The sequence below is a fragment of the Peromyscus eremicus genome, chromosome 4 (assembly GCF_949786415.1).
Source record: "Peromyscus eremicus chromosome 4, PerEre_H2_v1, whole genome shotgun sequence".
Lineage (NCBI taxonomy): Eukaryota > Metazoa > Chordata > Mammalia > Rodentia > Cricetidae > Peromyscus > Peromyscus eremicus.
In genome coordinates this window covers 4342832-4484243 of record NC_081419.1, presented here as the reverse complement: position 1 = coordinate 4484243, position 141412 = coordinate 4342832, and the positions used below count along the sequence as shown (strand labels likewise).

General features: G+C 52.1%; 4 protein-coding genes across 6 annotated transcripts; 2 read left to right on the top strand and 2 right to left on the bottom strand.

The window, feature by feature from the left end:
* The first annotated feature begins 56753 nt into the window (after positions 1-56753).
* Ier5l (immediate early response 5 like) lies at positions 56754-58686 on the top strand. The gene has a single exon (XM_059259019.1). The coding sequence runs from the start codon at positions 57334-57336 to the stop codon at positions 58564-58566; it is 1233 nt and encodes a 410-aa protein (XP_059115002.1). The 5' UTR covers positions 56754-57333; the 3' UTR covers positions 58567-58686.
* Positions 58687-82085: 23399 nt separating this feature from the next.
* On the bottom strand, positions 82086-112074 carry Ptpa (protein phosphatase 2 phosphatase activator). Of its 2 annotated transcripts, XM_059259983.1 has the most exons (10): positions 111781-112068; positions 106989-107086; positions 104758-104844; positions 98817-98942; positions 95216-95333; positions 93308-93407; positions 92226-92350; positions 90829-90929; positions 86690-86797; positions 82086-83489 (listed from the first exon to the last, which is right to left on the bottom strand). In XM_059259983.1, the coding sequence occupies exons 1-10, from the start codon at positions 111809-111811 to the stop codon at positions 83412-83414; spliced, it is 972 nt and encodes a 323-aa protein (XP_059115966.1). In that variant the 5' UTR covers positions 111812-112068; the 3' UTR covers positions 82086-83411. The 2 variants fall into 2 exon arrangements, with proteins under 2 accessions (XP_059115966.1, XP_059115967.1); XM_059259984.1 differs by lacking the exons at positions 82086-83489; positions 90829-90929 and having other exon boundaries at positions 86727-86797; positions 111781-112074.
* Positions 112075-112182: 108 nt separating this feature from the next.
* On the top strand, positions 112183-127396 carry Crat (carnitine O-acetyltransferase). 2 transcript variants are annotated; one of them, XM_059259981.1, is made up of 14 exons: positions 112183-112748; positions 114992-115195; positions 118208-118326; positions 119674-119727; positions 120206-120371; positions 120565-120739; positions 121283-121455; positions 121837-121943; positions 123577-123696; positions 123789-123911; positions 124012-124147; positions 124499-124561; positions 125675-125812; positions 126533-127396. In XM_059259981.1, exons 1-14 carry the CDS (start codon positions 112722-112724, stop codon positions 126746-126748), a joined length of 1821 nt encoding a protein of 606 aa, XP_059115964.1. In that variant the 5' UTR covers positions 112183-112721; the 3' UTR covers positions 126749-127396. The 2 variants fall into 2 exon arrangements, with proteins under 2 accessions (XP_059115964.1, XP_059115963.1); XM_059259980.1 differs by having other exon boundaries at positions 114932-115195.
* A 1466-nt stretch (positions 127397-128862) lies between these two features.
* On the bottom strand, positions 128863-137138 carry Dolpp1 (dolichyldiphosphatase 1). The gene is made up of 8 exons (XM_059259985.1): positions 136953-137138; positions 133645-133745; positions 133360-133444; positions 133167-133266; positions 132915-133013; positions 132335-132463; positions 131889-131978; positions 128863-130217 (listed from the first exon to the last, which is right to left on the bottom strand). Exons 1-8 carry the CDS (start codon positions 137026-137028, stop codon positions 130181-130183), a joined length of 717 nt encoding a protein of 238 aa, XP_059115968.1. The 5' UTR covers positions 137029-137138; the 3' UTR covers positions 128863-130180.
* Between the last annotated feature and the right edge of the window lie 4274 nt (positions 137139-141412).

Sequence of the window (141412 nt, the reverse complement as noted above, 5' to 3'; positions counted from 1 at the left end):
TGACCCCCTCAGAGACCAGGCACACACACACAGAAAGCAGACATGCATGCAAGGCAAAACCTTCATACCATAAAAGTAAATAAAAATATAAAATTTGAAAAAGAATAAATAAGTAAAATAAAAAATAATAAACAAATAAAAAGGAATAGTGTTATAAATGATTGTAACAGTAATTGAAATTAAAAATGAAGAGATTCATCAGACAGTGGTGGCATAACTCCTTTAATCCCAGCACTCGGGAGGCAGAGGCAGGTGGATCTCTGAGTTTGAGGCCAGCCTGGTCTACAGAGAGCAAGTTCCCAGACAGTCAGGGCTACACAGAGAAACCCTGTCTCAAAAAACAAAAAATAAAAAACAAAACAGAGAAAAAGAAAGGAAAAAGATTCAGAGGCCAAGGTTATAGCTGAATGATAGAGCACTAGCCTGGAGTATCCACGTAGCTGCATTTGATCCCCAGCAATACAATAAGTCAACATGTAAATAAATAAATGCCGAGATTTTTATCCCTGACCCATTGGTGATGGTGCTGTGCACACTTGGATTTTGGTGTCTAATCACTGAACTGCGGAACAGTTTGCTTACAATATCTGTTCTTCGTAGATGCGTTCATGGGCCTGTGTCCCATCTGCCTTCAAGGATCCCACATCCAGAGCCACACATGGCCACTGAAGAACTCAGGGACCTCCTCTCAGGATGGAGAACCCCCTGGGCTCCCTGCAGTCTGTGACATTGGAGAACTAAAGCTTTGGACGTCTTGCTCAGCTGCATCAGTGGTACTCATTCCTGGGGCATCTGTGGGCTGATCCTCCAAGTGACTCACGTCTTCCCTCCCTCCTCTCTCTCTGAGTAATAAGGAATTAAAAACAAAGAATGAAAAAATATTCTAGGGATGGTTGGAGAATGGATTCAATTCAGCCAAAGAAAGAATTAGGTTAAAAGAAGATAGGTCAAAAGGAAATATCCAGGTCCGGTGAAATGATTCATACCATAAAGATGCTTGCCACCAAGCTTGGAGACCTGATTTCAACCCCTGAAACTCACACAGTGAAAGGAGAGAACTGACCTCCACAATTGTCCTCTGACCTCCACATGTACAGTGAGCATGCCCCCTAAAATGTTTTAGAATTTTAATGAGCTGAAGATATGGCTCAGCTGCTAAGAGCACTTGCTACTTCTGCAGAAGAGCCAAGTTAGGTTCCCAGCACCTACATGTCAGCTCACAACCATCTATAATTCCAGCTCTAAGTGATCCGATGCCTCTTCTGATCTCCATGGGCACCCAGTACACACATGGTAGACACACATACATACATTCAGGCAAAATATCATACACATAAAATAAATCTTTCAAAATAAAACATAAGGTCCATGGCGTGGAGCCACCACTGTGGGGAGGAAGGCACAGGCTCCACACAGGTCCTGCCCCTGGACTCACTGCCCACCCTGACTCTGGGCAACCACAGGATATCCCACATGAGTCTCAGCAATATTCCAGTATTATGGTGCTTCAGAAAACTTGCACCAGCTCAATGATTTGTTGCAATAAGTATTTTCATGTAAAGCTGTTTGGACAAAATAATATACTGCGTGACACACAGCAGATTGCAGTACCACCTTAATAAATGAATGTGTGATAGAGAGATGGAAAGATGGAGGCCACGCATAGTGGAGAGAAGCAGGACTAGAGACATGGTGGAGGACAGAGGAGCATGTCGTTGCTGAGCTGCAAACTGGATGGTCATGCCCGGGATACTGCCGGGCAGCCAGTGAAGAGGGCAGGGTGTGTACAGCAGCCTGGAGCTGGCAACAGTCCTGCCCACCACCACCACCCTGAACAAGATGCCCAACCAATGCCCAACCACACCATCACCCTGACTCTGAGCCACAACAAGATATCTGAGCGGAAGAATGGTTCATTTTCTGGACCAAGTCTCCTTGAAAGGCTTCTCTGGTCTATGCTGCTGCCAGAGACCATGCCCATGTCCATGGTCTGTGCCGCCAACAGAGACTTCGTTGATGTCTGTGGTCCATGCTGCTGCTGGCAACCAAGTTGATGTCCACGATCTGTGCGGCCACTGGAAACCATGTGGAAGTCCACGATCCATGTTGCCACTGGCTGTCATGGGCAAGGAAGCTTCTGTTGCAGTGGAATTGACGACTGCGGACTCATAACTGAGAATAAAAGACATTGGGGGCTTCTGTGACAACCTCCCCCCTCCAAAAAAGAAAAAGGAAACAGTCACACAGGAAGCCATTGAAGAGAGTCCTTTAAAAACTATGATAAACCGGGCAGTGGTGGTGCACGCCTTTAATCCCAGCACTCGGGAGGCAGAGGCAGGTGGATCTCTGTGAGTTCAAGGCCAGCCTGGTCTACAAAGTGAGTTCCAGGAAAGGCTCTAAAGCTACAGAGAAACCCTGTCTCGAAGCAAAATAAAAAATAAATAAATAAAAATAAAAATAAAAAACAAAAACACAAAAACAAAAACAAAAAAAAAAAAAACCTGTGATAAAGATGCTGAAGTGTAGCTCTTCACAGTGGATGGTGGCTTCTGGGGGCGGGGGAGGACTCAGTGTTCTTTAAGGGGCCGGCCACTAGGAGTCTGACCATGCTCCAGTGAGTATATGAGCAACACAAATTGTAGTTGGTGGAGTTTTTTGGGGGGCACAAGGGTGGGAGGGTGGACCCGGGAGGATTGGGAATGGGAAGTGAGTGTGATAAGGATGCATTGTATGTAAATTCCCAAATAATTAATAAAAATATTAAGTTGGGGAAAAAATAAAGTTTAAAACAAAATATCCAAAGTGTATTTCAGAGACACATAGAATGGAGAGGTTGCGTATGAGAGGCAGGCTAGAAAAGACGGAGTTCACTTGGCCCTCGAGAGAGAGGGGAAGTAGACAGGAATGTTTAAGAGGTGATTCTGTGGGTGTGGCTTGTGGACAGAGCACTTGCTTAACATGTGTGAGATCCTGGGTTCTATCCCCCGTACCGCAGAAAGAGAGATGGTAGTCAGCGAGTGAGTCCGGAACAACAAACTGTGGCCTGAAGAGAAATGAAAACCATCCAGACCTCAGTTTACCACACAGACGCTGTGCGAGCACCAGGGCAAGCAGGGCCCGGTCCTGAAAACAGACAGCAGCCACACCAGCTCCAAGGGAAGCTAGTAAGATGGACAGCAGACGTCACAGAAACCCAGAAGCCCAGAGCCACCGAGAAAACCACCCTTTCACCGGACGGCCATCACTAAGAAGGTCCCCTGGCCGCTGAGCAGAGAGCGGCAGCTACAGAGGCCGAGAACCCAGCCTGGATATAGGGACAGGAGCCTGGTGCTGGGCAGGGCTACAGGAAGGACAAGGTGTGAGAGGCTGAAGAGGCACAGCCAGGCACACTCGATGTAGACTGCTCTTGGGGAGGCTACAGTGAGGGAGGGGCCTGGGAAAGGCCAGGCTCTAGTGTCACCAGACTGGTAGCACAGGGAATATGAGACCAGATAAAAGTTTTAGGGGAGGATGTATTTGGTGTTGGATTGTGGAAACTGAAGAAAAAAGAACAAAAACAAAAACAAAAAAACCCTGCCCTCTGATATCCAGAGGAAGAGTCTCCCCAGGGCAGTCAGGACAGCCAAATCTTAAGCAACAGGAACAAGAGTAAGCGACAACATGGGAGCCCAGTAGAGTGATGTCCCAGGCAGGAAGGGACAAAGGCCACCCAGGGAAGCCAGGCTAGGTAGATAGTTCCCTCGGGACTGAGCCACCAGCAGACTTGATGGACACTCTTGATGGGTGGATGGAGAGGACTTCCCCAGTTGTGGCCGGTGACGGAAGTGAAGGACAGCAAGGGGCCAGAGTTTTGAGGGAGCAAGGCCTCCCCCTGGATCTGCAGCTCCCCAGTTGTCACCATGCCTCCTGCAGACGCTAATGCAAGTGGCACTAAGTAGGGAAACTGAGTCATCCAGGAGCAGAAATTGTTGAGCAGGGGTTTTGGAGAAGGAAGCGCCCCCTCCTTCCTGCCTCTCTCCTCTCCAGCCCCACTTCCTCTCACTTGCAAGGTGATCTGAGATTTAAAAAAAAAAAAATTAGAGAGAAGGGGAGGGAGAGAGAGGGAGAGGAAGGAGAAGGAAGGAAGAAGAGAGAGGGAGAGAGGGAGAGAGAGGAAGAAGAGGGAGAGAGCAGGAGAGGGAGGCTCTTAGTCCCACACTGCATACCATCAGCTCTATCCCACCCTCATCCAGGGCTCCCACCTCCAAAGTTATGCACACAGGCACTAAAAAAACCCAGTGACACCCCCCCTGGTGTGGAGAGCCCCCCAGGACTCCCCAGGGTCTGCTAAACCAGATCAGAGGCTTTGCTGGCTCCCTCCTGCCCGCCTCCCTGCCTCCCTCACACAGCTCCTTCTGCAGAACCTGTGGGCTGAGGCTCCTCTGCTGTGTGACTCACCTCCTCCCTCCCCCCTCTCTGAGTAAATGTCAAGTCACATCAGTTATCCCCACCTCCCTCAGCACCCCCCCCCCAATTTTGGCGGTGCTGTTTACCTCGCCGAGATCAATCGGTATTCTGGGAGAAAATAGAAACCCACGTAGACCCAATTAATGGAAACCAGGCAACTGCATCCGTGCTTCAAATCTACTCCCCAGGCAGGCAAGGGCGGTGCTGCCCTTGCTTTGGGAAAGGGGTGTGTGTGTGTGTGTGTGTGTGTGTGTGTGTGTGTGTGTGTGTACACTCGAGGGCCCCCTGCCTGGGTCCAGGTCAAGCTGTCTTTCTGGGAACCGGCAGGTATGAAGCTAGGCAACTTCACTGCTGGTCCACCAAGATGGGGGTCCATGATGGAGCAGTGAAGGACTGGAGGGTGAGTCAGGACAGGTGGAAGCCAGGAAATCAGAGAGACATTCCCCAGTGAGACTCAAGGTCCACAGCTACTCAAATGGCTCATGGTATGCACAGGGATGCTGGCCGGGCCCTTGACCCCAGTGAGAGACTGCTCTGTTCATCACATAGGTCCCAGGAACCAAGCTGGGGACAGGGTCCTCACCATGAGGTGAGGTTCATAGCTCTTCTTGCCATTGACAGTCAAGGGGTGGGCAGACCTGGCTGTCACCCCGGTAGGACTTCGAGTACCTATGTGACCAAGTGGCTGACCCTATCGTTTATCTGTAACGGGACAGCGCGTATGTGCCTGGTCAGACACAGAAGAGGGGAACGAGAGAAGATACTGGGTCCCTGGGGAGGTCTGCCCTCACCACTGCCGGTCTTGAGCCTCAGCAACGGGACATTCACCTGCAGAACCACTGGGAAGGCCCTTGCTCAGCTTGAGGAGTCTGTGCCCTGACTCCTGGGACCATCCCTGACAGCTCTGGGTGGTGAGGGCCATGCCTGCCCCTTTACGACCTGACTCAAGGGGCAGAAAGGCTACAGTGGACCAGTTCCCCCATGCCAGGATGTGACCTGGTCCTGCCTGACCGTTTCTTCTGGAACTGTAGCCTTGGCGTTGTGAGCATTCAACAGTCCACTTTCGGAGGCACTGTGGCCGGCACGGGATTTTGAAAAGAAGAAAGCATTCATTTCCAGTCTTGAGAAGACTTGAACACCTACCTGCAAAGCAACCCATCAAACTTGTCATGTTCTCTCCCTCTCTCTCTCTCTCTCTCTCTCTCTCTCTCTCTCTCTCTCTCTCTCTCTCTCTCTCTCTCTGTGTGTGTGTGTGTGTCTGTCTCTCTGTCTCTGTCTCTCAAGGAGGACGCTGCACATGCTAGTCAAGCACTCTACCACTCAGCTGTATCCCCAGCTGTTGACTGACCTCTCTGGGTGGGCTTCTGGGTTTCAGTTTACTTCTTTGTAAAAGGGGAGCCTGCTGGATACTTCCCCGGGGGCCTCCAGGAAGGGGACTGTGCTGGATGATTTTCGTCAGCTTGACACAAGCTGGGGTCATCTGGGAAGAGGGAACCTCAACTGAGAAAAGGCCTCTACCAGACTGTCCTGTAGGCAAGTCCGTGGTACATTTTCCTGGTTAATGACTGAGGTGGGAGGCCCCGCCCACTGGGGGTGGTGCCACCCCTGAGCAGGTGGTCCTGGGTTGTATAAGAAGGCAGGCTGAGCAAGCCACGGAGAAAGGGCTGGACAGCTGCACCCCTCCATGGCCTCTGCTTCAGCTCCTGCCTCCGGGTTCCTGCCCTCCCTGAGCTCCTGCCTTGACTTCCCTTAGTAATGGACTGTGATTGGCACACGTGAACCAAATTAACCCTTTCCTCCCCACGTTGCCTTTGGTCTTTATCACAGTGGAAAGCAAAGTAGGACAGGGACATACCCAAGCTGGTTCCTCCTCCGAGTGTGCCTGCAAACAGCAAGGAGTTTCCAGCAGGAGCCTTTCCCAGCGGCCTGCTTCCCTGTGGACCTTCTCCTGGCCACTTCTAGAGGTTGGGATGATGGAAGGGATGAGGAGCTCCCAGCTTGGACAGAGCCCCAGGCACCCCTTGCCCAGGTTTCTCTCCCTTCTTGCTCCCTCAACACCCTCCACACACACACACACACACACATGCAACCCCACAGAGTCTTCCCAGACGTCCACCTGGACCTCGTTTCTGGCTCTCTTTTCAGGGCGACCCCCACTAAGTCAGGAGTAGTTTCCTGAGTGTGTGTGATGGCCGTGAGCTCAGGGTGGCCTCAGAGGAGCCTGGACACAGCGGGTGTGTGGCAGGTCCAGGACAGAGCGTGAGCACAGACAGCTGCAGAGTGGCACTGCTGAGCCCAGGCCCCGACACAAAGCAGCCCTCTCATACCAAGACAGGTCCTGGCACCGTCCTTGTCTCATAGGACGGGTCAACCACGGGACGTACAAGCAGGTGACCAGGGTCGTGCTAAAGCGGCCGAGTGTGCAGGGATGTAGCACAGGTGTAACGTGCTTTCCTAGTGTGGCAGTCACTACTGTCACTCTGGCAGCACCCCAAGTCCCCTAGGAGACAAACTTCTGGGCGAGCCCGTGCGGGAGTTCCCGGATTGGGTTAACTGAGATGGGAAGACCGCCCCCCCCAAAGTGAATAGCACCGTCCCACGGGCTGGGGACCCAGGCTGGGTGAGAAGGAGACAGTGAGCTGAGCCCCACTTTGCGTCTCTCTCTGCTTCCGCACCACGGGTGCCGTGTGACCAGCTGCCTCCAGCTCCAGCCTTTCTCACCGTGACGGACTGCACCCCAAAGCTGTGAGCCAGAATAAGCCCTCCCCTTCCTCCAGCCCCTTTTGCTCAGCATTTTGTCACAGTGACAAGAAAAGTGACTGATACATCTAGCGTATGTGAGGTCCAATCCCCAGCAGTGTAAGAAAGAGAAGAAGGGAGTGGGGGAGAGAAGGAGGAGGTAGAGGAGGAAACCCAAAGCCAGGCATGACGGCTCACTCCTGAATTCCCAGTGCTCGCTCGGGAGGATTGCCAAAAGTCCCTTGCCTGGTCTACATGGTGAGTTCTGGCCTAGCCTGGGCTGCACAGTGAAACTTTGCTTCAAAAACAACAACAACAAAATACTAAATACACGTGCGCACGCGCACGCGCATGCATACACACACGCACACACACATGCACACACACACACACGCACACACGCACACACGCACTGACAGAATCCAACAGGAAAAGGGAAGAAGGTGAGTGAGGACAGACTTCAAGCCCCTGCAGGGTGGTGAGGAGGTGGTCAGATGTCAGGAAGCAGACAGTATTCACTGGGCAGGTGGGCAGGAGGCATTCCAGCTGGAGTTGGTACCTAAGACAATGAAATCAGGTGGGAGAAGGCAAGCATAGGCCGGGAGGCCCAGAGCCATGAGTGCCCACATACCAAGCTGTAGCTAGCCAGACCTTCCTTGGCCCAAGGGTACCACCTGGCCTCTGAGCTGGCAGAAACACCTGAGAGAGAGGCACAGATGTCCCTCCACCCTGCCAGCAGCAGCTGGGCTTTTGTGGCTGTGACTGGCTCCAGAGGGTGCTCACTTGAAGGACCTCAGCTGTGCCCAGGCTCCACGTGGCTCTGCCAGGTTTAGAAAAACTCCACAGAGAAGCGGGGCTGCCCCACATCAGTCCAGATCAGATGCAGCCAAAGACCAGGCTTGGACAAGACATCTCGTCTCCAAGGCATCATGTCTCTCCTGAAGCTGTGCAGCTCAGCATGCACAGCTCAAGTCCTTTCAGAAGGAAGCAACAGAGCCAGGGGCTCACACAGGGCAGGGGTTGTTGTTGCTCACCCAGCTTCCCATGCAAGGGTGGGGCCTTGATGATGAGAGAGTGGGGTCAGCTGTTAGGCTGGCCTGCGCTGTGGAGATAGAGCCCTCACACCCTGGGAGCTCAGGACGGCGGAAGTGACTCAGCCACTAAAGCCATGTGGCCATTGCTCCACGCTACACAGCCACTTGGGACCCAGGCCAGGGCAGCTTGCAGCTCCTCATTGGAACAGATGTCCTTCTTAGACAAGTTACAGGCAAAGGGGCTTCCGGGAAGTTGTCACTGGCCCCTCTCTGTGTCAGTCAAGAGGACACACATCAACTACCTCTCAGGTCACTGGCCCAGGGTCAGAAAAGGGAGAAGCCTCTGATGGTCCCTTTGACCACACAAGTATGACAGGAGCATGGGGTATCCCCGGACCTGGTAGCCAAAAGATTTAACCTGTTGGAGTCTCAATCAGGGAGGTTCCAAGAGGTGAATGGGAGAGCGCTTCCTGCCTTGTAGGCCGGGCCACAGCTGGCCTTTCGAGCTTCCTCAGCCTCTTTGGTCCCTGACTGTACCGCTGTTGTCAGGGGAACTATCCAGACCACGCACTGCATTTCCTCTCACCCGTCCAAAAAGGAAGAGGCAGGGGCTGCAGAAGCAGCTGAGGAGAGTGGGAGAGAGTGAATGCCTCGTGTGAGTGTTAGCATCGATTGTGGACCAGGCAGGAGCTGGTCACCTAGGAGACAAACATCTGGACAGCTCAGTGAGGAAGTCTAGGCCGAGCTGAGACTGAAGCCCCACACGGAATGCAGGAGGTACCATTCCAGGGGCGGAAGGCCCTGACTGAATAAAAAGGAGAAGTGAGCTGAGCTGCTCCACCTCTGCGCTTCCCTGACGACTGCCCCGAGCTCTGCTCGCTGTGCCTTCCCTTCCTGGATGGACTGGACCAAATAAACCCTTCCCTGAGCGGCCTTGGTTGGTGATTTAGTCATGGCAATGGGACAAGTAACTGGAACACCCAAGCATGACCAAAGCACCACAAGAAACAAATGACTGGGCGTGGCAGTGCACACCTGTAATCCCAGAACCCTGGAGGTGGAGGCAGAAGGGCCAAGTTCGAGGTCAACCTTGGCTCCACAGCAAGTTCAAAGCCAGATGTTGCTATAGGTGAGCCTATGCTAAAAATAAACTCACAGAAGGAATGGGAGAGGGAGAGAAGGGAAAAGAAAGATGGAAAGATGGAAGAGCTGGGAGATTGCTCAGTTGGGAAAATATTTATCACAGAAGCATGGGGACTTGAGTTCAAATCCCCAGTTACCATGTAAAAGCTGGACCCATCTGCAATCTGTAAAATACTATCAGCTTCCTGTGGGGGAAGACAGGAGAAACCAAGAGACCCTGTCCCAAACAAGGTGAAGGTAAGGACCAACACTCAAGGTTGTCTTCTGATTTCCACATGCACACATACGACACAGAGAGAGAGACAGACGGACGGATGGACAGACGGATGGATGGAGAAGTGATTGAACAAGGTATAAGACATTGACCCTGGCCTCCGTGTGCATGTGTACACAAGTGCATGCACACACGCACACAAACACAAAGGATGCAGAAGAGACGGAACTGCGGCATTAAGGGTGATGGGGTCCATGGAGTGCCTTGATGCAATATGACCAAGGGCGGCCATCACAGGCCCCACCAAGGGCATGGCATCAGACCCTCCTGGACATGGCACTGGACAACTGGGTTGGGAAGAGTAAAGTGAGACAAGAGCATTAAAAACACAGGAGATACTGGCTGTGTACACTGGGAGTACTGTGAGCAAGACCCAGATATCACAGCTAGCAGGGAGACAGAGACTCAGCCACGCCACTCACAACAGCCACGTTCCAGCATACAGAAAGCATGTAGAGAAAGCATGTAAGAGGAGACCCAGCCTGGGGAAGGCTGGAAGTGAAGAAATCTGGATGTTCTCCCAAGCTGTGTAACATCTGTCATTCTCCTCTGCCCTGCACTCCTAGCCCAGGGTACAGGGCCCTTTCCCACAATCCCTCAAGCAGTCACCATCAGTGCTTCCGGTGCTTCTAGATGATTCGTCTGCTAGATTGAGCTGCTACGGGGGGTCGAGCTTGGCTCATAATTGCATATCCCGCTTCTAGGTCATGGCCCAGCATAAAGAAGACCTCAGCAACTCTTAGTTAAAGAAAAAGAGGCAGATGAACAGATGGATGGATGGGTGGGTGGATGGATGGATGGATGGATGGATGGATGGATGGATGGATGGATGGGTAGGTGGGTGGATGGGTGGGTAGGTGGATGGGTGAGTAGATGGATGATGGATGGATGGATTCATGCATGAATGGATAGATGAATAGATGGCTGTATAGGTGAGTTAATAAAAAATGGAGTAGATGATGTATGAATTTATGGATAGGTGAGTAGATACATGAGTATATGGATAATGTATAGATGGAGGGAGGCATGAGTAGATGGATAAGTGGGTGGATGAATGAATGGACAAGCGGGTGCATGGATAGATGGGCAGATATATGAATAGCTAAATAAGATAGAGGAATATATGGATGGGTATGCATGGCTAGATATGTAGATAGATGAATAGTTGAATAGGATAGGGAAGTAAATGGATAGGTAGGTGGATGCATGGATAGATGGATAGATAGATGGATAATGGTAGGCAGGATGGAGAATAGATGAATTCATGGATGTATGGATGGATGGATGAATGGATGGATGGATGGATAAGTGGGTAGATGGAAGGATGGATGCATGCATGCATGAATAGATGGATGGATAGGTGAGTGAATGGATAGGGGATGTGAATGAGAAATGTCCTCCATAGGCCCAGGTGTTTTAGTACTTGGTGCCAGTTAGTGGTGCTGTTTGCAGAATGATGCAGCCTTACTGGAGGAAGTACATCACTGGGGGGTTGAGAGTTCATAGCCCCGCCTCACTTCTGGTCTGCTCTCTGACTCAGGTTTGCCAGAGAAGATATGACCTCTCAGCTTCCTGCTCCTGCTGCCATATCTGCTCTTTGCTGCCATGCCCCCTGCCATGGACTTTTATCATTCTGGAACCATAAGCTAAAATAAATTTTTCTTCCATAAGTTGCTTTGATGGGTAGAGGAGTAAATTGATACACAGATGGATGGATGAAGTGGTGAATGTCAGATACATGAATGTATGGATGAATGCATAGATAGGCGAGGGGGCAAAGAGATGGATGGATGGACGAGGGCTTGCATGGACGTGTACATGCGTGTATGGATATATGGATGCTTGGATGGATGAACAGATGAGAAATCAGACGTGTTGGTAGATAGATATCTGAGCAGGGTGGGTAAGAAGATCAATAGGTAAGTGAGTCAATGGATAGATAATTGGGTAAGCAATTGGATGGATGGATGGATGGATGATGGTGGATGGACGCATGGATGCATGCTGGATGGATAGGTGGATGGGTAGATAACGAGTGGATGGGTGGATAATGAGTGGATGACTGGATGATTGGTGGATGATGAATGGAAACAGGTGGGTAGGAGGGTAGCAGGTATTGATGACTCTACACCAAGTCTGAGGGAGGCAAACCCAGGGACTTTCCCAGGAACATGGGCCACCCCTCTGCGATCTGCTGCAGGTTCTCTCTCCTGGAAGGTGATGCTCTGTCATGTGAGTAGAGACGGGCAGAGCATGGAGGACGCCTGGCTACCCTTTACACCTTCCTTGGCCTACTCTGATCTAATTCATTGACTACCCACATATTCCGCATGGTGTACAACCACCTGGAAGCTCCTAAGAGCTGAAACACCACGGCCCTCCTAAGATCAATTAAATTGGAACTTCTGGGGAGCCCAGGCTTTTGGGAGTGCTAGTGAGCAGCTGGGGCTGAGCACCTACTCAAGACTTAATCATGTCAAGGAGGCAAAGCGAGACAGGAACAGAAGCAGGGCATGGCATCCACACTGGCTCCTCTGCCAGCTGAGGCTGCCTCTGCCAGAGAAGTGCTACATGAAGGAAGGAGGCAAGTCCCAAGAATCTCCCACAAGACAGGGCCACCAGGACCTCACAGGCTCTGCCCTCACATGCGGGGCTGACCAGGTATCCCTCCATCTTTGACCCTGGGTTTTGATATCTGTAAAGTTGCATGGCCTTGTGAGAACCACATAACAAAGTCGGGGGCGGACTACAGTGCCGTGGAATGATCCTTCTGTACTGTGAATATGTGTTGCTCTCACTGGTTGATAATAAAGCTGTTTGACCAATGTCGAGGCAAGATAAGGTTGGGCGGGACAATCAAACTGAGGACTGAGAAGAAGAAGAAGGGAGGAGTTGGGGGAGACGAGAGGAGCAAGATGCCCAAGGACTGGTAAGCCACGGGCCGCATGGCAATGCATAGATTAATAAGAATTGGTTCATTTAAATGTAAGAGCTAGTTAGTAACAAGCCTGAGCCATCAGCCAAGAACTTATAATTAATATAAGCCTCTGGGTGATTATTTGGAATCGGCTGCGGGGTAGGGTGGGACAGAGAAAAGCTGCCATTTACACTACAGCAAGTCACAGATGAAGTCTTGGCTTGTGATGGCTGTTCTTGGTTGTCGACTTGACTACCTCTGGAATTAACTAAAATTCAAAAATGGAAGGGCGCACCTGTGAGGAATGTTTGCTTAATCTGAAGCAGGAACATCCACTTCTAATCCAGATCCTGAAGCTGGAAGACACGCCTTTTATCTGGGCCACACCTTCTGCTGGAAGCCAATATAAGGACCTGGAAGAAGGGAGCTGCACTCTACACCTTGCTAACATGCCCATTCCTTCACTGGCACTAAGCCCACGTCTTCAGGATTCCAGTGTCTACTGAGGACCAGCTGAGGCCTCCAGCCCCATGGACTGAGCAGCTTCTGGGTTCTTGGACTTTCCATTCATAGGCAGCCATTGTTGGACTAGCTGGACCACAGGCTGTAAGTCATTCTAATAAGTCACACACACACACACACACACACACACACACACACACACACACACAGAGAGAGAGAGAGAGAGAGAGAGAGAGAGAGAGAGAGAGAGAGAGAGAGAGAGAGAGAGAGATTCTAGTCTCTAGACTGACTAATCCAAGACTAGACCCACACCCAGTGTTCACAGGATTACGTCATGAATGTATCTTCCAAAAGAGCGGGAGGTCTGCTTGCCTGTGATGGCCATTGGAGAATCAGCCTTCGCTGATGTGTGTCCAGCTGCTGAGACTGGGAAGGAGGCAGAACTGGCCTTACAGAGAGGGCCTCAATTTCTCCCTCCATGAGGCCCATTTTTGGGGACAGGCTCTGGGGAGATACAGGCCCCCATGCCAGGGAAGAAATGCTGTGAGGAGAACCTCCCTACAGCTACACTGGGGAATTACTGGATGCTCAGCAATCATGTAGGGGTTGCAGAGAGTGGGACAAGAGCACTCGCTCTGAGTGTGAACCCCAAGTGCACATTAAGAAGCTGTACATGGCTGTGCACATCCATGACCCCAGCCCTGAGCAGAAGAGAAGTGGGTCCCCAGAACCCTCCAGATGGGAGCCTAGCTGAAGTGCTGAGACTCTGCTGAGACATATCTCAAGGAGCAGAGCACAGACAGGGTACTTACTTCATGTCCTGTTCTGACCTCCTCGTGCATGTGCACAGATGTGCACACTCTCACACTCACGTGAATACACTATAGCATATACCACAAACCATACACCCATATATACACCATACACATACACACACTACACACCATACACATACATAATATATACACACTGCACACAATCCACACCATACACATACATCATACACACACAACATACAACATACATATATGCATACACATACACACCGCACACACATACACTCACCACATACATACATAACATATACACACCACACACATACATAGGACACATACACACCATCCACACATATGCACACTACACACAGCATGCACTGTCCATACCACATATACACACAAACACCACACACCATAAACACCACACACATACAGACAACATACTACATATCTGCATATACACACACATCACACATATACACACCATACATATCAAACACTATACACACACGATAAATAAATGTTAAAAAAGTTAAGATTAATCATAAAAGACACCTAGTTACATTTGAAATTGAGATAAACATCAAACCAATTTTAGTATAATACTAAAATATTCCATATATGCTAAAAATATTTATTCACTGTTTATCTGAGATCTCAGTTTAACTGTGTTGTGCGTGTTATGTGGCAAGCCTAATCCCATTATAAGAAAAGGAATTCCTTGTGTCCTATTCATCTTAAGATCCATCTATAGCTCCCCAGTGCCATAGCCAAAGCCTAGAACTGCAGCGATCTGCGTGGCATGGGTCCGGCCTCTAGGCCCCCTTCAGGAAGATGGATGAGACCACGCTGAGGGGCTAGTGCTGTGTTCTGGCAGCGGTAGGGAGCCATGGAGAGAAAATTCCCAGCTTGGACCCTCTGCTCAGTAGCAAGGAAGGGGCTCCGGAAGTCCTGTGGTGTGGGGTTCACCCTGACATGGAAGGTCACCAGGTTCCTGTTCATCTCAACCGCAGTAACAGGACTGAGCACTGTCAGACCCATGCTGGCAGCTGGGCCCTCTGGCTGCGGCTGCCCTTGGATTTTCCTGGAATCTCTTGCTCCTACACCTATCCATCCCCATCACATGCTTCAGTATGGAACTTTACACATGTTTGGGGCGGGGGGACCAGGGTGAGGGTGCATGCCCATGCCACAGTGCGTGTGTGGAGGTCAGAGGATAACTTCCAAGGGTTGGCTCTCTCCTTCCGACATGTGGGTCCCTGTGGGACCAGAGACAAGGAAGCAACTGCTTAACCGTGAAGTTTAATCGCTGTGAGCCAGATCCGAGTTGAAATTCCAGCTTTGCTACTCACCAGATGTTACCATGAACAGGTCCACTGAACTCTCTACACCGCAGTTTTACTGTCTAAAATAGAAGTGTTGATGGGGCTGAAGAAATGACTCTTGCAGAGGACCCAAGTTTAGTTCCCAGCACCCATGGCGGGCAACTCACCACCACACGTAACTCTAGCTCCAGGGTATAACGCTTCTGAGCTCCATGGGAACCTGTACTCACATGTACCAATCCCCACCACATACACATATACACTTAACCTAAAATAGTAAAAGTAAACATTTTAAATGGGAATAATGACTCAGCAGGTATGCCGCCAAGCCTGTCAGCCTGAGTTCAATCCCCAGAACGCACAGGGTGCTAGGAGAGAACCCACTCACACACTGCCCTCTGACCTCCCCACATTCACTGTGGCATGCAAACCCACCCCACACCTCCACCAACACAAAATACAAATAATTTAATAAAACTACCAAAATGGCGACGCCAGGGGAGGTTGGGGGTCTGTGGAAGTCAGCCAGTTAACCCAGCCACAGGAAGACCACGACACAAGGCCTGCTATCTAGCAGTGAGGCCTTCGGGTGGCCGCAGACATTGTGATTGGACAAAGACGCCTTTCCATCCCTGTCCAGCCCTACTCTGAATGAGCCAAGCAGCCACAAATAGGCCACAGCTTGACATCCCTTCCCACAGAGAGACCATCATACATGATGCCAGGGCATGTCCACCCTCCGTGCCCACTCTGCACCTCATTGGACACCCTGTCCCAGCCAACCGTCCCCTCACAGGTATCCCTTGCCCTCTGGCTTCTGCCTCCTCATCTGCCCAAGTGAATTGCTTCTCTCTCTGTGGCACTCTGCTCCCAGCTTCCTAGGGCCTCTGACTGTACTGGAAAATGGTAGGAAATCCCAGAAGCCTAAGGAAAGGAGACAAGCATCCTCCAGGACCCTTAGAGTCCCCAGAGGTTCCTCACATGAGACCAACCAGCCAGATTGGCCTCCAGCTCACCCCGCCCCCACTATTTGCCCGAGAGCCACTCTCTGTGGAATATTCCTTTACACTGTGTGAATATATGTCCCTGTGATTGGTTTAATAAAGAAGCTGATTGGCCAATAGCTGGACAGGAAGTTAGATGGGAGAACCAAACTGAGAATGCTGGGAAGAAGACACGTTGAGTGAGGAGTCGCAAACAGACACAGAGAGAAGCAAGATGGGCATGCTGTACTGAGAAAGGGTACCAAGCCACATGGCAAAGCATAGATAAGAAATATGGGTTAATTTAAATATAAGAGTTAGCTAGTAACAAGCCTGAGCTATTGGCTGATCATTTGTAACTAATATTAAGCCTCTATGTGGTTACTTGGAAGTGGCTTACAGAACAGAAACTTCTGCCAGCAAATGGCGCCCAAATATTTGGCAACTACATCCATATAAAAACTGAGAGAGCTTAGGAAAGGGTTCTAGACACACAGAAATGGAGCCAAAAGCAGCTTCCTAGTCTCATGTCTCTCATGCCAGCCACGGTACAAGGAGGCATCTCCTGGCAGCTACCTGTGGCCCTGAACTGCCAGTGTGCCATGAGCTAAGCCGCATGGTGGGTTATTGCAGTCTCTCACACCAGCTGCAGTACAGAAAAGCGTCCTCTGGCAGCTGCCCATGGGAGGGAGCCAGCCACCAAAACAGAGGCGGAGGTTCTAGCCACACCTCTTAAGCAGTCTAGAGGCTCATATGGCCAGTAAAAAATTACAGATATGCAATAAAGACAGATTCAGATTTAAAAATGGGTTACAGTGTGTTTAAAATACACATAGGCTTGGGAGAGAGAAGGGGAAAATATATATAATCTTAGATTAAAATAATAAAATCCTTAAAAAAGAAAGAGTAATAAAAAATAATAAGCCACATAAAGATGGAAAGTACACAGAGAGTCTGGATCCTGTATGTTATTGTGTTGTCTTTAGATTTTCTGATTGCTAATGAAGAAATCATAGCTGCTAAGACACACTGGATCATAAAAACTGCTGGATTAAACCAACCTATATATTTTAAAAATGTCTTAACCAAAACGGAAGTCAAAAGATACGTTACTTTGGAGAAGAAGTTATGCTTGTATTTCCATAGGAAATGAGAGGTTGTGGATTCATTCAGGGTTAAAGATGATCAGGTTTGATCAAGGAAGACGCCTTGAAATCCTGGCTATAGACATAAAGAAATAAAACTAAAAAACACCTACAAGACATGTGATGTATATTTTACCTGCTCAAACATGAAACAAAAAGTCGTCTGGACTGACTTGTGTACAATGCACAGTCTATACTTGTATTAATACAAACATGTATGCTACCTTTAAAAGTGTATGCATTTTCAGAATAAGGGACCAGACACCAGTGAAAATGGATGGCCCAGGTGATCCAGCATCCAGAACAGCTTCAAGGCTGCTGACTTAAGATGATCCAGCCTCAAAGAATACTCTAGCCAAGACTTAACAATTATCCTGATTTTCTCAAGGTATCCTAAAGATGCCAATGCCCACAAACAACAGGAAGTAGTCTAGAGAATGCTGCCCACATTCCCAAGAGATGGAGTATGGATGGGTTTTGGTTATTCAATGGATTATGAATGTTTGTCATTGTTTGGGGGTGTGGTTACAAGTTGTTATTGGTCTTAGTAAAAAAAAAAGCTAAACAATAGTTGAATTCAAAGATTTCTTTCTAAAGTAAAAAAGGGGGATATAATACAGAAATGAGATCGAAGGGCAGATTATTGAATCTACTTTAATCTAATAAACAACTATTAATTTCAAAATATTTTACATTGGTATGGATTTTGGTTTATTACCAAAATTTAAAGTTAATTTTGTTATACTGTATGTATGTTTCTACTTTTGTAAAGGGTATTATGTTTATGCAGATCATTTAAAAATGTAATATTATAATTAAGAAATACAGATTAATAATCATCTATAATAGTCAAACTTATAGTCATGTTAGGTATATTTTCAAGGTCATAAACAAATATATTTAGATAGATAGATGGTCTTCAAACACTTCAAAGACCTACAGAATATGGCATTTAATATGTTTAATAACTTAAGGCTTTTCATGACACATCTGCTCCTGGCAACACCAATCTACTTCAGAAAAGATGATGAGCATTGAAGAAAACACATATGGAGTGTTTTCTTTATGGCAAAAGCTAGCCATTTGGACAAAGAAACTGCCCTTGTCTCAATTGCTGACGTATACTGTCCAAACTGGACCCACAGGATGCAAAAAATGTAACTGCCAAACTTTGCCAAGACAAGGTAAGATGAAGTCCTTCAAAATTCCCTGCTTTTCAGAAAAGTCTGTCAGATATGCTTGGCCTGTAGGCCAAAGATGGATGTCCCAACACTACAGAAGAACTCTGGGTGACTGTCCAGGCAGCCAGATGTCCCTGTCATTAGGTAACATTTCACTCTTCTGGGGTATTTGATGGAGTTGAAGACTAGATAGTCATAGTTAAAGTTTTCCTTAGTTATGATAAAAGGTAAATTAGGTATAAAACTTTAGACATGGAAATACAAATAATAGAGTATTTTCTCCAAACTTGCCAAATACAAATGGACTGGATATTGTAACTGAAATTCTTACTTGATGACTGTTTTGTTGTATATAATTCTACTATGTTAAACTTGAAACCTTCCTTTTTAATTAGACAAAAGGGGGAAATGTGGAATATTCCTTTACACTGAGTAAATATATGTCACTGTGATTGGTTTAATAAAGAAGCCGACTGGCCAATAGCTGGACAGGATAAAGTTAGGTGGAAGAACCAAACTGAGAATGCTGGGAGGAAGGGAGGGTGGAGTGAGGAGTCTCAAACAGACACAGAGAGAAGCAAGACGGGCATGCTGTACTGAGAAAGGGTACCAAGCCATGTGGCAAAGCATAGATAAGAAATATGGGTTAATTTAAATGTAAGAGTTAGCTAGTAACAAGCCTGAGCTATTGGCTGAGTATTTATAACTAATATTAAGCCTCTATGTTGTTACTTGGGAGTGGTTTGCAGGACAGAAACTTCCACAAACATCTGTCTGTGCCCCAGAGCCACTCTCCCCACAAAACCCACACTGACCCTCACACTCCACTGGAATGACACCCCCCACCCCATCGTCACTGTGGGAGTGATATTCTGTCTGCTTTTCAACAGGTCTGCAGAAGAGAAATGACCAGCATGAAGCCAAGGCGAGGCTCCAATCAGCCTCCATCACAGCCCAACCAGCAAGGCCTTGCAAGCCAGAGCCACGTGATCCTCCCTGACTGGCTCAGCAGGATCTAGGGGTGGCTGCTATGGCTATGACACAGCAGTGCCACCTGTCCAAAGCAGACACCCTGTCTCTGGCCAAGACAGCCACCCCCAGCTACCATTCTGCCACCAGGGATGGGTCTAGCTGCTTGTCAAACATCACAAGCCCCTCAGTCACTATGACAACCAATCTGAGACCCCATGGCTGCAAGCAGCAAGCCAAGGAAGATTATTCCAAGACAGGAATGGCATATGCAATGGTCCTGGGACAGTCATGAGCCTGATCAATTGCAGAGGCTGAATGTAATCCCTCAGGGCAGAGAAGGGAAGATAGGCAAGTGAAAGTCTCAGATAAGATCTTCAGGGTCCCAAGGGCACAGAAGCTGGTGCCTCTGTGGGGATATCAGGCCCCAAGCTCCTCAGTTCTTCTGTAAGCACCTCACAGGAGGGTGGCTAACAACCTCTTTGCCCCATCTTGTACTCTGACCAACCTGGGCTCCATGAGACCCTGTCTCACAAAAGGAAGGAAGGAAAGAAGGAAGGAAGGGAAGGAGGGAGGGAGGGAGGGAGAGAGGGAGGGAGGGAGGGAGGGAAGAAGAAAAAAGAGTGTACAAAGGCCTTTTGCAAATATCAAATATTAAGAAGTCACATCCAGCAGGGTTTGGTTGCGCACGCCTTTGATCCCCCACTCGGGAGGCAGAGGCAGGCAGACCTCTGTGAGTTAAAGGCCAGCCTGGTTCACATAGCAAGTTCCAGGCTAGCCAGGGCTCCGTAGTGAGATCCTGAGTCCTAAAGAAATAAAAATAAAATAAAGTTGTACCCAGAGGGCCTGAGGAGACAGTTCTGTGGTTAAAATGCTTGCCACACAAACATAAGGACCAAGTTCTGAGTTCAGATACTCAGAAGCCCTGTAAATGCCAGGAGGGCAAAACAGCCCACCTCTAATTCCAGCTTCAGAAGGGGCACCCTGTCTCCCAGGAGCAAGCTGGCTAGCCAGACAAGCCATATCAGTGAGCTCTGGTTTGACTGAGAGAGCCTGCCAGGTGAATGACCATAGCACCCTGAACCGCCAGATCTAAACAAAGTCAGTTAGTGGCTAGGAGAGACCCTGCCTCAGTGACTGAGGTGGGAGAGTGGTCTAGAATGATTCCTGACGTCAACCTCAGGCTTCCACTTTGCAAGTGCAGACATGTGCACACAACCCACACACACACATATGCTCACACATGTATACAAATTCACAACCCTATACACACACACACACACACACACACACACACACACACACACGACCTGAGTAAATAAGAGAGCAGGGTCAGGCCAATGCACAGGTAGGGTCTGGATGGGAACATCTCACTGCTGTGTCCCCAGGCCAAGTTCCTGAATTCTGGCCAGGATGAAGCTCTCAGCAAATCTACACATACAAATATGTGTGGATTTAATGAATGAAATTAAGAAGGGAGCTGGAGGGAGGGGAAGTGGACAGGCCAGGGTGAGGGGGTACCCAGTGCAAAGGAAGGAGAGGCTGGCTGGGTTTAGTATATGGGTGTAATGATTTAAACATCGGTCCCCAGACCCCTCCTAAAGATGCTCTGCCTGGGGCCCAGGAATCTGCATTTGCTCCCAACGACGCCCCCACAACTGGTGTGAGAGGTGCTTCTGGGTGGGTGACTCCAGCTTGGAGCATACAACTGTAGTGATAGGTCCTGCTCCACCCCTTCCTGCTGTGTGGCCTAGGAGATGCCTCTTTCCTTCTCCTGGTGGCCGTGCAGCCATCAGGGAGACAAATGGACTGTCCTAGTTGGGGTTTCTATTGCTGTGATAAACACCATGACCAAAGCAGCCTGAGGAGGAAAGGCTTTATTTCAGCTTTCCGGTCCCAATCACAGTCCCTAAGTCAGGATAGGAACCTGGAGGCAGGAGCTGCTGCAGAGACTGTGGAGGGATGCTGCTTACTGACTTGCTCCTCATGGTTTTCTCAGCCTGCTTTCTCACAGCTCCCGAGACCACCAGCCTCGGGTGGCACCACCCACAGTGAGCTGGGTTCTCCCACATCAATCAGGAAAATGCACCCCAGGTTTGCCCACAGACCAGTCTAGTGAGGGTATTTTCTCAGTGGAGGCTCTCTCTTCCCAAATGACTCTAGCTTGTGTCAAGCCGACATTAACCTAGTCAGCACAAGTCCAAAGCTAAAGCCCCCAGGCAGACCCCTGAATTCCTCCCACCTCTGCAGCTGCTGCCTGTACGACCTTCTAAACTTAGCCTATGTGTTGGTTCCTGAGCAGCACAAGGTGCCACCAACCATGCTACCAGGACACAGTGACCACCTGCTCCTGCCCCACTTCAGCAACCGAGGGGATCCTGTGACAGTCTGGTCCCATCTCATCAGTTGCCCATCCTGAGTGCTGGGCCTCACCCACACCTCACTGCCTGCTGTGGTTCCCTCTCCCCCACCAGGCCTCGGTGCACAGCATGGCACCTGGTGTATGCCGCCTTCTTATAAATAGAATGCTTATAGTCCATATCAAGAAAGGTTCCAGAAGCTTCTCACACATCGATGATAGCATTGGGGGCTTGCATAGGAGACTGCAGAGGGGCACTGCACAGCCTCTTAACTTCCTTGTGTTTTGCATCACAAGAATGCACCAAAAAATGCAGAGATAAATAAATGTAGCTGGGCACAGCAGTGCACGCCTGGAATCCTAGCGCTCAGAAGGCTGAGACAGGAGCACTGTGGGTTCCAGGGAAGCCTGGGCTACCTACGGAGAGCTTACCTCCAAAAACAAAGGAAAGGGGAACTGGGGAGATGGCTCAGTCTGTAAACCACCTGCTACATAGCCCTCAGGATCTGAGTTCAAATCCCAGCACCAAATAAAATGCCTGGTGTGATGTCACACCCCTGGAACCCCACTGATGAGTTTCAGGTTTAGTGAGACGCCCTGTCTGAAGAAATACAGTGCAGAATGGCCGAAGACACCCACCGTCAACCTCTAGCCTCCACATGTATGTGTATACACGTATGTACACACAAACACACGCGTGTGTATGCAAGAACACACAAAAAAGAAAAATAAAGGAAAGGAGATACAGAGGGGGAGGGGAGGGGACAGGAGAGGGATGGAGTCAGATACAGGGGGAGGGGAGGGGAAGAGAGAGGGGTGGAGTCAGATACAGGGGGGAGGGGAGGGGAAGAGAGAGGGGTGGAGTCGAGCCCTCCCTGACAAGTGTGGTATGATTCTGCCGTGTTTTCATATCCAGTCCCACCCCAACTGCTCGCACAGGAAGTGCATGTTTAACTGAGCACTAACCCATCAAAACGTGACTATCCTGCCACTGAGTCAGAGAGCCTGAACCCGGAGGGAAGAGAGAAACCCAGCACCGCTCTGTCCACCTGGCCTCTAATGCTGTACCAGGATGGAGCCTGTACACCACAGGGGCTAAATAAGTACCTGTCATGTGAATAAAGAAATGAATGTCTAAGACCTTTGACCAGATGGATGAGTTCCTTTACGAGACCAAAGCTCCCAGCCAGAGCATACAGTAGATGCTCAGTGACAGGAGCTAGTCAATGTCCCAAGACCCTCCTGGACCGGCGTGTGTGCCTGTGTGTGCACATGCATGTGGGGGCTGGAGATGTCTTCCTCAGTCACTCCACATTTTTTTCCTGTTCGAGACAGATTCTCTCAGTGATCCTGACGCTCATTGATTCGAGACTCACTGTTCAGCAGGCCCGTGGGATGTCCCTACCTCTGCCTTACCAGTGCTGCGATTACAAGTACAGACCGCCATGCCTATCGTTTTTAAGATTTCTTTAATTTTGTTTTATGTGTATAAGTGTGCATGCAAGTACATGCAGTGCCCTCAGAAGCCAAAAGAGGGAATCTGATGCCCTGGGACTGGAGTTTCAGACCGTTATGAACTACCATGTGGGTGCTGAGAGCCGACCCCTGGTCCTCTGCAGGAGCAGCAGGTGCTCTCAATCACTGCGCCATCTCTCCAGCCCTCCCATGCCCAGCTTTTACCTGGTGCTGAGGATGGATCACAGGTCCTCGCAGTTTATGGACTGAGCTGTGTCCCCAGCCTACATGCTTACTGTCACCAACACCCACATGTATGACGAAATCCACCTCTGCACTTCACAGCTGTCACTGGCGTGGCTGGATGGCTAACAACACTGGCCTTGTACTGTGGAGCATCAGGAGGTCAACTAAGGATACTTGAACACAAGCACTAGGGTACCACACCGACCCAAGTGGCCACACACAGGCACCACACACAGCATGGATACACTGGGTGACTCAAGTCCTGGGCGATATGAAGAGGGCAACAGGAGATTTGATCAGACCCCTGAGAGGACTTGCAAGTTCAAATTCACAGATTATTTCCTGAACTTTTCACCTAATATTTTCAGACCAAATTTAACCATAGACAACTATAACCTTAGAGAGCAAAGTCACGGGTAAGATGGGAACTGCTGAAAATTATTATTAAAATGTACATGACTTTCCTGGGCCTTTTTCTATGAATGTAAAGAAATGGGACCCAAGAGAAGAGAAGAAGCAAATTTTGTGGGCTTTCTGTCTTGTTTGTTTTGTCTTTAGAGAAGTCCTGACTCAGTAACCCTGTCTGGCCAGGAGCTCACTCTATAGACCAGATCAGCCTCCGACTTGCAGCAATCCTCCTGCCTCTGCAGGCATGAGCCACCACACGTGGCAGGACATGATTCTAGAGACACAGAATTCCTCCTTGGGATTCCCGCATTGATTATGTAACCTCCTCCTTCATTCCCAGAAGACTGTGTGTGTGTGTGTGTGTGTGTGTGTGTGTGTGTGTGTGTGTGTGTGTTCTTGCCTGCCCTCCGTATATGAAAAGTTGTCCACAGCCCCCCAGGGGTCCCATTCGTCAACGGCTTGGCTGGGGTGGGGGCAGGGAGAGCTGGCCTCTCCTCTCCCTTCCCCCAGAGTTCTCCAGAACCTGCTTCCTGCCACCCTGAGAAGCCTAGGAGCCTGGCAGTCCCGTCTTCCCCAGCTCTGGGCTTTCTAGCACATTCTCCCAGTGGCCTTGCCCTCTTCTCTCTGTGCCCGGGGCTAGGTCAGACTGGCTCCTTAGAGCCGTTCTGTGACTGACCATTTCCCACCCCAGGAGAGGGAATCACCTGCTCCCACCAGCTAATGTGTGGCATCAGGCATGGCACCCCTTCTGTCTGGGCCAGGCCCCCACTGTCAGCCTCAGTTTTCTGATCAGTAAGGCGGAGTGATCCCTCCCTCCCCAGAGAAGCCCCGTGTCCACCCCTGCCTGGGAAAGCAGCCTTGGTCTGAGATCAGCCAAACCCCTTCCTCTGTTTCCCCCAGGAAAAGGGGGTGTTAGCGCTGGGAGGCAGAGGGGAGTGGGGTTACTGGGTGTGTTCTGTCTCGGGTCACCACAGGGCCCTGCAGGCCACCAGCTAATGGAAGAAGGCAGCTCCTCCTTCTCTGGTTCTTTTTCCTTCCCAGTCCTGTGAGGTGTGTGTGTGTGTGTGTGTGTGTGTGTGTGTGTGTGTCTGCCTGCCTGTCTATGTCTGTCTGTCTGTGTCTGTGTCTGTGTGTATATGTGTCTGTGTCTTTGTGTGTTCATCTGTGTGTATATGTGTCTGTGTGTATGTTTCTGTGTCTTTGTGTGTGTGTGTGTGTGTCTTTGTGTGCTCATCTGTGTGTATATGTCTGTGTGTATGTTTCTGTGTCTTTGTGCGTGTGTGTGTGTGTGTGTGTGTGTGTGATTGAGTGTCCCCACTTGTGTCTGTGTGTGTGTTTGTGTGTTTATTTTTTTTTAAATTCCAGCCACAGAGCTCTGCGTTCCCATCCGGGCCTCCTGCCTCCTCCCACCTCCTCGCTGGTGGCTGTCTCACGACAGACATTTTTAGTGGTGACAGCTGGCCTTGTGGAACTCGGCTGAGTACGGGAATGATTTTTTTTTTTTAAACAACGAGGCAAACCACGGCCACTTTAAATAGCTGCGCAGGGAGGAAAGGCGAGGCGGGAAGGCGCAGGTCTGAGCTCCTAGGTGGGGGAACCGTGTCTCGGATCGAGGGGGCAGACGACCCTGCCGGGCCACGCTTGTGAGTGGCAGGGCTGGGACTCTAACCAGGCGTGGGCGGATCCCCGTGGGCCACCTTCCGGCGGAGCTCACCCGCACCGCGGACTGATGTGGTCCGCTGCGGTCCTTTCAGGACGGGTCTGGACCCCAGGTGCCAGACGTCCTCGCGGGCCCGCCCTGGTGGCTGCTCCTCCCCCGACAGACTAGGGTCCTGTCACTCTGTCCCCTTGGACGCTGAGAGCCGTGACAACTCAGTTGTCCGTGTGCTCCCCTTGCAGATAGTAACACAGCATCCGCCTCGTTTCTTAGCAACAGAGGCATCGCCAGCTTCTGGTGGAGCTGAGCAGACCCGGGTTCAAGTCCTGTCTCTTCCACCTCGGAGCCTCCACCGTCCGCTCTCTGGAGCGGGAATCTGAGTGGGTGGGCGAGGCTGCAAGACGCACATGCTCAGTGCTGGAGCCACCTCACCCTTACTGGAGGCAAAAGCAGCAGGGGTGAAGGGGGCGAGGTCCCCTGTCCCTCCCACCCCCACCCCCTCACTCCCCCCGCGACCCTCCCACACCCACCACCCCCACCACCCCCACACCCCGCCAGCCAGGCTGCATCTCTGGACCTGAGTCCCTCTGCCTGTGCCACTCCTTAAGAGGACCAGCACAAAGCCCTGGGTGCCAGTTAGGCAGGGTGGGGGATGGGAGGTGGGAGGTAGGGGAGGTGTGGGGGGGGGGGCTTCCGTGTTCTAATGTCACTACAGATCGCCACACTCCCCCCACCCCCCACACCCCCCACTGTGATTTAAACACAAGTACCCCCAGTGTCCGTCTCCCCAAGCTGGTGCATCATGGGTGTAGAACCAGGGAGCTCACCCTCAGCTGATCTTCCATCTGGAGAAAAGCAGTCGAAGCCCACCAGGAAGTGTGCACATAGCAAGACTTTCCACATCCTGGGTCACCCTGGTGCCAACATACACCTCCATGTGCCTCCCCTGCAGGACCCCCTGCATGTCTCTAGATTAATCTTTGGAACATCCTAGCAGCAGGATTTTTTTTTTAATATCTCCCCATCACAGTATAGATGATACTGAGGCTCAGAGAGGTAAGTACACTTGCCTGAGACCACACAGCAGTGAGTATAGGATCCAGAATTCTGACCCAAATCTGACTCCAGAGTCTGTACCCTGTTGTTAAGAACTCCCAGGTCCTAGGGAAATGTCTCAGTGCTCAAAGCACTTGCCACGCAAGATCAAAGTTCAGATTCCCAAAACCACTGTAGATGCTGGGTGGGCCTAGCAGCCTGACTGTAATTCCAGCGTCCAAAGGATTCCCAGAGCTCAGGTTTAAGAGACTCTCCTTCAATAAATAAAGACAAAAGGCATCACAGAAGATCCCTAACATCAACATTGGGCCTCCAAATGTGTGTGTGCGCACACACACACACACACACACACACACGTGCCCACACACATGCCCACACACATGCCCACACACATGCATACACATGTATACAGACATACATTAAAATTAAAATTAATAAGAGAATCTCTAGCCCACTCAAGAGCCATCCTGCACTGGGCCAAAGAGTGCCTTCTTCACCACGGGGAAGATTCTAGAACTAAACAAACTAGCGTGTGCCTCAGAGAGCTCCCCATGACCAGAGGAAGCCCCAGGACAGCAGGAAGGGGCTCTCCAGAGTTTCAGTTTCAGTGCTGAGGAGTCTCCGGGCTGTGTGTCGTGTGTTCATGTTAAAACACATGACCTCATCTACGCAGACAAGCTTGTGTGATGAGCACTGTTTGCGCTGTGTGGCCTAGTCGGGTCTAAGCTGCTATGACAGGCTGTGGAACAAACAGCCCCCCAGACCAGGGCTCAGCATACCCTCTTCCTCCCAGAGGTCTGCAGCTGCCTGGCATGACACTGCTGTATTCCGCCAAGTGCTCTCCCAACTCCAGTCCCGGGAGCCTCTCCTTTGGGCCCGTCAGCTATCTGGGAGCATGTGGCAGAAGCTTAAACAGCCTATTCTTTATCCTGGTCAGGAGTGTTCTGAGGTGCCATGACACCTACCCACAATGCAGTGGGGCAGGAACAGGGTCTGCCTGCTCCAACAGGACACTGGCTCACACCTGTCACTCCAATACTCGGGAGTGAGGCTCCAGAGGGGGGATGTAGCATCAAAACCAGCCAGAGCTCCATAGCAAGACTGTTGAAATATGAGAGAGGGCTTGCTAATAACTACCCACATATCCACAGGAGGTCACAGTTGAGAATCTGGGGCCCTGCACAGGGACACAGTGGCTCAGGGTCACATAGTTGCTCAGGGTGACTGCCACTAAGGTTCTCACTCACTCTCTTGACCCAGAGCTGCTTTTCCACAGTCCCAGGTACACAGTGGACACATCACAGGTGCCCCGTAAGTAATCAGTTCAGTACCGGGCGGTGGTGGCGCACACCTTTAATCCCAGCACCCAGAGACAGAGGCAGGCAGATCTCTGTGAGTTCGAGGCCAGCCTGGTCTACAGAGTGAGTTCCAGGACAGCCAGGGCTACACGGAGAAACCCTGTCTCAAAAAAGAAAAAAAAAAATCAGTTTATTAAACGTACACTTGGAATCTGCTGTCTGTCAACTATACCTCAAGGAAACTTATGTCCAGAAGAGAACTTCAGAGAAATAAACAAAAACAAAAACAAAAACTAACGCATTGAAGGAATAAAGTAACATCTGGGCAGGGGGACGGCACCATCAGTAAAGGGTCTGCCACAAAAGCATGGGGACCTCAGTTTGGGTCCCCAGCACTCACATAAAAAGTAAAAAGCAGGGTGCAGTTAGTTAACTTGTCTTGGGGGCATACACCAGCCACGGTGCCCCTGTGGAGGTGGAAGTTGCCAGGGTCTGTTCTCTTCTTCCATCAGAACTTGACCCATGTCACCACCCCAAGGCGTTGCTCCTGAAGGACATCAGCAGAGGAGCAGAGGACTTCAGCAGAGTCCACAACCAAGAACAAAGGGCGGGGCTGGAGAGGGCTGCCGGGTCCACCACGGATGCTGCCACTGGACACAAAGGCAAGGCAGGCCCTGACTCTCCCAACAAGCCAGTCTGGGAGAAAGCATGGGAACGAAACAGCTGGAATCAGGAGAGAACAGCCTTTGTTCAAGTCCTGCACGAAGTCCCCACCTGAGTCAAGACGGAGGCCAAAGCAAACTGGAGTAAGGCAGTCTGCAGGACTTGGAGAAGGTCAAGTCTGCCACTCAACATTGGCTCCGGTCGGTCACCTGTCCTCTGCCCCCTAGCCTGCAGAAGTCACCCTGTAAGCATCATGATTCTAGCTCTTTCCATCAAGGACCCTTCTGAGCCTTAGCTTTGTAACCCACTTCTCAAGTCACACATTGCCTGGGGACCTCAGCTTCCTCCCCTGCTGGAAAAGCAGCAAGACGATCAGGAAAGATCACCCAGCCACATGGCCTGGACCCGTGGTGTGACCCGATGTCTAGACAGGTAACTCCTTTCTGGAACATTCCAGCTAGTAGATGGAGGGACAGTAGCACTGGGTTATCTGCATGCTGCAGCCATTCACGTATCAGTGGGTCCAGGTGAGGAGCTGCTCCGCCACTGGCCTCCCTGAAAAGAGAAGCCCACAGCAGGGTGTTCTAGCTTCATTTCTGTTACTGCGAAAAGCCAGCTTCAAACAACTGGTTCCATCACATCCACGGTCAGGAGCAGAGAGAAATGCACGTGTGTTACTCACTCTGTTCAGCTGGATTTCTCTATTTTCATGTAGTCCGGGACCCTCTGTCTAGGGAATGGTACTGCCCACAGTGGGCTGAGTCTTCCCACATCAATTTACTTACAGAAGACTGGGGGTGGTGGCACACGCCTTTAATCCCAGCACTTGGGAGGTAGAAGCAGGCAGATCTCTGTGAGTTCAAGGCCAGCCTGGTCTATGTAGAGTTCCAGAACAGCCAGGGCTCTGTAGAGAGATGCTTTCTCAAAAAAAAAAAAAAAAAAAAAAAAAAAAAATCCCCTACAGACACACCATGGGCCAATCCAATAGTCTTAGGTTTCTATTGCTGTGATAAAACACCAGAGCCAAAGGCAACTTGGGGAGGAAAGGGTTTATTTCAGCTTACAGTTCTACATTACAGTCCATCACTGAGGGAAGTCAGGGCAGGAACCTGGAGGCAGGGACTGAAGCAGAGGTCATGAGAGTGCTGCTTACGGGCTTGCTCAGCCTGCTTTCTTATACAACTCAGAACCACTAGTCCAGAGACAGCACAGCCCACAGTGGACTGAGCCCTCCCACATCAACTCATGAAAATGTTCAACAGACTGCCTACCGGCAAGTCTCATGGAGGCGTTTTCTCAACTGAGAGCCCTGCTTCCCAAATGACTTGTGTGTGTCAAGCTGACATACATTAACCAGCGCATCCCCAATGACCCACTTCCTCATGTTTCCCCCATTCCCAGCACCCCATAAAGCTAAGGACCCCATGAAAGGATTAACCCTTTATTGAGGTCATAGCCCCCATGATCCAATCACCACTCAAGGGCTCTATCTCTGAACACTGCTGCATTGGGGACTAGGCCTCCAACACAGCAGCTTCTCTTTGGGGACACGTCTGATCCCAATGAGACACACGGACAGTCTGTGTAGGACATGTCTCCACTCCAGTGAACAACCTGCCAGGACCAGTGAGCAGGCTGCCGGGACCGGGGGCTATAACACCTGGTGGTTGGGGTCGCTGTAAGCTGCTGCAGTGACATGTTTTCTGAGGGAGAACTTAAGCCAGGAATCCCTGTGCTTATTTACCCAGCATCTGAAACAACACCTCCTGACCTCCCCAGACCACCTGAGGGCAGGACTGGGTGTCAGGCACTCGGGCCTGGTGGCAGGGTGAAGGTCCTGGCCCAGTAATCAAGTTTTCCAGGCAATCCCTCAGTGCCAGCCCACCCCCCACCAAGAAGCTAGCCTCTGCGCACCCCCTCCCCAAACTCCCGGCAGCTTCCCTACAGTCTTCTCTGAGGACTGCAGCTTCCCCTGACAGCCCCAGGTAGTCCAGCAGGACCCAGAGAGTCACCTCTGTCTTGATAAGAAGGGGAGCCACAGGCAAATTCCTGGGATGTCTCTTCCTCTTTGTTTTTCTAACCAGTGCCCAGGAATGACGGTGAGGGCACCTCTTCAGAAAACAGACAAGCTGGGGAGAGCATCCCACCCACACCACGGGAGGCCGTCAAACCAGGGCCAAGCTGGCCTGAAGGGACCCGAAGGGGCTCAAGGTCAGGTAAAGAGCTAGGCACATCCCCCAAAAAACTGCAGTGGGGGAAGTGTTGTGAGATGGACAGGTACAGGAGGGGCCTGGGAGGAAGCATGGCTAGACAGACTGAGGGACAATAAGGAAGGACCCCTGAAAGCAGGTTCTGCTTCCAGAGACCCAGAGAACAGGAAGGTGCAGGCCCACAAGAAGTGTTCAGATTTCACCTAAGAGCAATAGGGAGCCACTGATTTTCAGCCACGCAGAGGCACCCAGGCCAGCACAACCCTCCAAAGTCCCATGGCTCCGGCAGCTGTAGCAAGGCCGGAGGAAGAAGACAGCAGATAGGAGAAGAACAGAGGGATCGGAGTTGCCTTCAGGGCTGCGGGTCACTCCAGATCCAGGCAGCCTGCCTGCAACCTCTGCTTGCACACTCCCAGCCCTAGCATGCCAGACACATCCTTCAGCAGCTCCCTGCTCCTCCCGAGGTGAAGACACAGCGCTGCCCCAGAACCTACGTGTGCCTAAGAGGCTGAGATCTCAGAATGGTGGTCAGAGGGCCGTGTGTCAGGCCACTCAGCATCGGCAAAACCTTCACAGGTGGGCCGGCAAGATGGCTCAGCAGGTAAGGGCCCCTGCTGGCAAGCCTGAGACCCTGAGTTCAGTTCCCCAGATCCACACAGTAGAAAGGGAAGCCGCTCCACAGACTGTCCTCTGATGTCCACACACATTGTGGCCGCCCACGCAGATACACATAGACAAACACAAGTGTGTAAACAGATACAGCCTGGACAGAAGCGTTTCCTCTCCGAGTCTCCGTTTTCCTCTTCTACAAAGGGAGGTGATACCCACACTTGTCCCTCAAGGAGGGGGACTGTGACAAAATAAACATCACAGGCAAACAGTGCAGGTTCCACAGCATGTGTGGCTTCGTCACACTAAGGACTTGACTACCATTTACACAAAAGTCCACTAAACCCCAGCCCCTGCTCCGCTGGCCCCGAGACCCAGGCGTCCCCAGTTTCCCCACCCATCTTGCTTACCTTTTTTGCTCTCAAGGGTCCTCTCCCTGACCTCAAATCCAAAACTCCTACCTATGCCTCAAACCACCCCCTAAAGGTCACCTTCTCCACAAAGGCTACCTGTATTCTCTGTCCCCAAACAGCCACTGAAGTCCCAGTCACCAGGCTCACCTCAGCTGCTCCTGTCCCCACTCCAAGACATTTGAGACTGAGGCCAGTCTGCATGTGGCAGCTGCCACCGAGCCATGTTTCGTGAGGCCAGATGGACAAAGAGAGTATGATTTCTGTGTTAGTCAGAAATACAGAACCCCAAATCTAAACTGTCCCAAGCACAAAGGGGTGGCTGGATCAGGCATGGCTGGATCCAGGAGGACATGCATGTAAGAAGGTCCACATCACTGGCCTGCCTGGGGGCAGAGCACTGGCTCCTAAGCCTCTTTGGCCAGAGTGACCAGATCAGGATGTCCTGCTCATTCCTAAGGGAAGGCAGGACCCAAGAGCCAGAGCCTGGGGGCACAGGAGGGTGCTGGCCTGGCAGGTTTGGAGGACAGCGCCTCCACTGCTTTGGCCAGAGGGGAAAATGAGACATAAACCCTTTCTAGGAATCCATCCTGAGAGGAAACAAGCATGTATACATCCCCATGGAGCCAGACCTGCAGGGGACTTGGCCTCTGGCCGCCCCAGGGTGGAGAGCTCCAGAAGAACCAGACTGAGCAGACTACCAAGGGCCTCTTTGCCCATACTGGCCACACACCCCTGACCTTCTCCTGAGGAGAAAGCCTACCTTCTGTTCTGCACCCCAAGCCACACCACAGACCCCAGCTCTGAGCAGCCTCCTGTGCTGGGGGGAAGGGCAGTGTCATAGCGGCTGCCCTATACATGTGTGCCCTGTGCCCGCCACACACAGCCCACGGCAGGGCTGCTTCAACCCTACTTCACCGTCAAGGGTCTAGGGGCCAGGGAAAGAACTCTGCCAGTGTCCCACTTGGAGCTGAGCTGGGACCTGCTTTGGCTCTGGACACAGAACAACTGTGGAGTCAGCTCTCCCAGCTTCCCTGGGGCTTGTGTATGAGGTTAGGGGCCGGAGCCTGCTTCTCACCAGTCTCCCAAGACCAAGCAGCCAGCACCTGAGCAATCATCTGAAACCCAAGCAAAGTGGGGAGACAGTAGAGATGTCCTCAGGAGCTGGAACCAGTGGGGAAGAGATTTCAACAAACACCAGCATCACTCCCACCCTCCCTTGGCCATTCACCCTCTCTTCTGTCCCTGTCAAGTGTACCACAGCCACCCATGGGACAGAGGCATCTCCAGCATCGGCCTTCTGTGTGATTCATCAACTTCATGCAGAAGTGACACCCCACCTTGCTACAGTGTGACCTGCATTTTAATGAAAGGGCATTTGATTTATTTGATATGTTCACTGTTTCTTATTAATCAAAGATAAACCATCATGGGGGCCAGGCCTACCAGCCAGGGAATGACGTCACACCAATATGGCGTTCCACTCACCAGGGCAGACACGGGATTGAGAAGAACTTCCTTTCTGTTGGGCTTTCCCGAGAGTCCGGAAAGTGGGAGCCAGAGAGATGGCTCAGGGTTTAAGAACATTTGCAGCTCCTGCAGAAAACCCAAGTTTGGTTCCCAGCACCCACACTGGGCAGCTCATAATTGCCTGTAACTCCAGCTCCAGGGCATTTGACTCCCACTTCTGGACTCTGCAGGGACCTGAACTCACATGTACACACACACACACACACACACATACACACACACACACACAATTTTTTTTGATAAAAATAAATCTTTAAAAAAAAATGGCCAGCAGTGGTGGTGCACACCTTTAATCCCAGCACTTGGGAGGCAGAGGCAGGTGGATCTCTGTGAGTTCAAGGCCAGCCTGGTCTATAGAGTGAGTTTCAGGACAGCCAGGGTTACACAGAAAAAAAAAAATCTGTCTTGAAAAAAAAAAAAAAACCCAAAACTGAAAAGCCAGAACATGAGAATCCCCAGGGCATGAGAACAGATAGTGCAGGTCCCAGGCAGAGTCAGGAGACTTGTGGAAGATTTGCCAAGGCTATATAGCCTTGAGGTCCAGGCTTCTCGCCTCTCTGGAGGCGACCAGAGCCAGCCAGCATGTCTTTATGGATACGCAGCCTGCAGGGCCAGAGCAGGAACACCCAACACAGCCAACCCATCAGAGCCCAACTTTCAACCTAACAGCTCCCACTTCTGGGCCTCTAGCCTGATTGCCTGTCTCTGCGCATCTGGGGTGAGGGAGGGTTGGAGACCGAGGAACCCCACCCACCCCACCCCCTCCCCGATTCTTCTCATGTCGAGTTTCTGACAGCTGGGGTCTGTCTGGTAGAGTCTCCCTGAGAGACTCACTCAGCAGAAATTCATGAGGCTCTCAGTTTCCCCGAGGTGGGAATGCTGAGCCCGCTCCTCATCCCCTACTTCTTGCTCCCTGGTTCCATAGACAACCCCAGGGCGGCTAGTGGTCCCTCTCTAAGCAACCTCGCCCTGAGAAGTGCCTGCCCCAATGACAAGCCAGACTGCCAGACACGATGCCAGGCTAGATTCAGATGCCCCTGACTCCTTGTCAAAGAGGACCCCCCCCCCCCAAGTCACAGTCACCTGGACTCCAACACAGCCTCCCTTACGCTGGGCCGGCTTCCAGCTCACTGGCCCTTCCCAGGCCTCTCTCATCTCCAACCCAGCAAGATTCTTCTGGTTCCCTCAAAGCCCCAAAGCATCCATCCATCCATCCATGTGAGCCGCCCACACTTCCCTCTCCTGTTCCTGACCTCGCCCACCCAGCCCAGTCTGGATGCCAATCACCTGGTAGCCTGATACACACTCAGCCTCAGGCAGGCCGGGCCACCTCACTGCTCTATTGGGGTCAGCTAGACCTGTGTGGTCCCCTCCTGCCAGCCCCACCTCAAGCCCTGTGCCCCAAAGGGCCCGATGCACAAGGGACCCCAGTGCCGGGGTGGGATGGGGCGGGGGGGGGGGGGCGTTCCTAGACAAGAAAGGTCTCAGAGTGACAGCCCTGAGGTGGAGCAGTCAAGGATGGGACACCCCCGGCCTCGCCCCTTAAAGGGACCGCAGCCCCAAATCCGGAATATTAGTGGAGTTGACTAGGATCCCCAAGTCACCAAGGTCAATTCGAAGGGACCGCGGTGGTGAGCACCCCCGGGAGAACGACTCTCGGGGACCTGGCCGCTCCGCCCCTATCCCAGCTACGCGCGCGCCGGAGGCCAAGCGCGCCCCCGCCACGCCCATCTCCAGTGGCGTAGAACTACAGCTCCCAAGTCACCGCGCTCTGCACCCTCAGGGACTTCTGGGGACTGTAGTTCTGGGGTGGGGCACAGCCTGGGCCCTGGGGCCGTTTCACTGGGCAACCTCTCCCAGCATCTCTCCCCAGTGACAGTGAGAAGCAGCACTCAGGTTTACTGAGCACCTGCTGTGTGAGGCCAGGAGCTGCTCTCTGGAAAGAGGAGGAAAGCCACCACCCTGTCTTTGCTATACACAGCTGCTGGGAACACAGCTGCCATGCTTCCTTACTGTGTGGGGGCAATGGGAATTAGCGGGGTCACACAGGTGAAGGTGGTCTTGCTGCTAGCCAAGACAGACGGCCTGGAACTCATGGAGTTCACTTCTTCCACCATGTGGGTTCCAGGTTCTTTTACCTGCTGGGTCATCTTGCCAGCCCTAAATGTGTGTGTGTGTGTGTGTGTGTGTGTGTGTGTGTGTGTGTTGTAATATATAGCATGGCGGTATAGTGTGTGTGTGTGGTGTAGTGTGTGTAGTGCGTGTGCGTGTGTGGTGTAATGTGTAGTGGTGGGGAGGATGTAGTGGGGGTGTAGGGGGAGGTTGGTATAATGTATAGTGTGTATGTGTGGTATGTAATGTGTGTGTATGTTGTGGAATAATCTTTTTTACACTGTGAAGATGTGTCACTCGGATTGGGTTAATAAAAAGCTGAATAGCCAATAGCTAGGCAGTATTTCCAGACACAGAGGATACTGGGAAGAAGAAGGGCAGAGTCGTGAGGAGACGCAGAGGAAGCATGACATGTAGGAGATGAGGTAACAAGCTATGAGCTATGTGGCAGCACGTAAATTAATATAATAAGTTAATTTAAGTTATAAGAGATAGCGTTAGAAACAAGCCTAAGCTGTCGACCAAGCTTTCATAATTAATAAGAAGTCTCCACATTGTCATGATTTGGGAGCTGGCTGGCAGGACAGAGAGAGACTTGCTACATGAGTAGTCACACATGTTATGGTACCACATGTGAAGGTTGGGAGGCACTTCCTGGAATTGGTTCTCTCCTCCCACCTTTCTGTGGGTTCAGGAATGGAACTCTGGCCCATAAACAGTTTTGTTGGTCCTCCCACAAAGTTTTACACATTTTGGTCCAAGGTTCTTTGCCCCTACAGCAGGAAACAAGGAAAAAAGAAGAGGACGAGCCCCAGTAACCCCCTGGGCACACCCCCAGGGACCTTGACTTCCTTCCATTAGGTCTACTTCCGATAGTGATAGGGATGGAGATGAAGCTGTTGATGTGAGGGGCCCTGAGAGATAGTCAGGATTGTTGCAGAATATTAGCTTAACTATGTAAAGATGTGTTGCTGTTTCACCTTGCCTGCCTAAGGCACCTGATTGGTCTAATAAAAAGCTGAATGGCCAGTAGCTAGGCAGAGGAGGGATAGGTAGGGCTGGCAGGCAGAGAGAAAAGGGGAGCCAGCCAGTCAGCGAGGGGCCAGAGAGACAGACAGACACAGAGGAAGCAGGAAAGACAGTACATACTTGAGGTAAACGAGTTTCAGGGCAGCACATAGAATAACAGAAATGGGTTGATTTAAGTTAAAAAGCTAGCTAGAAACAAGCCTAAGCTAAGGCCAAGCATTCATAATTAATAAGTCGTCTCCGTGTCATGATTTGGGGGCTGGTGGTCCAAGAAAGCCTGTTACACAGAATCTCAACTAGGGCAGAGAAGATTGCGAGTCAGTAAAGAACCAAGCAACCATGAGGACCTAAGTTTAGATCCCCAGGACTTATGTAAAAAGCCAGGTACTTCCTTGTGTGAATCCCAAAGTAAAAGCACTTGTGGCCAAGCCTGAAAACCTGAGTTTGATCTCTGGGATCCACGTGGTAGAAGGAGTCAACTGATTACACAGGACCTCCAAGACCCTCACATCACCTCCAAGAACGTGGATCTCAGCCAATCAGACAAACAGATGGATGGGCCAGCAAGGGCTGGACATATGGCCTCTTCCCGGGTATGGTGTGGGTGGTCGTAAGCCTGCCAAGGATACAGCTGTGCTCAGGTGGTCACCCTCCCTACTCCTGGTTGGCCTCCTCATCAGGAAGCACCAAAGAGTCTTATAGACCTACCTCTGGGGGCATTGGAACAAAATCCTGAAGACCACAGGTGTGAATGGGCTTCCTATTCACATCCTGGTGCTATGCCATAGAACTAAATCAATTTGAAAGACATTATAAGATAGTTCCCTGTTAGTTGTATGAGTTAGGATAGAAAGTGATTCAGGTACATCACTTACCAAAATAGGACAAATAATGGAATATTTTCTCTGAGTTTATCAAATGCAAATGGACTAGACATTGTTGAGGTATTTATTGCTTGTGTATATTGTATATAGTTATTGTACTTATTGTATATAGTTTTTCTTATATTAGTTATAACTTTTTTCTTTTTTCTTTTTACTAGAATAAAAAGGGGAAATATGGTGATGTTTTACTTGTGCTGAAATATGATATTTTATTTGTATGTTAATAAATAAAGTTTGCCTGGAGATCAGAGGTCATACCAAGCCATAAAACAGAAGTCAGGTGGTAGTAGCCCATGCCCTTAATCCGATCACATGGTGGGCAGAGTCTCTGTGTGGTCAAGGACACAGCCAAGTGTGGTGACAGAGACTTTAATCCCAGTACCAACCATAGAGACCTGGAGGTCTGTATAGACAGGCAGTGATGAGGAAGTCATGTGGCTGGGCTTAGAGCCAATGAGAAGGCAGAACAGGAAGGCAATAAAAGCACAGTTTAGACAGGAAGAAACTCTCTCTGGGGAAGCTACCGCGCGCGGTGGTAAGTTAAGGCTAGTCATGAGTATTCGCTATTTCTCTGATCTCTTCGGCTATTACCCCTGTAGTTGGCTCTGTGTTTCTTATTTAATAAGACTGTTTAGAAATTTGTCTACATTTACTGTTTAGAAATTAGAACTACCAGAAGCCCTCTGTGGGCCATTGCTGGGTGTCAGCTGGGACTGAAGAGCCTTCTCTGGGTAGTTAAGGTTGATAGCGCCCTGAGGACTCTCCTGGTTTGTCCCAGAGGTGCCCATGGACCAGGTCCTCCTCAGCAATATGTCATAGGTCCTCTAGTTAAACAGCAGAGCTCCAGCACAAATCTGCACCTGACCCTGTCACACCCCTGTAAAAGCCATCCATGTGTCCCTATGGCCCCCGGAGGAAGCCCACTTTTATAGCCAAATCCTTCCCACTCCTTATCTTCCTGACCCTTGAGTTCACCAAAGCCTTACAAGCCCATGACAACACTGCGGATCAACAAAGCCATCCCAAGCCCTCTCTCCTTCCTTCCTCTGCTCTATTGACTGGTTCTTCATGATCTTCTCGAGATTGTGGTAGCCATAGAGCCCACTTCCAGCCAGTCAGGTAATCTACAGCCTCTGGGAAGCAGCTCCCATTGTGAGGCGGCATCTGGCCAAGAAAAAGCCATGAAACCTTTGCTCTTTCTCCTTTTGCTTATGACTGGACGCGAACATGAGACCAAAGGAGCGCCGACGACATGGAGACCAGGAGGTAGCCAACAGGAAGGGTGAGGCCTCCACACTTGAAGACCCTGAGAAGGGAAGATAGACCAAGACACCTGGCAACAAGCCATCCCCAGCCCCGACCACCCACTCCAGGCTCACTGTGGACTGAGGCAAGCTCTCCATTTGTTTGAGGTGCTGTAGTAGTTTACAGGAGCAGGAACAGTGCTGGCGATCGGCCTTCCTATCGCTGTCCTCAAGATCACTCTCCGACCTCATCGCTGCCCCGAGGTCTCTGCACTGTCTGTAGATCCTCCTCTTTTGGGTCTCAGTCTAAAAGCCTCCACTTCAGAAAGACCTGCTGTCCTGGTGCACAGTGTAGAGAGCCCCCCAGGCCCTGGTATCCCAGCATTCCTGCTTATTTTCACTGCTCCCCCGTGACTCCCTGACACTTCCTCCATAGTGCCCTTTTTTTTTTTTTTTTTACCAGATGTGGGCTGCACAGAGGATGAAAGTCCTCACCTGGAGTCTGTCTCTGCAGTCCTGGCCCAGGGCACACTAGGTACTCAATGGAGGTTTGCTGAGTTAGTTCGTTTGTGAGCTGGTCAATGTGGTTCTCTTGGGGTCGGGCTATCACTCTCTGATCAGCAGCTAGAAACCCTCTCAGGAGCATGGCTCTCACACTCCCCACCCTGATGCCCAGGCAGGGACAGCTATGAGCAGCTCCCGATTCTAGGAGCCTGCCCTTCACTGGCCACACCTACTTGCTGGGTGGCTGAGGCTTCCTCTGCTACCTGTCACTCACCTCCCGGTTAGACTTTGTTCCTTGTCCCACAGACAGTACCCAGCATCACTGATATGCCTGAGGAATGAATGAATGGCAGGAGCCACCACAATGATTGGTCCATTTCCCCAGCCTGGAAGATCTGGGTTTGGATCTGGTAAAGCGCATGCCCTGCAAACACGAGGGCCTGAGAGGGATTCCCAGCACCACACACAAGCTGAGCACGCTGGTGTGAATCTGTAAACCGCGGCACTGGTACAGTGGAGACTGGTGGATCCCTGGGGCCCGTTGCACAGCCTGCCAAGGTAAATGGATGAGCTCCAAGTCAGTGAGAGATCCTCTCTCAAAGCATGAGCTTGGGCAGCAAGATGGCTCAGTAGTAAAAGCAGCTTTGGTTCCCGGAACCCGTGGTGGAAGGTGAGAAAGTTGTCTGCTGACCACAGTACATGTGTCATGGCACATGTGTGCTCATGCTAACACACACAGCATGTATACACACTAATATAAATAAAAATAAAGTTTTTTAATTAAAAATTAAAAAAATAAGCTGGGTGGTGGTAGTACATGCCTTTAATCCCAGCACTTGGAAAGCAGAGGCAGGCGGATCTCTGAGTTCTAGGTCAGCCTGGTCTACAGAGTGAGTTTCCAGGACAGTCAGAGCTACACAGAGAAACCCTGTCTCAAAAAAACAAAACAAAAAAATTTAAAGAATAAAGTGATAAGCAATTGAGTAATACCCCTGACCTGAACCAGATATGCGCATGCACAGGGGATATGTGCCTCTCTCTGAAATACACACATGCATATACATGACCACCTACACGAATGCACCACACACACACACACACACACACACACACACACACACACACAGAGGCATGTGGTGCACTCTTTTAATTCCCAGAACTCTGGAGGTAAAGGAAGGCAGGTCTTTGCAAGTTTGAGGGCAGCCTGGTCTACACAGTGACTTCCAGGCCAGGCAGAATTATTTGGTGAGACTCTGTCTCAAAACTAAAATAAAGTCTATCTAAAAGGGAGAATCAATCCTCAGTGAAATCTTCCCCCAGCAGAGAGGAATGGCTGCAGCCCCAGCTCAGGGTGTCCTCACTGGCCACTCGTCAGTCAGGGTTTCCTCCTCCCCAACCCTGGATCCACGGCAGCCCCCAGCCCATGGAGGTTCTTTTCTTCACAGCACTTCACAAACACGGGCTCCTTGCCAGGGCAGACAACTGACCCCAGGAGTTACTGTGACGGAGCTGATCCACAGAGTAGTTTCACAAAAAATTAAGCGAGACTGCTCTGACTGGGTCGGGCTGGCTTCAAGCACCAGAGGAGTCAGGGACCGTGGGGGGGCTCCAGGCAGAATCGCCAGTGCCCCCAGGTCTGAGCCCGGCCACAGTCTTTTGCCTGCTAAAGATGCCGGGTGCCACCCGACACCTGCTACCAACTCCTGCCCCCTCCCCAGCCGGTCTGTTTCTGTGCCTCTGAGTTCTCCAGGTTTCAGCACAGCCAGAAGCCCAGTGAGGGACTGACCACTAACCTGGCCTGAGCAGTGGTCATTATGGAAATGGACAAGCAAGGGTTCAAGTCCGGATCTGCCACTTGAAATTTCTTAGTTCTTAGGCGAATGATTCAGACTGTTCGCCTGTCGACTGTGGGTTGGACCAACTGTCCGTGGGGCTGCCGGGCTGTCTATTAGCAGCCAGGACATGGACAGAGCACAGGGCACTGGAGAGCGGCCAGGTCTTCAGCAAGGCGATGTCAACATCTCTGCAGAGGGACAACAAGGGACTGGAAAGCATGGAGGGACTAAGCCATGTGCACCCATGAACTGCTACAAACAGAGAGAGAGCACTAGTAGGCATGGTCCCCCAAACCCAGCTAATGCTGAGAGTCCTGCATAAGCTACCAGAAGCCTCGTGGGTTTCTGGTAAGTACCTGGGAGATGCTAGGACTTAGAGACACTTCTCAAGTCCCCACAGACACTGAGCACCCTGTGTATCCCAGGACAGTGTACAGACACCGAGCACCTTGTGTATCCCAGGACAGTGTACAGACACCGACTCTAAGCCATTACAAAACAGCAAGGCACTGACCAGGGACTTCCCACTTTATATCCCAGCTAGAAGACCCCAAGGCAAGTGGCCAATGACACAGGGGTAGAAACACTGGGCTGTCATTCCATCCCCAACTTCCTTTTCCAGATAATGTGCCCAGATAAAAATATTCACCTCCCAGACTCCTTTGCAGCTAGCCAGAAATGGTAAAATTCTGACCATGAGATGAAATCACTGTTGTGAATAATCAAATGTTTTTCTGATTAAAAAAAAAAAAAAGAATTGCCTCACTGGGCAGTAGTGGCACGTGCCTTTAGCCCCTGCACTCAGGAGGCAGAGGCAGGTGAAATTCTGTGAGTTCGAGGCCAGCCTAGTCTACAGATCGAGTTCCAGGATAGCCAGAGGTACACAGTAAAACCCTGTCTTGAAAAACCAAAACAAACAAACAACAACAACAACAACAAAAAAACCAGCTTGCCTGTTGTCATTGTCCCCACCCCCTACACACACACACACACACACATACACACACACACACACACACAAACACACACACAGATTTTTATCTGGTGGAGGCAAGGCAGCCATTTTGTGCCATAAGAATGAGAGCCACATGCTAGAGAAGCCAGAAGGGCGTGGAGAGGCCTCCTGCAAGGCTTTGTGCTTCCTGTTTAAGCCATCATGGTTGGGTTTCTGTGGCTTGCAGCTAACTGCAAATCCTGACTCATCACCAGGCCATCTTGGGGACCTTCAGAATGCTCGGCCGGCCGCACACCAGCCAGGACGACTGTCTTCTAAACACTGGGCAAGGGAGAGGACAGCTGGATGAGTCAGCCCTGAGGCTCTGGGGCCTGAGCAGCTACCTGAGAGAGAGAAGTGCTGAGTCCTTCCTCAGCACTTGGGGTGCCTGGGGTCCACAGTGTGTGGCCCCAAGCAAGTTCCTGCCCCTCTCTGGGCCTCAGTTTCCCTTACTGTGGGGCTTGGTGGCTTTGGGGAGAGTCTGGTGGGTAAGTGAGTATTCCTTTTACCCTCATATTCAGTGAGGAAGCAGCTGTTCGGTAGGGGAGCGTCTAGGAAGGGCTGGCATTGGCCCAGCCTAGGTGCTGGGAGTCACTTGTCAGGAGGAGGAGTCACTGGCTGGGGTCAATGCACTTCTGTGAAAGCCTGAAGCCCGGCAGGCAGCGTTCAGATCCTTCCTGCCATGTAAATGCCAGGTGGGTGTGACAGTGACAAGGATCCCTAGAGCAAGCTGGCCAGCTAGAGGAGCCAGTCCTTGAGCGCTGGGTTCACATGAGACCCTTCTGCAGTGAATAAGGTAGACCGTGACCAAGGAAGACTTCAGATGTCAACCTTGGTCCTCCACATGCACACATATGCATACACATGTGCAGCTGCACACATTCCAACATAGATAACCCATACCAACACACACACACACACACACACACACACACACACACACACACACGAATACACAAACAGTGGGAAGGGCCAGCAGGATGGGTTAGTGGAGAAAGGCTTGCCATGGAAGCCTTTCTGAGTTCAATCTGAGTTCAATCCCCAGACCCTACAGTGGTAGGAGAAGGCCAAATTCTGAAAGTCGCTCTCAGCCCTTCACATGCATGCCATGGCATTTGTGCCCAAACTCACACGCACATACAATAATAATATATAAAATGAAATAGCATGTCATTGTGTAATCAACAAGGAAACAGGGCTTCAGAGAGTGAAACAGCTAAGCCTAATGTACAGGTTGAGCCCATGCAGAACTGGGGTGCTGGGAAGAGGTCTGCTGTTGCTCCCCAAGCCCCAGGGAAAACACAAAGGTGGTCCCAGGCCAAGATTCAAGTCTTCCTACCAGCCAAGTAGGCACTCCGACCACAACCATGGCCCCATCACTGACCACTGAGGGACAGACGCCAGTGCACAGCCAGCCCTAGTGAGGACGTTGGGAAGGCTTCTTGGAGGAGGTGGCATTGGCAGGAGACTTTATGAAGTAGTGGGAACAGGAGGGGCCGCCTTCCTGGCACAAGAAGCCCACAGGGAAGGCTGTGTCCTCCTGGATGGGGATGAGGAAGGCGGCTTGCCCTTAACTGCCTCCCCCATCAGACTGTGTGCTCCTCTGGAGTCTTCGGTGCTTGGCAAATGCAGAGGGGAGAGGGAGCTGGGGTACTCAGGACACACTAGTTGTGACAGATGCTAGGAGGCCAAGAAACAGGGGAGGAGAGTCAGAGACAACTAAAAGCAGAACACTCCTCTCTCTCCCTCCTTTTCCCTCTCTCTTTCTCTAGCCTGGGTGTCTCTCATGGTGTAATTCCCTCCCAAGACTCCCTCAACACACACTCACAGACGCACTCACACACGCATTCATACACGCACTCACACACATCCACACAACCTCTGCAATCTGTTTCATTTTGTGGAAAATGAGTGAGAGTATAAGGTTCACCCCTAGACGTGGCTGTGGAGAGGAGAGGGGGACCTTTGTGTGGGCTATTTATCCCACCAGTGCTGGCAGGGCTGGGATTCAATCGGGAGTCCCCAACCACCGAACTGTGACAGTGAATTTGATCTCCACAGAGACCAGGGAAAGGTCTGGATGCACAGGAGCCAGGGGATGGCTTCACTCCTGAGCCAGTCCTCCTGACCAAAAAGGCTCGGTATTCCCCAGATTGATTCCAAAATACAAAATTTCAGGCTGGAAAGGTGGTTCAGTGGTTAAGAACCCAGAGGACCTGGATTCTATTCCCAGCACCCACAACTATCTGAACTCTAAACCCGAGGGGTCTGATATCCTTTTCTGGTCTCCACAGGCATGCAAATGATGCACAGACAGACAGACATGCAGACAAAACACCTATAAACATTAAAAAAATGCACATTTTATCAACAAAGAAGAGAGGGCAAAAAGTAAATAAACAACAAACTCATCCTCATTCACTCACCCCAGAAAGGTTCAGCCGGCATCAATGAAGCGCTTTCTCCTTTTGGAGCCTGTTTATGGAATCTACTCACGTTTGTTATAACAGGGTCTAGCTCTTCACAAGAGCCCAAAGTCACCAGCAGAAACAGACCCAGGAAGACCTTGGGGAGTTTCTCTTCAAATAAATGCACCTCAATTTTCAGTCCTTTGTATTGTACGTCTTAGTTGGGGTTTTATTGCTGTGAGGAAATACCATGGCCACGGCAACTCTTATAAAGGAAAACACTTAATTGGGCCTGGCTTACAGGTTCAGAGGTTTGGTCCATTATCATCATGGTAGGAAGCATGGCAGCATACAGGCAGACATGGTGCTGGAGAAGGAACCGAGAGTTCTACATCTGGATCCACAGGCAGCAGGAGGAGACTGAGACACTTTGGCCAGGCTTCAGCATCTGAGACCTCAAAGCCCACCCCGAGTGACACACTTCCTCTAACAAGATCACCTCCTAATAGTGCCACTCCCTATGGGCCATCACAACACAGTGACAGACCAAACTGCAGTAGTTACACGGACTTTGAATGACAGTATTTGCAGCCTATTGAAGGTGTCAAAATCTTGCCCCGCCTGGCAGCATAGGCTTTTAATCCCAACTACCCAGCCTGCTGAGACAGAGGTTTAAGGTCAACACCCAAAGGTGTTTATGTATGCTTCTGGGGGAGAAATGTTATCAGCAGTTTTAGTTTGACCTTGAACCCTGAGAACCACAACACCAACCCGCCAGGCAAGATGCCCCCTCACCACCCCCCATCCCCTCACCCCCAGTACAGCAGTGGCATGACTGTGGGGTTAACCAACGCTTTCTGACAGGGGCTTGAGCTCACTCTACAGGAGGGACCCACGCCTGGTACTGCAAATACGGTCAGAAGCCCGGGGTGGGGCACTCGGAGGCCCTGGGGGAACGATGGCTGTTGCTTTGCTAATGGACGAAGTGTCAGCCACCGTGTGAAGATTACTGTTTGCTTCCATACATCTGGGCCGCCCTCAGCCTTGGTCCGAGAAGCTTCTGCTTGAGGGCAGGGATTAATGCAGAGGCGCAGACCTGGTCAAAGTGCTGGGCGTTAGTGATTCAAGCACTCAGCTCTAAACGGGACGGCTAAATCACCCTATTTCATCCCTTCCAAGACTCAGGGAATGTTGCAGAAGAAAGAAGAGCAAGTCTGTAAGGACCAGAAGGCAGGGAGCAGAGCTGTGAGGTGCCATCTTCCGGACGTGGCCTGGGGGCTGCCCTCATGAATTCACAGCAGCTGTGCTCCCCTAGCAGGAGCTGCACAAGGTGCCCTGTGCATCTATGTACACAAGTCTGCGAGCGTGTGTGTGTGTGTGTGTGTGTGTGTGCGCGCGGCGCGCGCACGCACGTGTGTGTGCGCGCGCGCGTGCAGATGTGTGGGTGGGTGTGGGTGTGCGCGTGTGCACGTGCAGATGTGTGCATGTGTGTGTGCACGTGTGTGTGCGTGTGCGTGCTTGTGTGTGTGTGTGTGGAAGTACACATACACACGTGTGCACATGAGTGCTGGGGGCAGAAGACAGTCTACGGAATCTTTCTCAGTTGCTGTCCACCTTATATATCAAGACAGAGTCTCTCCTTGAATCTGGAGCTCATCGATTAAGCTTGACTGCCTGGAGCCCTAGGGATCCAGCTGCCTGTGCCCTTCCTGCACTGGGTTACACAGGTGACCACACCTGCCCTTCACACGGGTGCCAAGGTTCCGAACTTGTTCCAGGGCCCTGATGCTGGTGCAGCAGGCACTTTACTGGATGATCCATCTACTCAGCCACCAAAATGTCTGCAACCAGGATCATCCCCCTTCCGAGCCCCCCCACCCACTGGGACTGCAGACAAAGTGAATTTGATCAGCTACCTTATTGGTTAGCTCTGTGAGCATCAGAACCCCTCTGGCCCAAAACTCACAGGAGTCTGTACTCAACCAGAGCCCAAGGAGGCTGGGCCTGCAACAGACCCTCCACATCAGCCCATCTGTGAGGCAGCCAGACACAAGAGAGTGGGGTCCTAGGCACTGGGTTCCAACCCCAGCCCTGGCACTGTAACGTTATCAACCTAAGAGAACAGGGAAGCTTCATGCACTTCAATCTCATCTGCGACATGGCCACATCTGTGGGGAGACAGTAGGGTATAGGCTATGGAGCAGGGTAATCCTGGATTGGAACGCAACCCCCTCCCATGAGGGACTTATTGAAGGCTTATCTCTTTAAAATGGGTATGAATGATGACATCAATACTTGGTTTGAGAGTGAGCATGGGAGCCCCGCCCGGTGTTTCTTCAGATCCCAGCAGAGATCTGCCCTTCCCTTCTCTGAGTGGGCTTCCTTAAGGGGCTGGAACAGAACTTGCTCCTAAAGGTGCAGTGACGGAGGCATGTCATAGGATGCACCTGTCTCGTTAATGCTAACAGTCCAAGGTGGGACATGACAGCCTTTCTCAAATCCAAGGTGTCACTGATGGGAAGACACTTTGTTTCAGACGCTAGACACTGGGGACCTTAGAATAAATGACACTCTGTGCATGGCGTCAGAGGGCAGAAACCATGCTGTGCACACATGGCTTCCAACACGGACCTTGGTGCCTTGGAGAAGCCTCCTGTGAGTCACTGCGGTACCATCGTTTTCCTTTTTCTGTGTCCTGGGGAGTTCGGAATAAAGGAGGTAACTCAGCAAATATCTGTAGACTGACAGCTCATCCATCCCTCCATTCACCAAAGAATCAATAAGTAAATCAATCATAATGGTGCCTGTTGATTAAAAACTATGTTCTAGGCCAGGCAAGGCAGTGCACATCTTTAATCCCAGCACTCAGGAGGCAGAGGCAGGTGGATCTCTGAGTTCAAGCCCAGCCTGGTCTACAGAGGGAGTCCCAAGATAGCCAAGGCCATATAGAGAAACCCTGTCTCAAAAAACCAAAACAGAGAGAGATTGTCAGCCAGGTATGGTGGCACATGCCTATTGTCCCAACACTTGGAAGGCTGAGGCAAGAGGATACTGCATGCTGGAAACCAGCCTGAGCTACACATGGAGTCCCTGCTTTGAACAATCAAAATTAGCCAGACATGGTGGCACAGCCATAATCCTAGAACTTGGGAGAAAGAGACAGACAGATCTCTGTGAGCCTGAAGCCACCCTGGTCTATGCAGTGAGTTCTAGACCAGTTAAAACTACATAGTGAGACCCTGCTCACTATGTGTGTGTGTATGTGTGTGTGTGTGTGTGTGTGTGTGTGTGTGTATGGGCTAGAGATACAGCTCAGTCATTAAAATGCTGGCCTAGCACGTATGAAGACCTAGGTTTTACCTCCACACAAGCCAACCGTGGTGACCCATGCCTATATAATACCCAGCAGTTGGAAGGTGGAGGCAGGAGAATCAGGAGTTCAAGGTCATCCTCAGCTACATCAACAACATAATGACTTTGAGGCCATCCTGGGAGAACTATCTCTAAGACATAGGGAGGAGGTCAATAATGTGCTTGCCTTACAAACACAAAGCCCTGGGTTTAATTCGCAGAACTCAAGTTCAAATGCCAGTTATGGCAGACTGTGCTTATAATCCTAGCACTAGGCAAGACAAGAGGGTCCCTGGGGTTCACTGGCCAGCCAGTCTAGCCCAATTAATGATCTCAAGGACAGTGAGAGACTCTGTCTCAAAGGGGGTAGACAGTGGTCCTGAGGATGACACCTCACACACACACACACACACACACACACACACACACACGGGCACACACATACATGGGCACACACATAGGCACACATACAAGGGCACATACACATACATGGGCACACACACACATATATTTTTTAAAGTAATTAGTTTAATTGAAGAGGAACTTCAACGCTCAACTAATGCTAAAATAAATTTTTGTACACATCTCATGTATGCAAAGCCAAAACAGTTGTTCATCCAAAAACCTGTCACCCAGACAACCTTTGTGGAGCAAACGCTAATTGGCTATCTACTCTTTGTCATGGACTAAGGGAGCTGCAAGCCCAGAGATTTACGGCCTTGACTTCAGAGAATGTCTAGTCTAATAAAGGAAAAAAACAGTAAAAACAAAAGCAAACCCCTACAGTCATGTAGTAAGTCACACACACACACACACACACACACACACACACACACACACACACACACCAAGGCTCAGGAAACATTGCTGAAGAGAGGTTGGAAAGATGGAAGAGCCAGAGGTTGGGAGGCCTGGGGTAAAACAGTGTCTTCCGACTAGGACAGAGCTACTGCCCTCAGGGACCGCCAGCAGCTTTGGATGTCTGAACAAGACCTGCACAAAAGTCAAGCCAGTTAGCAGTGGGGGCGCCCACGCCCCCTGCGGCTGAGGAGCTTCGACTGTTGGTCGATGCTGGGGAGAGGAGAGTTTTCTTTAAGGGTGTGGCTTCTGGCAGTCCAGTCATGCCCAGTGGACGGTCCTGTACCGTGAGTAGAGCACAAACCGGACTCAGGAGGTTGTGTTTAGTATTTTTTAGAAGCAGACGTGAAGTTGGGGGTGGGGGGAATATGATAAAAATACATTGCATACATGTATAAAATTCTCAAAGAATTGATTGAAAGTGTACTTAAACAGCTGCAGAGATGGCCCAGGGAAAGGCACCGCTCCTCTGCAGAAGACCCAGGTTCAGTTCTCAGCATTCACAGCCACCTGAGACTCCAAGGAGTCAGACAGCCTCTTCTGGCCTCTACAGCAACCTGAACGCATGTGGCAGCCACTCACACAGACACATAAAGAAACAATAAAATAAACCTTAACAGAAAACCATCCCGCCGGGCGGTGGTGGAGCACGCCTTTAATCCCAGCACTCGGGAGGCAGAGCCAGGTGGATCTCTGTGAGTTCGAGGCCAGCCTGGTCTACAGAGCGAGATCCAGGGCAGGCACCAAAACTACACAGAGAAACCCTGCCTCAAAAAACCAAAAAAAAAAGGGGGGGGGGGCTGAGGGATGGCTCAGCGGTTAAGAGCATTAGCTGTTCTTCCAGAGGTCCTGAGTTCAATTCCCAGCACCCACATGGTGGCTCACAACCATCTGTAATGAGATCTGGTATATGTGCAGACAGAACGCTGTATACACAATAAATAAATAAATATTAAAGAAAAAAAGAAAAGAAAAGACAACTATCCTGACTCTATTATCTACATACACACACACACACACACACACACACACACACACACACACACACACACATGCTGGTCTACAGCTAAACCTTGCATGGCAGGATTGCCGGGCCCGAAGAACTCAGGGCCTGGAGGACACTGGTCTGGCCTACATTAGATGTGGCTGAAATGAAAACACATGTTTCAGAACGCTCTGCCATCCAGGTCATTGTTGCTGCTGCAGAGCATAGCCTGGCTCACAAGTGCTCTTCTTAAAATCATCCCATCTTCTTATGCAGGAGAGGGGGCTGGAAACTGGAACTGAAGGCCGACCCCAGCAAAGACGCGCAGGAGGGGCCGAGGCTCCAGGCTGGGCCACGGCAGCTGTCCCGAGAGGGAGGGTCACAAGGCAGGGCATTAGAGGCAAGGAAATTGGGCTGAGGAGGTGAAACACAGCAGAGGGGAGGGTCCCCCCGCTCACACCGCACTCGTGAGCCCCGGCTCTCGGGGTTCCAGAGGCCACCTACACTCCACAAGTGCCCCCCTAGGAGTCAGGACTAAGGAGGGTCTCATCTGGAGTCAAACCAGCCCGCCCCGCCTGTGAAATGGGTATGACAGTAAAAACACTCAGCTAAGAGGAAGACACAGGAGCCAGCACAGCAGGCACAAGGCCACCCCCACCCCCCACCCCCCACCCCCCGGGTCAGGTCTAGGGAGAGAAGTCCTGGACTCTGCCTTCCCATCTATCTATGGCTCCTTTCTCTTCCTCCTTCGCAGGCCCTCTGGGATCGCGGGTGAGGTCCCTCTTTTACATTCTTCTCGAGGCAGAATTGCAGCTTTGAGAACCACACCTGAGAGGAGGGATCAGGGGCAGAAACAGACAGCAGGTCCGGGGAGTCAGCAGAGTCTGAATCCTCACCTGACCCCACCACTGGCTAGAGGGAGGGTGAACAGCCCAAACCAACGCCTGTCTCAGTGCCTCTGTTTCCCCATCTGCATGGCAAAAGTACCTGAATCCCACAGAGCCAGGTAGGCTCAAGGAGGATGTGGATTTGGGGGCTCAGGGTACCCTCTCCCAGTACCAGGACCAGAACTGAAAACAGGGTCCTGGGTTTGGGTCTCTTGGTTTTATTCGGATTTTCTTTGTTTTGAGATAGAAGACCAGGTAGCCCGTGCTGGCTTGGGACTCAAAAGTGCTATGTAGCCAAGGATGGCCTTGAACTCCTGATCCTCTTGTCTCCATCTCCCAAGTGCTAGGATTACAGGCGTGTGCCTCAGTGCCTGGTTTCTTAGGTGCTGGGCAAACATTCTACCAACTGAGCCACATCCCCAGCTCCATTCTGGTTTTGCTTTGTTCTGTTTTTGTGGTAGTATGGATTGAATTTAGGACTTGGCACATGCCAGGCAAGCATTATTACAGAGCTATATCCCCCTCCCCTCATTTTTTTTTAAACTTATTTTAAAACAGGGTCTTACCAAGTTGTCCACGCTTGCCTTAAACTCTTTCTGCCGCTTAGGCTGGCCTTGAACTTAGGATCCTCCTGCCTCAGCCTCTGGAGTAGCTGGAATCCCTGCCTGCACCATCAGGTTTTGTTTTGGTTTTTCCATTGAGAATAGAAAGGGATTTGGAAGGTGAATTGAGGACAAGGGTGCTAGAAACAGTGTCACTGTGCTCCCTTACACTCTTTCCTCATACACACAGAGGTGTGAACAAACACACACACACATACACACACATACACACAAATGAACACAAACACACATGAGAAATAGGTTCTTAAGAAACACTCTTAAAACAAAATCTCCTCTTTGTTCCATGGAACCAGCATTAAAAATTCACCAGTTTGGGGGATCAGGAGGGACAGAGGAGCAGCCTCAGCTTGAGGCCCTGAGAAGTGAGAGGTAGGGTTACCACCCGATGAAAGCGACCTGACCCTCTGCCTGCTGGCCTGGGAGGACAGCACTGTCTCTTCCCTCCAGCCCCACCTTGCTTCCCTTACTCTTGTTCAAGGTAGTCTTGCTTGCTTGTGACAGGGTCTAGCTGTGTCACCCAGGCTGGCCTCGAACACCTCACAGGCATTGGCCACCACCACACTCAGAGCTTCCCAGTTCATTCCTCCGTTCACTGACTCCTTGTTTGTTCCGTCTGAACCCGACGGGAAGTTCCCGACATCAGGAATCCTATGGCCCTGGGAGCTGAGCCCAGTGAACAGCAGGCACTGAATGTACAGGACAGAACCAATGGTATGGGCTAGACCAAGGTGGAAGGGTGGCAGGTCGGGCAGGGTGAAGACCACCCTGGCTCCCCGGCTCAGGCAGAAGTTCATTGGTCACATACGCCGCAGCACACACGTGGAGGTCAGAGGGCAGCTTTGTGAACTGCTCTCTCCTTTTCCACCTCTATGTGAGTTCTGATTGAACTGGGGTTGTCAAGCACCTTTACTTGAGAAGCCATGTCAGGGGAGGGTCTGTCTACCCACCTGTTTCTCTAGTCCCATTTCTGCAGGTCTGTTTTTGTTTGTTTTTTTGTGTTTTGATTCATTTTTCAAAACAGGGTCTCTCTGTGTAGCCCTCTCTGTCCTGGAACTTGCTCTGTAGACCAGGCTGGCCTCGAACTCACAGAGATCCACCTGCCTCTACTTCCCCAGTGCTGGCATTCAAGGCACGTACCACCACCTCCTGGCTCATTCTGATTTTTGAACCAAGGTCCTGCTATGTCATCCCAGCCGGCCTGGGACTCATTACGTAGCACAGGCTGGCTTCAAACTCAAGATCCTTCCTCTCAGCCTCCCAAGGTACCAGGATTACAGGCAAGAGCCACTTTGTGTCACTCTGTTTGATTTGGTTTTGTTTACTGATGCTGGCCTTGAAATCACTCTGTAGCCCAGGCTGATCTTGAACTCGGGGTCCTCCTGTCTTCAACTCTCAAGTTCTGGGATGAAAGGCATGTGCCACCATACCAGGCTTGGGCCTCAGTCTACTTGGCTCTCCAATGGGCCAGCAGCACTGCACACTTCAATTGTTTTGAGAATTACTGAAAAGTCGCTCATGCCAAACACAGCCCTGACACAGTGGAATCTGGGGTTATTTGTAGCGGGGGGGGGGCAGTCCCCACCACCCAAATAAAAACAAATTCCAGATTCTGTTTTAAGAGCCTCAGAAACTCCCAGCAGAGCTGTGCAGGAACAAAGATCTATACTAAATCCTAAAAACAATTCCCAGTTAGGAAGTTTTAGCTGCTGCCACTCACCCACCTACTCTCCCAGCCCAGGTAAATGAGGGTTAACCCTGGCCTATATAGGGTACAGTGTCCAGGAGGACTCTGGGAAAGAAGAGAAAAGCTGCCGGGCGGTGGTGGTGCACGCCTTTAATCCCAGCACTCGGGAGGCAGAGCCAGGCGGATCTCTGTGAGTTCGAGGCCAGCCTGGGCTACCAAGTGAGTTCCAGGAAAGGCACAAAGCTACACAGAGAAACCTTGTCTCGAAGAAAAAAAAAAAAAAAAAAAAAAAAAAGAAGAGAAAAGCTGTACGTAATTCCTTCCCAGCTCTGTTCTCCCTTCCCCCAGCTTCTCAAAGCACTTTCCTACCATTTGATGCTGGACTCACAAACCCCACCCCAGGTGTCCAAATTGCCTAGCACACTGGTCTCAAAGGCTCCTGCTGAGCCCTTGGCAGACATCACTAATCAACTGCTGCACATATTAAATCCCTTTTCACCCAGAGCTCCAGGCAGACATTACCAATCAATCAGATGGCTCAGGGGATGAAAAGGATACTTCAAATCGGACTTCGGGCAGTAAGACCTGCTGTGTGTTCTTCCTACAGCCTAGCTCAGTGCCTGCACCATAGTCCAGCCTGCAGCCTGAATGAATGAGCGAGTAAATGAACAAATGTACACCCAGCTAGCCCAAGTGCTCAGAAACCCAAGATAGAAAAGATAACAGCAACACTCTACACATTCTGTCCACAGGCACAGTCACCTGGAGGGCCAGTGAGTGAGAGTAGTAGGGACTGCATCCCCCTCACCCACCCATGGAATGGTGCCCATCTCCTCCAGATCCCTGCCACCTCTCCTCCTGGCTGTGTGACCTCAGGAAGGGCACTTACTCTCTGTGCCTCCTGCTTCATCCATGGAATGTGAACTGTAAGAGGCCCTGCCTTAAAGACTGGTGCTGGGGTCAGGCCTGACCTAGCGAACAGTGTGAGAGCACAAGTTCTTCAGGGCTGAAGCAATGTCCGTCTTTCTTACCACATGCAAGGTCCTTATAGGCGGCCCCAGTGTCTTCCTAAGTACTGTGCCTCTTGCTAGGACCATGTGAGGCAAACAGACACTGCTGGGTTCTTAACTTCGGCCTGGGTTGCTGACGGGCTAGGAATGGCTGCTGTCATGGCTGCAGGACCCCAGCCTTGCTCCCCAGCACTAGTGGCTACACAATAACCTTCCTGGGGTACAGCTATGATCTCCTGCATCTAAGAATCACCAGCCTCTCGGACTCAGGCCCCAGCAATGACTCCTACACTGCTATGCCCCGCTGCCACATGAGGCCCAGGGTTTCTGTCCCCATGGAACAAGCCACATATCAGACCATAGGAGGCTGCTGAGGGTAACATCTGCCCCCCTCCTCCCCACTTTCCTAGAGGCTGGAGCACAGAGAAAGAGGCTGATGTTGAAGGGGCATCTGGGCCGATTCCCAAAACATACCTCACCCCCTCACTGGACCTCAGTTTACCCATGTGGAAATGGGGAGGAGTGCTTGGCCTCAATCATACCTTCTGCCCAGCACACTCACTGATTTACTTATCCTACAGGTGTTTATTGAGCAACTACTGTATACCAGATCCTCACTGGTAAGTCCCCCTCCCTCTTTGGTCTTAAGGTCTTGGTTTTATCATAGGGAGCTTTCTGGGCCTCCCCTGTGTCTACCTTGCGAGATACCATCTACTTTCTCTATCGAAGGGCAGAACTACGTCTTGTTCTTCCATATACTTCCATGGCCTCCAGATAACGGTTCTGAAAACTTCTCTCAGGAGACTGAGCATATAAACAAACTTAAGAAGTCCCAATCTCCCTCCCCCGACTCCTAGCACAATGCCTCCAAGATGCTTTCTGCCTGGGCACTCTTCCCCCAACCACCCCAAGAGCCCCCAAAATCCCATCGCTGGCCAGGCACCTCTCCAGATGCCCTAAGTCTGGTGTGTGCAGCTTTCTGTGTGCTGACAAGGCACAAGGGCTCCAATGTGGGGCTGGTATCACCAGGTCCCCACTGATCCGTGCCCTGCTCAGAGCCTCCGTCCAGCAGACACTCGGTAAATATTGAGGTATTAATTAACCTCCTCTAGGGAATGATGACTCAGACCTGATGTAATCTCCCCAACTCAGGGAGGGAAAGTGAACGCCCCAACCCCACTCAGGTGCTCTCTAGAACCTTGTGCACTGTTCCCCTCCACTTAGGGTCCTGAAAGTATGTGTGTGCACATCCATACCTGATGTTTTTAGTCCAGGGGCTGTGAAGAGCCTTGGTCCTGGGACACTTGGCAAAATATATATATAATATATAAATCCATAGGGTGAGGGGGCATCAAATCATTCATCAGGAGTTGGGCCCGAAGAATTGGACTTGGCTCCACTGGCATATTTCCAGGCGCCTACAGAACAGGATTCAAATCCTGCCATTATCCCTTTCTGACTCTGACTTCAAGTCTCAAGCTTCTTCCGTAAATACTGGGAAAGGACAGCACACATTGTGGGCCACAGACTCCCTCGATTCCGGCTCAGTTCTGCCCAGCTGTGGAGCGGGATAAAGCATTCCACTACCCCACCTCCCACTCACGCACCCCACCCCTGAGCCTGTATACCTTTGAGATAGGTATTCAGGAGGCAAGGGGAGTACGGCTCTATTCCCCCCAGAATTCATGAGGGCACATTCGGAAGCATGTCCCCATGGCCACATGGCCAGTAGGATGCCAGTTAAGTGTGTTTGTTCTGAGCACCACCCCCTCCCCAGATGTAATCCTGGCACTTTGAAACAGGGTGGGGAGAGGTGCACCACCCAGGGGCCAAGAGCAGTTGGCATGTCCTCATGGAAAGAGCACAGCAGTCTGGAGCCCTGTGGTCTGGGACAAAGCCTCTCTACTGCTAGTGTCTGAGGTTCCTCAGCTGAAAACTGGAGCAAACTGTTCCCTACTCTTTTGACACTTGACCTTGAGAAGATGCAAAAACTTGAAGAAACAATCTCTGGGTCCTCTCCTAAAAAGAACCACCAGGACAGCAGGGTGGGGTGTCTGGGCCTTTGATTCCAGCCAAGAGGTACCGAGAAGGCCCACAGACAGTGTCAGAAGAGCCTCCACACCAGCCCCGCCAGGTCCCATCTGTCACCAGTTGTCTCTGTGGACACTGCTTGGCCTTCAAGTGCCCAGCCCTGGACCCTTCCTGGGCCAATTTCCTGACTCATGCACTTCAGGGGCCTTGAACACTGAATCCAGCCCTTAGGGCTGGCATTGGACCCCTCCCCCACAGCAGCCCTCTTCCTCTGTAAGTTTCTCAGTACAGACTCCCAGGCATCCTATGGCCTGTCCCACTGGTCCGTGGATGACTCAGAATAAGGACATAAAAGGTCCTTGAGTACTCCTGGGGCTCAGGGTACTTACCAAATCTTAACAGGTTGCCCACTCAAGTGGGTCTCAGGCCCAGGCCCTGAGAACCTTAGAGAGAGGGATTCAGATCTTTCTGATAAGGGTCCCAAGCTAGGCACACAGTAAGTGCTTCTATTGTCACTGATATTAGTGAGGCAGGAGTGTAGAGGTTATCCAAAGGTGAGGAGGAAGCTGGGGCGGGTTCCTAGCCCCCTATCTCCATCACCACCCCACCACCCCAATCCCCCAGCTGGCTTACAACGACGAAGCTTCTCTACTAGAGATTAAAATTCACTGGGTTTGCAGTCAAACAGAAGGGGAGGCCCTTCCCCGACCATTCCCAGAGGCCCCTGGGCTAAAAATATCAGGTAATCAGGCCCCAAACTCTTTCTTCCACGAGGGTACCCTAGTGCCCAGCTGCACCGCCCCCCAACACACACACACACACACACACACACACACACACACACCACACCACACCACACACACCAGCAGCAGCAGCAGCAGCAGTTTTTCTTGGGAGAAGGCTCAGTTCTACCAGGTTACCCCCCGGCCTTGGCGGGTGAGAAAGAGGAGGCGCCGCGTGGCCAGGAGCGGGGAACGGCGCGCACCTGCTGCAGGTGAGGCCCAACCGTGCGGAAGGGGGCGGAGCCATCTCCATGGCGCTCAGGTGAGCCGACCCCCAGCTCGCCGGAGCCAGGTCCAGGGTAGCCGCGGGCCTCAACGTGGCTCCCGAGAGACGACCCACGCTGTGGGCGGCTACCTAGGAGACCCTGAGTCCCACGCGGTGCCACGGCCCCAGGAGAACATTCGAGGCAGCGGCGGCGTTGGAGGCCCGGGGTCCGTTCGGTATTTGAATAGCACAAAGGAACCGCCTTGGTCTGATTGGTCAGCCAAGTGGCCCCGGGGCGGGAAGCGGCTGTCATTCGGGAGACTGAGCGCACTCCTATTGGCTAATCTGCAGTGGGGCGGAGCGCTGCTACCCGGCTAAATAGCTGGGACCGGGGCCGGCCGAGGCTCATTGCTTTGGCGCCGTCTGGGGAGCGTGAGCCTGCGGGTGGCGCGCAGCGCATGGTGGCGGCTTCTCTCGGAGCGCCGCCGACCCGCTGACCTGGGCTCGGTTCTCTGTGCCCGGTGCGCCCCGGCGACCAGCTGGAGATACACGCAGCAGCAGCCTTAGCAGCAGCAAAGGCGGCTGCTCTGCCGCCCGCGTCTCCGCGGGAGCATGGAGTGCGCCCTGGACGCCCAGAGCCTGATCAGCATCTCCCTGCGCAAGATCCACAGCTCCCGAACCCAGCGCGGCGGCATCAAGCTGCACAAGAACCTCCTAGTGTCCTACGTGCTCCGCAACGCGCGCCAGCTCTACCTGAGCGAGCGGTACGCCGAGCTCTACCGGCGCCAGCAGCAGCAGCAGCAGCAGCAACAGCAGCCGCCCCACCACCAGCACCAGCACCAGCACCTCGCGTACGCGGCTCCGGGAATGCCGGCCAACGCGGCCGACTTCGGCCCGCTCCAACTTGGCGGCGGCGGGGACGCGGAGGCGCGCGAGCCGGTCGCCCGGCACCAGCTGCACCAGCTCCACCAGCTCCACCAGCTGCACCTCCAGCAGCAGCTGCACCAGCACCAGCACCCGGCGCCCAGGAGCTGCGCGGCGGCGGCGGCGGCGGTGGCCGGGGCGCCCGCGGGCTGCGCGGGGGCGCTCTCGGAGCTGCCCGGGTGCGCCGCGCTCCAGCCGCCGCACGGCGCGCCCCACCGCGGGCAGCACTTGGAGCCGCTGCAGCCCGGTCCTGCGCCGCTGCCGCCGCCCGCGCCCGCCGCGCTCTGCCCGCGGGACCCTCGCGTCCCGGCCGCCTGCTCTGCGCCCTCAGCGCCCCCGGGGGCTGCCCCACCGACCGTCGCCGCTTCCTCTCCGCCCGCCTCTCCAGCCCCTTCCTCGTCCCCTGGCTTCTACCGGGGCGCGTACCCGGCCCCCTCGGACTTCGGTGTGCACTGCAGCAGCCAGACCACCGTGCTGGACCTGGACACTCACGTGGTGACCACGGTGGAAAACGGCTACTTGCACCAGGACTGCTGCGCCTCCGCCCACTGCCCCTGCTGTGGCCAGGGCGCTCCGGGACCCGGCCTGGCGTCCGCCGCTGGTTGCAAGCGCAAATATTACCCTGGCCAGGAGGAAGAGGACGACGACGAGGAGGACGCGGGTGACCTGGGAGCCGAGCCCCCCGGGGGCGCCCCGTTCGCCCCCTGTAAGCGCGCCCGCTTCGAGGACTTCTGCCCGGACTCGTCCCCGGACGCGTCCAACATCTCAAACTTGATCTCCATCTTTGGCTCGGGCTTCTCGGGGCTGGTGAGCCGACAGCCGGACTCCTCGGAGCAGCCGCCGCCGCTCAACGGGCAGCTGTGCGCCAAGCAGGCGCTCGCCAGCCTCGGCGCCTGGACTCGAGCCATTGTCGCCTTCTAGGGACCCCCGAGGGCATGGGGACCCTGGGCCCCGCGGGGCTGGGGCCAGACAAAGACTCGGCCAAGGGACGATAGGGAGCGAGCGGGTCCTGGCCACTCGGGGCGAGCAGGGGGCGAGCAGAGGCTGATGTTTTATAAACTGTAAAATAAAAAAAAATCTAAAAAATCTTGGACTTTATTTTTGCAGAGAGAAAAAGCGCCTATTTAAGTATGCTTTGTGTTTCTCTTACTCTTTTTTTTTTTTTTCTTTTTATTGTACTGATTGCAGTGGTGTTTAGTGAGGAGCCTGCCACGTGAGGCAGGGCTGCTGCCCGGAGGAGGTGCCGGGCAGCCGGGGGCGAGGCTGGGTGCCGGGGCGCGCCGGGGGCGCAACGCAGGAGGGCGCGGGGCCCGGGACGCCGACTCCAATCAGTTGTCAGAGCCTGGAAGCCCGACGTTCCGCTCTCCTGAGTTCCTCTCTAGGGTGAGGAATGGGTCTTGTGAAATTCTGAGAAAAAAACAAAGGCAAACTCTATCTCCAAAAGGGACGTTTCGGTCACATTTCCTCTCTGGGGGCGGCCTCCAAAGTTCTCAAAATGAGAAGGCAGAAATGAAAACACTTCAACTTTTTTTTTCTTTTCTTGCCGGGGCGGGCGTCTAGAACCCCTCCTCTCCCCGCCCCTCTGGCTCCGTCCTCCTCCCCTCCTCCACCCGCCTCCCGGACCAGGGGGAAGGTGGCGCCCGACACCCCGACACTCAGCACAGTTGGGGAAGGGGTGGGGGGCGAGCAGGGCGAACTACATTTCCCATCATGCCCAGCACTGCGGTCCTCACTAAACAAAAAAGGAAGTCGATTCCTTCACCTGGATCCCCGGCGGCCCCGGGGGAGGGAGGGGCCCGGACCGCCGACTGCGCTGGAGACTTTTCGCTTAGCTTCACTTAGCTCCTGGTCAGCTGTGGTGTTTGTGTGCGCGCTTCTAAGTTACCTTGTCCTGCTTCGGTCTTCGGTTCCATCTCGTGAAACTAGCATTGTTCCAGCCTGTGAGAACCCTGTCTGCGTCCTCAGCTCGATAGATTCTGTTTAATTTAAAAGCCTTTTGTTGTGAGAAGGTGAGGTTCGCCTAGACCCCCTCTGGGTCTCTACCATTACCACCCCAGAGACTCCAAAACAAGTTGCCAACCTTGCCTTTCCGGCCCTTCTTCCTCCTGTATTTTTGTGCATACTGAATTGAATCTCACCGGGTAAAACTGTTCAGATTATTTGTTTAAATTTATAATCTTAATAAAAAGTCGACTGTAGAGTGTATGGTAGTGTTTTGCTTTCACGTGGGCCTAGAGGTGGGAACACACACACACACACACACACACACACACACACACGCACACACGCAAGCCCCAGTTCTCCAGGACTGCGGCGGGCCGGATCTGCCCACGTCGCAGGGCCAGGGTTGGGAGTCCCGGTGTGTGTGTGATGCGGGTTCTAGGGATGGAGCCCGGTGCTGCACGTCTCCCAGTCGTCCCCCATCCCACCCCTCTCACCAGCGGGTCCTGCCCCCATGGGAACTGGCTGCTCCGGGGTCTCCAGCAGGAAGCTGAGCCAGCCTCCAACACATCTCCCTACGCAACCAGGGTTGCGAGGGCCTACTTGGCTCTAGTCTGAGCTCTCCGCAGCCTGGAGACTTCTAGGCCACCCACACTCCCCGCCCCGTGCCTCCGACCGCACGTCCGCACGTCTCAGGCAGCAACTTGGGGAAGTTTTTTCCTTTTCTTTTTCTTTCTTTCTTTCTTTCTTTTTTTTTTTTTTTTAGTTGAGTTTGTTATCACTGCTCGGTGCCACTTGGTGGTGTGCTGGCGGCGTCTCCCTCCCTCCTCGCGCCCCTCCCCTCTCCCTTTCTGCTCCCTCCCGCCCGCCTCTCCTCCCTCTCCAGTGGATGGAGGCAGGAAGGCTCCAGGCGCGCGCTCCCCTCTGACCACCTACGGAATGACCTCAGAGTGGGAGAATGTGCCAAGGCCCGGAGGAAGCTCGCGTTCTTCCCACTGGAACCAAATTCACATCTGGAGCCGGGGCTCCGGCCCCAGGGCACACGGGTGGTTCCAGCCTTGCTAAGGGGATAGGAAAGAACGAACCGGGTTGGCGTGCGGGGGGCGAGGGTGAGATAAAACGTCAGCCTCTTGTTGTTTGGGGGTAGCATCTCTCTGTCTCAGGCTATCTCCTGTCTCTCTGTCTCAGGCTGTCTCCCCAAAGATCTCTTGCTCTCATTGGCTCGCCCCCGCGCTCCCCTTCCCTGCGCAAAAGCTCCTAGCCACCGGCCGGTCGACTCTCTCCGCCCCACCCCACACGCCTTGCTGGGCGACAGGAGGCGCTGTCACCCTGGGCCCCCAGCCCAGACTCCGAGAGGCGGATGCCATCCATTCTCAGGGGGCTGCTAGGCTCTGGATCCCGCTGTCGCGCGTGGTGAAGTTCTTGGGGACACTCCAAAACGCGGGGGGCTGCGAAGGTCGACGATTCGGGTTAGGGATGCTCTGGAGGTGTGAGTTACCGAAAGGAAAGACACCTTTACCCCCCCCCACACACACACACCCCTGTGTTCTCAGCCTTCCATGGGAAGAGCCTGGAGCTGCCTAAGGGGGGGGGGGCGTGCATCTTTACCCCCTCCCATTTCCCGCTGCAAGTCCAAGGAAATAGCTGTTGGATGCAGTTTTGTCAGTTCAAGCCAGTTGCCACGGCTCCCCCTAGCGCCAATTGCAGGGCGCTGCAGCGTGTGCGGGTGGGAGTGGGCGAGGCGCAGCCGGGGGCGGCCGGGCTGCTAGGGGAGGCTCCACGCGCACCCTCGGCCTAGCATCGAATCCCCACCCAGCCCTGGCCTGAGCAGGGACCGTGAGCATGGTGCTTCCCCATTCCAGGTCCACGAGGAGAAGGGCACGTGGTCGGGCGCCTTTGTTGGGATTGTAGACCTTGACACAGCAAGATTCTCGATGAGGGGCTTGGGACCTTTGCATCCATCCTTGGGACCCGTGTGGTGAAGATGTGTGGGTGTTTGGGTGCGAAATAAAAGCCCAGAGATCAGCAAGACCACAGACTAAGGTTCTCCCCTCCCCACCCGCGCAGATTCTCTGAGCTCAAGCTCAGGACATATTGGAAACATTGTGAGCTAGTGAAATTGAGGACTGGGGGGAGAGCTCAGGGAGCCGCAACAGAGAGGACCCTCAGCCCTACTTATGTTTGCAGGGCCCGCGCATCTCGAGCAATGGCACAAAGGGTAATGCCCTGCTCTACACAGATATTCATTCCCCCAGAAACAGCGGCCACGGAGTACCACACTGAGGGCCACGGCCGCCCTACAACTGCCTCCAACACGTGAATCTCCAAGCATCCTTCTCACCCCACTCCCACCCCTGGGGCCTCCCACGCAAACCACAACGTGGCAGCCCAGAACTCCCCAGGAGAGACCGGTGCTCCACAGGCATTAGCACAACAGAGCACTGGAGGAAGGCGTGGGGCTGTCTAGCCATGAGAGTCCTCCGCATAGGGGAACGGGGGTGAGGGGAAGCGGTCAGGTCCATAGACCCTCTCCCTCCAGCAAGACCAAGGTTGAAGGGGAACTGAAGACTGAGGGCTCCTCATGGTAGCAAAAGGCAGCGTCTGAACAGAAGCTCAGCCCCTGGTCCTCCGCAGCTAATCGGCTCTCCCCCAACATGAAACACACATGGCAAGGCTGCCTCTGATGCTGGGTAAGGGCTGAGCCAGGGTCTAACTGTGTTTGGAGCTAGATGCCAGGATGACGCTATAGACCCTCACAGAGCTTTGAGCTACCCTCCAGAGAAGACTGGGGCTGGGGATGCTCTAAGCTCCCCAGGAGGGCCGCTACTCTGGGAAAGAGAACGCACACCCAGCGCTGCGTCTTACGGCTCCTTGTCCACAGGACACACAGCTACAAAGTGTGCACTGGGTGCTTAGCCCCTGGAAAGCTCTCTCCACTCAACATCACCAAAGCAATAAATAGCCAGAACAGCAATTGCCTCTGTGGATTACTAATTTCAACCTCCCAGCCATCCTCGGAGGTGGATCCAGCCTTTTGGAAATGAGAACACACATCCAAGGTCACACCACTTGGGAGCCAGCCTCTACCTGTTGGTGCTCACAGTCTGGTGGGGAGGAATCTGTAGCCTTATGATGGGGGCTGGCAGTTGATCTGGACGTGGCTTAAATGGCCAGATTGAGAATTCACAATTGAGTCTACACTAGGCTACAGGATCTAGTCATGTCTAAACTGGCATGTTGGAAGCACACATTCATCCCTTCAGTGGTCATTCTGCAGGGTCCAGGACAGAGGCAGAGAAGAGACCGAAGAGGGTCTGTATTCCACCCACCTAGGACTGTCCTATTCCTGTGTCCTTTGAGACTTGTGTAAGGGACAATGGAATGACTTGGGCAAAAGGTGAGACTTGTGGAATCGCGGCACCGAGCTGTTCGGCAGGCAGGGGTACCACTGGCTTCAGGCACAAATGGATACAGTCAGAGATTTCCAAAATGCTCCCTCAGTGTCTGGAGCTCACCACTCTCACTGCAGAGCTCTGGCCTCCCAGCTCACGGCTTTGCCACCGGAAAGGGACCATTTTTGCTAACTCAAAAAATTCCAGGGAGCGCCGGGCGGTGGTGGTGCACGCCTTTAATCCCAGCACTCGGGAGGCAGAGCCAGGCGGATCTCTGTGAGTTCGAGGCCAGCCTGGTCTACCAAGTGAGTTCCAGGAAAGGCGCAAAACTACACAGAGAAACCCTGCCTCGAAAAACCGGAAAAAAAAAAATTCCAGGGAAAGATTATTGGGCTCCCAAAGCTGTGGCCAAGCCTGAGAGGAGTTGGTGGCTGTCACTGGAAGCTCATGAGCAGAGAAGTCTTTTCTCAGAAAAGGGTGGTACCTGGTGAGTGCAGTACAGATTGTCTCCAGAGATGGGGGCTGCACTCTGAACTGAGGAGAAATTTTCTTTTCTTTTCTTTTTAAAAAAAATATTTAGCTATTTATTGTATATACATATTCTCATTACAGATGGTTGTGAGCCACCATGTGGTTGCTGGGAATTGAACTCAGGACCTCTGGAAGAACGGCCAATGCTCTTAACCGCTGAGCCATCTCTCCAGCCCGAGGAGGAATTTTCTGATGGGGCTTGGGCAAGGCCATTTGGGGGACCTTGGTGATGAGAAATACTCAGCACATCTCTGGAGAAAATGTCTGGTACTTCCCTGATTTGCTACTCAGGAACGACCGAGGGCCAGAGAGAGAGCTGCAAGCCCCGGGCAGGGCTGGGTTCTCCCAGTAGGCTTTGGGGCAGGAGGCCATACGGGCCACTCCCAGGGGACTGCTGGCAAGGATATGGCTTTCGAGGAGACCATACTGGGAACTCATGTGGGTTCTCTTGGACTTTGGGTGGAATGGAAAAGGGCTTCAACAGGTAGCCAAGGATGTCAGCCAGCAAGTCAAAAGGAAGAGAGACTCTGTGAGGCCAACATGGCCACCTGGAAGGGCCTGGGGACATCTGGGATACAGGCAGCGTGATCTAGTCACCTGTTCAGATAAATAAGGCTGAAAGACCCTTAAGGAGTTGAGAGGGTCACAGTAGGCAGGGAGGCTACAGATGACCTTGATCCTATGCATCTTCCTGCATAGAACTCTCTAGTTCCTGAATTTCTACAATAAGCAAGCTTTATATTTAGAAGAAAAAAAAAATGAAGCCTGTGGGGCGGCAGGCACTGTCATTAATGTAAATGAGCTGCCCAGGAGAGAGGAGGCAGCAGGTACATCCAGCCCCTCTGGGGCAAGCACCACCCAGAAACACCTGACCAAGCAGAGCTCACTCTCTGGGCAAAGCTCTTTCTTTTGGTTTTCTGGTGCTGGGGATGGAACCTGGGGCCCCCCAGGTGCTCAGCCACTCTAGCACCTAGCTCTTCTCTCCACCCCTGACTCGCCCTCTGTTACTGTTCAACAAAAAATGAGAGAGGAACACAGGTTTAGGTCAGGGATGTAGTTGGTGACAGAACAGTCGCCAAGCATGCACAAGGCCCTGGGTTTGCTCCTCAGCTCGGAAAACAAACTAACTAACTAACTAATTAATGAATGAAATAATGGCTGGAGGTGGCTGCTCAGTTAAGAGCATTTGCTACTCTTGCAGAGGACCTGGTTTGGGTCCCATCATGATGACTCACAACAGTCTTTAACTCCAGTTCCATCAGAAGTCTGATGCCCACTCCTGGCCTCTGTGGGTACCAGGCATGCCCAATCATACAAAAAAAAAAAAAAATTAACAAATCGAGTTGGGCCAAGTGACACACCTTTAATTTTAGCACTCAGGAGGTTAAGGCAAGTTTTAGATCAGCTTGGTCTACCTAGCAAGCTCCAGGCCAGCTCATCTGAGACCCTATCCCAGGAGAAAATAAAAACAAAAACAAGCCGGGCGGTGGTGACACACGCCTTTAATCCCAGCATTCAGGAGGCAGAGCCAGGGGAGGCAGAGCCAGGTGGATCTCTGTGAGTTCGAGGCCAGCCTGGGCTACAGAGTGAGTTCCAGGAAAGGTGCAAAGCTACACAAAGAAACCCTGTCTCAAACAAAACAAAACAAAACAAAAAACCCAACAAACAAAAAAAAAGCAAAACAACTTTTTAAAAAATGATTTATTTTTCTTATGTGCATTAGTCTTTTGCCTGCATTCATATCTGTATGAGGGTGTGGAATCACTCTGAGTTGGATAACAGACAGTTGTGAGCTGTCTTGTGGGTGATGGGAATTGAACCTGGGGCCTCTGGAAGTAGAGCCAGTGCTCTTAACCACTTAGCCATCTCTCCAGCCCTGCAACACACCTTTTAAAAAGTATTTATTTCTAGCCAGACATAGAAACCTTTAATCCCAGGACACGGGAGGCAGAGGCAGAGAGGCAGTAGGATCTGTGTGTGTTTGAGGCCACCATGGTCTATCTAGGAAGTTCCCAGGCCAGCCATGGCTTCACAGTAAGACCTTGTCTTAAAAAAAAAAAAAAAAAAAAAAAAAAGTTAATTATTTCTTGGGGCTGGAGAAATGGCTCAGCAGCTAAGAGCATTTACTGCTCTTGCAGAGGGCCTGGGTTTGGTTCCCAGCATCCACGTGGTGACTCACGACCCCTTGTAACTCCAATCCCAGGGGATCTGATGTCCTCCTGACGTCCACGGGCACTGCACATGCATGGTACACATACATACACGAACACATAAAACATGTTTGTACACAGGAGTGTTTTGCCTGCGTGCGTATTTGTGTACCAATGTGTGCCTGGTGCCCATAGCGGCCAGAAGGCGGCATTGTACAGCCCTTTCACCACCAAAAAAGTTTTTAAAATAAATAAAACAAGCCTACATGCTTATCGTGTAGGCATTAAGGAGCCTGGAGCCCTCTGAAGAAGACCTCTTCTTTGTGTCTCTGTGTGGTATGTGCGTGTGCATGTGGCAGCCTGAGATTGACACTAAGTGTCTTCATTAATTAGTCTCCATCTTGTTTTTGTAGACAGAGTATCCCTCACTGGAGCTGGCCTCACCCACCCATTAGGCAAGTTACAGAAATCCAGCCCTCCAGTGGTGGGGTGACAGGCTGAGCACCCAGCTTACATGGTGCTGGGATCCAAAGTCAGGTCTTCATGTGTGTTCACAGCAGGCGCCTCCTTGATGGAACCATCTCCCCAGCCCCAAGAGGTACCCCGTCTGTTCCCATCTCTGAGCCCTATCCCAGTCCCAGATGCCAATACTGCTACCTGGTGGGGTGAGGTGGATGCTGGGGAGGGGCATTGGAAGATGGCAGAAGCTACAGAGGAAGTCACTGAAGCTGAGTAGGAAGAGCAATGGACAGTATGTCTAGAGACCCCAGGGAAGGTTCTGGCAAAGCCCAGCACCTAGGAGTTACTTCCTTTTCCTCACAGGCCCATGTTGCCTCATCTGTAAAGCTATGGGGAGAGGAGAGAGGTCCCAGCCAGCTTTGACTTTGATGCTCCACAGCTTCCAACTTTCTGATGACTCCAGGCCTGTGCGCACCTGGAGTGAGAAACCCAGGCAGCAATAGTGAATCATGAAGACACTGGGGGCATGGTCACCTGACTGCTGCACTTACACATTCAATGACCACTCATTCATTCAAGAGTTTCTTGGGCACCTAAATCTGCCAGGCACTGTACTAGGAACCAGGCCTAGAACCTGCAGTCTAGTTGGGGAGACAGAAGACAAGAAATCCACAAAGAAACTGTTAAGCTAGTATTACAGGAAAGTGAAATCAGAGCTTTTGGCTGTTTGGAGGGGGCGGACCATTTGAGGTCTGGTGATCAGAGATGATGTTCAAAACCTGAACAGACCAGCATATTAGTCAGAATCAGATAGGCTATGCTGCCATAACAAATTAATCCCCAACCTGAGAGATCTGACAAGAAAAGGGTTATTTCTTAATCATTTTATTTGTTTGTATACACATGGGTGCACATGCATGGCACACATGCAGAGGTCAGAGGACAACCTGAGGGAGTAGCTTCTTCCCTTCCACCATGTGCATCCTGGAGACCAAACTCAGACTGTCAGACCCGGCAGGAGACAGGAGCCTTTACCTGATGAGTCACCTCAATAGGCCCAAGGTTTGTTGACTACACAAAGTCCAGCTACATCAGACCTGTCATGGCTGCATCTCTTATAGCGACTCTGTTTCAACTGCTTCTGTCTCAAGCCTGCCACTGCCACGGTGACAGACATGAGAGCTGGAGTCCCCGTGAAGGTTCTGTACTCCTCAGCTCGACAGTGACTCGCCTCACCTACACTCCCAGGCATTGGTCAGAACTAGTCTCATGGTCTCTGCCTAACCCCGGGAGGAACGGTTATAGGGATGCAGTCTGTGGTGAGCACTGGCAATCTCTACCACAGCGGCAGACCGTGGAAGGGCATGCAAGCAGAAGGGCACACAGCAAGGGAAAAGGTGACCCTCAGAGCCACACTGGTGTGTGGGCAGGAGATGGCAGCAGGGGGAGCCTGGATGTCAGGGGTGGGTCTAGTTAGAGGTGTCAACCCAGTTCAGGGCATGAGAACTCTTGGGGGGGGGGACAATCCAACACAACTAGATTTATCTCGGCTCTGCCCCCACCCCCTGGGGGGGCAGGAATCTGTGGTCTGACTGTAGGGACTCAGCGGAGCCTGGCATCTAGCTGGCACGTGTTGCAGGAGTCTCTTTCCTTCCCCTGGGCCAGCGGGAGGGAGGGGCTGGGGTTGGGTGAGGAGCCAGCAGTCCGGGCAGCTGCCCTAACCAGTTTTCCTGGTTGTGCCTGGCAGGCTGAGGCTCCAGAGTAATCTTGTCTGTTGCCTTTCCTGTTGGACTAAGCCTATGCACCCCCATCCCAGGGATCCTTAGCAGGGGGTGGAGGAGCTCTAGCTGTGCGCTGGGTTCCTGCTACAGAAAGCCACACTCTAATATGTTCAACGGCAGATAACTGACTGTGGACTGCCAGCCACGCCCTCGGGGGGGGGGGGGCGGAATCCAGGCAGGTGGTTTCCAGGTCAGCCCAGAGCCACACTGCGTGCGTGCGTACCCAGCAGGCTCTGCTGCACATAAGTGATTCATTCACCTTCCCAGACTCCAGTCCCTCGTCTGCAAAATCAGGTTGCATGTGTGCAGTGAGCCCCATCAGGGAGACTACCGTTTGGGTGGCCATCTCTTCCCAGGTTGTAACTCTCCCGAAAAGTCAAGAGTCTCTCCTGAGGCTGCCCTGTTAAAAGCCAAGCCTAAGAAACAGGAATCTTTTCCTGAGGGGCCCCAGCCCTGCCCTCTCGCCCCGAAGAGGCACAGTGGGTTGGTTTGTCTTCCCTGGACTGCCAGTCATGTTTTTACTGTCCGTTTGCCTGGTTGTTTCGGCACTGTCTCAGTGAACGGATATGTAGCTCGTGGTTAGTGTGCTTGCCTAGCATGCACAAAGCCCTGGGTCTGGATCCCCAGTACTGCATAAACCCAGTGTGGTAATGCACACCTGTAATCCCAGAATTTGGGAGCTAGAGACAGGAGGGTCAGGAGTTCAAGGTCATCACAGCTACATAGCAAGTTTGAAGCTAGCTAGCCTGGGATACTTGAGAAGCTGAGCTTCTTTTTTGGAGGGGGAAGTCTGGACAGGGTGGGGGTGGGGTTCGTGCACATAAGTGCATTGTCCACAGAGGCCAGAAGAGGGCACATCTGAGGCCCTGGAGCCAGCTGTTGTGAGCCCCCCAATGTGGATGCTGAGAACTGAATCTGGGTCCTCTGGAAGAGCAGCACACACTTTCAACCACTGCATCATCACTCCAGTTATTGTCTTTTTTTTTTTTTTTAAGGAATTTTAGTGGGTATGGTGATACACACCTTTAATTTCAGCACTTGAGAGGCAGGTAGATAGCTATGAACCTGAGGCCAGCCTGGTCTACATACCGCGTTCCAAGCTGACTAGGGAGAAGTAGGTTAGATTTTATGGCTTGTAAGAAAGCTCAAAAAGTGCTTGCCACCAACATCATGACTGAGTTCAATCCCCAGGTCCTAAAAAGGGAAAGGAGATCTGACTGCAAATTTTCTCTGACCTCCATGAGGGCCCTGGAAGGTGTGTGCTCACAAACACACACCAAATTAAAAATTCCTAATGCATAAAAAATTTTAAGGGGTTGGGGATTTAGCTCAGTGGTAGAGCGCTTGGCTAGCAAGCACAAGGCCCTGGGTTCGGTCCTCAGCTCCGGAAAATTAAAAAAAAAAAAAAAATTTAAAGGGATCTAGAAAGATGGCTCAGAGTTTAAAAGCATGTATACTTCCTGCAAAGGACCTGAGTTCAGTTCCCAGCACCAGTGCCAGGCAAAGCATAAGGATTCTAACTTCAGATCCAGGGGAATCCAATACCTTTGGCTTTCTCGGGCGTGAACGTGTGCAGGCATGCATGTACACACACATGCACAAATAAAATAAATCTGTAAAAGAAATTTCAGTCAAGATTATGTGTGGGACTTGACTGAACAGAGTATTTGTCTATTTCAAGGTGTGTCTTAAAGAGGAAGCAGTTGGCTTGGGTGGCCAAGAACCCGAGACTGGACAGGACATGGGTCTAGGGGAAAATCAAATACTATTGTTCTAGTAAAAGAACAAAGCAATAAAATGACATTCTGTCATACCCATAGATCAGTGTCTCACTCGGTCATCATCAGAGAGAGAAGCTGCTTCTTGCAGTAGATAGGAACTAACACAGAGACCCACAACTGGTCAGAATGCAGAGAGGTTTTGGAGCTCCTGGTCCTAAATGGGATGTCTTCATCAAACCCTCCCCTCTGGGGTTAGGGAGCTAGGTGGAAGAGAAGGTAGAAAGATTCTAAGGGCCAAAGGGAGTGGATGACACCTCCAAACACAACAGGACATTCACAGAGAATGTGGCAGCATCCACAGGCCCTCAAGTGCAAGCTAGATGGAGGCCCAGCCCTAAGAAGGGGAAGTGGACATGAGCTACCATCCCTAACCAAAAAATAACTGCAAAGGACACCAGCTAATAAAGGAAAGAAGTTTTCTCCAATGGAGTTTCACTGAGTATATTGACCATATTTCAGGGCGGGCCCCATGCCCAGGAGTAGTTGGCCAATACAAAACGAACTCAAAGATATTTTTGTAGACCTTTTTGTCTCAAATTGTTTTGTTGGGGCATTTTTTTTATTTTAATTTTTTGTCTTTGCTTGTATATTTTGGTTTCTGGGGTTTTTGTTGTTTTTGAGACAAGGTTTCTCTATGTAACAGCCCTGGCTGTCCTGGAACTCACTCTGTCGACCAGGCTGGCCTCGAACTCACAGAGATCCACCTGCCTATGCCTCCCAAGTGCTGGGATTAAAGGCGTGCACCACCACCGCCTGGCCCTGGTTTCTGTTTTTAGATGTTTTGTTTGTGTTGTTTTCTTGGTTTCTCTCTGTGTCTGTCTCTCATTTGGTTTTGGTTTTTCAAAATAAGAGTTTCTCTGTGTAGCTCCGCACTCAAGAGTCAGAGGCAGGAGGATTTCTGTGAGCTCAAGGCTAGCCTGGTCTATATGGTGAGTTCCAGGACAGCCAGGGCTCTGTAGAGAGACCGTGGCTCAGGGAAAAAAGATGCTCCTGTTGTGTTCCCTATGCAGAACCTCCCACTCCCTTACCCATGGGTCCAGCTAGCTTCCCACCCCAGCAAGCCTGCGTTTCCTGGTGAGTGCTTGAGCTGGAGGCTGAGCTCAGAGGCTGAGCATGATAGGCAAACATCTTACCCCTGGGCTTCTCCTTAGCCCTGCTGTTTTTACTACTTTACAATTTTTATGTGTATGCGTTTTTGCCAGCATGTCTATCTGTGCACCATGTGTATGCAGTGTGGGCTTCAACCAGAAGAGGGCGTCAGAGCCTCTGGAATTGAGTTAGTTTTGAACTGTCATGCCAGTGCTGGGAATTAAACCTGGTCCTCTGGAGTTGCAGCCAGCACACTTACTTCCCACCCAGCTGTCTCCCCAGCCCGTAAAGTGATTTTCGAGATAGGATTTTGTCACCTACCCCCAGCTAGCCTTGACTTCACAGCACACCTCCTGCCTCTGCTTCTCAGGTGGCAAGGATTACGGCGGCCCTGTCCTACAAGGATCACTATCTGATGTTTCTTGAATACCCATTACCCTGCTCTTGTCCTTAAGTCCTAAGTACCCTCCAGGGTCACACACAAATGCACACAGCCCTTCGCCGACATCTCAGATAGCCTGGGAAAAACCTGAATGAGGTAAATTAGCTATCCTTTGTTCTAGAAATAAAACTGGCCTAAGACAGTTGATGCACGTGACCTGAGGACAAGCAGGGCTGTGGTAAGTGGACTCTCGGTGACCTCTTGCAGAGGTAATGGACAGCTCTAAGATTCCTGTCAGGAAAGGAACCCAGAAGTCAGGCATATAAACCCCAGCACTCAGGAGGCTGAGGCAGGAGGATCATGAGTTTCTGGCCAGCTTAGGCTGCATATGCAGACAAGTCTCAAAAAGAAAAAAAGAGAGAAACGTGTCGGGTGGTTGAGTCAGGCTGAGCATCTCCTCTGCGGCCCATTTTGGTCTGGTGCTGACCAGGCAAGAGAAGCCAGGCTCTCAGCAGGGAAATAAGGAGGTCCACAGGTATCTCAGCTGAGTGCAGCTGGGCACGTGATGCCACCAGACTCCTGACTCTCTCTCGGCACTCCAGTCTCCCTTCAGTCTATTTCTCAGAAGCAATACAGCTGCACAACCACTCCAAAGGTCAAGCTCCATGGTTACCATCTACAAACCACTGATCCGAGCTTTGAACTTGTATTTTGTTCATGAAGTCTAGGATGGGTTGGAGAAGTTGCTCAGCCAGTACAGTGCCTGCCTGGAGTGCATGAAGCCCTGGATCTGGTCCCCAACGCCACATTAAAAACAGGTTTGGGGGGCATTTCTATAACCCAGCACTCAGGAGGTGAAGGCAGGAAGGCTTGGAGCTCGTTTGAGGTCAGCGTGGGCTACGGAAGACCTTATATCAAGCTGGGCAGTGGTGGTGCACACCTTTAATCCCAGTACTCGAGAGGCAGAGGCAGGTGGATCTCTGTTTGAGGCCAGCCTGGTCTACAGAGCAAATTCCAGGACAGCCAGGGCTACACAGGGAAATCCTCTTTCATTTTTTATTTTTTATTTATTTATTTTATTTATTTTTTTTTTTTGGTTTTTTTTCGAGACAGGGTTTGTCTGTGTAGCTTTGCGCCTTTCCTGGAACTCACTTGGTAGCCCAGGCTGGCCTCGAACTCACAGAGATCCGCCTGGCTCTGCCTCCCGAGTGCTGGGATTAAAGGCGTGCGCCACCACCGCCCGGCAGGCAGGTCTCTTTCAAAAAAAACCAAAAGAAAAAACAAATCTCAGATTTTACACACACACACACACATTTGACACTGGTCCCTGCCCTGAGGCAGCCACACAAAACCCATCTGGTAGCCAGTGGGCTGTGTCTAAATGTGAGTTGAGCCTCCCCACTCCCCTCCCCCTGCATCCTGGAGACTGGGGTCCTCAGCAGCACTTTGCTGTGATAAGCTGGTAGAGCATATTATAAGAAGAGGAGGTGCCAGGGCTTGGGGCATCAGCCTGGGGTGTTCTCCTCTTTCTGTAACCTAGCTGGCGTTTTCGGTCAGCTGATGGTACCCTTTAGGGCAAGCCACAAAATAAGAATCGCATCACTTCGGGATTCCACGTGAACATGTGCGTGAACTACGTGCCCTGATATTTATATATGAAGCTGGCGCTGCACACTGATGGGTGGTAGACTGCACAGTACCCAGACATTCATTTTTCCTTATTTCAAGTGACATTAAATAGAACCATGACAAGCCGTTTCAGTTTCTGGAGTCTCCCCTCTGCTCTTCCTGTGTGTCTGCTGCCACACGTGTGCTTCCTCACCCCCAATAAACAAAAAAGCACCAAGACAAGTTTGGAAGGAAATCAAGTGTCATTTTCCTGGGTTTTGAGCATCCGGCTCCACACATCATTCCCCTGGCCCTGCCCCTGGCATCCCCAATGGCACACACTCTTACCCTGCACCAACCACAGTAGGTGGGAAGGCAAGGTCCCTGACTGGCACGTCTGGGCCTATGACCAGCCTAAGGCTAGGAGGCTGCTGGGCCTGTCTTAGGCCCTTCTAATGGGTTCTCTGGGAAAGGCTGTGTCCAGAAAGAGACTGCAGAGCCACACACCCAGTCTATCCTTGACTCCCTCATGCGTTCAGTTTACAACTGAACAGAACATCTACGCTGGAGACCTAAGGGGCCTGGGAGACCTTCCCTCTGGCAGCTCAGGGCACGGGAGTCAGAACTTAGCAGTGGACAGACTGCAGTGTGGCGAGTGACAGCTGACTATGGGGGCTGAGCTGGCCGTGGTGCAGTAAGAAGCAGGCAGATCTGGTCTATAATTTGGGGGGAAAGCAAGTCAAACCTGCTCAGGGACTGCATTCCTGGGGTAGAAGGAATGGGGGGTGATAACCTGGATGCAGCCTTGCTGGCAGCCCCCCTACTGCAGAGAAGTCTCTCCTACTAGCAGGAAGTGTAACAGGCCAGCCAGGCTTTACTCTAACACACCAGGAGCAGCTGGAGGCCCTGGGCAGCCACTGAAATCCTCCCAGCGCCACCTCCATCACTCCTAAAACAGTTGTCGTGACACTTTCTCTGCTCATTGTGGGGATCCATCTCACTGTCAGCCACAACCATGGCCTCTGTTGTCTGTGTGGCTCAGCACCCACCTCCTGCAGAGGCTCATCTCTCCCTGGTGCCTCTGGGCCAGGACCAGTCCTGAAAAGATGGCTTCTGACGCAGAGGAGAGGGGCTGTTGGCCACCAGGGCAGGCCAGCACTTAGCAGCTGTGGCCATCCTGAGGTCTTGCGTCTTGGTGTCAAGGACTCAGCAGCCCCACACCAATCAGCACCCTGAGCCAACTATCCTGGTTTTCTTCTCAGTGAGGACATGCTGGCCAGAGGATGAGATGACACACTTGAACACTTAGCTCCATGTTTGACAGACAGGCTCAGTGCAGCTAAGGAGCCACCAGCTCCAGCAAGTAAGTACCCAGAGGTACTGGGTTCCTGACTACAATCCTAACACTATTGAGGCTGAGGTAGGAAGATTTCCCTGAGTTCTAGGTAGGGCTGGGCTACAGAGAACCTGTCTCCAAAACCCAAGACAAACAAAAGAAGCCCCCAGAGGCCAGCATTAGACAGCTTCTGGGGCCAGTGCATGCACACAGGGCAGAAGCTACTTCAGACAGGGCTTGTTCATCTGGGAGGGGTCACAGCCAGCCTGGCCCAGATCGGATGGTAGGCCTGTAATCCCCAGTTAGCAGAAGCCTTCCATAGGACCCTCGCTGGGGACCCTGTGCACAGAGAGGCCTTCCACCCAGTCCTGTGGTGTCCATGGCTCTCAAACACCCCCACATGTCCCCAGAAGGCCTCCTCCCTTGATCTAAGCATTCCCTCCGAGTCACAAGGACAAGGACAGAATAAGCACTCAGTTCTTACCCTCTGTGTGGGTCACGTTTACCTCAGGCCTGGGGACTTGAAATGAGATTGTACTAGCCAAGCCCTGTCCCTTCAATGGTCGATACAGACACACCGTAATGCTTACTTACCACTTACATATGAGGAAACCAAGGCTCCAGGTCACACACTGCTAAGTATATGCGCTAACTCCAGGGTCCAAAGCTCCCTTGTTTTACATTTAGATCTGGCTCTAGAAAGATTGCCACATCTTGTAAGCCTAGTCAGAAGAGCCAACCATGAGGCCCACTTAGGATCCCCAACCTGGGACAGGTCACCTGAGAACAAGACGCACTCTGCCTTTTGGTTTGGATAATTTTTTTCTTTCTTTTCTTTTCTTTCTTTCTTTCTTTTTTTTTTTAAGACAAGGTTTCTCTGTGTAGCTTTGGTGACTATCCTGGAACTCGATTTGTAGATCAGGTTGGCCTCAAACTCAGAGATCCACCTACCTCTGCCTCCTAAATGCTGGGATTAAAGGTGTGTGCCACCACAGCCCACTGGGCATGGTTTGGGTGATAAATTTTATTTCAGCCTCCCCTCCCCCATACACAGCCTTTTTTTGGACAGGGTCTTACAATGTAGCCCTGGCTAGCCTTAACTCTCTATGTAGACCAGGCTGGCACCAAACTCACAGAGATCTGCCTGCCTCTGCCTCCCAAGTGCTGGGATTTTAGTGTCCCTTTTGAAAAACCACAACGTAAGTCTTAAGGAACAATGACATTAACAGGATTTGTCTACACCCAGTCCAAGAGAACTTTGTGGGATCAGCAAAGGTCCGGCTAGAGAGGCTGTCACAGACAGAAGAGACAATACTGAAACCAGGATGGCGCATGGCTTGTCTTAGCTACAAGGGCTGCCCAGGCCTGCAGACATCTGGGTCAGGTCCTTCTTACCAAAGAGCTGTTGGGGGTCGTCCTGAGTGGATGTGTCTCTGGTACAAAGAAAGATGTGGATAAGGCTGGACCCCCTCAGGGGCTCCTCAAATACCCCCACCACAGAATCAGTGTTGGATAAAACAGAGCCACCATGTCTTAGCCTATACCCACACTTCCTCCGCCCTAGGCCATTCACAGGGAAAAGAGCCCTTACCTTGAAGACTGAACTTGCATCTAACTTATCAGAGGACTCAGAAGAGCCAGGCTGGGTCCTAGAGGGCACGCCAGGCCAGGGAGGCTTCAGACACACAACAGGGAGATAGTTTCATCCTTGTCAAAAGCATGCCATTCCTCGGGGCTCTTTTTTCTTTTTTTTTTTTTCTTCTTTTTTTTGCCCTGGAGCTGAGGACCGAACCCAGGGCTTGTGCTTGTTAGGCAAGTGCTCTACCACTGAGCTAAATCCCCAACCCCCTTCCTCAGGGCTCTTTAGGAGAAGAGGTTTCCAACCAGCTTCCATCTGTCTCAGTACCAAAGTAGTATGTAGGCAGTGTAGACAGACTTTGTGGCTACAACTCAGAGGACGAGAGGGAGGGCAACGGGCCTGTGGCCCTGTGGCCCGGCTCTCCCTCCAGCCGGCCTCCTAGGGGCCAGGTCCAACAAGATGCAGGGCAGCTTCTCAAACTTGGCCCCTTTGGCTGAGTACAGGGTCTTATCTCACATCCTACTGTTTTTCCTCCAAGACAAAGGTGACGGGACCCAGGCTCAGTGAACCCTTCCCTCTTCTTCATCTAATCTGTCCACCTCTTCCCAGCAGCCCAGGCCTCCCTAGCCTGCCCAGGATGTGTCAAGGCACTAACTGATACCAGCTTCCATGGCAGCACCCACCCAGAGGTCAGGGAGCTTCCCCACTCCCTACACAGGTCCCTCATACACTCCGACATGCCCACAGCGGTGCCCATCAGCCCCCATGAACCACTGGTTCGCACTCAGTGGAGCCTGCTGTGCTCTGGCTCTGTGGTTAATGAGCTGTTCTGCTGCTTGTCTACCAGAACAGTGAGTGCATGCCCTGTGCAGAGAACTACATGTGGTTGTTCACGTGAATTACACGGTGCTGTGGGTGTCCCCAAGCCCGACTCAAAGCTCCAGGAGGCCACTTCACCTTCACAGATGTGTCCTGACACCTACATACCTCTGTTGTCATAGGCTCCACCTGATGCCCATGGTCTATGCTCCTTGTTCAGGACTCAGCTCCCAGGCTACTCTTCGGCGTTCTGAGGGAGTCCTGGAGCCCAGCTGCCTATACAACTAGTAACCTTCTTCCATGGCTAGTCCACCATGTGTTTCCCCCACCTGTAAATTTCCTGAAAGCAGGAAACATTCTCATCCCCACACCCCTGGAATATCTTTACAAAAGTGCTTGATTTAGGTGGAGTCAAAAAAAAAAAAAAAAAAAAAAAACACATTGGTCACACCTTTAATCTCAGCATTTGGGAGGCAGAGGCAGGAGGATCTCTGTGAGTTCAAGGCCAGCCTGGTCTACAGATTGAGTTCCAGGACAACTAGGGTTATACAGAGAAGCTCTGTCTCAAAAAACCAAAAAAAAAAAAAAAAAAAAAAAAAAAGAAAAGAAGAAAAAACCATACAACCTATGTTGGGGGCCATTGAGACCCCAGCTTTGTTTTCCTGCAGAGCCCTCTCCTAGGAAAGGGCTCGTTCCTCTTACCTTCATGAAGCAACCAGGGTGACGCATACAGACTCTCAAACACAAGCTGCTACGTCTGGCTTGTTCTCAAGGTCCATTTGGGTGAGGATGGCGGGCAGAGGCATGCCCATCCATGGAGAGCTTCCTTAGACCCAGATGTCAGCACAGCACAGTCATCCTTCATGGATACAGCATGGACCAGCAGTGTGAATCCTCTCACCCATCTCCGAGGTGTGAATGTACCCCCTCTTCCCATATCCTCAATGTTCCCACTCCCCCACAGACCCCTTCACTACCCTTCGGCCCTAGGGCAGTTGATGATCCTGCCTGGCCATTCCTTGCTCAGATAAACCTGGTACAATTCACCAGTCAGCACCCTCTTGTAGGACAGGACAAGTACCCTCCGGCTGCCTGGGAAGGCTGGACTTGCCTGCTGGGTTGACTCCCCCAGCTCTCCTGTTCTCCGTCATCACCTGTGGACCATCTCCTAGGCCCTTTTCAGCATGCACAAAGCCACATGGCCCACCTTCCAAACCTCCCCACGACTTCCAGTCTCACCCACTCCCAGGTTCTTCTGTCCTGAGAAAGGCAGGCTGTGTGGTTCAGAGCACCGTGGAACACACACTGCCCCACTGCGCCCTCCTCCATCCTCTGGAGGGGCTGGGCTAAAGACTACCCTCATCAGGAAGCTCGCAGACTGTACTAGTAAACACTGGCAGTCCTGGGAGCACCACTCTTCCCTGTTTCCATTCCCCATGTCCCCACCCCCAGTACTTCCCTTCGCTGCCGTTCTCGGCGGGGGTGAAGGCCAGAGCCCCTGCACCAGGCTCTCCGGCCCTCCTCTCCTCGGGCACTGCTCACACTTGGCAAAGGTCTGCTGGCTATATCCTACCTCTGCCTACGGCTCCCTGAGGCTCCCTGACCGGACACACCTCCGGCCATCTTCTTGCAGGTCCGCGGTCCCCCGGAGCACTCCCTCCCTCTTCACTTCCCCATCACTAGCAGTCAGGCAATGCTGGCCAGGAACTGGGAGGCTTTGGGCACACTTGCTTTCCCCTCCCATCTTCCAGCCTCTGAGTGACATCTTCACACACCTGACTGGACTGCTTCTCACCAGTCCCCATCCTTGTGCTGTCTACCCACTTAGCTCACCCCAGGATTCTAAGGCTCCACACTAAAGCCAAACCCCAAACTCCTCACCTATCCAGCATGCTACCCGGCCCCAGGCCCTGCTGGGTTTCCTGGAGCTAGCAGCAACTCCATGGTTATACTACCGCCCCGGGGGCTCACATCATCTCCTTCAAGGCACATTCAACTCTAACCATGAACGTATGAAGCTTTTGACTGGAGATGTGGTGGCTCAGTTGGTAGAGAGCTTTGTCTAGCATGCACAAAACCCTAGGTTCAATCTCCTGTACCCCAAACTGAGTATGGTGGTGCATGCCTTTAACTCCAGCACTGAGTGGGGGGACACAGGAGGATCAGTAGTTCATCAAGGTTTTCCTCAGCCAATCATCAAATCTGAGGCAGCCTGGGATACATGAGCCCCGACTCAAACAAAAAAAAAGTGGGGGGGTGGGTTGGGGAGATGTCTCAGTGGTTAACAGGACCTGGGTTCAATTCCCAGCACCCACATGGCAGCTCACAACTGTCTGTAACTCCAGTTCCAGAGGATCTGACACCCTCACACCAATGCACATAAAATAAAAAAGAAATTTCCTAATGAAAGATTTTATTTTTTAAAATTTGTTTTTTGTTTTTCAAGACAGGGTTTTGTTTTTTCCTCTGTGTAACCCAGGCTGTCCTGAAACTCACTCTGTAGACCAGGCTATCCTCAAACTCACAAAGATCTACTCTGCCCTGAGTACTGGGATTAAAGGTGTACGCTACCACCACCCAGCTAAAAGATTTTATTTTTAAGATTTTTTTGGCTGGGTGGCAGTGGCGCACGCTTGTACTCGGGAGGTAGAGGCAGGCAGATCTCTGTGAGTTTGAGGCCGTCCTGGTCTACAGAGTGAGTTCCAGGACAACCACGGCGGGTACACAGAGACACCCTGTCTTGAGAAACTAAAAAAAATAAGGAAAAAAATACTTTTTTGGGGGGGGTAGGGGGTGGGTTTGGGACAGGGTTTTTCTCTGTGTTGTTTTGGTGCCTGTCCTGGATCTCACTCTGTAGACCAGGCTGGCCTCGAACTCACAGTGGTCCACATAGCTCTGCCTCCCAAGTGCTGGGACTGCCAGGCAAGATCTTGTTTTTATCAGCTGGGCATGATGGTGCACAGCTCTAATCCCAGCACTCAGGAGGTAAGTAAATCTCTGTTGAGTTTAAGGGCAACCTGGTCTATGTAGTGAGTTCAAGGCCAGTCACAGGGCTATGTAGACACCCTGTCTTAAAAACAAACAAACAAATTAGTGCTTTGTCTGCATATAAGCACACATGTGCGGTACCCATGGAGGCCAGAAGGCATTGGATCCCCTGGAACTCAAGTTATAGAAAGTTGTGAACCACCATGTGGGTGCCAGGAACTGAACACAGGTCCTCTGCAAGATCAGCAAGACTTTAACCACTGAGCCATCTCTCTGGGCCCTTACTTTTATTTGAAAGGTATCTTACGTGTATTAATGCTTTGTCTGCATGCATGTTTGTGTGCCACATGCATGCAATGCACACAGAGGCCAAAGAGGGCGTCAGATCCCCTGGAACTGGAGTTACAGATGGCTGTGAGCCCCGTGTGGGTGCTAGAAGCCAAACCTGGAGATTCTAGACCTTAACCTAAGCCTTCTCCAGGCCTAACCCTTTTATTTATGTATGTATGTATGTTTTTCGAGGCAGGGTTTCTCTGTAGCTTTGGAGTCAGTCCTGGATTACCTCTGTAGACCAGGCTGGCCTCAAACTCACAGAGATCCACCTGCCTCCCGAGTGCTGGGATTACAGGTGTGCGCCACCACCGCCCGGCTTATTTATCTATTTTTATTTTATGTACATTATTTTTTTGCCTGCATGTATGTTTGTGTGAGTGTTGGATCCCCTGAAACTGGAATTATAGACAGTTGTGAGCTGCCATGTGGGTGCTGGGAATTGAACTCAGGACTTCTGGAAGAGCAGCCAGTGCTCTTAACCACTGAGCCCTGTCTCTAGCCCCTAGCCCTTATTTTTAATTACATGTATATGTATGCACCCGTGTGTGAGTATGTGCCCATAAGTGCAGGTGCCCACAGATAGATGAGAAGATTGCTCCACATGAAAATGTATTTTTTAAATGTGACTGCACAGCTTTCAAGTAGATAACATTGTGTCAGTGTGGTGGTTGACATGGAAATGGCCCCCATAGGCTCAGAAGGAGTGGCACTATTAGGTGTGGCCTTGCTGGAGTTAGTGTGGTCTTGTTGAAGGAAGTGTGTCACTGGGGTGAGCTTTGAGGTTTCAGAAGCTCAAGCCAGGCCCAGTGTCTCTCTCTTCCTGCTGCCTGCAGATCCAGATGTAGAACTCTCAGCTTCTTCTCCAGCACCAAGTCTGCCTGCATGCCGCCATACTTCCTGCCACAATGATACTGGACCAAACCTCCGAACCTGTAAGCCAGCCCCAATGAAATGCTTTCCTTTATAGGAGTTGTCGTGGTCATGGTGCCTCTTCACAATAGAAACCCGAACTAAGACACGAACTAAGAACTTGGACATGCCTGTGTGTGACAAAAACCACTACCCCCTATTAATTTCTTAATTACAATCCACTAAATAATGTTGTTCTGCCGGGCGGTGGTGGCACACGCCTTTAATCCCAGCACTCGGGAGACAGAGGCAGGCGGATCTCTGTGAGTTCGAGGCCAACCTGGTCTACAGAGTGAGATCCAGGACAGGCACCAAAGCTACACAGAGAAACCCTGTCTCGAAAAACCAAAATAATAATAATAATAATAATAATAATAATAATAATAATAATAATGCTGTTCTTTTCTGGTATGCTGTGGTCACAAATGCACAGCTATTGCCTGGGAAACAGATAAGCCATTAGATTAGTGGTTCTCAACCTGTGGGTCTTGATCCCTTTGGGGCTGAATGACCCTTCACAGGGGTCACCTAAGACCATCAGAAAACACAGATATTTACATTATGATTCATAGCAGCAGCAAAATTAGTTATGAAGTAGCAATGAAAATAATTTCATGGTTGGGGGGGTCACCACAACATGAGGAACTGTATTAAAGGGCCACAGCATTAGGAAGGTTGAGAACCACGGCTCTAGACCATTATTATGCCTGGTTTTTTTTTGGACCAAGAAACTGAAGCTCTGAAAGGTGAAGTCAAGCATCATGGTTTTCCTCCATTGTAAGCAGCTGGCCTTGGGCTTGAACTCCAGTGTGTGGACTCCAGAGACTAGAATTTGGGCAACCAAGGGTGTCTGGAGGAAGAACAAGGCACTGGGCTGAGGCTCCTTTTCCTGCCTCTGTGCAAAGCCTCCAGGGCCAGCTGAAAGGCTTCTGTTCTCAGGACAGGCACTCTCAGGGCTGCCTGGTGTCTAAGGAGTCCCACTGTCCAGCCATACTCAGAGGACGGGCCACACCTAAGAACCACGGACAGGGCTGACGGGAGTCGAGAGCCGCTGCAGGAGGGCACATACACTGTTACAGTGACAACATAGGACATGTTATGTGCCAGGCCTAGACTCGGGGTCACCAGCGCCACTTGTGATTGTACCCATCTTCTAGATGAGGGTGCTGGGGTTCCGAGCAGCTCAGAAACCTACCCACAACCTTGCCGCTGGGAGTGAGCAGGGGGAGAGCTGGGACTTGACTCCCCTTGTCTGCTTGAATCCCTACTACACATCCATTCCCACAAAGTCAACCAATGGGGAGGAGACCTGCCGGGGAACAGTCACTCAGACGTGTCAGGAAAAGATGTCTCACACAGGGGCCAGGTGTAAAACAGAGGCTTTAATCCAAACAGCAAGGGAGGCACAGGCCTAGGGACCCAGGGACAGCGGAGGGAGAGGCGCAGGGCTAGGGACCCAGGAGGGTGGTGGCCTGGCCCTGGAAGGGAGGCTGGCACTGGGCCTTTCCTGGGAAACTACCTGTGACACCGATGGCTTGAGTCCCAGCTCTGTGCAGACCATTGCTAAGCTCTGGCCAAGGCCCTGGGCTGTGCTCTCTGTGTCCACTCCCAAAGGCTCCGTGGACAGACACAGGATGCGCAGTGCGGAAGGACTGGAGGAGGGTGGCAGGGAAGCCTGCAGGTACCAGCTCAGCCACAGCATGGGGGAAAACTGCTGACTGAGGCTAGGTCCCCCTTGGCAGTCCTGCCCACTCTGAGTCTGTGCCCGGGGCCAGGGTACACTTGCCTCATCTCATAAAGGGTCGGAAGAGAGGGCTGCCGCCTCCCCTGCCATCTCACACCAGCCCCAGACCGACCCAAGGGAGCAGAGCAGCAAGCAAGGGCCTCAGGTGAAGCTCAAGGCCACTGGAGCAGGGAGGAGGGGACAGCACTGGTCAGGCCGAAGACTGACGGGAGGAAACCAGGTTCTCCACACACAACAGCCCTAGTGCCTCCCTGAGTCTCTACCATTCTCTCCCTGCCGGAGACAATTCTGGAAACAGTCCTCACCCACTCTACAGGCTTTCCTAGGAGCCCAGGGAAGTTTCCACAGCTAGGCTACCCCCAGGAAGGGGAACATTACTAACAGTCAGGAAACCCAGCAAATCCAAGGGCCAGGAACAGAAGGCAGAATGAGGCTGGGCACAGGTGACCAACCTCAGGGCCTAGGTTACCTTGAGAAGGCCAACCTCATCATCTCGCCCTGAGCCCTCCCCAGCTGCTGACAGCCTCAGCCTCCAGCCCCACAGCAGCCAGCCAGGGGAAGGAACACAGCTCGGGGAAGCTGACCAGCCGCTCCGGAGGTGCAGCACTCCTCTCTGAACGAGGAGTCCCCTCATGGGAAAGGGAAGCAATGGAAGAGCAGGCCGCCCTTGTCTCCACATGGGCCTGGGCAAGAGAGGAAGGAAGCAGGGAGGACAGGGGTGGGCAGGGGCCCCGAGACCACGTCCCAGCCCTCTTCTTGCTTGCCCAGCAGACGGACAGTCAGAAACTGGCCACACTTCGGTCAATTCCCACGACTCAGGCCCTGTTCGGCACCCATCTCAGTAAAGAGCATCTCATCAAACAGAAAGAACACAAGGTGGGTGGAGGGTGCCAGGTCAGAGGGGCAGGACCCTGGCCAGGGTGGCTCTGGCGGCTCAGGCTCTCCTAGCCTGATGTGACAGGATGGATGGGCAGCAGGCTCCCGAACTTGAAGTGCTGGATCACAGGGAACTTCTCCAGGCACTGGGGAAGGAGGGAGACCGGGGTGAGGCTGGGCTGGCCTCGTGCACCCCAGGGACCCAGGCAGACCTGAGGGTTCAGACAGAAGCCACTTCTCTGGGGTATCCGTGAATGCTCAAGAAGTCACCCAGTCAGAGCAGCCCTGGCCTATCCAAGAAGGGTGATACTTGTTCACCCTGTCCGCCTCCCATTCAAAGATACACACACAGTGGAAGCCAAGACAGGCACAGAAACAGAAAAGACCCCCACCCCCACCCCCCAGCCGGTCCTGCCCCTGGAGGTGTGGGGACATCTGAGCACGGCTGAGAAGAGGCTAGGACCCGTTCTCTGGAGTCTCTGGGTCTCGTTAACGTGAGACAACCCGAGTGGGCTCACACCTCTGCCCACCTTGCCAACAGCCCCTGTGGAGGTCAAGGCAATAGCACTGATGGTAGGCAAAGGGACGGGGACTTCCTGAGCCCAGTTCAGCCCCCTGGCAAGAAGCAGACAGCCGCAGGCAGCCTGACCCCAAGCCTGACCCCCATATCCTTGCCTGCCACAGGCCGTCACAGGCTCACTCTCCCAGGCAGTAGCCCAAGCCAGGGGGTGAGGCTAAGATCTGCCTGGCTGGCCTGGCCTCCTCCTATACTTTGGCCTCAGACACAACCCTCGGTGTGCTAGGGACCCGTAGGCTGTTGGGGAACGAGACTTATGGACTCGGAGGAGGTGTGGTCAAAGGAGTAACCTGACTGGCTCGCCTTCCCTCTCCCCAGAAACCAGCTTCAGAACAAGCTCAAGGGGCACACACGGGACAAGTAGACAGGACTGAACTCCAAAGTGGAGCCAGGCCTGAGCACAGTAGGGAGAAGGGAAGTGCAGCATGTCCCTAAGGGAGGAGCAACATGTCCAGGCCTGAGGCAAGGCAGCTGCCATGGTGCTTATGTCATCAGGAAGTGGTGGGAGTTTGGAAGCCACCCCCACCCCCAGGGCTTGGAATTCCAGAAAGGGTCAAAGGTCAACCTGCCTCAAGCGTTCACAAGAAGAGAAGCCAGAAAGGCAAGTGGGGGAAGGGCAGAAATTGTCCTCATTTTGTCCACAGGACAGGCAGAACCTGAGCGCGAAAGAAGCCGCAGGGCTGAGGAAGTCCAAGACCCCAGGGCAGGAGAAACATCTAAGAGGGCCTTTCTTCCAACCATCCTGGCCAGCTACTGTGCCTGGGCTTCAGAAGCCTGTCACCTCCTGACCCCAGCAGAGTCTAGGCTGGGCGGTCTGTGATTCAAGGAGAGGTAGGACTCTCCAGGTAGTGGTAGCCTTCAGGACAGAAAGACCCCCACCACACAAGGCCCAGAAAACCCCTGATACTTCTCTTAAAAAAACCAGGTCAGGCAACTTGACAGTTAATTGCATATCCTGAGGCCGTCTAATGCCATGCCTGATTAGACCTCTGTTGGCAGCTCAGGGTGCCATGGCCTTGTACTTTAAGTCTAGTGAGCCTTAAATGTCTTCCCTATAGACATTTGGGCTGAAAAAGTAGGTCCTTTCCTGGGCCCTCTGGGCAGGGGCTGATAGCCCTTTATAGAGATAAAAATCCCAGCATGTGGGAGGCAGAGTCAGGTGAATCTCTTGAGGCCAGCCTGGTCTAAAGAGTAAGTTCCAGAGAAACCCTGTTTTGAATACCACCCCCCTCAAAAAAATAAAACACACACACACACACACACACACACACACACAAAAAAAAAAAAAAAAACTGGGTCCTACAAAGCCTTGAGGTCCTCATGCCTATCAGCAAGCTGTAGAATTACACCACAAATCCAGCCTTGGCATAGGGGGCCTGAGCCAGGGCATGGGTCAGCTCCCACCTGCCACATACACCAGGTGAAATGTCTGGTATCCAGTCACACTGACCTTTCCTTCAACAACTAGAGATACCTAGCAACCCTCTCAGGACTTCAAGTTCAGGTCAAGGCTGCCAAGGCCTGTGTGTCATGCCACCACCTTGTACCTTATCTGCAGATCTTCAGCCTCTGAAAGGGGGACAGGGTTGCAGGCCTTCCCCTTAGAAGGCTGAATCAAGGCAGATTTGAAGACACACAAGGCCAGCATTTAGGAATCCAAGCAGGAGGCAGCTGGAGTCCTGCCTTTGATATATAAGGGGAGCTACACACCCTCCATGCTGACACTTCCCTGCAGTGGTGTGGACCAGCAGCAGGTCAGACTTCTCTGTATTTCCCACTGGGAATCTGCAGAAATAAGGCTGTGGAGAGACAGGACCAAGGGTGGTGCCCAGGTGCTGGACCTGGCCTGCTGAGCAGGAAAAAGTCTGGGCAGCTCCAGGAATGGCCTCCCAGATGAGAGGTATGTGGGCTGAAGCATAAACATAGGATGTGAAGTCTAGGGGAAGAGGGTCAGGAGGGAAGACAGAAGAAAGCTGGCCAGGCCCAGGCCTGGTCGGACCATGTTCTATTAACCACTTCAGGGCCAATCCAAGGGCACTAGGCAAGCGGGAAACATTTGCACTACCAAATCTGGCTGGCCTCTAGAGCCTTCCCCGCTGTCCTGCCTCTGATGATGGATAGTGAGCTCTGAGCCCAGGGAAACTTGACTTCTCCAGAAGAGAAGGGATGATGTCGTCAAGAATCAGAGACGGGCATCAGCAGGACAATGCCAGAGGCTGGGAGTAGGCAGGGCTGCGCAAGGTCAAAGAGCAGCAGTTCCAAGGACTAGTGTGCTCAAATTGAGAGGGGCCGTGGAGACAGGGAGGAAGAAGGTAAGAGTCTTCTCCCCCTTTCTGGGGAGGAGAGGATGGAGGAACTAGGAAGGGCAGGCCCCTTTCGGCAGGGGAGCTTCCCAGCCCAGACTTGTGAGCTGAAAGCAGAGAAGAACACCTACACCCTTCCCATTAAAGAATGCCAGGGACCACCCCGACCACACCCTCTTCCCAGCCATCTTCTCCAGGAGGCTAGCTCAATTCGGACAGTGGCTCTAGGATCACACCCACCCCAAGGATACCTGAGTCACCTTGGGAGAGACATTCAGGTTACCAGAGGTCATTTGACAGAAAGAGAGCCTCCAACTTCTCTAGCAGCAAGGGCTGTGTCAATCTCTAAGCTACACAGGGCCCATCAGGTTCTGAGGTCTCCACGTTTCCGAAAGAATCAGCAGTCCTGACTTCCCCCCAGGACTAAGTGACAGCGGGGCAGACATGCTGGCCAGACCCCACTCACCTCCGCCTTATACATGCGGATGAGGCCTTGGTTCACTTTAGACCACGAGGGGACAGCACTGATGTTCCACAGCTGGTTGGAGTGCTCTGCAAAGGGGCCGGTCTTCATCTGGAAAAGAGAAGTCCAGGAACTAGAGAGGCAGAGGCCACCTGGGAGTCTAGCCCTGCTCTCATGCAGCATGGACACAAGAGCACACAGGAGATGGGGAGGCACACTCATGAGGGAAGGAAGGGGCCTGGCCTGTAAGCCCTGCTCAAAAATACCACCTCTCCTGCCCACATCCTCCGCTTACCTTTCTTTCCTATAGACTGGAAAACAAAGGCCCTGTTCCCAAAACCTATCAAGTTTAGCAACCCTAGGAAGACAAAATCTCCACCCTGGGAGAGTAGGACGTGTTCCCATTCAGACAGCAGCCAGGCTCCCTTCCCCAGACTGTACGGGCTTGGTCTGTACCTGCCAGGCAGACCTCAGAGGGTAAGAGAGGGGCTGTGGGAGGGCCCTGTTGAAAGTCGCTGCACAGCAGATAGAAGGAAGACACAGGTGGCTGACAGGAAGGAGGCCACAACTCCAGAGCAGGACGGGAGGAAGGTCTGTTTAACCAGGTCAAGAGGAAGGCAGAAATAAGCCAGGCTATAACAAGATCGGCAGGAACATGGCCAGTCCGTCACTATGACCTGACTCCAGGAAGGCAGGAGCGCTCTAGCAAGCCCAGGAAGTTCTTGTGACATCAGATCCACCTGTGTCCTGAGTGGATTCTGTCAGTCACAGCGCAAGGCCAGGACAACTGTATTTATTAACCATGTAGCTCACCACACCCGCCTCACTCCCTTCCCAGTTTACAGGCAGCTTTATGTTAGGAACAGGGCTCAGCATCCAGCCTCAGGCTACAGAGAAAGACTCTGAAAAGCAAAGTAACTGAGTTTGGCAAGGAAGCAGAGATTTGGACCTTAGTGAGTGGAAGGTTCCAGAAGAGGCTCTACATGGAAGTGGGGGGTAAGGTAGGGGTGGCTAGTCCAAGGAGAAAGGATAAACCCATTCTTTGTAATGGGACATCGCAGGCCCCTTTGGTGCTGTGGCTTCACTGGTCCACTCCCACAGGCCTCCACTTCAGTACCAACAACTTCTAGATTTACACTAGAAACACTGCCATCTTCCCATTTCTCCCTCCCCTGGCAAAAGTCCCCAAGGAGAGCCTGTCTCAGTGGCCCCTCCCCAGTGGTGAGGTCACCAGACTTCCAAAGCTAGCTCCACTCTCTACCAGGCATTTGTGGAGTCTTTCCTTGACCAGGAACAGGAGGCACCAAAGTTTACAAGGCCCTTGCTTCCTGAGACGGATCCCAACACCCTGCAAAGATTCCACCCTCAGCCTCTCTAGTTCCTGCCCTCACCTTGCACACCTGCACACCAGAGGCGTGAGACTGCTGGACTGTGGACCAGGGCCCCTGCCAACCGACCCTCTGAGCCAACTGCCAACTGCTTTGTCTCATAGCAGGTGCTCAAGGGCCTGCTCAGCAAGGGCTCTGGGGCAAAGACAGACAGAGGGACATAAGACTCTGCCTGGAGGCCCAGCCTCGCTCACCAGTAAGGGATATTCAGAAAGGGCTCTCTGGCAGGCTGCAGAGTTGTGAGGCCCAGTACATCTCTAGAGAGGCCACCCCACCCCCAGGCCTCAGTGCCTCAGGTCTCCCAAGTCCTTCAGAAGGAGGCTCTGCAACTCAGAGAAAGAAAAAAAAAAAACAGATGAGGGGGGAAAAAGAATCGGGGGTGAGAAGAAAAAAAAAAAATTAGCTCATTCTAGCCACAAAGGGAGAAGAGAGAGAAAGAGCGAGAACGAGCAAGCAACTGCAGTCCCGCAGTGACCCCAGGGGAATCGTGTGAGTCAGAGCAGCCATATTGAGCAGGAAATTACTCACAGACGCTGCGTTCCTGCCTCTCCACTCCCCAGAGAATCGGCCTTTTGTAAATGGTTCCTCTGTCAGTAACTGAGGGGGATGGGCGGGGTGGGGGAGGCTCAGCACAGCGCCTTCCTGTCAGCTCCTTCCCTTCCAGCTGAAATCTGATCCCTCCCTTCCCAAAACTCCAAATTTAGAAGCCAGATTGAAACTGAAATTCTTTTCCTGCCTGCCCTGGACTCTTAAAGGCGCCAGGGCTGCATTTCCTGGAGCAGGAGGAGCCCTACAAGGTGGGCTTCCTCCGCTGCCCTGCCCTGCCCTGCCCGGAGCTATCATGGCAGTCCCAACACGAGGCCAGCAAAGGGAAGCCACCTCCTTCCCAACTTCCTTGGGTTTGTTTTCCCAGGAGCGATGTCAGGTCTCCAGAGGCAACAGAGCCCTGAACACCTCGCAGACTTCCAGGACGCTGTGCGCCAGGGTCTGGGTGATCCTAATCCAGCCACCCACTCACTGATCACAGCTCCTAAAACGCTGCCCACTCCTCTGAAATGCATGGGGGCTGGTGGAGGGAGAAGGAAGACTGTCAAACAACAGAGTGGTGTAACAGCAACCGTCCAACCCAGACAGGCAAAAGGCCTTTGCTACCACAGTGCCTAGCAACCAACCAGAGCTTGACCCGAGAGCCTGGCACGAAGAGAAAACCAAGCCTTGCAGAGAAGGTGCACACCAGCCAAAAGCCACCCCTCCCACGTCCTCCCACGTCCTCCCACCTCTGTTACTGGGTGGTTACTGAAACCACCGAGTGCAATGCGCTTTTAGCGCCACCTCGTGGTTACTTTGGGCTACCTTCTATGGGGTCCTCTGTCCCAAACTTTGGGACAGCTTTTGGGGTTTTATACCAGCAGAAACAAACAAACACACTAACTTTTAGTGTGGGATCACTTCCCAGTCCCCGAAGCCCAGTCTGGCTAGCCTCCTTGTTAGAATTATTGACAAGGACGCAAGGGGCTTGGCAGGCCGCCAGGGAAGCAGAAACAGCTTAGGCTTTTGGCCTCAAGCAGCAAGCTCTGCAGAACGTGCGGCTCCTTTCCATCCAGTCCTTCCACCTCATCCAGGAGCTCTCCAGCCCCGCACTCCACTCTGAAGGAGCCCTGCAAAGCCGCCTCTCAAGGCAGTGAGCCAGGCCGCCCCCAAGTCCTTCTGACCTTGAGCCTGCCACTCTGCTGAAGGCAGCATATCTCTGAGAGCCAAGCAGTGCTCTGCAGCCATCAGTCGTGGTTCCATCTGCTGACTTGGAAAAAATGTGTCATTCCCCTCTGGCCCCTGAGCTTGGCAGAAGCCGGAGGCGAATGCTGACCAGAAGGAACTTAAGAGTCAAGGCTGCTAACCAGGCTCTTCCCTACTCAGAGGCTCAGAACAGGAAGTTGAGCGTAGCGTCCATGGGCAGGGTCCATGTGTACTTCCACAGAGCAGACATGCAGGTGGGCACAGGAAGAGAAGGAAGACAGGACTTTGTAAATTTGGGGTGAGAGAGTTTACAGGTATCGGTAGGAGAATGAAAAGCTCCAACACTTGCTAGAAGCAAGGCCCTAAGACTGTAGGCCCTTGATGAGCTCCTGGCTCTTGTCCACAAGATTCTAAGTGAGAAAGCTGGCATGGGCCCAAGGCCATGAATTTTCAAAGTCCCAAAGCCACTTTGGGGAATGTTCCAGCAACACACTATAGGGAATCCTGCCTTGGTGAGACGAGAGCTTCCCGTTAGGGAATCTGCCAGGTGGTATAGGGCCCAGTGACTGTCACCAGAGGCTGCCTGTTTTCACCTCCAGCACACTGCTGAAGCACAGATGGAGACAGAGAGCTAACCACTCCCGTCACTCCAGCTCTAAGCATGGCTCTACAGACCTCATGGGCCCGGATGGACGATGCTGCCCCCCCCACACACACACACAATGTCTGCCACCCTTTCAGGCCTGCTGCCAGTCACCAAGTCTAGCTAATAACTACAACTTAATCGTGAGCTCAAGAGCCCTGTGGGAGCTGAGTATGGCTGCTTATTTTGTAATCCCAAGCAGTTAGTAGGTTGGGGCAGGAAAATTGTCATGAATTTAAGGTCAGCTTGGGCAGCAGAGTGGGGCTCTACCTCAAACCAAACAATGAAAGAGTCCTCCTGGGTCTGGGAGAAGGCTGGCATGGGCAAGCAGGCCCTGGTAGCCGAAGCTGCCTACCAGAGGCTGCTGTGGCTCTCACCTCAGTGATGAACAGGATGCACTGAAGGAACATGTAGTCCTTGTGGTTCTCGCTCACCGCCTTCTCATCCACAAAATGTCTGGGCTCCAGGTGGGGGTGGTCTGGGGAGAGCAGAGGCCTGGCCTTCAGAACAGCCCTGATCCAGCCTGAGCACAAGGTGTCTACCACAGTACTTTACATCTGTTGTGATGGTGTGCTGGGGCAGAGCGGTGGTGGAGTGCTTGCCTAGTTGCATAAAGATCATAATGGGACTGAGAAACCTCTGCCACCTAGTGAGGTGCCCACGGTACACAGCCAGCCACCATGCATGTACCTATGGTGACGCTGGTGCACACCAGCCTGCTATGCCGCCAATCAGCAGAGGTAACAGACACAGCTAAGTACTGTGTGCCCCCCTTACCCATGACAGCACCATCAGAGTGGACATCTACCTTCAAAGCTATCTCAGCTGGGTGTGGTAGTGTACACCTCTAGTCCCAGCATTCAGAGACAGGAGAGTTACAGACTAGCCAGGAAAAAAAATGTCCTTAGTGGAGTTAACTGTACACACTCACTGTGTCAAGAAGACACCATGGTGTAAGAGGCACACACTAAGTGCTTATGCAATGAAACCACGCACAGGGTATACACAGGTGATGCAGGAATGTGTCCTAACAAATCCAACTCAACTCAGCACATGGCAGTGAGACCTTGATGGATGAGTCCAGCCTTCAAGGTTCTGCATCTATGCAAAAAGACTGGAAGAGCATCACCCTCTACCCCACCAAAGGTTGGGGCCACACTAGGTATTGTGCCTGCCCTTAAATCTTCCTGGGGTCCCTGAGAAGACTGTGGTGGAAGTATCTAGAATGGCAAGTTCTCAGCCATTAGGCATTTGTGAGTATTAATTAGTAGCAGTTCATTCTCCCCAGAACTAAAGATGATCACTAACCCCGCCCAATGGCAGGTCCCAAGATGCTGCCCATGCCTGGATAACCATTTCAAACTGAGAAGCACACACAGGGAACGGCATTGGCAGCAACTCCTCATATGCCCCTGCACAGATTTCAGTACCAACAGTGGATGGCACCGATGACTGACAAACCAAGAGGCCCTAATTTTCAAGTGAAACCCCACAGCTGTTGCCAGGAGATGCATGCATGCACATCAGTCCATTATGCACCAGGCACATGCCGCTGCTCCAGTCTATGTCACTACCCATTATTTTGGTGGCACTCCACTGTCATCTCCTCCAGCTGGCCACACTGGCTGAAAGCACTAAGTCCACAGCAATCAGCCTCCATCACTAGCTGGTAAAATGTCCTGCTCTACAAGCTGTCACTGTGTGCCCTGGGCAGGAGGAAGGAAAACGGAGGGACTTGGGGGTTCAAGGTAGAGACGTGACCACCCACTAGTACCTATGAGCTGTGAGCTGCCCCAGATGAAGGGCAGGAACTGGAAGTCATCCAGACCCCACACACCCTGGCTGCCTGCAGGTTCCATCCTGTATGTCTTCTGCAACTTCCGCATAACCTCGAGGTACCTGCGTCGGAGGAGGGTGGGGGAGAAAGGAGAGAAAGGTAAGAAGTGGTGTTCTTCAGCACAGGAAGGGTAGGGAGAATGGCAAGGCTGAAGAGCCAACGGGCTGCTTTTTTCTTTCTGCTCATACATCTTCTGTTAGGGGGAGAGACCAACACCACCTGGAAACCAGGCTTAGTGTCGCCGTCCCTGGCAACTTGTAACCTCAGGCGGGAGTCCTTTCTCTAACCTCAGGCACCACTGGAAAGTGGGTAAAATCCAAGAAGTCAGACACATCCCTGGGTAACCTGCAGAGCTTTACGTGCCTCAACTCCAGCACACCAGTATGCCCCTGGGACCACTGCAGCTCAGAGCAGGTCTCTGCACCATTTAACTATGCAAAGACGTGTTGCTATTTTACTTTGCCTGCCTAAGGCACCTGACTGGTCTAATAAAAAGCTAAATGGCCAATAGTGAGAGAAGGTATAGGTGGGACTTGGGCACAGGGAGAGTAAGTGTGAGGAGGAATTTAGGCTTGGGAAGAAAGGAGACACCAGGGCCGGCCAGCCAGACACAGAGGAAGCAGGAAAGTAGGACATACAGAATAAAAGAAAGGTGAAAGGCTCACAAGGAAAATGTAGATGAACAGAAACAGGTTAAATTAAGTTAAAGGAGCTAATAGGACAAGCCTAAGCTAAGGCCGAGCATACATAATTAATAATGTCTCCCTGTCTTTATTTGAGAGCTGGTTGGCAGCCCAAAGAAAATTCCAACTACACTGTACACTTGTGCTGCCCAGGAGAATCTGCCTCCTATGGTGGACTGTGCTCTCCGCAGAGACCTGTCTGTTTCCTCTTCTGTTAAGAGGGAGGCAGCTGCTGTATCACAGGGAATTAACTGAGCTGTACGAGCACCTCAGAAGAGCCTCCACATGGTGAACACAGGTACAGCATGCATCTCTTCCCTTCAAGCCAGCTCTCACCTATCAAACACCTTGAAGACAATAGCCACCTGGTCGTCTACCCGGAGCACCCCGATCTTGCAGAGACAACAGAGGAAAGCGGCGAAGGCAGCCTCATGCCCTGGGGAAGAAAAACATCTCAAGCTGAGGTCTTCCAGAAGGACTCCCCAGCATTCAGCTCCTCTGAGGAGGAAGGCTCATACTGAGGTGGAGCCTCCCCCAGTGGCCTTTCAGTGATTACAAGCACTGGTGCGCACGCTCCCGATGGGCCTCATGTCAATTCCTGCACAGGCACTTGCCTCCTACTTTACGAGTTTGACACATTAGCAACCCCAGCTTACTGAGCACCTACTATGTGGGCACTCAATGTCCATGCTGGGTCCCAGGGACAAAGGAGTCCTTGCCTCAAAGAGTTCATGAACTGTCAGAAACCAGACATTAAACAGACATTACTACTGTGAGTCTAGCTATGCAGGAGACAGGTGGGTACCTGAGGCACATCCCGGGGAACCCTGATTTCAGAGTTCAAGGTTTTCCCCTAAGGAAATGAAAGAGGAACGGCTAACAGCTGGGAAAAAGAACAGGAGGAATAGGCAGAAGCAACAGCACATGCAAAGGCCTAGGAGTGTGTCTTCGGCAGAGGGCGAGGGAAAAACCTCTCCCCAGATGGCCTCAACAGCCACGGTAAGAAGCTTGGATGTCCTTCCACTGGGACCATGTGGACAGACTAGAAGGCTAAGGTGCCCTTTTCTCTCCCTGTCACATCCACAGCAACAGTCAGCTCTCAGAAGGCGCTGGCTGGACCTTGGACCCTGTTCCTTACGTGCTAAGACATCAGGAAGGAGGGAAGCCGACTTATCTCTACAGACTGGAGAACCGGCCAGAAGCTGGAAGCACATATGCTCAGTCACATTCACCTGTCAATTTCCAGATGACCCTTTTGCCCTAGAAATCTTTTCCTTGCCAGGCAGTGGTGGTGCACACCTTTAGTCCCAGCACTCCGGAGGCAGAGGCAGGCAGATCTGTGAGTTTGAGTCCAGCCTGGTCCAGAGAGTGAGTTCCAGGACAGCCAGGGCTACAAAGAGAAACCCTGTCTCGGGGTGAAAAAAATTTTTTTTCTAGTTGGGTCTTTTTTTTGTGGGGCGAGGGGTTGAGCTAGAGATCTTACAGAGATCCACCTGCCTCTGCCTCCTCTTACTTGGGTCTTAAAGCCCCCACATCCATGGTCTCAGAACTGTTCCCAGCAACAGAGCAAGCCGAGAATGAAGCTCTCCCAGGTTCTGGCTCCAGAGAAGCCTTCTCCAGAGCCTGCTCTGAAACCAGGCTCCCTGTGGCCCTCCTCCCTCAAGCGAGTGGGAAGCAGCCTATCTCTCACATGCCGGCTTTAGGGAAGAAAGCAGAGTCTCCTGGGCTACAGAGGCCATCCCTGACCTAAAGAACACTTCTCTTTAAGGTACCCACAACAGCTTGGCCGCAATGGATGACAGAGCCAAAGACCATCAGCACAAAAAAAGGGCTAAGAGACAAGCGATGTCAGGACAGAGCAGGCTAGCAAAGGTCTTTCTTTTCTCAGCGTCTATAGGCAGCTGCCTTGAGTAAGTGCTCAATAAACTATCACAGAGTGATGAAGAGCTTAATTGGACGCCAGCTTCACAAAGAACTGAAACAAGTGAAACCAACTTCCAGCGGGCGCCAGGCCTGTAGCATAGCGCCACCTGGTGGAATAAACTAGAGCACAGGGCCCCACCCACCCACCCACACAGGCCCTGCTGGACGGACACACGGACACACACACACACACACACACACACACACACACACACACACACACACAGGGGCCTGTGTGGAACATGAAGAAAGCAGCCCAGAACACACAAAGAAAGCAGCAAGGTCCCAGTCATCCAAAGCCGTGCAGCAGCAGCTAGATACCTGTGCCATAGTCAATGCGAGTGGAGTTCCCCACAGCCTCCTTCAAGTAAACTGCCACTTCAGGTACAGCCGCCGCCAGGTGGGTGGGAACCACTGTGGCCACCAAGTTCTCTGCTTCCTGATAACACAAGAGACACAAGAGACACACAGTGGTGGCAGCAGATTAGGCAGCATCTGAGGGTACAGGCACTGAGGGGCAGCATTTGCCTGGGGTCCATGCTGCCAGCCTGCCTACTTCCCAGTTCTGACTGGCCAGAGAAAAGGGGAGGGGATATAACAGACACCTGGAATGACTCTGGGAACAAGACAAAAGATCAATCCTCCCATGGGTAGCTCACCAAAGGCCCACAGAGATTATGGGACATCCAGCCTATTATCCTTATAGTTGTTGGTTCCATTCCCAGGGCAGTAAGAGTGTAGGCCATAAGTCTGCCATGACAGACATATGAAATATCCCGAATTGCATTATTTACAGTATCTAAAACATAAAAATTCAACTAGATGCCTGGCGGTGGTGGTGCATCCCTTTAATCCCAGTGTTCCTGCAAATATGAGCAGCACAAACATGCATTTTTAACTCCCTCTCCCAACTCAAAGGATGTAAGGGCTGCATATCAGCACACCGGGCTTGGGCTCTATTTGTTTGCTTGTCTGAGTTTGTAACCCAGACTAGCTGAGAACAAAGCTCCTTAAACTGTGGGTGGGGGTAGCTCAGTGTGAGGGTGGCAACAGTATAAACAACAATCAGAAATTAATTAAAAATCAATTGCATTTGTGAGTCCAAGGTGTTTTGGGCAATGCTCTCCTCTGCTGTAACACGTTACTGCAGCCTTGGTTCTGAGCACACGATATGCACCTGTGCACTGTGAGTACGGCCATGTATACTATCACACCACACAGAACCAATGAGCCCTGACTGATACACCCAGATGCTGGGAACTGCAGGGCTTTCTCTGCACTGTTCTCTAATAGAAATATAATGGCTTGCTGGTAGAGGTGGTACACACCTTTAATCCCAGCACTCAGGAGGCAGAGGCAGGCGGATCTCTGAATTCGAGGCCAGTCTGGTCAACAAAGTGAGTTCTAGGACAGCAAGAACTACATAGAAACTGTCTCCAAAAACCAAAACCACAACCAAAGAAACATAAATGGCTTAGCTACAGAAAACAAAGATTTCTGATGTCCCTGCTGTCACTCCTCAGTACCAATCAAGTTAATGTATCTCTAGATTGTACTGCGTATGCCTTGAATGCATGCATGTGACACACATGCATGTAGTGCCCTTGGCATCCACAAGAGGGTGCTGGATCCACTAGAACTGCAGTTGCAGGTAGTAGTGAGCCAGCCAGGGTAGATGCTAGAACTGAACTCAGGTTCTCTGCAACAGTGGCCAAGCATGGCTGGGCATAGTGGTACATGCCTTTAATTCCAGCACTCAGGAGGCAAAGGAAGAAGCCAGCCTGGTCTACAAAGCAGGTTCCAGGATAGCCAGGGTTAACTAGAAAGCCTCTGTCTCAAAAACATAGCAGCACATGCTCTTAACTGCTGAGCCATCTCTCTAGCCACAGAGAATATTTGATTTTAAAAACTGCAATGAGTTGCCAACCTGAGTTGTTGTTGTTGTTGTTGTTTAAAGCCAAAGAAACAAAACAAATTGGTGAATGAATTCTGGCTTTGGATTAAAACAGTTTCCAATTATTTTACTTTGCTTCTCTGTTACTGCAAATACACACCATGACCAAAAAACAGAAATCGGTACCAGGAGTGGGGTGTTGCATCAATGGATCTGATCATGTTTTGTTGGAAGATTGGGGAAGTGTTTGGAACCTGAGCTGGAAAAGACATCGAGTCCTCAGAGCTTAATGGGCTGTTCTGCGGGAGCATGGAGGAATGGTGAGAAAATGCAGACAATGGAGGCATGGCTTGTAAAGTCTCAAAAAGAAGCAGATTCTACAAGGCCTCTGGTCAGCAGGTGCTGAGAAATCAACTGCGGATAATACAAGATCAGCATTGTCGAGGAAGACTCTTCTGGGAAATATTTCACCAGACAAGCTGTGTAGACAAGCTTGTGTAGACAAGCTGTGGTCTGGGCAAGGCTGCATCTCCAGTTGGAAGCTGAACTGGGCAACGTGTAAGAGTCTCCACGTAGTATGATTTTGAAGGCATGAGGAGTCATGGAGAAGCTGAGGCTTGACATCAAGTAGTGAGGTCAGAGTCCCTGAAGAGAGGCCAGGGTGTGGGGGGCTATTAGTGATGGTGCAGCAGAAACCACAGGACACTGGATGTGCAAGGACCACGGAAAGAGTGGAATGGAGCCAACCTGAGCCTACAAGACAAGCTATGTGTGCTGCAGATGGCAGAGCTGGAGACACAGGCTGCCCAAGCACTCTGGAGCCCAGAAGATCATGTGTGAATTCCAGATGTGAGAAGCTGAGATTTCCACACTGTTGAATTTTGGTTCTGCTTTTGCTTGATCATAACCATATCTCGATCATCCTCTCTTCTGAAATAAGTATATAACTTGTTTTCTGTTTTATAAGAGCCCAGTTATGACTCAGATTTTAAAGAGAACTGGAACCTTTTAGGTGTTAAGAGTTTTTTATTTAAAGACGATGAAATTTTTTGTTTTATTTCTTTATTATGTATACAGTGTTCTGTCTGCATGTCAGAAGAGGGCACCAGATAACATTACAGATAGTTGTGAGCCACCATGTGGTTGCTGGGAACTGAGCTCAGAACTCTGGAAGAGCAGCCGGGGCTCTTAACCTCTGAGCCATCTCTCACACACTTTTTTTTTTTTTTTTTTTTTTTATTTCTTGGAACTTTTTTTAAAGTTATATTGTTTTTCTTGTTTTTTTGTTTTTGTTTTTTTGTTTTGTTTTGTTTTGTTTTGGAGACAGGGTTTCTCTGTGTAGTTTTGGTGCCTGTCCTAGATCTCGTTCTGTAGTCCAGGCTGGCCTCGAACTCACAGAGATCCGCCTGCCTCTGCCTCCTGAGTGCTGGGATTAAAGGCGTGCGCCACCACAATAGGGTCTCACTATGTAGCCCTGGCTGGCTTGGAACCTGTTATATATGTATCAGGCTGGTCTCAAACTCACAGGAATCCACCTGCTTCTGCCACCCAAAATTGGCATTAAGGGTGTGCACCCACACCCAGCTTTTCCTTATTCTTTTTCTTTTTGAAGAGAGTTTTTTCCACCTGCCTCTGCCTCCCAAGTGCTGGGATTAAAGGCTTGGGCCACCACCACCTAGCTTCCTTATTCCTTTTCACGGTTGCATAGTACTTCACAGTATGGTCTAGTATAGTTCACTTGTCCTCTTATGATGGGTACCTGAGTCACTTCCAATTTGCTGTTAATAAAAATGACTTAATAAGCAGCCTCATACAGGGGACTGTGTAGCCACACCTGTAGTTCCCAGAAGACTGGCTGGGACAGAGGATGATTTTGTAATTTAGGTAAATAAAACTGCCATTCTGACAAATTACCTCATTTTATGTTTGGAAGCTAGACTGGCCTACTTTGAACACAGACCTTGCCCCACCTGGAGCCACAGTAGTCCTCCCACTGGCCCAGCCCACCCTGGGCTCAGACAGTCTCACCTGATCAAGTTTGGCATACCAGGTCCTGTAGGCCTTGTTCCCAAACCGGGAAGGCTGGTCCACCGGAGGGGTCTCATCAATCCACCTATCCAGCGTATCAAGAAGAGCTACCAGCTTCTCAATGGCCTGTGAAGGGGAGACAGGAACCACACCAGTGACTGGTGGCCCTGCTTGAGCCACAGAAGGAAGTCTCAATTGCTGTGGGAGGTGGCCCCTAGGCTGGCCTAGCTGTCACCCTCATTCCCAACTGTCCTGAATAAGAAGGAGGGTCAGGAAGTGATCTTCCCTTCAAAGAGAGAATCACACTTGGCTGACAGGACAGCGTCCTGGGTAGTTCCAACTGTTTCTTCAGCCAGCCTACTCGGGAGGGGTCACTAGAGAGGCCCAAACCCCAGCCCCATCTTTGTTAAAGCAGGCAGGACTGAAGAGCAGAGAAAGGCAGTGTGGTGCTTCATCTCTGCAAAGCTAGACAGAAGCTAGTGTCATCGGGAAGAGGGAACCTAACTGAGAAAATGTCCCACTAAACTGGCCTACGGGCAAGCCTGGGGTGTATGTTCTTGACTGATGATAGATACAGGAGGGCCCAGCTTATTGTGGGCAGTGCTGACCCTGGACAGGTGGTCCTGGGTTCTTTACGAAAGGCTGAAACTGGGCAGTGATGGCACACGCCTTTAATCCTAGCACTCAAGAGGCAGAGGCAGGTGGATCTTTGAGTTCTCTGAGTTGTGGCCAGCCTGGTCTACAGAGTGAGTTCCAAGAAAGCCAGGGCTAAACAGAGAAACCTTGTCTCAAAAAACAAACAAACAAAACAAAAGAAAAAAGAAAAGAAAGACACAGGCTGAGCAAGTCACGAAGAACCAACCAGTAAGCTACACTCCTCCACGGCCTCTGCCTGAGTTCCTACCCTGACTTCCCTCAGTGGTGGACTGTGACGTGAGTTGTAAGCAGAAACAAACCCTTTCCTCTCCAAAGCTGCTTTTGCTTACAGTGCCCTTTTTGTTGTTGTTGTTTTGTTTTGTTTTAAGGTTTTTTTTTTTTTTTTGAGACAGGGATTCTCTGTGTAGCCCTGGCTGTCCTGGAACTCACTCTGTAGACCAGGATGGCCTCGAACTTACAGAGATCTGCCTGCCTCTGCCTCCTGAGTGCTGGGGTTAAAAGCGTGCACCACCATGCCCTGCTGGTTATGGTGCCTTATCACAGCACTAGAAAGAAACTCTAAGACAATCTTCACTGTCCCCATGCTCCATGCAGAACCACTGTTAAAGCATCCTTCTGTGTATGTCTCTAGGGCATTTTCCAGATGGTTTACTGCGGAGGAAGACCCACCCTGAACGTGGGTCGCAGCACCCTATAGGTAGGATCCCAGACTGAATAAAAAGGATAAAGGAGAAATCCAGCTGAGCACCAGCCTTCCTCTCTCTGCTTCCTGACTGTGGATGCAAAGTGAACAGCCGCCCCACATCCCTTCAGCTTGTTATACTTCCCTGCCATGAACTGTACCTGCTGGAATAAACCCTTTCTCCCTTAAACAGCTTCCAAGACAAGTAACTACTACAGCCAGTAATCCTGACCCCCCAAAACAAATACTGCCCACATCTTAACACCCTGGCTTGTTCTCTCGAGTGCTCCCCAACACTTGAAGAACTCCACAGGCAGATAGCCTGGCTCCAACCCTCTACTAAAACAGTACTGAGCTACTTGGAGACCTGAGCTTCTGTTTCTTCATTCCAAATGTGAGGGCAAGGATCTATACCTCCTAAGGTACAAGAGCCTGCTACAGAGCAATGAGATATACTTAATGCCTACAGACCCTGAAATTGGACCACAGACAACTGCCCTAGCCGGCTCCTTCCACTAACCCTCACTCTACACCAGTGTGTGCACAGAATGCTGTGACCCCTTAACAGTCTTCAACTGTTGAACTGTCTAGGCTTTCTTCACATTTCACCACCACAGACAATCTGCAAACCGGGGGCATCTGGACAAAGTTTGGCAGCTGGCAGCCTAAGAACCCATCTCTCCATGCCATCCCCACAAACAGGACCAGGAAGCAGAATCGGAGTCACAGGTGTGGGAGGCATCAGCACATTAAATGTTATTTACAGAGGAAATCGGGTCAGGCATCCAGCCACATGTTCCTTCCAGGCCAGGATTAAGGGCTGGAAGAGTACATGATACTGGAGCAACTTAAGGCCAGGAAGCCTTGGGAAGAGAGGCCCTGCCAGGAAGCAAATCCTGTCTGTGTCATTGGGAATGCACAGTATAAAGAGAAATCTCCAGGAGATCCTGGAACTGGGTAAAAACAGGAGCAACCCCGAAAAGGGTCCGGTTAAGTGCTGTGTACGTGCAGTGAGGACTCCGCTGCAAGGACTCTAGCTGTACAGCATAACGATGGCCCTGAATGCTGATATCCCCTCCTCCCGTATGCTAGGGGCATGGAAGGAAGCAAAGTTGCTTGTAAGCTGAGGCGGTGGCTGGCGTGGCCTAAACTGAACTGTAACAGCAAGTGCTGTCAGAGCCAGGCTTTGTGAGGAACCAGGTCACTAGGGACTGCTGCTGAGTACAGACCAAAGCTCATTTCACATGGCAACTGGGGTCTGCAGGAGGGTGGGGCCTCTTAGCCCCAGGAAGCACCAGGCTCCCTGGAGATCTCAGCTTGAGGCCTGACAAGGCACTAAAGGGGATAAAGAATGTGACTCAATGGCCAGGCAGTGGTGGCGCACACCTTTAATCCCAGCACCTGGCAGAGCCAGGCGGATCTCTGTGAGTTCGAGGCCAGCCTGGTCTACAGAGCGAGATCCAGGACAGGCACCAAAACTACACAGAGAAACCCTGTCTCCAAAAAACAAAAAAATAAGAATGTGGCTCCTGAGGCCAGCAGGAGCCTGGACCCAGCAACTAGCTCAGCTGGGCTGATAAATAATTAAGAGACTCGCAGCTCCTCCCTCTGCCTCCAATGTCTGGCCTGCTGGCAGAGAAGGGCTGGAGAAGGAAGCAATCCTGGGCTGGAACCACCCCACCCACCCCACCCTAAGGCAGAAGAAAATTGTGGGCCCCTCCCATTCCTATAGCACTGTCTCTTGAACTTCATGGACCACTAAATCTTCTCTAAAATTATACTTGCCAACTTCTCATTCTGCCTGGGCGGTGGAGGCAGAGGCAGCTGGATGAGTTCAAGGCCAGCCTGGTCTACAAAGTGAGTTCCAGGACAGCTAGGGATACACAGAGAAGCTCTGTCTCAAAAAATCAAAACAAACAAAAAACAAAACACAAAAAGCAAAAGAAGCAACAAAATAAGGTGTGGTAGCAAACACCTTTCATTCTAGCACTCAGGAGGCAAAGGCACAAGGATCTGTGAGTTCAAGGCCAGCCTGGTCTACATAGTAAGGTTCAGGCCAGGCAAGGCTATATAGAAGGACTCTGTCTCAACAACAAACACACTCATCTCCCTCTCTTAAATAAACACCTCTCCAGTACTAGCACAGTACAATCTAAAGGACAACTTGTCACCATGGGTCTAGACAACTCTACCTTGCTATGGCTTGTCCTCTGCTTCAGGTCGTATGGAAATCTGGGCTGTACTGAGAGGACACAGGAGCTCTGGCAGCTGTGCCCAGTGGCACAAAGAAATCCCTACATACAGCCATGGTGACATGCTATGACTGCTACCTTCTACTACTCCTGCCAACACTCAGGAGACTTCGGGGACCAAACTGGCTCTGGCTGTACACCCACTAAGGTGGGCATAGGGATGGATCCAGCTCAGGACGGGCCCAGCTGAAGAAAGAACATCTGACAGTTAGAGCTGAATGAACCTACTGACACAGAAAGCTAAGAACAGCAGAGGCTTTCAGCATATACTAACCCTGTACATGGGATCCCAGTGGCTCCTCACCTCATGTCCCACACCCCGAGGGCCCACTTACTCTACAGAGGGCCAGTAAGGACAAGAAGGAAGCCGAGTACGATAATGAAAATCTATACTCCTGGTACTTGGAAGGCAGAGGCAGGAAGATCACAAGTTGGAGGCCAGCCTAGCTTAAACAGTGAATTCCAGGCCAGTCAGGGCTATAGTAAGACCCTAGCCTCAAAAAAAAAAAAAAAAAAAGGAAGGAAGGAAGGGAAGAAAGAAAGAGAAGATGCAATCTCAAGAGATGGACCTGGATATGGTTCAGTGCAGAGCTCTTGCTTAGCTTGTGCAAAGTGCTGGGTTCTATCCCCAGCACTTAAAAAAAAACAAAACAAAAAACAAAAAAACCAAAAACTGAGGAGGGGGAACGCAAAGCCACTCAGCTGGGAGGTGGTGTGCTGGCAAACCCTATCAGCCTGACACACGATTATGATCCTGCCAAAAGAACAGCCCTTCAGCCAAGGCAACACCTAATCAGTGAGGACAATTCCCATAGAAACTTGGGAGCAACTGAGGAGCCAAGGGGATTGGTAGCTCAGTCCTTGCTGGGGTAATCATAGCATTCTCCTTTAATTAGCTCCCCCTCGATGTTTCCAGCACACTGGGCAGGGCTGAACTCATCTTCCCAGCCAGCCTTTGCTCAAAGCCACAGCCACAGAGCCAACCCAAGGAGTCATTGTGGGCTAGCTCCTCAAGGGACACAGTCTCTCCCAGTGCTGCTTTAGCTCCCATCTAGTAGAAAAAACCAGACTGTCACCCAGGAGCCAACAAGGGCCAAGTGGCTGTACCAAGGACCTGGTATGAGGGATTAAAAAGGGCAATGTTAGCCTGGGACAGATGAAGAAACCAGGCCAGGACAAAGCCAGACCTTACCCAACAGGCTCCAGCTGTAACTAGAGGGCAGAAAGCCAAAGTGTTGAGAGGCCACTCAGCCGCTGGTGTCTGAGATAAGAGGCTCAGAGTGGCTCTGGGCCAATTGGGCCATGAACCCGAGAGGCCACTGGAGGCCCGGGACCTAGTTCTGGGAGACGGCCTTGCAACAGCACGTGGCCTGAGAGACTACCTTCCAGTGGGAGAGGTGGCTGGCCACCTGGTTCCCAGCTCAGACCTTTCCTGAACAATCAAGTAAGTCTGCCTCTAAGACAATCAGAGCACCCATGACACAGCGGGACTCCTAAAGCAAGAGCCTGGCTGTGCTCTCTGCTCAGCCTTTCTACCAGGAATGGAGGTGAGGAAATGGGGCCCAGAGCTCCTTGTCGGATGCTCAGAGCAGCAGTGCCTGGGGACACAGCTGCAAAGTCAGGACTGTTGAAACAATGAGGGGATGTCTCAATAGGGTGGCTAGTTAGGCCAACAGATAGGAGGTGTGCGTGTGTACTGTTCCCAGGGTTGCCCTGGAAAGTGGTGGTGCTGGGGTTTGAACTCAGGGCATAATGCATGTCAAGTATGTGCTGAATCTCCTACAGAACTAGAGATCTAACCCTGTTCTGGTTTGCATTGATGCCAAACGTGCTTCTGCTAGCAACCTCTCCACAGAACTCATCTATCATCCTTTTTTTTTCCAGCTCTTGGCATGCATATGCTAAGCAAGCACTTGGTCACATCTCCAGCCCCTTTTGTCATCTTTAATTTCAAGTTTAATAAAAATACCAATTAGAGCCGGGCGGTGGTGGCGCACGCCTTTAATCCCAGCACTCGGGAGGCAGAGCCAGGCGGATCTCTGTGAGTTTGAGGCCAGCCTGGACTACCAAGTGAGTTCCAGGAAAGGCGCAAAGCTACACAGAGAAATCCTGTCTCGAAAAACAAAAAAACAAACAAACAAAAAAAAACCAATTAGAAAAAATACAGACTATAAGACTGCATACTTACCTCAATTTCAGTTACAAATATTATTTTATGCACAGATTGAAAACATTAGGAGTATGGGCCACAAATTCTAACTGCACTGTGCCGGGGTAACCATCCTCTGCACCTGCCTGCCATGGATGATCAGCCTATGTGGCCTGTAGCAGGCTCCTTGCCTGTGCCTACCTCAGAGACTTTGTAGTCGAAGGTTAGCTTCTTCCCTTTCACACCTTCGTTGAGGGTAAGGATAAAGCCGATGTAGTCAGCATATGCCTGCCAAACAGGGAGAGTAGGGAAGGAAGAAGGCGTCAGATCTCATCTACCCCAGCCCCAGCCAAGCTGCCCCAGCTCCCGCTCCCAACCCAGTACCAGAAGTAGACAATACCAAATACACATCTGCCCCATCAATAAAGCCAGCAATGCAGTGATCACAACCATGCCCAACCCCCAGCCAAGGTCTAAAGTGCTCACAACTGCTGTAGGTAGTTTCTTCTTTTTGTTTCTTTTGATTGTTTTTTAAAGATTTATTTGTTTTTATTATATATACATTATTCTATCTGCATGTATGCCTGCATGCCAGAAGAAGGCATCAGATCCCACTATAGATGGTTGTGAGCCACCATGTGGTTGCTGGGAATTGAACTCAGGACCACTGGAAGAGCAGCCAGTGCTCTTAACCTCTGAGCCATCTCTCCAGCCCCTGTAGGTAGTTTCTTTAGACAGTGCCACAGGAAGACACCATTGTCACCATCCTACTAAGAGAAAAAGCAAGACCTCAAGGAAAGAAATCATCTGCCATGGTTTTCCAGGACCGAGATTTCATTAGACACACAGAGCCAGCCTAACTCCACAGCTGAACAGCCATTCTATGTCTGACCACTACCCCGTACCAGCAGGAAGGAGGTCAAGGACTGCCCCACCACTCCCTCCCCAGGTCAGGGTGGCAGCCACAGTGAGAATCTCAGCCCCAGCAGGAGCTCTTCCCTGACTACAGAGCGGTCTGCTGGGACCCCAGCCCCACTTCCCACTGGACTTTCTTCCTGCTGTGTTGCAGGTTACCCTAGCACAGGGAGAAGAAAACACTGGGATGCAGGCCCCGGGGAAGCAGCTTCTGAGAGCAATGCCTCCATTCCATCTGTTTCTTCTTCATTTCTCCCTCTTACCTTCTCCCTCCTCATTCAGCCTATGGGGGGTGGGACACCCATGATAAGCCATGACAATCAACATTTGGTATCTAGAGTGGGAGAGTCCATACTAGAGCCCCCGACCAGCCTGTAAGATGGCCTCCAGCAGGCCAGGGAAGTCAAGCAAAGAAACTTTCCCCACACAGGACAGGACCAAACCCTTGTCCTGACCAGAGCCAGTGTTTGCCATGGAATGCAAAAGGTGGTGTCACAGACAGAGTCAGACAGCTAGCTAGTTCCAGATAAGAACCGTCTCTCAGCTGGGAGGGTACGGATAGGTGTGGCGACATTCAGTGGGTAGAGCTAGGGTTAGAGCCTACATTCGAGGACTGCCCGCCCCTACCAGACACACAGTGCTGCTATAAGACTGAGAAACTCAGAGACAGAGCAACCAGCCATGCTTCTGAGCAGTGGGAGGGGCTAAGGTGCTAGCCCGGTGAGAACTCAGAAAAGGACATGATGGCCATCTGCAAACGTCAAAGGGCAGGCAGGCTTGTGAAAGAAGGGGACAGGCTCCTGTGACCCTTCCAACCCAATCAAGTAAGGCATATGGCTGCTCAGCCTAAGCTTGGCAGACTTGCCATGAATGGTATGTCACATAAGCAAGGGCCCTTGTGCCTGCCGTCTGTGCAAATGACACTTTCCATGGCAGCTGCAGACCTGGCATTAGTGCCTGACTGGAGCTGGGCCCAAGGCCCTCTCTCTAAGAATTCCAAGTGGTCTTTCTTTTCCTCAGTTCTGGATTGGAAGCCTAAGAGGCACAATTAGCTTTCTTCTGCCCACCATCTGGGCTGAGCAGCAGAGAAAGCCAGCCTACTGCCAGGGCGCTGGATCTCCAGTCTCAGCTATTTTTAGGGCAGTCATGTTCCTAGCTAAGGTATCCACAAGCCAGTCTCGTCTCCCTCTGTTGCACTGGCTCCTACATGTATAGGTTCTTGCAAACAAGAATTAGGAGATCCATGTTCATCCAGTATAACACTAAAGGAGCAATGAATGCTTTAACCAGAATGGGACACTCCAGACTTACCAGGGCCCCAGCCAGACCTTCCTGACAAAGCAACTCTGTGCACTGACTGGCAGGGAGGGAGACAGCTACCTTCTCATCTCGCTCCTAAGTACTGACAGCTCAGGTTCCAAGAGCAGGAAAGTCAAGGGACATAGAACCCTACCCTGCCTGGAAAGTCTTAAGTTCTCACCGCTGCTCCAACCCTCACATGTGGGTACCACTCGTACCTGAGAGCGCTTCCATTTGCCCATATCTGGAACTGTGTGGATCTCCTTTTTTGGAATGATAAAGTTCTGAGTAGCTGGAGGGGTGTCCTCTGAAGAATCTTGACAAAGAAAATGATAGGGCAAACAGGTAAATAATTTCTCCCTCCAACCCCTCCTCCCTTTTTGGAAGCAGGTTCTCTCTATGTAGCCCTGGCTGGCCTAGACCTCACGATGTAGATCAGCCTGGACAAACTCAAGAGAGCTCTCTCTCTGTTTCTCAGTGCTAGAATCAAGGAGTGGGACTCCACACCCAGACCTTGCTCTCTTTTCTTCCTTTTTTTTTTTTTTTTTTTTTTTGTTTGTTTGTTTGTTTTTCAAGACAGAGTTTCTCTGTGTAGCCCTGGCTGTTCTGGAACTCACTCTATAGACCAGGCTGGCCTCAAACTCAAGAGCTCCACCTGCCTCTTCCTCCTGAGTGTTGGGTTTACAGGCATGCACCACCACTACCCACCTCTCTCTCATTTTTAAAGCAAGACTCGAGTCTTTGAGCCCAAACCAAACCCACCAGCTTCGAGTCTTTCATTTCATAAGGAGTGAAAAACAGAGCAGGCCAGCAGGTAAAGTGACTGCCACAAAAGAATGAGCACCTGAGTTCAGACCCTAGCATACACATAAAAACCTGGGCACAGTGACACACATGTACAATTCTAGTGTTGGGGAAGCATTCAGGTGGATCCATGGAGCTCACTGGCCAGAGCCTAGCTGAATCCATAGTTCCTGGTTCAGTGAGAGACCCTGTCTCAAAAAAATATGAGGACAACATCCAATAACCACCTCTGGCCTCTGCTTCTATACATACCTGTACACATAGATGTATACACACATACACACAAAGTGACTGGTTCTCTAGTAACCAACCACTCCCTCCCTGATCCCTACCTAACTGGACAAGACACTTAAAAAAAAAAACCAAGCCAGGCACAGTGGCACACACCTGTAACCCCTGCACTTGCCTATAGTCTCAAGATTTGGGAGGAGGGGGATAATCATCAGGTGGGAAGCCTGTCTGGATGACACAGTACGTTCTAGGCAGCTGGGGTCTGTTTCAAAAAAAAAAAAAAAAAAAGAGGGAGAAGGAAAAAGAAAGAAAAGGAAATCAAGACCACAGAAATTGCCAGGCGATGGTGGCGCACGCCTTTAATCCCAGCACTCGGGAGGCAGAGCCAGGTGGATCTCTGTGAGTTTGAGGCCAGCCTGGACTACCAAGTGAGTTCCTGGAAAGGCGCAAAGCTACATAGAGAAACCTTGTCTCGAAAAACCGGAAAAAAAAAAAAAAAAAACACAGAAACTTTAAAAATAAAAATTGTGGCTGGGCGGTGTTTTTTTAAAAAATTGTCTTTATTATTTTAATTTTTTAAAAGATATTTTATTATATTAATCATGTAAATTTATATTTATAGACTAATATGTAGACATCCGTAGGCTTTGTGTATCCTGCTTAGTGAAGGCATTTATGTACTGCTGAAATGATTCTGCTTGGTTAGGAGTGTACCTCCTTAAACACGAGAAACCAAATTCCAAACACACCTGCCACGGGTTTCTGAGAGCAAGCTCAAGCCTGAGTCTGCAATTGGAGATGTGGTGATTCAGGAAGTCTCAGGAAGGAGAAAGGGGATGAGACTCCACATGACATAAACCTTCCCTGCTGCCTTCCTCTCAAACCCAGTCAACACTGCACGCTGACAAAGGCCTACAACAGTCCTGTGTGGCTTGTGCAGGGAACAGAGCCCGCCTGGAGAAGGTATGAGGAACTAAAGTGCCAGGGGACTTGGAGACCTAAGGAGAAGGTCAGAAAATGAGATAAGAGCAAGATAAGCTTCCCAGACTTCACAGAACTCAGAAGGAAAGCAGAGAGTGAGGGAGGGGAAAGGTCACGCTGGGAGTCCAGAAGCTCCCCTCCGGCCCTACTCTTCTGATCCCACACATACACTGTTCCCAGAGCCCCATCGCAGGTCCTTCCTAATAGGAAATTGCTACTGGAAGTAAGATGCTAAATAAAAAGCTTTGAAGCCAGTCTGGTGAGCCAACCAGTTTATAGGGACACATTTTATGGGAAAATGTCTTCCACATTCCAAATACCCAACCTGCAAATGGGCTTTGGGATCCAGCCCTCTTAAAGAGACCTATTCCCTGCAATAAACTGTCCTCCCCAGATACTATTTCACAAAGAAGGCCCCCAGACCTGGCGACATCCCCAAGAGCAGAGGCCGCCTTATGTGAAGGAAAGCAGGAAGTCCCTGAAGAAACAGAATACACAATCCCAAATCAAAACCAACCAAACAGGCAAAAACTAAGAAGGCTTCAGAGACAAGCCGACAAGAGAGCACAGCCCCAGCCTCCCCAGTCACAGGTTGTCTGACAGAGGACGCAGACACTGGGTCACCTGCATTGACAGCTAAGATCAAAACATGCAGTTTTACAGATGTTCCTTGAAAAACTCCAAAAGTAGCCCAGGTGCAGTAACACATCACTACAGTCCCAGCACTCAGTGGGTGGAGGCAGGAGGACCCCCAAGTCTAGCCAGCCTCAGCCACATAGTGAAAGAAACCCTGCCTCATAACAGCTGAGCATGGTGGCCCACACCTGTAATCCCAGCTCTTGGTGGGAGACAAGAAGATCAGGTCATTCTTGGCTATAAGATGATTTCCGGGGCAGCCAGGGCCAGTGACCTTGTATCAAAAGCACATGCTGGATATAGTAGTGCAGGCCTTTAATCCCAGCACTCAGAAGGCAGAGGCAGGTGAGTTCTGTTCCAGTCTGGTCTACAGTGAGTTCTAGTCCTAGAACAGTTCTGTGTGGATGGCATGTGCAGAGAACAGAACTTCTCCTGCCTGGAGAAGTCATGAGGAAATGGAAGTGTTAGGGGATTTGAAGATACACAGTGATATCCTGTCTCAAAAAAACAAAAAACAAAACAAAACAAAACAAAAAAAAAACCAGAAACAAAAATACCCACCAAACGCTCCAAGCGTGTGCTGGATTATCACCTCCCATTTGGAGGTGACATGTTTGTATCCACTGTGTACCTATCACACCTCACACTCTGATCACATCTGACTGTCCACATACAACTCCATGAGGAAAGTTGGATAATTTCATTTTAAAATTAATTTCTTGTGTGTGTGTGTGTTGTACATGCACATGGGTGGATAAAGCCACAGAGTGTGTGTGGATGTCACAAGACAACAAGCAAAAGTCAGTCCTGTCCTTCTACCTTGTGGGTTCCAAGGATCGAACTCAGGCCACCAGGCATGGCAGCAAACACTTTTACTTGCTGAGCCAGAGTATCATTTCCAGTCTACCAAAGAACACAGAGGTTGTGACTTGCCATATAGTCTGCATAACTCAACTGCTTTCCACAACTTTACAGAATTTCTTACCATTAATCTAAAAACTCCTGTCTGGGCCGCAGGTGGTATTCTCATTAATTCCCACACTACTGTCCTTCATATGAACTCAAATCTGTTTTATTCCTAAAATATACGTTAAAACTAATAAAATTAATTTTAAAAAATAAATAACTCCTCTGAGCATGGTGGCATACACCTTTAATCCCAGCACTCAGAGGCAGAAGTAGGCAGATCTTTGTAAATTTGAGGCCATTCTGTTCTACATGGTGAGTTCCAAGACAGTCAAAGCTATACATATAGTGAGACCTTGCCTTCAAATACATAAATACTATTTCAAACTTCAAAGGAGCTACCTCCAAGGACCTGAGTCTTTCCAGAAGTCACAGATCACCTCCATGACGTTATTTTTTTTGTTTGTTTGTTTTAGTGCACAGGTTCTGATCTCCAACATCTCCTCCCTACTCATTTTCAGGGACACTCATTTCAAAAGGAGTCAGTCAGAATTGATTAGAACACATTCACAGAGGTTTGGAAATAATTTAAAATAAATGTCTGGTTTTGAATTCCACTGTGCTCATCTATTTTAGTGGGGCACAGAAATGGTGCCTCTTTTGGTTTTCAAAATTTCTCCCTACTGAGTGAGACTCTCTTTGGGGCCACAAAATACGAAGTGTGGCAGAAGGATCATCAAACGCTTTCGAAACACAAGCTGTGTTTAGCCAAACTATCCATTCTCTGTAAGAATTTTCCGGACCTTCTTAACTCCATGGAGTCAGCAAACTGCTTTCTTTTCCGGAAAGGGGGGTCTCTTCTGGAAGAACCGGCCTGTACCTCTGCCCTAGTTACTTGAGATGAACTACAATGAGGCCACAGTGTAAATAAAAGTTACAGACGGTGATGCCACCAACCCTCTCATCTTGCACAAACAGCTTTTTTAAATTAGTGGTTTAGACACCACAGGGAGTTTCTCTCAACTCTATAGATACTGAAACCCCAGAGCCAGGCCTGCAGGAGGGAGGGAGGGAGACGGTGCAGGGTGGGCAGGGCATGGAGGAGGCTGGCGTGTGAGCGAGGCCCGGGCCCACTCGAGCAGCCTCATAAAGAAGGCAGCCTCCTCGATCCCTCTGGCCCCCGACCCCAGGCAACTCTGCCACCAGGTCAAGAGCTTTACCTAAGCACGCTCCGCCCTTCCCCACCGCTCTGCCCGCCCGGCCCTCGGACAGCCCCGGGTTCCCCAGTGCGCTCGCCCTCCCCGCCGCCCGCCTGCTGCCCCGGGCCTGGCCCTTCCAGTCCTCGGAGGCCGTCAGCTTCGCCTCTAACGCCTCTGCACCTCCCCACGCTCCTGAGACCCCCCAGCCACACCCCTTTCCTACCCGCACGCCGGGGCCCTCCAACCGCCCTACCTGGCGGCGGCTGCCGCTCGCCCTCAGCCATCTTCCCCGTTAGCAGCCGGCGCGGACGCTCGCAGCTCCCTCTCACCGTCCACGGCGCGCCTTTCCCCGGCTCCACTAAGCTTCCAGAAGAGAAATGAGCGCCGGCCGGCTAGGACCGGAAGCCGAGAATTACAGTCACTCTCGTGAAGGCGGCAGCCATGCCAGTGCGGGGCACGCAGGGAGCATGCCCACCAACTGCCGTCTCGGGGCCGCCGTACGGACGGACGCACGCAGCGGCCATTTTGGTGCGGGGCGCCGGGAGCATGCGCACTAACGGCTGCCGCCCGCGGGCCAACTGCAGATGCGGCAGCCATATTTGTGCGGGGCGTCCGGCTTCGTGGGGTGGGTGTGGCAGCCATATTTGTGTGGGGCAAGGCCACCTGTCATCTCTGTGTACGGCACTGAGCCTAGCCCCGAGAATCTGAGACAGTCCTCTGTCAACATAGTTATGTTTTCCTGCGACTCCAAGAGTGACGTTCAAGGACACCAGTCAGACTTGATGGACGCACACAGCCGCCTCGGCAGCTTTGGTGGCATTCGGAGGCGGAGAGCGCGAGCGGGACCGTGGCCACCGTCGTGACCTGTGACGGAAGCCTGGCTTCTAACGGCTGAGCCGGGGACCTGTCGCCACAGGCCCCTCCCCCTGTGACCACGTCCAGGCTCCGGCCAGCCCTCGGCTCGCGACTAGCGGCTTGGAACTGCGACCCGCCGAGGCTCCGCCCCGCGAGTCCTGCTCCACCGGCCGCCCGCCCGGCCCGGTGGGCGCGGGGCCGCCTCTCCTGGCTGGCGGCCGTGACTTGGTGACCTTGAACCTAGAGCCCGAGAGGGGAACCCACTGACCCCACTACGGTGCAGACTTTGCCCAGCGCGAGGGGCGGAGCGGACCGAGTGTCCGCAGACAGACCGGGACGATGTTAGCCTTTGCTGCCAGGACCGTGGTGAGTACGCCCCGGAGGGTTCCGGACAGGGCAAGGTAGGCGGGCCAAGGGCTGCGGGTTGCGGGGAAACGGCGGTCGGTTCAGAATCCCACACTGGCTGATAGGGTGCGATCTGCAAGGTGGGCAGAGCAGACCGACCAGATGAGGGGCGGGATTGAACCCGAGACCTGTGGTGCGCATTGTCAACGACCCAGGAAAACACTGGGAAATCTAGGTTCAAGCCTCTCTCACCTTTACACCCCGCTTCTCCGTCATACTCTGTTATGCTAACTCAGACACCCGTCAGGAGCTCCTGGCTAGGGCTCAGCCTCAGGCCCAGTTGCCCTTGCCCCGACCAGAGTCACTTCTCCAAGCCTACCTAGTTGGTCATTCTCCTTGAGTTCATCAGGTGCTCACCCTCCCCCACTGTATGTGACCAAGAACCTCAGGTGGAGACTTGTCCTGGAAGTCCCCAGAACAGGCAGGAGGTGGCAGGAAGGCCTTTGCCATCCTTACCCAGTGCTCCTTCCTCTCTTATTCAAGCGAGCTGTAGTTCACAGCCGTGAACTAACTGTGCCTCCATCTCCGACACTGGGTTGGCAGCTAAGGGCACCACGTCAGCTGAGACCAAGACTCTTCTAAGAGTCCCAGCAGCACCTGAGACCTGCCTCTCCCTTTTCAAAAGCTGTACGCCGGCCACCAGACTGCTTTTACATCGTCCTCTGGGACCACCAACCATACTGGCACAATCACTTTAATGCTAGGGAAACTGACACAGGAGACACTCAGATCCCGTGGCTCTGCTAATCAATTTAGCCCAATCCCCAGACTAGGTCCTTTGGTTTATTGTTCACACCCAAAGTACTCCTGCCTCCCCCCCAACACACACCCCATACCCCTACCCACACACTCTTGATCCCAACCTGAATGATCTAGAGTTCAGAAAAACAAACAACAGATTTTGTTGGAGGGGTGACCACCAGAAGCCCCTAGGTCTAGAAGGGAAACAGATGGCAAGGTTTGTAGCAATTGTTGTCCACTAGTGGCCCTTTTCTGCCATCTCCTGTCTTGCACAGTCCCAAACAGGACCGATTTCAGGGCCACGGGTTAACAACCAGTCCACCCTCCAGCCAAGTTTTCCCACATCAAAAAGATCACTGAAGATCTTGACAGGTGGATTTTTTAATACCTCTTGGCTTGCCTCCCTGGCTCTGGGCCCATCCAAAGAAGAAAGGAGAAAGTTCCAGGCTTCCTCCTACTCCGGTGCCTACTTCCAGCCCACTCAGCTGCCCTATCCCTCCTCCTCTGGAAGGTCGGGAGAAGTGGAGGGTAGCTGCTGCAATCCTGTCGTCACCACGGCTACAGCCTTAGATGCCACCATGTCAGTGGCTACTGCCTCGCTGCTCCCTCAGCCCTGAATTGTGGATCTTGTCTTCTCTTTCCAGCCCAGGCAGGTGGCTGCCTCTTGGTAGTTTCTGCTCGTCCAATTGGTAGCACAGTTAGGCTTAGAGATCCAGCCAAGGCAGACAGACAGGGCTCACATCCTCAGTCCTGCCATGGAGGACGAGCAGCAGAGAGAGAAGGTATGGAATGGAGCTTCTGCCGCTTGCCTGCCACTGTGCCAGCAGCCTGGGACCTTCCTACCTTCCTTTCTGCCACTTCCGAGTCTCCTGGACTCTCCACCTCTCTCTCTGTCACCTCTCCCTCCATGCCAGGCTACTCAGCTCTTGCTGCAGCATTGCCCCACACCCTTACCATCACCGCACATTGAAGAGAAAGCCCAGAGGTGCTGTCCCTGTCTGGTTCTCCCGTTTCCAATTCCTTCCTATTTCTCAAATGGAAAGGGTGGAGGGAAAGGAAGTTGGGGACCTCAGCTTAGAGGGCCGGTTGCCACCTCTCTGCTGGCTGACTTTTCTGCCCAGGGCAAGAAGGATGATGGGTCTTGTGCATCCTGACAGGCATGAGGCCCCCTTACAGTGTTGTTCATCCCTGCCCCACCCCACCCCCGCCCTTTCCTAGCCTCCCTGCACCTCTAGGCTCCTAAGAGGCGGGACTCCTAAACCTGAAGGGATGGGCATCCAGGGCAGGCACCGCCCATTAGGCTGTCTTTGCCCCCAGGGATGGCATATAAGCACCCAGGACTGCAGTTTGGAGAGAGCTGTGCTTAGTCTGAGAGAATGAATAAGCTGTTCTGCTTCCCTCAGGTAAAGCCCCTGGGCCTCCTCAAGCCCTCCTCCTTGATGAGGGTTTCTGGTCGCTTCAAGGCCCACCAGGATGCATTGCCGAGGCTGCCCGTGCCCCCACTCCAGCAATCCCTGGACCATTACCTCAAGGCACTGCAGCCCATCGTGAGTGAGGAAGAGTGGGCCCACACCAAGCAACTGGTGGACGAATTTCAGAGCTCAGGGGGTGTAGGGGAGCGCCTGCAGAAGGGACTGGAGCGCAGGGCCAAGAAAATGGAAAACTGGGTAAGTGAGATGGTGGCATCTTGGTGGTCCCTGGGCCTGGGTCCTCCAGAGCATCCTTCAGGTTGCTTGTTGCTGGCTGTATGCCCATAGTCTCCTCATACCAGTCGCTCTGGCATTCCCATTTGTTTGCTTGACAGGGTTTCTCTGAGTAATTACCCTCAGCAAGAGCAGGGTGGGCACAAAGACCCTGGTTGTAGCCTCTCAGCTGATATTCAGTCATGAGGGTGGAGGGAGAAAGGCAGAAACAGGACTGTAAAGCAGTAGGTGAAGTCATGGTAAGCAGAGAAATTACATGGAGTTTTTTAAAGGTCATGCTGGCTGGGGTTGTGGCTCTGTGGTACAGCACTTAGCCAGCCTGGGTTCCACTCCCAGGGCTGAGGGAAAGAGGCACAGATATGGATGGCAGTGTCTGTCAGAGGGAGGGTGGGAGGAGAAGGTATTGGGTTTGAGGGCAAAGGTAGCAACAATATGGCCTGCTTTGGGAGAGAGCCTGGGACAGAATGTGTTCAGAGCAGGATGGGCAGTCAAGGGGAAGGAATGTTGACTTGACTTTGGTGGGACAGCCTGAGGCAGGGGATTTGTGTGAGCCTGAGGTTGCTGTACACGCTCCCTCCCGGTTCTGGGTCTAATCACTTAGATTAGTTCAATTTGCAAAACACAGCTACACTGTTACATGGTACATATTTCTGTATTCACATTATACACAAAGATTTGTAAAAACCCATAGCTCAGCTGCTAAGAAGAAAGCAGAGCAGGAGCCAGAGGCAATGAAGAGACCCACACCTTGACCTAGAGGGGTGCTCAAGGCCGGGCCTGGCACAGGGAGACAGGGAGTCATGAGCTCCAGGACTGAATGGCATTTGCTAACACAGTGGGGCTGAGGGTGGGACGGTCCCTTTTAAAGCACCTGGGGAGAAGAAGGTTCTCATATGAAGCCCAAGGAAGAAGCTGGCTCTAGGGGACAGCCTGAACTGGGTGAAAAGCAGTCACCCTCAGTATCCATTGGTTCCATGACCCCACAGATACCAATATCTACGGATGTTCAAGTCCCTTAGGTAGTTCAGTATTTTGTCTCACTAAATACCTGCTCCCATACACCCTAAGTCATTTCCAGATGATGTAATATCCAACACAGCGTAAATGTTGGGTTAATAAGTATCCTGTAGAGTTTAAGGGATAATTATCAAAAAATAAAAGGCCTATGTGTTCAGTATGGATACAGTTTTTGTTTTTCAAATTCTTCACCTGAGCTGGTGGGATCTGTAGATACAGAATCTGTGGAGGCAGACCCACAGATCTGGGCTGACTGACCCACAGATCTGGGCTGACTGGAATAGGAAATGGGAAGTACCTTGGATGGGTGGGCCTCAGTGGAGTCTGGAGCCCCGTGTAGGAAGTGGGAAGTAGTTAGGGACAATCAATTGCTGAGTCTTAGCAGGCCAGGGCCTTAGACTCTTGAAGTCAGGACCTTAGAGATTCTGGGGTAGGGTGGCTTTCTGACTTTGTTGAGCCAACTAGAGTAAGACCACCCACTCTCCACTCAAGGGCCCTTGAAGCGTTGCTGCTGCTACCAAAGGGCACCTTCTTCCTTGTCTTCTAGACTGCAGCCAGGGACTCCTGCAATCCCTGCGGTGTGAAGGCCCCTGGCTGAGAGGGAGCCCTTGTCTGTCTCCTTCCAACAGATGAGGGAACTGCGACCAGAGAGGCAGACCAGAGTCCAGATTCTCAGAGTAGCTCTCAGGAAGACCCTGAGATGCACAAGAAGGCCTGGATACTTCAGGGGGTCCAGTCCTTGGCTATGAATCAGCAGGTGGCAGTCATGTGTTAGCCAGCCTGTGGCAAGTCACCTTCCCTTCCCTCTTGCCAAGGGCCCAGGGCGAGTGGCCTGATGCCACAGGCCAGCCACTCCACAAAGAGTCTGTGTGCTGTGTAGACACATCCTGCTGCTATTTGGGATGGGTGTGGAGCACACTGAGAGGCTGAGGTCTCGAGAGGTTTAGCAACCTCCAAAAGATAGTTGTATCTGTTGTAGCATGGTGGCACATGCCTAGTACATGGGAGACAGAGGTGCAGATCTCTGTGAGTTCAAGGTCAGCCTAATCTGCACAGTTCTAGGCCAGCCAGGGGTACATGGTGAGACCTCTGTCTAAATAAATAAATAAATAAATAAATAAATAAATAAATAAATAATGAAGGGGGGAATAGGTAGAAGTTGTTGGGGACAAACACCTACTCTAAACTTACTGTAAGTTGTAATCAGCACAGAAGGCTAAAGGGTATGGATAACACCATGCCTATGGTTGACCCCCTGCGAGACCCCATCCATGGGGCAGAAAAAGGACCCACGCACATGCTCTCACTGCTACAGTAACTTACCCTCTCAGGGAGTTCCCTGACGATTGCCAGTGTCCATCTCCTAGTCTAAGGCCACTGAGAAGGACCAGTTGCTGTGGGTGGCCCTGATGCAGGTTGCTGGCTCCTCGGACAATTACCAACCAGAGGTAGTTGCAAACCCACTTGCTGGGCATTATTGTAGTAGTTGTTGTTGTTGTTATATGTCATTCCTTCTATTTTATTCTACATATCTAGGGATGCATTTTTATTTACTAGTGTATTATAATCATTGACAGGAAATTTGAAAGATAAAGGAAGGGTATAGTTCAGTGACCAAACGTGCGTATTATTAGCATGTGTGTGAGGTCCTGGGTTCAAGCCTCCCCAGCACACATAGACACAGAAAGAAACTAGAGGAAAGCTACTCACTCGTTTATTCCCTGGCCAGGTTTGCTTCCAGTCTTCTCTCCCAGGTCACTCTGGCAATGCTGTTTGCTCAGGCTCAGGGGGAGATGCTGGGTAGAAGGAGGTAGGGAAGGGTACTGTGGACCTCAGCATTCGCTGGGAGACTGTCCTGCAGAGAGGCCGAAGGACACAGGGCCAGCTAGGCCCGTAGTCCTGGGCAGGAAGGGGCACCGGGACCGTCTGCACTCCTGACAAACTCTGTCCCTTGCCCAGCTGTCGGAGTGGTGGCTGAAGACGGCCTATCTCCAGTACCGCCAGCCCGTGGTCATCTGCTCCAGCCCAGGAGTGATGCTGCCCAAGCAGGACTTCGTGGATCTGCAGGGGCAGCTCCGGTGAGTGTCTGAGACTGGCACAAGGCGGGGCAGTGCCAGTGGTCAGGGCCCTGTGCGTTTCCAGAGCCCTCCAGTCTGTTCCCTAGGAAACTGGGAAGGCCTCACCCCTGTGCTTTTCCCACCACAGCCTCGTCTTACAGACGGGAAACTGAAGCTCAGAACAGTGAGGGGACCTTCTCCCTGGCCACAGCTCAAGTTAAGAGGCCAGGTTTCCAGTGCCGAGGCTTTGGAACCATTCACCCTCCAACCTTGCCATGAGTCCCTCCCACTTTTCTTAGCTAGCCACACAGTGACCTTTATACACAGTCCCCTTTTCCACATTCAGCCATGTCACCTGCCCTGGCCCCTGTTCCAGTCCTACCAGAGATAAAAATACTAGCAGCAGGGATCTTCAGGAGCCTGCCACTCAATACTGCCACCAGCTTCTCTCAAGAGACCAGGGCAAGAATACAGAGAAGCCAGGAGGGAGAGCAAGACAGAAGTGTGGCTCAGTGCTTGGCTGATTGCCTAGCATACATCAGATCCTGAGTTCCATCTCTAGCAATGCATACGCACAAATGATGAAGGGACCAGTGCCTTCTGGAAATCCAGCCAGCCCATACTGGGGCCAGAGATGGCCTCAGGCATTGGGGAATAGTTGGTATGAGCCAGGAAACCCCTCTTCCTAACCCAGATAATCCAAGGAGGAAGAACAGGTTGACAACAGTGTCATGGGAATGTAGGCTCAGAAGAGAGAGGCGCTTAGCAGCAGGGATCCTGGGATCCTGGAGGGGACCCTTATCCATCTCACTGAGGGAACAAATCTCCATGTAAAGACCCTTCAGGCCGGGTGGTGGTGGCACACACCTTTAATCCCAGCACTCGGGAGGCAGAGCCAGGTGGATCTTTGTGAGTTTGAGGCCAGCCTGGGCTACAGAGCGAGATCCAGGACAGGCACCAAAACTGCACAGAGAAACCCTGTCTCGGAAAAACCAAAAAAAAAAAAAAAAAAAAAAAAAAAAGACCCTTCAGACTGTGGTTCAGGCCCTTGGTAGGTGTCAGTCACCACTGGCCTTTTATCTAGCCACAGTGTGCCACTGTTGAGCAGCACCTGGGTCCTTCCAGGTCCTCTCTGGCCAGCATTTCTCTGAAGCAGATGCAGCCCTCCCACTGGAGGTGAAGAAAAGAAGCTCAGAAGGGCCTCCCACTGCTGTGGGTCCACCTTGAACTCCTCAGGCCTCAGTACACTGAGTGGGCAGCAGTGATTCCATAGGGGCTACCTTGACTCACCCCCTACTCAGCAGGCACCCCTCTGCTAGTGTTCTCCATTGGATGGCCACAGTTTCACATCTCTGCTTCGTCCTCTAGGTTCGCTGCCAAACTCATCGAGGGTGTGTTGGATTTCAAGTCCATGATTGACAAGTGAGCAGCCCCACTCCCATCTTGACCGCCTTGCCCACATCTGCCTAATACCAAAGCCGCCCCTGGTTCTAGCCTGGACTTCCAGTGTGTCAGCCAGGGCACTGAGTAGGCCCATGTCATTTTCATTTCCTATTGGCCCAGCCTTGGAAAGGGTTGAGGACGAGGGGGGACACTTAAGTCTTCTGCTCCAGCTCCTAGGGCTCTCCTGGTGACCTTGTCATTCCAGCCAAAATGGATCACAGTTGCCTGTGGCAAACTGAAGCTCAGAAAGGGAGAGGGAGGGAGTCTGTGGGAGACTCAACAGGGCCCCAATACTTAGAAAGTACAGGCCTCAAGACCTCCTTATAACCCTAGTGGCTCTTGCTCATGCTAAAGAGAAGGCCCCTCACCCAGTTCCAAGTAGAGCTTGCAGGTGTCTGTCTACCCCAGCCTCTTCCCTATCACTTGCCCAATGGCCCCTCCCTGTGTCCTCCCACAGCGAGACCCTGCCAGTCGAGTACCTGGGGGGAAAGCCGCTGTGCATGAATCAGTACTATCAGATCCTGTCCTCCTGCCGCGTGCCGGGCCTTAAGCAGGACTCCGTGGTGAATTTCGTAAAGACAAAGAAGCCGCCCATGCACATAACCGTGGTGCACAACTACCAGGTGGGCACCACTGCCTGCTCTGAGGGGCCCCAGCCCCTCCCAGCAAAACTCCAGCTCCTCCGCTGGCCCTAAGCTGCACTGATTGTGACCGCCACAGTCAAGGCCAGGCCACAGCCAAGGCCAGCGGGGGCTGGTGGGTATTCTCGGTCTGAGATCACCCAGGCCCCTTCTCTTCTGTGTCTGGGCCTCACAGTTCTTCGAGCTGGATGTGTACCACAGTGACGGGACACCCTTCACCTCTGATCAGATCTTTGTGCAACTGGAGAAAATTTGGAATTCATCACTGCAAACTAACAAAGAGCCCGTTGGCATCCTTACCTCCAACCACCGCAACACCTGGGCCAAGGCCTACAACACCCTCATCAAAGGTGCCTCCAGGGCAAGGGCTTCCTTACATGCCAGATAGATCCAACATGAGGCTTGGCAGCCACTGTTTCATTGACCCTCTCAATTTGGAGCAGGTGTTACTGGCCCATTTTAGAGATGAGAATACCAAGGCTCAGGTTGGTGAGGGTAGTTTCTTCCTGTGAAGTAGCAAGTTGGATTCAGACAAGTGTTCTGGCTGAAGTGCCCTTCCCCATATTCTCTCTGCTCCCAGAACCACTCCCATCAAATCCCATACTGGCCATGGACACTGTCAGAGATTGCTGGTATTAGATCTCTTACTGTCACACCAGCTTTCCATGGGACCCTGGGCTTCTGCTTTTCTGTGTCTGTAGTGTGCCAGGTATTGGGCCCTGCCCTTTGAAGTACGGGGGATACCTGTAGAGCTTTGTTGAGAGCAAAGCTCTGAGCATACATTCTGAACCCCAAGCATGGCCCCAATGGTGGTCGGAGGTGTATGAGGCAAGAGGAGCTCAGGGCAGGAGGCAGCAGGCTCTGAGGCTCCTTCTCTCTCCCCAACTCCATAGACAAAGTAAACCGGGAGTCGGTGAGCTCCATTCAGAAGAGCATCTTCACTGTGTGCCTGGACAAGCCAGTGCCCAGAGTCTCCGACGATGTCTACCGCAACCATGTCATCGGCCAGATGCTCCACGGCGGTGGCAGCAAGCTCAACAGTGGCAACCGCTGGTTCGACAAGACACTGCAGGCAAGTGCGGCCTGGCCGCGGCCCCAAGCTTGGTCACTCAGGCTCTAGACTTTCCACCCTCCTGCTTGTAAAGGAGGCTGGACGCTGCTGTAATTACCAGGCAACCAGCCTGTCATTACCAGGCCTGCGTGCCACTGACACCCCCAGCATAACCCTTGAGCATGTCAGAGCCGGTCTGGGTCAGTCAGAGTGGTGCAGTCTGGGTGTGACTTCCGCTGTGCTCATAACACAGGTACAGCAGAACTGCTGGTGGGGCGGGGCTTCTGAGGACCTGCCTCAAATATGCTGAGTGGGTCAGCACAGGGACTGGCATGGCTTCAGGGACCCTCCCTGTGAGAGCCACCCTCCAGGATCATAAGACGGGTCCTCTCTCACCCACAGTTCATTGTGGCAGAAGATGGATCCTGTGGGATGGTTTATGAGCATGCAGCGGCCGAAGGGCCCCCCATTGTCGCCCTTGTGGATCATGTCATGGAGTATACGTGAGTATGGTCTCAGCTTCTTCCTACCCCAGTTCCTGGTGGCAGGTGGTATGCAGGTGACAGACCTAGCCTGTGGTATATCACTCTCATTTGTACCAGAGTCAAGTCAGGTCAGTCTGTCTGTCCATCTCTGTCTTTTAGAAGATTTTTTAAATATAATTTATTTATTTGTATTTTATGTACATTGGTGTTTTATATGCATGTATGTCTGTGTGAGGGTATCAGATCTCCTAGAACAGGAGTTACAGACAGTTGTGAGCTGCCATGTGGGTACTGGGAATTGAACCTGGGTCCTCTGGAAGAGTAGCCAGTGCTCTTAATCACTGAGCCATCTCTCCAGTTCCCCCCCCCTTTTTTTTTTTTTTTTTTTTTAAGATAGGGTTTCTCAAGTCAGGCAGTGATGTGCACACCTTTAATCCCAGCACTTGGGAAACAGAACCAGGCAGATCTCTGTGAGTTCGAGGCCAGTCTGGTCTATAGAGCGAGATCCAGGACAGGCACCAAAACTACATAGAGAAACCCTGTCTCAAAAAAAAAAAAAGAGAGACAGGGTTTCTCTGTGTAGCCCTGGCCATTCTGGAACTCGCTCTGTAAACCAGGCTGGTCTCAAACTCAGAGATCTATCTGCCTCTGCTTCCAGAGTGCTAGGATTAAAGGTGTGCATCACCACCACCCAGTTTAGAATTTTTTTTAAGGTTTGTTTATGTATTTTTTTTTTTTTTTTGGTTTTGGTTTTTCGAGACAGGGTTTCTCTGTGTAGCTTTGCGCCTTTCCTGGGACTCACTTGGTAGCCCAGGCTGGCCTCGAACTCACAGAGATTCGCCTGGCTCTGCCTCCCAAGTGCTGGGATTAAAGGCGTGCGCCACCACCGCCCGGCTATGTATTTTTTTTAAAGATTTATTTATTTATTATGTATACAGAAGAGGGCACCAGATCTCATTACAGATGGTTGTGAGCCACCATGTGGTTGCTGGGAATTGAACTCAGGACCTCTGGAAGAGCAGTCAGTGCTCTTAACCTCTGAGCCATCTCTCCAGCCCTTGTTTATGTATTTTATGTATATGGGTACTTTGTCTGCATGTATGCCTGCACACCAAAAAAGGACATTGGATCCCATTATAGATGGTTGTGAGATGCCAGGTGATTGCTGGGAATTGAACTCAGAACCTCTAGAAGAGCAGAGCACGCCAGTTGTGGTAACACACACCTTTAATCCCAGCACCTGGGAGGCAGGGGCAGGTGGATCTCTGAGTTCAAGGCCAGCCTGGTCTACAGAGCAAATTCCAGGACAGCCAGGACCATACAGAGAAACCCTGTTCAAAAAGAAAGAAAAAAAACAGGGTCTCCCTATAGCATGGTTGTCCTGGGACTTGCTTATGATCCAGGCTGGCCTCAAACTCACAGAGATCCACCTGCCTCTGCCACCTGAGCGGGAACACTTAGGTATGCCAGCACATCTGGCTTCCATCTGGCATCTTGAAAGCTGGAGTGAAATCAGTTTCACAAGAGCTAACCTATGATCTGTGAACCTCCAACCCCCTAGCTTCAGGAACTCATCTTTTCCACCTCAATCCCAGGAACACTCGGGCTTCAGTAACACCAGCATGAGCCTGAAGCCCCCTCTCCCATGCAGGAAAAAGCCTGACCTTGTGCGGTCTCCTATGGTGCCCTTGCCCATGCCCAAGAAGCTGCGGTTCAACATAACCCCTGAGGTCAAGAATGACATCGAGAAAGCCAAGCAGAACATCAGCATGTGAGTGCATACTGGGTCTTGTTAGGGGAGGGCCAGCTGCAAGGCTGCCAGGTGCCCGCTTCTCACCCGTGCCTCCTGCACATCCACCCCAGCATGATCCAGGACCTGGACATCGTGATGCTGGTATTCCATCACTTTGGAAAGGACTTCCCCAAGTCAGAGAAGCTAAGCCCTGATGCCTTCATCCAGCTAGCCCTGCAGCTGGCATACTACAGGTGCGCCCTGCCTGACCACCTGCCCCCAGGGGAAGAGGGGAGGGAGCTGCAGGCAGCCTGCTGTGGAGAGGGGACATACTGAGACCCACCTCCCATCCAGGATCTATGGACACTCATGTGCCACATATGAAAGTGCTTCTCTGCGCATGTTTCACCTGGGCCGCACTGACACTATCCGCTCAGCCTCCATGGACTCACTGGCCTTTGTCAAAGGCATGGATGACTCTAATGTGCCGGTGAGAGGTCTGGGACAGGGTGGGTAGGCTGTACCGGGTCATCTTCCTTTCCTGTTCTCTCTCTGTGCAAATGGATTGCACCTCCATGGTATTTCAGCCCCACAGTGGGCAAAGGGCACTTAACAGAAGATGGAACCATGAATTTAGTTCTGAGTTTTCTGGCAGCCAAGGCAAAACCATGTATCCATCCATTCATAAGAGAAGCCAGCCAGCCAGCTGCCCACTCTTAGCCCAGCGAATACTGGGCTCTAGAGAATGAAGAGCTCAGTACTTGCTGTGGTGCTGGGTGCAGAGTGAGCTGTTAACGTGGGAGAGACAACACTTCAGCTTCCTCTGTTCCCACCCCCCCAGGAGCACGAGAAGGTGGAGCTGCTTCGGAAGGCCGTGCAGGCCCACAGAGCCTACACTGACCGAGTGAGTGAGCCCCACTCTCCTTCCTTTTTGTCCATTACCACCCCTGCCTGTCTGTCCATCTTCCTGTCCATTCCTGGTAAGAACTGCCTCTTCCCAGAGCTCTGAAGCCCCTGGGACTCTCTCCTTTTAAATTAATATTGTCAGGCTGAAGAGATGGCTCAGTGGTTAAGAGCACTGACTGATCTTCCAGAGGACCTGGGTTTAATTCCCAGCACCCACATGTCAGCTCACAACTGTCTGCAACTCCAGATTCCAACACTCTCACACAGACATACATGCAGATAAAACACTAATGCACACAAAATAAAAATAAATTTAAAAATTAGTTAATGTCACCATTTGAAGTTGGTTCAACCTAGCCACTGCCCTGCTCCCAGTTCCGTGATGAAATTGAGCACATGCCGTCAGATCTTGGGTTGTGCATTCTTCCTGATGACCCAACAGATGGCATCTCCCCTGTTCTCCAGCAGCTAACGCTACAGTGAGGAAGGTGGTGGTCTGGGCATCAGCAGGTACAGTGTGCCCATTCTACAAGGCATGCACAGATACTACCTGTCATATGAAGGGCACACTGCTCCGTATTACCCAACATGCACAGACACATCTATTACACAGCCTGTACAGGCCCTGACCTTGTACATAGCATATGCAGACACTGCTCATCTTACATCTAACACTATCTAGCCCTCACTGCACCACTCATTACCAGAGCTCATGTTTTGTTGGGTTTTTGTTTTGCTTTGGTTTTTGGTTTTCGAGATGGTTTCTCTGTGTAGCCCTGGCTGTCCTGGACTCGCTCTGTAGACCAGGCTGGCCTCGAACACACAGAACCACCTGCCTCTGCCTCCCAAGTGCTGAGACTAAAGGCGTGCGCCACCACCACTTGGCGAGAGCTTATGTTTTACACTCTTCACTCTTCTGCCGCCCTGGGCAGTTGTCTGCTCCTTTCTGTCCCTGGTTTCCCCATCTGGAGGTGAGGACTCCTCTGACTGGACACCTGGGCCTCATGGTTCTGAGAGACCAGGGGCTGGAAGGGGCAGCACTGCCACAGACCCCTGAGGAGGGCAGGGATGTGACCCTGCAGCACCTGCCCTTACAGTTCCCCACCCACAGGCCATCCGAGGAGAGGGCTTTGACCGGCACCTGCTGGGACTGAAGCTGCAAGCCATTGAGGATCTGGTGAGCATGCCCGACATCTTCATGGACACGTCCTATGCCATTGCTATGCACTTCAACCTTTCTACCAGCCAGGTAGGCCACCGCCTCGGGTGCCCCTGGGTAGGGGGACTGGCACCCACTGGCAGGGGCTGGACAGATGGCTAAGAACACTTGCTGTTCTTCCAGACGACTCGGGCTCAGTTCTCAGCACCCTCATCAGGTTGTGTACAACCACCTATAGCTTTGGTTCTGGGTTATCTGATGTCTTCTGGCCTCTGTGGGCACACACATACATGTGACACACTCTCAGGCATACACAATATATACAATATAAATGATCTTTAGAACCCACTGCAGCTGGACCACACAGGTCACCACAGGCTCACTGCCAAAGCAACTGAGTTCCCAAGCAGGAGCTCAGGGCAGACACTGCCGTGACAAGCATGGGAAGGCTCAGGCCTCTTAGGAGACCTCTTCCACTCTTTCATGGCCGTTTGTAAATGACTACCTGATCAGTACCAACTAACGTGCGTGCGCTGGGTGCTGGACACAGCTGGGGACAAGCCGTAGTCCCAGGAAGCTCCCAGTATCTATGGATAAGCACAGGCAGTGATGGCCCCAGGGCGGTGCTGGGGGCCAGAGGAGTGCACAGGGAGCACCACCGCTCCCTCCAGGAATGTGAAGGAAAGCTCACCCCACGGAGAAAGGGAAAGAGCAAGGGAGGAGTGGATGCAGAGGGGCAGACTGGTACACCAAGGGGCAGGAGGGCCACCGCAGGCCTGGGGATGAACGCTTTGAACCTGCTGTCCCCAGGTGCCTGCCAAGACAGACTGCGTCATGTGCTTCGGACCGGTGGTCCCAGATGGTTATGGCATCTGCTACAACCCCATGGAGGCCCACATCAACTTTTCCGTGTCGGCCTACAACAGCTGTGCCGAGACCAATGCTGCGCGCATGTCTCACTACTTGGAGAAGGCTTTGCTGGACATGCGCACTCTGCTGCAGAACCACCCCAGGGCCAAGCTCTGAGCCCAGGCCAATGCCTGCCAGCACCACAGCCAAGCCCTCTTTGGGATGGACACCTGCCATGGCTCAGCTCCTTGGCTCCTGTGCCCTCCAATTTCACTGAGCCAGGCAATGTCTCTAGCAGGGCCCCAAAGTCCAAGCCAAGTGCCTTTCAGGTCCTGTCCTCAGCACCTGCCATAGCCCAAGTGCCAGAGTTGAGTTCAGAGGCTGAACAAGACTAAGGCCCAGGTCCTCAACATGTCATCCACCAACATGAGTCCCAGGGAAGGGAACCAGTCTAGCCCATCCCTCCTCACAGCAGGAGCCGTGAAGAGTTCCTTTCCTCAGCCCTGACCAATAGCTACCGTCTCCACAGCCCAGCTGAAATCTGTCTTCATCCATAAACGCCCAAGGACCAGGAGTCAGGATTATCTAGCGCTGAGTGGCTCTCAGCCTCCCCGAGGCTGAGGGTCAAGTCTTTGTAGCCAAAGGGACACTGGAGGCCTCGCCTCCATCACTCCACCTCAAGGTGCCATCTCCCGGCTGCCACGCTCTTTCTGGTGACTCTTGCCCCAGCCTTCTTGCTTCCATTCAGCTCGATTCCAGAACTACATTCATGGTTACATAATGTGACTATTCAGGCGATCAATAAAGGCAAGAAGTGCTGGTGAAGACAGTTTCCACTGAGGGGCAAGTAGGGGACAGATGCCCGGCACGGCCATCCTCTAGCTGGTTCCGAGAGCTGCTGTCCAAATAGCCAATGGGCCAGTATGCTCCCGGGGAAGCCAAGAGAAGTCCTCAAGCAGGGCTCAGAGGGCTGAGGACCAGCCCCAACCTTGGTGCTGAGCCAGGGATGGGGCCGGACCCTAGTGGGTCCCGGCTCCCCCAGTCCACGCACAGTGGGGGCTGCAGATCGGAAAGCTGCGCCGAACTCAACAGGAGGGGTAAGCAAGCAGGGCCCTGTCATCAGAGGCAAATGCTCACTGGAGGTGGGCTAGGGAAGCGATATACTGTCCCCAACCCTGACACCTGCCCAAGTCCCTGGGTACACATGTGCTTGGAATGTGGGGCTGGGAGGCTGTCATATCTGTGAAGGAAGTGCTTCATGGCCTGACCGACCTGTGTGGTCACCTGGCAGGGCCTGTAGCATGTACTAGTTTTCACACAAAACCTGTTCAGAGGAGCTAATGTCACCATGCTACTAAATGGCAGGCTCCCAAGGGCACATGAGTCATCTTCAGGCCAGGAGAGGTCTGAGAAGGTCCTGAAGCTCAACTCAGCCCAGCCTCACACACCCATCAGCTGTCCTACAGCAGTCGGGATGCAGAAAGGAACTATCGGATGTGGCCTTGGGTTCTGACTAGTCCCCAGTTCAGGCAGGGCTCACTGTAACTTAAGACTGTGACAATAATTTGAAGTCCAAGCTGGGCAGTGGTGGTGCATGCCTTTAATCCCAGCACTCAGGAGGCAGAGGCAGGCGGATCTCTGAGAGTTCAAGGCCAGCTACACAGAAACCCTGTCTCGAAAAATCAAAAACAAAAAAATACTTTAAAGTCCAAGACACATTCCTTTTCCTGGGGTCACTACTAGTCAGCAGTCATACCTGTCAAGATTCTACCCTCCCCCACCCGAGTAATTCACCCAGCTTCCCACCACGTGAGGAACACGGTGACCTCCTGTGTACCCTCACCCAGAGGGTGTGGCTGTGTACCTTGGCATAACCTGCCAGGAAAGGAAACTACCTGTTTCGGGCCAGCCTGTGCTCACTCAGTCCTGCAAGGCCTCTGGCCTCCAGCTTGGCGGACAGGCATCTCTGCCAAGGCAGAGCGCACAAGTGAGTGGATCATGGAACCCCTGTGAAGGGCAGAGACTCCCCAGTCCTCAGGACTTCTGTGGAGGAAAAGCTGGCCAGGGCTAGCCTCTACCAGGCAGGGAGGGCGTCTGACAGGAGCGGAGACACGAGTGGCAGACCCCAGAGGCTGGCAAGCTCCCGTGGCAGATGTTGAGGCCACTCAAACCCTCACTTTGGGGGTTCTCGGGGACTAAGTCCCCTGGAAATGCTGTGGCTTCAGAGGGCCACCTGTGTCCCAGCTGTCACAGCCTCCTCTCCTGAGCTCAGTTAATGTGTACTCAGCCTCCAGAGTTTCAGATTTTATTTTAAAACAATAGTAAACAATTTTATTTTCTTAAACCACCTCACACTTGGCTTGTCTCAAGCAAAAAGTCAAAAATAAAAATCCTAGGGGAAGGGGAGGGAATGTGACTGACTACCTCCCTGGAAACCAGCCCTGGCCCTGGCCTCTCGAGGGGCTTGGACACGGCCTTTAACAAACACGAAAGGAAAGCACCAAAAACTTGTGCTTCAGCAGCAGGTTAGGACCTCCACGGAGAAAGGGGGAGGGAGGGTTCGAACACAGTCCCCAGGGGCTGCTGCAGTTCCGGAAGCATCTCCACAACTCTGGCGGCCGACGCGGAGAGAGGCCCTAAGAGGGACTCCTTGCAGCTGGGCAGGTGGGGGTCAGAGAGCCCACACCCAGGCAGCCTCCAGGGCAGGCCAGGAAGGACAGGGACAGATCCAGAGCACACAGGACAGCTGATGGGGGAGGGAGTCAGCACTGCCACACTGCCAGAATCCTAGCTCCTGGTTCCTCTGTTTGTTCAAGTGGGGATGAAGACAGACAGACTGCTACTGGATGGCCAGACAAAAGGAGCTGTAAACGCTCGGGTGTGCTCACCCCTATGTGCAGGCTCTTTTGTCAGGAAGGGATAGAGGACCAGAGAAAGCCCTTGTGATGTTGGGTGGGTCTAGGGAAGAACGCAATGACAGCAGCCGACAGACGGACAGGTGCTCGCCCTGGGCCCTGCCCCCAGGCAAGGAAACACTGACAAGGTTCTGGAGTGGGGGCAGAGAGGGCAGGGGAGGCCTCACTCATGGGCCCCAGGCCCCAGGCTCCACTCAGGTCCAACAGGAGGCAGGCCACCCCAGCTCAGGGCACAGGGCCTGGGAGCTGACCGGGGCCCCTTTGTACACAGGGCAGCCACCATGGAGCAGCCTCTTCAGCCTGAACTCCACAGTCCCCAAAAATAAATAGTGTACACTCCACCACCTGGAGTTCCTGGTCTCAAGACCAGAGGACCAAGCCCCCGTGCTCTACCCAACCTAGGGCCCATCCCAAGAGCACTTTCCACCCAGTCAGGAGCTGGCAGCAGCAGAGCCAGGGTCTCTGGCCATGTGACCCACAGACAGCAGGCCCTCCCAGGGTCCTCGCTGAGGGCCTGACTCAGCCCTTTGGTCCACCATGTCCATTAAAATTAAAATAAGAAAAAAAAAAAGGCTCCACTTGGTGACTTGGGTCTGTCGAGGTCTCTGCTTCACCCCTCCGTCCATCATCTTGTCCATCCTGCGAGGTATGGCGCAGGCCAGATTCGGGGGCTTGACCCAGCCACGCCCACCAGTCACTGCAGCTTGGTCCCCAGCTTGCGTTGTCTGTTCCTGCAAAATGGGGATGATTTCTATGTGGGGGTGCCTGGTGTTGAGTGGCCAGCCCTACAGCTATCCTCTCTACCTGCTCAGTCTCAACGAGACAGGCAGATGCCCAACCACAGCCACCCTGACCAGGGCCAGGCCAATCAGAGCTCCTGCCATGGACTGGAACCTGAGGAGGGCCAGCATTAGGCTGGGCTGTATCATGATGACCCAGGTTTGGAGCTTAGGAAGTGAGCAGGGGATAGCAAGATGGGGCTGGGACAAGACAAGAAGGTCAGTGGTACTTGTCTGGGCCTGACTAATTGTGGGGAGTTCCGCTGCTACCGCCAAAGCAGCTACAGAAAGGTGGAGTGCTCTTCTTGGAGGAGGATGCAAGCAGAGGAAGGCACACTGAAGGGGGCTGCCTGGGATGGGAGCACCTACTTGGAGGGGCACAGGAGGAATCACTGCTGTTCTCTAGAGGGGCTAGCTGAGGCTCAGAAGCAACAGTGCTGTGTAAGGCACCTGTAGAACTAGAAAGCTAACCGTGGCCCACAGGGTCCTGGTGTGATGGCCTCAGCCCTCCAGCTCGCAACCCAGGCTCTTACACCCCAATCTGTCTGTCTTGAGAGCTTCATGCACGCTGTTCCTCTTCTCAGACGCCTCTCGGTAAGCCCCGCTGTGAAAGGCCTGCTCATTTGTGTCACTCAGGACTGGCCTGCTCTACTCTGGGAGCCTGTCACTCACTCCCTGAGCCTCTTGAGCTGCGCTCTTTAGTGTGGATCACATGGGCTGGCCCTGCTGTCCTCACGGACCCCTGCTGCTTTGAGCACCAGGAGGGTGAGAGCATGGCTGTCTCACTGTGCTCAGCCCCTGCACACAGCCTGACGTGGAGCAGGTGCCAGGGAGAGTTAGGGAATGAAGGCAGGTGGCAGCTGGCTGAGCAGGGCCAAGCAGGGCTGGCTACTCTGGGAGCCAGGTGGAGAGCTGAGCCCAAGGCATCTGGGGCCTTTCTGTCACTAATGGGATTGCCCTGCCCTAACCCTCAAATCCCCTTTCCTCATGGATCCGAGGCTTTGCCTTTAAGCTCATTAGGATAATGTGGACCTTGATGTCCTAACACATCTCCTGCTGGACACCCACCCTGCTCCGCGCTGCTCAATGGCCTGTTACCCCTCCTGGAAAATCTTCCAGGCATCCTCTGGAGCCTGACCTGCCTCAGCTCCCCTCAGAGCTTAGGGAGAGGCTGGCCTTCCCCCACCCCGGAAGAACTCCACCCCAGATCGAGGGAGAGCTGAGTAGAAGAGCATGAGCCAGGAGACGACAGAGTCCAGCTTTGCCCTAACTTGCACTTGGCTTCAAGATGGCCCCCAGCTCAGTGTGCCTCAGCTTACCCAGCTAACAGAAAGCTACACAGTTCTGAGGATGGCCACACTCATATGCCCTGAAAACTCCAAGGCCCAGCTCTGTATCTGTGCTGTAGAGGGTAAAGGTATACACCGGGCCAGCAATTTACCACCGGCTCCCTCACCCCCGGACACACAGAGCTCAGGCAGGTGACTTCCTTCTCTCTAAGCTCACTTTTCCCATCTGAAAAACTGGAGCATAGAATTCAATGTCAGAAATGGAAGCAAGTATCTAGCTTTTGAGGAGCCTTCCAAATGGGGGGCAGTGTTGACTACTGTCCCCTGAACTCACCTGGCTTCTGCCCTGGTTACTGTGTACTCAAACCAGAGCACATTGGGAATGAGGCTCGTGTCCCGGATGAGGAAAAACTCGGAGATGGGCCTGGAGAGACAGATACCCAAAAGCCAGGGCCATGGTGAGGGCATGAGTCTACCACCAAGTCAGGTGTCCCAACAGTTCCTGGGGCCCCTCCAGCCTCCTCCACTGCTCCCCGAGACTCTGGCTGCCTTCTAAGTCTCCTCTAAGTGCTGAAGCAAGGACAAAGGATGGCACTCTGGCTGCTGAGCCTGAGATACCCATAAGCCCCTGGGGAAGGTGGTAGCCAGGAGAGTGGGCACTACAGCCTCATGCCACCAGAGGCCCAGACACTGGGCCACCCAGGACACTAGGCTCTCCAAAGACGGTCATACCCGTAGGGGGCTGGGACACAGTGCTGGGAAGGGATGGGGATTGGTTACCAGGCTGCTATCCTGGGGAACAGTGGGGTGAGAACTTCCTGGGTGAAGATGAACCAAGCGATGGCCATGAGGCTTCCAGCAATACCCCCATAGAGTACCTGACTCCAGGTGTGGTACAGCAGGTAGACCCTACGACAAGGTCAGAAGGGAGATTCATGAGAGACAACCAGAGACAGGCTTGTACAATACCCCATGCCCCAGGGCCAGTTCCTCAGGACCCTGTGTGTGCAGATGTGAGGACACTTCCAGAGGCAGTAGGGATGCTGGAGCAGCCCATCTCCAGACTTGCCTCCTCCCTGGCCAGCTCTTACACTGGAGCACACCCCCCCCATCCCCACCCGGCCAGGAAGCTGGGGACAAATGGCTAATACAAGAAGCTGCTGTTACAATTGTGGCTTAGCCTGTTATGTTAGCAAGAGCAGCTAGAGCCCGTCTGTTCAAATTAGAGACCACGTTCCTGTCACAGTCCTACCATCCAGTCTCTGGGCCCAGGGTCCACAGGGACTGTTCAAAAGACACCAAGATCCTAGCGGGACCCCAGATGGGCAGGCTGCAGGGTGGGGCTCCTCCTCCCCCATACCTGCTATAGGAGACGAGAAAGGCTGCGGTGAGGAGCCCTAGGGTGAGCACATGCCTCCACAGCAAGTCCAAGAACCTGGCGTTATTTGTTTGATGCATTCTGGAAAAAGAGGTGCATCACACAGTCTCAACCCACAGCCTGAATAAGGGCCTCCCAATAGCCCTTGGTCCCACCCAAAATCCTAGTGCAGCAGGTCCCAGCAGAGCATAGCTACCACGGGTGGGGGGAGGGGGGAGGGTTGCAGAAGCTCACCTTAAATACAGGAAAAGGAAGGAATAGACGGAGAAGAACCACATAAACTGGGAATGGCTGGAGGGCATCCCGTACTTAGTGCCCACTGCCGTGTGTGGGCCTGGGGGAGGAAAAAAGAACGGCATCATGGGAGGACATGGGCTTCCTCATAATGTCCAACATGAAGCCCTGGGTCCTTAAGTCCCAGCCCTACCTCCACAGGGCCGAGGCTCCTGGATGACGTGTTTGATCAGCCAGTTGACACCTTCATTCAGTGCCAGGCCCCCGAGGAATGAAATCTGCTGGGAAAGATGGGCACTCAGTTGGGCCTCTGCATACCTGCTGGCCGTTACCCAGTCCCCATGACTGTGGCCTCTGAATGGACAGCCTAAACCAATCAGTGAACAACCTAGGCCCAGCCAGGAGACCCTACAGGCTTTGCAGGGTAAGGCGCTGTAGACCGAAAGAGGGTTCTGGGCAACGTGGGACCAGAACTCACCGTGTGTAGCTCCCGCTTGAATATGATGAGGGTCACAAAACCAACAATAACAAAAATAGGGCTGAGGCTCAGGTAGGCAAGGAGGTGGCCAGAGAGATCACCTGTAGGGGCAGGATGAGACAAGGGCATGGGCATCAGAAGTGGGGTCTGAAAGTCAACAGGGCCTAAACAAAACAGGAGGTCCAGAGCCACAGCCATGGACACCCAGTTGACGTACCAACTCCCCCACAGCTGTAAGGGTGCACTACCAACCACAAAAGCCCACACACCATGAGTTTTGAGAAGGTGCCTCTTTGTCCCCATTTTACAGAAGGAACTAAGTCTCAGCATGGTTATGTACTTGCTTAAGTAGCATAACCAGAGAGAGGTGGGGCCCAGATGAACCCCAGTCTCTGGCCTGGTCTAGATACTGTAGCCATTGCTCTGAGAGAGGAGAAGTCTGAATCCCAAGGTGCCGCATAGCTCTGGGCTGCCCGTGGGGTGGGGCCTCTGGAGAAGTCTGTGCTCTTCCAGACACCAGATACAGAGCCACACCAACGTGGCGACCCACAACAGTTAGCAGTTTCTCAAAACTTCTCCACAGGCAAGGCACTGGCTTTTCCCCTTCCACCAAAGCCTGCATGGAGGCAGTGAGGACCACTGGCCTCTCTGAGACACAGAAGCTGGAGTTTAGAGTCATGTTGTTCCCTTGCTCACAGGCAGGGCTCCAAAGGCCACTCACCACAGAGACAAGGTGGTGACTAAGAAGCTACTCTGGGGTCAGAAGCCACCATTCACTTCCTGTAGCAGCTCAAGCTGCTACAGGAACTCAGGTAAGGACTTTACCTCCCTAGACCTCCACACTCTCTCCTCTAGGGTGGGGGTAGTAGTATCTTTCCACAGCTGTGAGAAACGATGTAAGATGCCCAGCATGGTCTCTGGCACACAGGACATTCCCACAGTGGTGCTCCCAGAGGCTGAGGGAACCCAGTATGGGAAACAGCCCACACCAGCAGCCTGGCCTTACACAAGCAGGCAGGTGCCCGCAGAGGGCAGATCCCAGGCCTAAGAGATAGGTGCACATACACCTTATCTGATCCTCCCAGGAACAACTGACGGAGTTGCCCAGTAACCAGGTTCAGATGCTGATGTTGCCACAGTCCCACTAAGGAACACTGAGTGAGTGAGTGAGTGAGTGAGTGAGTGAGTGAGTGAGTGCCCTTTTCTGAGCCCATATCTGCCCAGCCCCGAAGTTCTGACTCTCTCAACTCCACTGATAACTGCTCACTAGGAGGACAGGGCATGGCTAGGGCCCCTGAACCTTTGGCCAATTCCTCAGGTTGTCTTAGAGCAAGCAAGCCCCTCAGGCTTTCCTGTACATATTGCTAGGGACTCTGGCCTCAACTCTCTGCTCCACACCCCCCATCCTTGGGAAGTGTTTCCTTAGGCCCTGCCTACCAGGCTCCGTGTAGTCCTGGCCCACTTCCCTCCCACCCACTGCTCCAGTTGCAGGGAGGCTCTCCAGCTCCCTGAACACACTGTGCTGTCCTACTTCTGGACCCGTGCACACGTGGCTTCCCCCACCTGGGGTACTGCCTAGGTGAACTCCACAAACAGAAGCCAAGACCCAGCACCCTACAAATCCCACGGATGAGACCATCACAAAACTCTCAGCCTGACTGATGGAGACCTGTGACTGGGCCGTGGTTCAGGGTAGCTGTGGGATGGGCGCCTCTCTTTGTCCCTCTTATACTTCAGGTCCCCTGAGGGCAGTGACATAGTCTCTGCGCCCCACTGTCCTCCGAGTGGAGTAACGTATGACACTCCACAGGGACCGGACACCATGTCAGACAGACAAAAGGAGCATGTTCAGTATACTGAGGGATATGCAGTGCAGGGGTTCCAGGAGGGTATCCAGGGGACTGGACTTCACCAGATGCCCCCAGGCTCAACCGGGTCCCACGTCACACACAGCCTGTACGTGTCATGGTGTTCTTTCTCGGCGGCAGGTGTCTTCTCACCTGTGAGGTCATGAACCCTCCAAGAGGCTACTCTGAAGCCAGGGAGGGAAAGTCAGGAAGGTGTGGAGGCCTCAGTCAAGCCTCTCTCCCCTTCTCCAGGCCCGGTTTCCCTCCTCCGGAGCGGAGACTTTCCACAGAGCAAGAGTGCAGACACTTCACCATTCCAAACCCAGAGGCGGCTCAAGGCCTAGCCCTTGGGAGATGCTAAGGGGTTGCAGAATGAATGAACGAGTGGATGGATGCATGGTGAACAGGCACTTGGACAGGGCCCAAGGCTGGGGAGGATTGCCACACCTTAAGTCTAACCCACAACACCCAGAGGCCAAGTTCTCCCTGCCCGTGGCCCTGTGCTCTCAGCAGAACCAAGCTCTCCCTTCCTGGACAGCCAGAGGTCAGCAAGGAGCCCCCAGCTGCTCAGCAACAAACATCCATCCAGGGAGGGTGCTAACAAGCTGGGGATGGAAACTTCAGGTATTTACTGGGTGTTCACTGTGGGCTAGGCCCTGTGCCCAGCACCTCTCAGGCCTGTGCCCATTTGATTCACACGCCACTGCAGAAAGGAGACACTGTACTTAGAGCCCCTTAGGAAGATGGAGTAACTGGAATGGTGGTGCCTCCCCTGAAGCCCGGAAACGTCTCACCCCAAGGCCTAGGCTCCGCACCACTCTACGGAGCCGGAACTTCAGAACCGTGGCTAATGGACCTTCCCACCAGAGAGGCGGGCACTCCCAGAGGCGTGTCGGATGGAAGCTCTTACAAGTCAAGCCCCCGGGGGCTGTGTGCCCCCTTGGCGACTAGCCTCTGCCCTGCTGCTCAGGGCGTGGCGCCGCAAATCCTCCCAAACCTGGCCTAGACTTGCACACTCCCTGCAACAGAGAGCTCTCTCCAGCAGCCAGCCCTCCGCATAGTGAAGCAAACTGGCACTCCCTGCACGCCCGAGCAGGAGTGTGGCCTCTCTGGCTCAGGGGAGGGCGGGGCACCAGGGACAAGGTCCAGGACCAGATCTTTGCCCGCCCCACCCAGACCTCTGGCCCAGGACAGCCCCACCAGCACCCCGGGACCCCGGAGAGCGACTTGGCCGCGCAGCCGCAGAGTGCACCAGCCAGCGGCTCACAATTTCGCCCAGCTCATCGCCGCCTCACTGCGCCTGCGCGGCGCGCGCGCCGGCCGAGCCCCTCCATGGCTCGCTGTTTGACAGTTCCCACCGCGGTCCTTCGGCGCCCCCACGCCGGCCCACGCGGCCCCGAGCGCCCGGGGCTGAGGCGCCGGCTCCGGGAGAACGTCCTCGAGACCGGGGCCGCCTCTTACCTGCAGGGTATTCGACGTGGGTGAGGGTCACCGGCCGCCATGAAGCGGGGAGCGAGCACTGTCCGTCCGCTGCCATCTTACCCGGAGACCGGGCTTCGCCGAGCGACCAATGGGGAGCAAGGGGGGCGGTGGTCCTGACCTATCACGCCGGGGAGGCGCCGCGCACCCAATCCGAGGCCGATCGCAGGTAGTGGCGCAGCCATTCAGTGTGCAGGCCGTGAGGCTGGGCCTCGCGGCGAATCAGAGAGCGGGGACCCTCGCAGCCATGCCAGTGTCCAATCCCGGGTGAGCGCAGGTAGTTGTCTAGCCAATCAGGAGAACGGGGGGTTCCATCGCAGGACAGAGTGCAGAACAGCCAATCAAAAGGTAAGCCTGGCTCGGAGTGTGGACAGGGCGAGCCAATCAGGCGCTATCTCGGGGGGCGTGTTGTACTTTGGTGGGAGCTTTGGTTCGGCTGGCACCTGCTCCCAGAGCAAAGGCTTCCCGCAACCCTGAGCACGATGGAAAGGGAGCCTCAGCACCACCGGGTCTGAATCGACCCACTTTGAAAACAAACATTAGTGCGTCATTATGAACCCCAGGCTTATCTTAGCATCATTTTCCCTCACCCTTTCAGGTTCTGGCTTCCTGTCCATAAACGTAAATTGAGGCCAAAGACCTAGAGGGATTTTTTTCTGTCTTTTACTGACATACAGGAAGCACATTTCTGCAAAGGAGCCTTTTTGTTAAAAGATTATGGGTCCTAACTCCTGAGCACATACGAGGCATCTTAGCCGGAATGCTACTGGTTCCATCAATTACGCTAGGAAGTGAGGCCACTTGGGAACATTTTCAGTAAGTCCAGATGTTCCATCTTCCCTTCTCTGTTTTCCTCAAACATTCTTGAAACAGCCACACCTCCCACTCACAGTCTAGGCCAGGAATTCTGCCTCCAAGCCTTTACCTGTGTAGTTCCTCTGCTTGGAATGGGCACACATTCTGGCCCCATTTCCTGGCCCAGGCTGGCTTGTCAGTTCATACAGGCTCCCAAGGTTAAGAGAAGGGCCTCCACAGAAGCAGGAGGATCTCTGTGAGTTCAAGGTCACTCTGGGATGCCTCAAAAACAAAACAAAATAAACAAAAACCCCAGGGGGCCTCCCGTGCTCCCTGACAGTTGCACCCCCTTTGCCTGCCTCATCTCTGGCTACATTACACTGTAATTATTTCCTTGTCCGTCTCTGCCAGTAAGCAATCGTTCTCTGACCTCACTGACCACCTCTCTGACCTCACTGACCACCGCAGTATGCACAATAAAAATGCAGGTTCCTGGGTCTGTCTGGGGCCTGGGTCAACCCAGTAGGTCGGGATTGGAGCCTTGGCCTCCATATTCTATGTTCTTGGGTTTCTGATGCAGGTGGTTGTAACTCCACCTGAGAAAAAAAATAGGCAACTTACATCCCAAACCTGGACCAACCCAGACCTATCATGTACTTGATAAATGACATAGCACAGGTACCTGATAGGTGACCTAGAATAAATACTCGATAAATAACATGGTCCTTGAGGCGGAATGAGGTCAAGTGGCTTAGTTTGGCAGCCTACAGAAGCCAGGACTGAGTTTAGTCTCACTAGGCTGAGGACTTGCTGGTGACTCAGAATCCAGCTGTGGATCAGGAAGACCACTGCCCCCAGCTGTGTTCAGCTTCCCTTCCATCTCCCCAGCCCAGCCTGAACTTGTCTGGGTCAGCCAGCCTCACTCCTTTGTCACCTGCCTTCAGCTCCCACAGGCAATGCCATTATTAGCCTCTCAGAGAAAGAGGTGTGAAGACTGGCCAAGAGCTTCCTAGAATAGTTGTCTGAGACAGGGCAGCCATGGGAGCTCAGGCTGCCTAGACTCTCCTCAACAGGCCCACAGAGGCAAAGTCCCTGACACACAGGGAGAGCGTTCCTGAGGAAGTGACAAGATGAGGAACTAGAGAAGTGTGGGAGTCATGGGGTGAGTTTCTGGCAGAGGAAAGAGCATCACTGTTTTGTGGTCCAGCCTGGCTGTGTAAAGGAACCCCAGGATTCTGGGGGAGGTGAGCTGGGCCACTGAGGCTATGAGGGCATGGCTGGTGCTGAGGAAAGGGAAAGCTCTGGATGATAAGTAAGTTGGTTTTCTTTTTTCTTTTTTAAAGGCAGGGTCTAACTATGTAATCTTGGCTGGCCTGGAACTCATTATGTAGATGATATGCAGGCTGATCTGGAACTCAGAGAGAGATCTGCCTGCCTCTGCCTCCCAAGTGTTGAGACTAAAGGTGTGTGCCACTACACCCAGTTTACTTTTGCTACTTTTAAAAAAGATTTATTTATATATTATGTATACAGTATCCTGTCTGCGTGCATGCATGATGGAAGAGGGCACTAGATCTCATTACCGATGGTGTGAGCCACCATGTGAGTGCTGGGACTGAACTCAGGACCTCTGGAAGAACAGCCAGTACTCTTAACCTCTGAGCCATCTCTCCAACCCCCACTTTTGCTATTTTTTAACTAAATAAAATATTTAATTGGGTGGCATGTCTTAAAATTATAGCACCTGAGAGGCAGAGGCAGGAGGATGGAATTCCAGCCCATGCTGCATAGTAAGTTCCAAGCAAACTTGATCTACATAATGAGACTTTGTCTCAAAAAAAGAAAAGATGAGCCAGATGGAGCATGCCTATGACCCCAGCCCCTGGGAGGAGGCAGGAGGATCAGGAGTTCAAGGTCATCCACAGGCTACATAGTGAGGTCTTAGCTAGCCTGGGATACATGAGAATCTGCCTCAAAAATATAAAGAAAAAAATAACTAAACTAAAAAACAAATTGTGCGTGAGTGTGACTTTTATGCTAGTCCTAGTAATGTACACTTACGATCCCTTCACTCGGAAAGCTAAGTCAGGAGGATTCAGAGTTCAAAATCATCCATATATGTGCTCATATGTGACATTCTAAGAAACCAGAAACCAGATGGATATGTGTCAATGTGTTTCAGAAGCTAAACATTCTTGTGTAAGAATCCCCTAGAGAGCTGGGCAGTGGTGGTGTACACCTTTAATCCCAGCACTCTGTAAGCAAAGGCAAGTGGATCTCTGGGATCTCTGTGAGTTCAAGGCCAGCCTGGTCTACAAAGCAAGTTCCAAGACAGCCAAGGCTACGAGAGAAACCATGTCTTGGGAAAAAAATAAAAAAGAATCCTCCAGTTAAGGATGACCTGTGCAGTCACCCTAGGTGGCAACTGATGCTCTACATCAGACATATTTGGGTTTGCACCTGCTGTAAGCAGGACCCCGCAGTGCACATTCGGCTTCTCCCACTGGGCACTGACTGTGGAGTTGTTCATGCTGTGGCCTACAGCTGACCTTGCTGTGTGCTAGCTCATGGTATAAACTACCAGTTTACTTCCCATTCGACTCTTGCAGGACATTTGGGACCAGGGCAGCCATCTCAAGTATAGGCTGAGCTGAAGTTCCCATATGGGTCCACAGAGGCAAAGCAAACCCATGGGTACATCTTTGGTGTGCTTGAGTGTGTTGCTGATAGAAGTGTGCCCAGGAGACACTGCAGGGTCCCCTGACATGGCAGAGGTGACAAGGTCAGACCAGCTGTGTAGATGAGGGGCTCTGCCTCTAACTCCTCCGTCTAAGAGGAGAGTTAGACCAATGGCATATGAAATCCTTCTGATCATCCCATAAGATGTTCCTCCTTAGTCCCTTGTGCCGGTCACAGCAGCCCTAAGAGACAGCACTTGTTTTGTTCATTCTTATTTTGTATGTATGGTGTTTTGTCTGTCTGTATGTGTGTGTACTGTGTGCATGCAATGCCTGTGGAGGCCAGAAGGGGGCGTCAAATTTACCCTGAACTGTAGTTACAGATCCTTGTGAGTGGCCATGTGGATACTGGGAATCAAACCCAGGTTCTCTGGAAAAGCAGCCAGTGCTCTTAACCACTGAACTATCTCTCCAGCTGTTTCTGTTTGTTCACCGGGTCTTATGTAGCCCAGGCTGGTCTTTAACTCACTATATAGCCAAGGGTGGCTGTGAAGTATTGAGTCTCCTCCACAGTGCTGGGATTACAGGCATACTACACCATGCTTGGTTTACAAGGCAGATCTTCATGTGTCCGGTTTATGAATGAAAGCAAAAAGGTTCAGTGCATTCAGCTATTTGCCACAGACACCTAGCAACTATGTAGCAGTATACAAAATCAGAAACGTTCAATTTTACCAATAAAGACTCGGGAGCCAGATGCTGGGGTGAAAACCTGGTAGCTCAGAGAGGCAGAGAAAGCATCCAGCTGACCTTCCTCTTCCACCGACATTCCAGAAAGAGGGCCTTTCTCCTAAGCCATCTCAAACAAAATTCCTCAAACTGAATGTCCCTCCCTTCTTCTTCTTCTTGTGCTCCCTTACTCTCTCTTTTTCCTGTCAGCTGATTGCTTGCTCCGCCTCTTGACCTAGG

What these genes read in the sequence shown, in the direction of transcription:
- Ier5l (XM_059259019.1), top strand. Translation starts at nt 57,334, where the DNA reads ATGGAGTGCGCCCTGGACGCCCAGAGCCTGATCAGCATCTCCCTGCGC.
- Ptpa (XM_059259983.1), bottom strand. Translation starts at nt 111,811, where the DNA reads ATGGCTGAGGGCGAGCGGCAGCCGCCGCCAG. An exon ending in TCGACTACAAAGTCTCTGAG is followed by an intron (nt 98,943 to 104,757) that starts GTAGGCACAGGC and finishes TCCCCTTCACAG; the next exon opens with GCCATTGAGAAGCTGGTAGC. An exon ending in GGTATGCCAAACTTGATCAG is followed by an intron (nt 95,334 to 98,816) that starts GTGAGACTGTCT and finishes TTGTGTTATCAG; the next exon opens with GAAGCAGAGAACTTGGTGGC.
- Crat (XM_059259980.1), top strand. Translation starts at nt 112,722, where the DNA reads ATGTTAGCCTTTGCTGCCAGGACCGTG. An exon ending in CCTTTGCTGCCAGGACCGTG is followed by an intron (nt 112,749 to 114,931) that starts GTGAGTACGCCC and finishes TGCTTCCCTCAG; the next exon opens with GTAAAGCCCCTGGGCCTCCT. An exon ending in TGGATGACTCTAATGTGCCG is followed by an intron (nt 124,148 to 124,498) that starts GTGAGAGGTCTG and finishes CCACCCCCCCAG; the next exon opens with GAGCACGAGAAGGTGGAGCT.
- Dolpp1 (XM_059259985.1), bottom strand. Translation starts at nt 137,028, where the DNA reads ATGGCAGCGGACGGACAGTGCTCGCTCCCCGCTTCATGGCGGCCGGTG. An exon ending in TCAAGCGGGAGCTACACACG is followed by an intron (nt 133,445 to 133,644) that starts GTGAGTTCTGGT and finishes CTTTCCCAGCAG; the next exon opens with ATTTCATTCCTCGGGGGCCT. An exon ending in GTAACCAGGGCAGAAGCCAG is followed by an intron (nt 130,218 to 131,888) that starts GTGAGTTCAGGG and finishes CCCATTTTGCAG; the next exon opens with GAACAGACAACGCAAGCTGG.